The 141880-nt window shown below is 49.2% G+C and overlaps 6 protein-coding genes and 1 long non-coding RNA gene across 21 annotated transcripts; 3 read left to right on the top strand and 4 right to left on the bottom strand.

Annotated features, from left to right (window-relative positions):
* The first annotated feature begins 31986 nt into the window (after window positions 1–31986).
* On the top strand, window positions 31987–36075 carry LOC125721977 (uncharacterized). 2 transcript variants are annotated; one of them, XR_007386037.1, is made up of 2 exons: window positions 31987–32084; window positions 34981–36075. It is a non-coding gene; the product is annotated as an uncharacterized LOC125721977 (long non-coding RNA). The 2 variants fall into 2 exon arrangements; XR_007386035.1 differs by lacking the exon at window positions 31987–32084 and adding an exon at window positions 34513–34621.
* A 792-nt stretch (window positions 36076–36867) lies between these two features.
* LOC125721960 (LIM domain transcription factor LMO4-B-like) lies at window positions 36868–50016 on the bottom strand. 2 transcript variants are annotated; one of them, XM_048998203.1, is made up of 5 exons: window positions 49840–50016; window positions 43759–43977; window positions 38779–38875; window positions 37919–38086; window positions 36868–37621 (listed from the first exon to the last, which is right to left on the bottom strand). In XM_048998203.1, the coding sequence occupies exons 2-5, from the start codon at window positions 43968–43970 to the stop codon at window positions 37613–37615; spliced, it is 486 nt and encodes a 161-aa protein (XP_048854160.1). In that variant the 5' UTR covers window positions 43971–43977; window positions 49840–50016; the 3' UTR covers window positions 36868–37612. The 2 variants fall into 2 exon arrangements, with proteins under 2 accessions (XP_048854160.1, XP_048854158.1); XM_048998201.1 differs by having other exon boundaries at window positions 49478–50008.
* A 13425-nt stretch (window positions 50017–63441) lies between these two features.
* On the bottom strand, window positions 63442–69714 carry LOC125725508 (CCN family member 1-like). 2 transcript variants are annotated; one of them, XM_049002469.1, is made up of 5 exons: window positions 69443–69714; window positions 68298–68511; window positions 67422–67751; window positions 66536–66744; window positions 63442–64785 (listed from the first exon to the last, which is right to left on the bottom strand). In XM_049002469.1, exons 1-5 carry the CDS (start codon window positions 69683–69685, stop codon window positions 64432–64434), a joined length of 1350 nt encoding a protein of 449 aa, XP_048858426.1. In that variant the 5' UTR covers window positions 69686–69714; the 3' UTR covers window positions 63442–64431. The 2 variants fall into 2 exon arrangements, with proteins under 2 accessions (XP_048858426.1, XP_048858415.1); XM_049002458.1 differs by having other exon boundaries at window positions 67422–67754; window positions 69443–69713.
* An 11344-nt stretch (window positions 69715–81058) lies between these two features.
* LOC125713167 (uncharacterized) lies at window positions 81059–89456 on the bottom strand. Of its 5 annotated transcripts, none has more exons than XM_048984114.1 (9): window positions 89366–89456; window positions 86868–87036; window positions 86590–86731; window positions 86136–86247; window positions 85760–85860; window positions 84718–84787; window positions 84376–84615; window positions 83019–83187; window positions 81059–82214 (listed from the first exon to the last, which is right to left on the bottom strand). In XM_048984114.1, the coding sequence occupies exons 1-9, from the start codon at window positions 89375–89377 to the stop codon at window positions 81877–81879; spliced, it is 1353 nt and encodes a 450-aa protein (XP_048840071.1). In that variant the 5' UTR covers window positions 89378–89456; the 3' UTR covers window positions 81059–81876. The 5 variants fall into 5 exon arrangements, with proteins under 5 accessions (XP_048840071.1, XP_048840092.1, XP_048840083.1 ...); XM_048984135.1 differs by having other exon boundaries at window positions 81059–81958; XM_048984118.1 differs by having other exon boundaries at window positions 82083–83187.
* A 2776-nt stretch (window positions 89457–92232) lies between these two features.
* On the bottom strand, window positions 92233–108090 carry LOC125713139 (FK506-binding protein 15-like). Of its 3 annotated transcripts, XM_048984054.1 has the most exons (29): window positions 107819–108089; window positions 105296–105402; window positions 105090–105168; window positions 104904–104973; window positions 104344–104418; window positions 104157–104255; window positions 103895–104044; window positions 103269–103337; window positions 101974–102117; window positions 101592–101734; window positions 101429–101477; window positions 101087–101206; window positions 100891–100981; window positions 100664–100755; window positions 100425–100512; window positions 100232–100341; window positions 99951–100144; window positions 99608–99710; window positions 98008–98040; window positions 97587–97758; window positions 97343–97479; window positions 96333–96488; window positions 96051–96203; window positions 95139–95231; window positions 94909–95019; window positions 94174–94281; window positions 93328–94073; window positions 93060–93165; window positions 92233–92890 (listed from the first exon to the last, which is right to left on the bottom strand). In XM_048984054.1, the coding sequence occupies exons 1-29, from the start codon at window positions 107866–107868 to the stop codon at window positions 92810–92812; spliced, it is 3729 nt and encodes a 1242-aa protein (XP_048840011.1). In that variant the 5' UTR covers window positions 107869–108089; the 3' UTR covers window positions 92233–92809. The 3 variants fall into 3 exon arrangements, with proteins under 3 accessions (XP_048840011.1, XP_048840020.1, XP_048840031.1); XM_048984063.1 differs by lacking the exon at window positions 98008–98040 and having other exon boundaries at window positions 107819–108088; XM_048984074.1 differs by lacking the exons at window positions 92233–92890; window positions 93060–93165 and having other exon boundaries at window positions 93932–94102; window positions 107819–108090.
* An 80-nt stretch (window positions 108091–108170) lies between these two features.
* On the top strand, window positions 108171–110969 carry LOC125713150 (uncharacterized). 3 transcript variants are annotated; one of them, XM_048984086.1, is made up of 3 exons: window positions 108208–108262; window positions 108424–108515; window positions 108818–110969. In XM_048984086.1, exons 2-3 carry the CDS (start codon window positions 108461–108463, stop codon window positions 110338–110340), a joined length of 1578 nt encoding a protein of 525 aa, XP_048840043.1. In that variant the 5' UTR covers window positions 108208–108262; window positions 108424–108460; the 3' UTR covers window positions 110341–110969. The 3 variants fall into 3 exon arrangements, with proteins under 3 accessions (XP_048840051.1, XP_048840043.1, XP_048840058.1); XM_048984101.1 differs by having other exon boundaries at window positions 108222–108262; window positions 108965–110969; XM_048984094.1 differs by having other exon boundaries at window positions 108171–108515; window positions 108965–110969.
* Window positions 110970–111397: 428 nt separating this feature from the next.
* Window positions 111398–116544, top strand: asb6 (ankyrin repeat and SOCS box containing 6). 4 transcript variants are annotated; one of them, XM_048984158.1, is made up of 7 exons: window positions 111398–111495; window positions 114058–114195; window positions 114507–114664; window positions 114859–114965; window positions 115039–115147; window positions 115242–115328; window positions 115423–116544. In XM_048984158.1, the coding sequence occupies exons 2-7, from the start codon at window positions 114095–114097 to the stop codon at window positions 116169–116171; spliced, it is 1311 nt and encodes a 436-aa protein (XP_048840115.1). In that variant the 5' UTR covers window positions 111398–111495; window positions 114058–114094; the 3' UTR covers window positions 116172–116544. The 4 variants fall into 4 exon arrangements, with proteins under 4 accessions (XP_048840115.1, XP_048840110.1, XP_048840132.1 ...); XM_048984153.1 differs by lacking the exon at window positions 111398–111495 and adding an exon at window positions 111502–111675; XM_048984175.1 differs by lacking the exon at window positions 111398–111495 and adding an exon at window positions 111712–112047.
* The last annotated feature ends 25336 nt before the right edge of the window (window positions 116545–141880 follow it).

Raw genomic sequence — 141880 nt, 5'->3', positions numbered from 1 at the left:
TAGCTGCCCCCCCCCCCACCCGCTTGCCCCTGTCCCTCCATTACCCTCAGGGGGGGTCCTCAGGAGGTGAGGTGCTGCTAAATGTTGGCTAGCAGGCTGTGTAAACTCTGCAGGCCTGAGTGGTCCGCCTACCCCCCGGCATGCTTTGGTGGGGACGCCTGCTTCCTGTTATGTGGCCCACGTGGATCCAAAGGCGATGGGAAAGACTGGGAGAGGCATGGATAAGGGGTTCGAGGGAGCCCTCCATCCATCACTATACATTTCCCTCTCCTGGCCTTAATCCCTGTCTCTTAGTGTCAAACGAGGCACCTCAAACATGGTACCGGAACACATCCCTTCCCCCCCAGAAGGGGAACCATTTTATGCTCGGAGTGCCAACCAAATGTGGCTCTTTCCGTCAAACAGGGGCTGGATGAGGAAGGGCACGGGTGGAAAATGGACAGTGTGGAGGAGAGATAGGTCCTTACGGTTGGTCATCAGCATTGTCTGCTCAAGATTTCAGGGCCTCCAGGGACTGGCTGACCTTGGCTTCTCAAATGTATAATGCTTTGGAAAAAGGTGTCTGTTAATAAAAAATGTTAATACAGGAGATATCCTGACGTGTCACACGGATGCCACTGTCACTCATTGGTCGGATGGGCTGTAGTGCCCACTTCATTTAAGGATTTAAGGATCCGGGTGGGATTCTGCTGAAAGAATAACCACAGAGCACCTGGGTGGGGAGGAGGGGATGGAGCAGCTGTTCGCTCTCTGCCCCTGTCCTGTTCCTCGGGGTCGCAGGAGGGCATTCTGGGAAATGACATTCTTTTTCTAATTGTGAATTCATTTCCTTCCAGGCCTCCCCTGTGCCATCTGATGAGTTTCCCACCTTTAATGTAAAATCACCACCAGGAATGTAAATCCAGGTTGTGCCCTGGCATTGTGCCCCCTGTTGCTTGGCACAGGTACTACAGCCAGTGGTACTCCGATCAGGATAATCAGCTGCAAGATCTACGGATGAATGAAAATTCGAAAAAGTCTAGAAAAACCTCCAGCATTGTTTCATTTGCCCATAGTAATTTAAGACTGATTCATTAATAGAGATTGTAATCTTACTGTTGTAGTAATGAAGCACCTGAATCAAGTGTTCCATCAGTCTCTGGGTCTGTATCCCAGACTCCTGCTGCGACTCCTTGCCATGGACCAGAGCTGCGGTGGAAACTTTGAGGAAAACTCTCGTGGTGTAGTTCACTCTTGGCCTACTTTCATGCAGACTCTTCCTGTCTGGGCGGAGGACCTAGCCAAGCAGGACTTGAGATGATCTTCTCCTCTGGCTCTCCACCGTTCCCTCTCTCTCCCCCTCATCCAGTCTTTCTTCCCCCCTTGCTCTGTCTGTCTCCTTGCCGGCGGCGGCCGAGTGCGCGGCTGATGGGATCCGTCGCGCGGGGTGCCACACGCGCGTAAGGGGGGCCTGTCACTCACTCGGCGCCGCCATATGTTTGCCGGCGTGAGCCCGGAGCCGGCAGCGGAGGCTCACGCCAGAAGATATTAGAGCAGCAGCGGGGTGTCATTAAGGCACTGCGATGATTGATTAGCCGTGAATCCGTGAGCGGGAATCTCCCCAGCTCCGCAGCGGGGAGGTAGGGGTGGGTGAGAGCACAGGCCGCGAGCGCGAGAAAAAAGGAAGGTGTGGGGGGGGGGGTGATTGGAGCAGGATGGGAGGGAGCCCCCTGCTGGCAAGGGGTATTACTGCACTGGCGTCCGGCAGCAGAGGGATGAGGGAGGATGAGGGAGGATGAGCACCGTGGGGGGGCCGTGGCGGCCATGGGGTGTGGAGGCCTGCAGGGTAGCGCCGTATTAAATGGACCGCGCTAAATGTAGCCTCGGCTTCTCTGCAAGACGCAGCGGCTCGGGAGGAAGAGCCGGCAGGCCGCTCAGCGAGGACGAAAGCGTCGGTGGCAAATGGAGCCCATTCCGGAGAAAGGCAGGGCACTGGGAAAAGGCCATCAAGCCAGCTGCTTACATTAGCGGGGGAGCCGGTGCCGGGGCGAAGCCCGAACGCATCGACAGCCCTGAAGTTCCAGCTAAACGAGTTAAAGTGACAAAACTGAATTAAAATACAGCGGGTCAGCTGACACATGCATGTTTAATGTCCCGCTGCCCCACCCACACCCGCACCCCCCACCTCCTCACCTTCGTCCCCCCCCGCTCTCCCCCCGCGTTCCCGGGCCGCCCGATGCGTTCCCCGCGCTGCGGTGTGCCGTTAATGAAATCCGGCGAGAGCGACACAGCCGTAGGACTCTGACACTAATGTTTTGTTTGGTATTAAAATGCGTGAGGCAACTAAACTCCCACTGATTTCAATAAAAACATATGGAATGGGCTCATCAATCACGCCTCACAGCGCTGGAGCTGTCTAACACCGAACTGGGAAGGCGGGCGGGCAGGCGGCTGGGCTGGGGGGCGGGGGGGGGTGGTGAGGAGAAAACTTCTCCCCATGCACACATCTTACCCTGACAGGCACTCGCACAAAGTCAATGAAGGGGCTTCAGTAGGATATAAGTGCATGGGGGGTACGTGGGGGCAGGGAGGAGGCACAGTAAGCCAATCTGATTACATGTTAGCGGGATGAGGTACTATACCTGTGATCGGAAGCTTGCTGGTTCAAATCCCAGACTCAGCAGAGTGATGTCACTGCAAGGCCCTTAGCCCTCAAATGCACCAGGAACTGTCTGACTGTGTGTGACTATGTCATTTTGGATACAAGCATCTGCTAAATAATTGCAATGTATGGTATGTCCGTTAAGGTATGAGGAAATGCATGTAGCGCTTGAAGACATCAGCAGGAAGTGCCCACCATGCCCCCCCCCCCCCGGCGACTGTCAGACGCCGCTGTGTCCGGGTGCGACGGTACCACAGATTTCGAGAAATTAGGAAGCGTGGACACAGCATCCCGCAGGAGATAAGGGTTAGGCCTCTTCCTTTTTCGGCTAAGCCTCTGGGAACCTCGAGGAGTGATTCCACGGGCTCGCTGGGGACAGCAGCTAATTACCAGAGTGCTAACAGGGAGCGGCTCAGGCTGAATCGGGCTGGTCCCAGGGGCCTTTCCTGTGTCGAACTGCGAGGCTTTGAGGCATGGGAACTCCTTTGATTGACAGGCCCCCCACACACGGTCAAGCTGCCCTCCCCCAACCCCCTCCGATACGATGGCGGAATGTGACGCTAAGCTGCCAGTGGTCCGAGATCCGGCACATGGAATGTGACGAAGGAGTGAAGGCTTTTGGGAGGCAGGTGCAGAGATGGGCCGGTCCCCATCGGGGGTCGCGGAAAGCAGGGGGCATGATATTGGGCTGGGCAGTGTTCGCGCCTTGGCGCTAGGGACCAAGCTTTCCCCCGGGTTCCCACACTCCAGCTGCTGGCGTAGGTCTTCCCGCCAACTCGGGACAAGAAGCCTCACTGCAGCACTGACACGCACGTTCGGCCGCCTCATCATCCTGATTGGCTGAAATTCAAAAAGTACAGAACAGCTTCCAAAAGACCTTATATGATTAAAACTGTGGAAAAAAAATAGATTAAATTGAAAATATAATCTTGTCTTGCCGCGTTTTTAATGGAGCGTTCTTGGGCTGCTGTTGTTTGGTTAGTGGAGCGTAGAGAACTGGGCAGATTCAGACTCGTCTGGAGTCAGCAGGAGAGCGGCTGGCCTGCTGGGGCGGTGGGGGGGTTGATCATCCTGCCCTGTTGGTGCTAGGAGGTGGTATAGCTGGGGTTGCTGGGGGGAGGCTGACAGTCCTGCGGTCCGTAATGGGCCTATAACAGGCTTTTAATTCGTTCTATTGAGTTGGAGATCCTCACCTGTGGCTTGGGAGGTTAGACTGAGGTCCCCCAAGTAAAAAGCCCTGCAGCTAAGCAAAGCTAGACACCAGTCCAAGGTACAGCTATGGAGACGACCACAGGAGCCGTGTAACTGAGAAGAGAGCGCAGGCCACTGGACACAAAGCAGCTGTCTACCACGGAGACTGAGGTCATGCTCCGACCGATAGGATTCAGGTCACAAGTGACCTTGTTGTTATATTGTTCAGAAAAGGTGTCCATTCTTAACAGCATCATAAAATATAATAATCTAAGTTGGATATCACTCATGGCGGCGGTCAAAGCCTGTGTGACCCCCTCGGCACGGGCGGGTGGGGGGCATTTGGTGAGGGCTGGGGTGGATGGCCAACTTAGCTAAGTTTGGTGCCCCCTCAGAAGATGACGTACTGGACAATTGCCCATCTTGCCCTTGCCAAGAATTGCCCATGATCTGTCAGGTAAATAAAACAAGCATGTGGGAGAGTAGAGGTGAAGCAGGATCGCACCCCCTGCCTCAATTTCACTTAACACCTACACGCATGTCTGAACTTTATGGTGCTGTGATGACCGGCGAAAGAAGCATGTGAGGAACAAAGACTAAAAGTGATGGTTTATCATTGTTTCTGGACGATGCCCCTGCGCTGGACTGGCCTCTCGTTCATGGCACCCCCTGCTGGTCAGGGTGCACGGTGCGTCCTGAGGTTAGCAGCTGGAAAATATGTCGGTGGTTTCTGCAAAGGCACAGGACAGCACAGTGAAACGGGGAGCGTGACAGTAGCCAGGCAGCGGCGGCGGACTCTGGAATCTTCTCCAGGGAGGCCCACTGTCCTTCAGCATTACGCAGTTCTGCCCCCCCGCAATGAGGGGGCGCTCTTCTGGAACGTGCCATCTGTCCCCGGAGGAGGAGCAGTGGGGCCCCCCGTCGTCAGAGTCGACAAGGGGACGGGGAAGGGAGGGGGAGTGATCGATTGTGTTTTCATAAGGGGTAATTTACATTGACACGCCAGGGCTCATATCCATGTCAATGCTTCCATTAAGATGTTCAGAGTGCTTTCGAGTGCAGCATCAGAGCACGGGCGGAATTAATTCATTCACCCACGCGACTGATCCCTGCGAGCAATTCATGTGCAATTTCCTCGGGGGGGGGGGGGGGGGGGGGGGAGGGGGGGGGGAATAAATAAATATAGAAGCCTGACAAAAGGTGGAAAAAAGTTGGACCCTGGAGACTTGAAGCAAATCTTTCGGAGGAAATCTGCAGAGTCCAGTTTTTATTTTAATTTGACGCTTATTTGATATCAGCAGAGCTCAGGGAACAGATGGCGGGATGATGGAAGAGGGAGAGTTCCAACAAGTGTGAGGGAGAACATCGCCCATGTGTCGGGCCCAGTCGGCCCACCAGGGGGCACTGGTGTGCAGCAAGAAGGAACAAGTTGGGCTGGAAACCATGGATTCTGTTGAGGGTTTTGAACCTAAGCAGCTAAAAACTGTTTCTTTCCCAGTCTGAGAGCAGCTTCAGGGACCAAACCTTAAAATCCAGACCGCCAACGAACAGGAGTCTGTCACCCCCGTAAAATCCATTTTGGCCAAATGGTCGGGGCTCATGAGATCATGCGAATGGGGTGAAAGTTTGTTTTAACGCAGGAAATCAAAGTACTGCGTGGGTCTCCTGACAGGCAATGGCTCAGGTCCTACTTTTCATCCACTGCCAGAAAATTAATGAACGCCTGTCTCTTTAACAGGGCCCGTTTTAAATTCTCCCTAATTAACTTTAAAAGTACAGTAATGCACAAACTGCAGTTTCCTGCCTTCCCCAAGGCAGCTGCGCCACAGTTGTGCCGTGGCGCTGACCCAGACGAGGTATCCAGCAAACACCTCAAAGCACTGTTTATTTAACACTCCATAACTCATCAGGTTCACATAAACTGGAATTCCGCTAACGTCAAGCCAGACGCCTTTGATGCAGCCGGGGTGGGCCTGGGGATGGACCGGAGGCGAACCGGAACGACCGGTCCAAAGCGCGCTCCAGTCCCACCCGCCCGGTGCGGTATCACGTTACCACGGTAACGCGCAGACGGAAAGGAGTCTCCGTGTTAAGTTCATTAAAAAAGTAAGTCATTTAAATGAGCTATTTCTCAGACTTACCGAAACTTTACGTACGATAACTGCGGTGAAAATGCAGAAACTAGTGTCCCGGTTATGACCGCCGATGGTACCGCTGTACAGAGTAGCGGGGAAGCGTGATTTATAAAAAATTATATAAAGTATAATATGGAGCTTAAATAAACAGTATATATATATATATATATATATAGTGCCACTATTAATAAGTAGGACAGAAAGAGGTGGCGAGGTCCCCACACTGTTTGCCGCCCCGTCTTGTTTTCTCATTTTGACGCTAGTGTCACTTATAAATTTATTCTTAAATATTTTTAATTTCCTGTACTAAAAGCTGGGTTGTGCTGAGGGAGAGCAGGAATGAGTTTTGTGTCTTTTTGATTTAAAGGAGGCGTAGTTGCGGCTCCTGGGTCGCTTTTAATACGGGCTCATTTCCGACCGGGAGTCAGATAGCAATCAGGGGGTCTGGCCCGTCTCTGTCTTTCACTGTCCCTCTTTGCCACTTTCTCTCTGTCTCTTTTTCTTTGTCTCTCATCTCCCTTCCCGTCTCTCTCTCTGTCACCATCTCTCAGTCTCTCTCAAACCTAAAACGCAAAGTCCCGACGGTACATTTGCAACTAGATGCATGGAGATCCAGTCTGAGAGGGTTTTTTTTAACCCTTCCGTCCACTCCAGATTTAACATTTGCATATCCCCTTCTCTGTATTTTCAGCCTCATTTGTAATTTGATTTCTAATTATTTTGCTGTGTTTGTCTACTTTTGTGTTTGTTTTTTTCCCGATTCAGTCCGTTGTCACGGTTGCAGCAGACGTGTTGCCAAATGGCGCGAGGCAAGTGAACATGCGAGATAAGGGGGGAAAGCAGAAACGGGGGTCTATTCAGCCTGCGACGGGAGGCAGTATCTCCCCCCAGCACGGGGCTGCCATGCGGCTGTGGCTCTGCGAGCGCCTGCCAGATCTCGAAGCCACACTTCACCTATGGCTCGGGAGCTACCGGAAGCGTTGTCATCGATAAATGAGCGTTATCTGCGCATCCAAACGCGTGACGGGAAGCTCGGCCGAGTAGCGCAACACGCTGCCTGCCGCGTGCACCTATATGCCGGGACACCACGTCCTCTTCCCTGGTTAAAGTAAAATGCTCAATTTTAAGTCGTCGTCACGCACGTCTAACAACTTTTTTTTTTTTGCAGTTCCTTTCTGGCCAAAATGCTATCTGCGTCGTAAAATTCAATGGTTTGCTTTTGGTTTATGGCAAACGGATTATTTGACTGGTATCCAGTCCCGCGTTGAGCTCCCAAAGTAAGGATCAACTCTGCCCAAGAACCCATAATGCAGGGGTAGGCAGCCCTGATCCCGGAGAGCTAAATCCTGACACTCCAGGCCGAGGTCCTCCATCCCTGCTGTAATGGATAAGTGGCTATTGAATGCAGATTAGTGGAGCAGTGGATTATTTTTTTACTTGGTCCATACTGTTATTAATATTGCTTTCTTTTTTTTTATCTAGATTTATCTTTTCATTCACAATTTTTCACAAAATGTATTGTTATGAATTCCCAGTGTTTAGACTAAGCAGTAAATTGCACACTCTCCATTTTAGCTTAGTTAGGGTTAGCATGTAGTATTTTGTTGGATTCTAGATGTGTTTTTCTTCATGTAACAGATGGAATGGTTTTAGATGACAGTTATCCGTGTCTAACTCTGCCAAGGTCTGCAGATGACCTGCGACCTGATTGATGGCAGCCAGGAGGTGAGTTAGTGGAAATTGCAGGTTGAGTTTCGAATGACTCTTTTATATGAGGCTGCTGGTGAATATTTGCTGGACGAAAGTGCTCTTTTTGCAGGCTGTCCCCTCCGGCAGGCGCAGGAGCCAGGCACGGAGCTGTGAAAATTGCGTGGGTGCGATTACCATGCGAATGGGGGTGGGCGTGGTGTGGAAGTGACCCTCAGGACTGTAATTTAGCCGCTCGGCTACCTGCCGTTTCCCTAATGGGAACATTGGGGGCCCCTCACTTGATGGGCTATAACCATCCATCCCGGCTCACCCCCCCAGGAGGTCCCGATAAGAAATGGTGGGAACTTTCACCTGTTGTCTGTTTCTATGGTGCCGGGAACAGGTGTAGTCTGCCCCCCCCCCACCTTTCTGGGAATCAAAGCTTGCTCTCTACAACAGCAAAGCGTTCATGGTTGCCACAGTTACTCTGAGCTGGAAAAGTGTGAATATTTCAAGGACAAGATTGTCTTTGACAGCAAGACCAATGTGTTGACCAGAGCTGGGGACATCAGCAACAGTGCAGAGAGGATGCTTGGTCCTGGGGTGGATGGGACAAAGAGGATCCACAGCTGTGGACAGGCTCAGGTAATCTACGGTAAATGCGACAAGCAGTGTGCAGGCTTCACCACCAGGGGCAGTGTGCCTTGCCCCACTAATGAGTCATGTTTAATAGGATGAAGGCTATTCTCTGAAATCACTCAGGGAGCTCTTTTAAAATTTTTATCGCTATTTTTTATTTAAGAGCGTAATCGATGTGTCGTTTTAAAGGGTCTTTATCGGTGCTTGTGTAACATGAGAGAGAAGGGGTAATTGAAGAAAGGAGACGGAGAAATAATCCCGCACCCTCTCAAACAATCGCGCCGTTGACGTGGATTCGACCATTTTCCGTGCGGCCTCCATTACTTTAGCAGCGGGGGCCTGGCCGGAGCAGGCCTGAAATTGCGCGATGCACGGCGGTAATTGAAAATACCGATACCACCCCCCACTCTAAATGCACACACACAGACAGCCCACATTTGGCATCTTCCAATTCTTATTTTGTCCCCCTATCCTGCAGGATTCGTAACGACACCCCCTCCCCGGCCCGTCCAGCTTCGTCTTCCACTCGATTGAATGGAAGTGAACGATTGAGGCCCACTTACCGCCAGCCAGAGTAGTGACCCACTTGCGCAGTGAGTTCTCTGCACCCCCTCCCCGCCACCACACACAGCACCCCCCCTGCTGGTTCCCAATTGCAGGTATTGATGCGCAGTCATTGTTTCCCCTTGCCTGAGGGGTGTGGGTTGGGTGGGGGTGCAGCCTGAGGGGAGCTGTGTGTAGTTTGTAAGAAATAAAGGCAGCCCTGAAGCACAGATCGCTTTTATCGATCCCCCCCCCCCCCCCTGTCTCCCTGTCTGTCAGCTCCTCCTGTTTTTCTTTCCGTCTGTCTTTCTTCCAGCCCGTGGAATATGTCCCTTTTTGTTGAATGCAAAATTACGGGGAAAAAAATGTCACTCTCAGGTCCACGGGCCTCCAGACTCGACCGCCTCGGCCTTTCAATCTTCCCGAAAGTTCCCTAAACTCTGCGAACACTTACCCACCTCATCAGGTCACCACAAACCAGCCGCCTGGCAATCACTGCCACACCCCCACAATTAATATCTACATAAATTAATGACTGTGATGCAACCGTTCTCCCGAGTGGCAAGCAGCCGTAGTGGAAAGAAACAATTAAGTGGGATTCCCGCGAGGGCCGTGGGCCTGTGCCCTGTTGTTCTGCGGGGCGGCGGCTTTGCTTTGCCCCGCAGAAGCTTTTCCGTGGGTCTCCTAGTTACAACCATGTCAGGCTCCATGCCGCCCTGCAGGGACACGGACACACGTCCTGACTGCAGTTTGCCAGCTTATTTCCACACACACACAGACACAAAGACACACACACACATATATATACGCACATACATTCGTATTCATGTCTATGTGGGGACTGTCCGCACATTTCTATCAGAAAACTCCTAATTCCAACAATGACGACCCTAACCCCCCACCCAGCCCTAACATTTGCCATAAATAACCAAATAACCATCGTTTTTTGATCGCAGTCACAGATATTTATGAAATTGAGTTTCCCCTTGTGGGGACCGAAGAAATGTCGATACAGCATAAAAATAACAGGTTTTTAGCAAATTGTACATAAGCCACCCCCCCCCCCCCCACACACACACACACACACACATACACACGTTTGCATGCACACACATGACTCTCGGTGTACTGCAGCTAACGCCCCCCTAACCTTGTCCCTCAAATCTAATAACAAATAAAAAATATTGGGTGTATGCTTAGCGGGAATGTCTTTGTGGGAGTTCTGGCTTTGTGGGGACAGACCCTGAATAGGGGGCCGTGTGAGAAGACCCTGGATACATTTATGCTTGATATTAACGTGGGGAAGGCACCGATTTACACAATGCACATTACCTTCATGTTTAATACGCATCTGAAGCAAAGGGAGAAATTTAAAAATACAAACTCACGCACACACGCAGTGTCTCGGTCACAGTGCCCCCCGCAGGATCCCTGACCCTCCACTGTGGCATTCTCCCTCCTGGGTGGTGCTTTATATAATAAGCGCTTCTCCTCAATTAGCCCACGCACCATGAAGCGAGCACGCTCGGGGAGCCATCAACACACGGACATCTGATAGGGCTGGCTTCCTGCTCGCTGTAAATGAAGTACAAATTGAATTGTGTAGCACAGAGACCACCGGAGCATCCGATCTGGAGAGGGAGCCAGCAACACTTTAATTACCAGATTAATTACAATTTTTGAAAAAGCCCCCCCCCCATCTTTGATGTTCCCTCCTTCTCTCCCTCCCTCCCTCCTTTCCTCTCTCTCCCTCACTTAGCCTTTTCCTCCTTATTTACTCCTCCTCCTCCTGTTTCCCGCAGCCCTTTTTATTCCGTCCTTACAGTCGCCACTTCCAAACACGAGGTTGCCGCAGTCTTGCCGATTTCAATATGGATTTGTGGGTCACGTAGCTGGCCAATTGGGGGGCGGGGGGGCGGGGGGGGGGAACGCTCACGTGGGCCGCTGCCTTTTGGTGTGATTTGCTTTGCGTGTCCCGTGGGAGGAACACGGCCTTGCGGTATGGAAAATATTCAATTAAATTCAGCGTATTTACATATACTGCCCTTCCCAGCGCAGTTATCCCTGAGCTCTTAACAGCAACTAAACAAACACAAAAGACCAGAAAAAGGCATCAGCCGTGGGGTTGAGATTAATTCAGGGCAGCAGCAGAAAGCAACAACCGCAGCCGACGTTATTAAAAGCCGACATGGAGGAAGCCAGAAGACTGAAGAAGGGAAATCGAGACCCTCATGTTAGGAAATGGCGTCCAGTGTTAACTGGCTAACATGCCCCACCCCCTTTGGGCAAATAGGGTGGTTAGAAAGGGCCAGGAAATGCGTGTAGAGCGGGGTAGTGAGGCAAGGGCGGGAGAGGTGATGGCTGCCTGTGTCCGGCCCGCAAGCTCCCTGTCAGTACGGGACGCGAGAGGAAACGGCTGTTGCTCCACACAGATAAGGCTGCTACACCTTGGGAAGAGTGTTCTTTGTGTCGTAGAGGAAAGGGAAGAGAGGAGAAGTGATGGCCCGGGGCCCCAGGTTTCCCCCCCCCGGCAGCCCTGCAGATGGCCGGGAGCTCGCACATCCACAGGACACTCAAGGTCAGCTCGCTACTTGACCCTCCCCCATGTCCAGACGCATTGGTCTGTCGCCCCTCTGATTCATCTCGTTCCTGATGCGGCTTGCAGGCAGCCGTGCTTAAGGGGCGTGTCTCGCTGTGACATTCGCTCCTGCTCCCTGAGGTGGATGGGGGGGGGGGCAGGAGCACGCGGGCACCCCACTCGACGCCCTGGCTCGGTGGTGAGGGGGTCAGTGGGAGCGGACTCGCCTGGGCGGGTGGCGATCACGCTGGGCTCATGGACAGCCAAGCTGAGCAAACACGGGAAGCCTGATTTTTCTGCCCGGATACAGGGGACAGGACAATCTGCGCCCGGCACACTACACAGTCTGAACACCCCCCTCCCCCGCCTCCGTTATCCTCATCCTTTTCATGCTAACCCTATCTTTCTTTCTTCCTCTCCTTTCCTGCCTTTTCCTTCCATTCCTACAGGAAGACAGAGCCTCCATCACGGGTCTCTGGGACAGAGCTAGCACGTGTTCTCCTCGTCGTTTATCCTGGGCTGGGTCTGTGACGTGTGTAAGATGTAAGAGCAACACTTGTCCTGTGCCCCACTTCCTTGACCCCCCCACCAGTCATTAAAACACGATAGCAGAGACGGGGATCCCTGTGTACCTTCGGACTATGAATTGTCAGCTGCCCCCCCCCCCCCCCCCAAACCCCATGAGGCGGGGGCGGCCCCTGTGCGCGTCAGGCCCTCGGGACTCCCGCTGGGCGGCCGGGGGCGGGGGGGGACGTGGTGGGGAGGCAGTTAAGGGCAGGCTGTTTTCCTGCTGCCTCGGCGAGCTCCAAATTAAACCAGATGGACTCATTTACAGCCAATTAGCCGCGGAGCTGTAAGTGGAGCCTCACCTACACAATTAAAGCTTTTATTAAAACCCCCCAGCAGCTCCCCTTTCGCTCCGCTCCCACGCTGCATTTCAATCAGCGTCTCCCCCCAAGCCAACTCCCCCCCCCCCACCTGGAGCTCTCTGCCACCCAGATGGGGGAACTGATAACAGCCCCACTGGGGGTGACTGGCGAATTAAGATGGCTCAGAGTGCAAGACGAAGACCAGATGCATGCATATATGTATTTCAGAACCTATATGTGCGTATCATGTATGCATGTATGTTACATTATTGTTGCTGCCTTGCCGCACTGCTGTCCCTCATTTGCATACTCCTCAGGTACCTCGTTGTCACGGCAGCCTCTCGGCCACCGGCCCGCCGCTCTAAGCTTGGTTAGCGGCTAGCTCCACTTTCCCCCAGCTTCTCCCCAGCATCCAGTGTGCTCCCACATGCTCAGCCCAAAGTGGCCTTCGAGGAGCACGGTGCCAGTGTGAGGTGCAGGGGGGGGGGGGTGCAGACAGATGAGAGAGGACGCTGTGCCAGAATGTGCCGGAATGACTCGGCCATGTGTGCTCACAAATGAGAACAGCATAAACTCACTGGCTGTCACATGTGGTGGCAGACTGGGGATGTTTCATATACATTATCGAATCATGCTATCAAACTCATGCTCTCGGATGTGTACAGGAAGACAAAGTATCGGAATCACACCATCAGCATGACACTGTCTCCTGTACTCTGTCACACTCAGACTTTCAATCTCACACTAACGTCCATTATCAAAATAACAGGAACCCTAATGCCCATGATCAAAGTAACACTTTCAAACTCTGATTCTAATGTGCACACTGGCGAACTCACACACACACACACACACACACACACACACAAACCGGGTGAACACAGTCACACGATCAAACCTGCAAACACAGTCGCCTGAGCAAACCTCATCTGAAGGGCTGCCCTGCAGCGGGGAGTGGACATGCACACTCGGAAGGCTAACAGACAGAGAGTAATGTGTAAGGCAGGCACTGGCACGAGGGTCTCGGGGCACAGGGAGGCATTGTTAGCAGCCCCTAATGAGTGGCGCGTGCTGTTTCGTTTGGCCCAAAGCGAAGGGCGAGCGGGTGTGGTCAGCCTGCTGCCCGAGACACGCCAGCGCAAGGGAGGCAGTGAGACAGAGAGCCAGAGAGCTGCACGCAAAGGCCGCGTTTTAACTCGTCTCTCGTCAGGTTTACACCTGCGCCGTCGAGCTCGGAGGAAACGAGAGCATGTCCTCAGGGACGCTTAGGGACCGTCCCTTCGGGAAGTTTTTTTTTTTATTTGGTCGACTTTTTTTTTTTTCTCCAAGTTTCTTGTTTCTACTGAATTGGCTCAGCAGAGGGGGGGGGGGGGTTGAAACAGATGTGATCTGGGGCAGGGGGGGAGAAAGGGGGGGAGCGAGGAAGGAATGTTGCAGGAAAATTGGGGGATTATCTGCAAAGCGAGGGCCATGCTTGCAGCAGACCACACACACTCAGACACACGCGCGCATGTGGCCCGACGGCGTTCCACTGGCGGCAAGAGAGATGTGGGGGGAGAGGGGTCATAACCACAAGCGGTGGGGGGCACCCAAGACCTGAGTTTCATAATTCTACTGCAAACTGTTTTGTTTTTATCCTAATTATAAAAATGTCAAACATTTTATACAACCGCAGTTAAAAACTACAGAACAGCAATATCCATCCATCCATATTCCATGATCCCGCGAACCAATCCAAGCAGCACAGGGCATGAAGCAGGGCACAGAGTGGACGGGGGTGCCACTGCATTTCAGGACTGTAATTTAGAGATGCCCTGTCACCTAAAGTGCATGTCTTTGAACTGTAAGAGGAAATCAGAGAGCCGGCACTGGAGACAACCACCATCCACTGCACCGGCCACTGGGTCATTCACATTCTATCAATCATCATTCTTTACACACCTCAGAATTCATTTTATATTGTTGGTCTTCTCAGCTAATACCCCTATAGATAAACCAGGTAAAGTATGAACATATGCATATTTGGAAATATTTATTTCTTCCTGCTGCATTCATCAGGCTTATATTACCACCCATCCAGTGGTAGCACCCCCCACCAACAGGGGACAGTGTTCCCTGTTTACCCCCCAGAAAATTCCTGTGTCATGGGGGCGGGCGCTCAGGAGCACATCGAGGAATGCAGCATGGCGTTCCCTCGCTCGCTCTCTCGCCTCTAATCGCACTCTCCATCACTCAGGCAGCCCTTTGTCTGACTCCCTCTGTGATGGTCTACTTCACCTAGTTCAAAAACAACCCCCAACCCCTGCTCTCCCTCCCCCAAGCCCCCCAAGCCTCAGGCTCCTCCCCACCCACACATACTCACAGACGCTCCATCTCACATACAGCTAAGGGCTTTTTCCCCACTCAGCAGCGATAGCTGAGGCTAATGTGCTCGAGTAATGGCGCTTGTTGAGAGGCGTTTGACCAAGGGCATACGGCTCTGGTCCTCCAGGTCCCCAGGCAGTGCTGGTTTTTACCCAACCTCAGCCCTTATTTGCATAAACGGCATGATCCTTTTAGATAGTAACTGACCTCACCTGGTGTTTCAGGTGGCAGAGCAGCCGCTAATTAAAATGCATTTTCCGACACCCCCAGAACTCCAGCCCTCAAGGACCCTGCATTAGATTTGCCCTTCAGCCCCTCACCTCCCCCCCCCCCCCCCACCTCTAACTCTCACATACCTACTGAAGTTGCAGCCTTAAACCATTTATCATATATTCTGATGCTGTTTATTTGATTGGCTGCTGTGGCTTGGCCATAACGCATTAAATACCCCAGAGTAATTATGGGTAGTGCTAGCAATGGCGAGGCGTCGGCAGACAAGAAAAGAGACGCAGGTGGTGCCGTTTTTACCAGAGTACCATAGGATGTGTGGCAGGGGTTTGTCCTGCCCGCGTCTTGCTGAACTCACCGAGGTCTTGCTGAGTCATCTGCACAGGGTCCAGCCCATGGTCAGGCATGCTTAAATGAACTCTCTGCTCCTGTACTAACCCCGATTGTGCTTGCATGGCTCATAGTCTCCATAAGAGTATGATCAAAGGGAGTACACAGAACAGTTGAACTTTGAACTTTGCCGTACCTGTGAAAGCTGGATGCAAAGGGCTGGCGATGGGTCAGTGTATTTCTGCTGCGGGCTCTCTGCCCTGTTGGAAGAAACAAACACTAACACTGGGTGTGTCTGACCCTCTATATCCTTGTGGTGCTCATTGGTGGGTCAGTTTAGTCGTGTCTGACTGATGTCCCTCCCCAGGGATAAAGAGGACCAGGGCTGATGGGGTCGGGCAGCTTGAGGCTCAGTGGGCTAAACCTGTGTGCCTGTAATCACAAAGTCGCTGGTTCAAACCCAGCCTCAGCACATCTGCGGGTCCATCCGCAAGGCCCTTAACCCCTGGGCACCGCTACAGGTAGCTGCCCTTTGTGGACAGCTTGCTCCACAAAGAGCAAGTTGAGGAAGGCCTAAAAAAAGGCAATTTCCCCACAGAGATCACTAAAGTATTAATTATTATTATATTATTATAAATCGGAGGAAAAGGAGCTGGGAGAGGTGATAAGATGTGGAGAGAATGAGAGACGTGTGTATATTATAAAACCTTACAGGAGTAGAGGTACAAAGCATTCAGATGCAGTGATACTGTATGACACACGTATAAGAAGAGGTGTTGGTGTGGCCAACAGGTTAGCCTATCCTGTGGTCAGTGTGGATCCCAGTGCCCCAGTGCAGTGATGGGGACACTGTGGCCGACAGGTTAGCCCATCCTGTGGTCAGTGGTGGATCCCAGTACAGTGATGGGGACACTGTGGTCGACAGGTTAGCCCATCCTGTGGTCAGTGTGGATCCCAGTACAGTGATGGGGACACTGTGGTCGACAGGTTAGCCCATCCTGTGGTCAGTGTGGATCCCAGTGCAGTGATGGGGACACTGTGGCCGACAGGGTAGCCCATCCTGTGGTCAGTGTGGATCCCAGTGCAGTGATGGGGACACTGTGGTCGACAGGTTAGCCCATCCTGTGGTCAGTGTGGATCCCAGTGCAGTGATGGGGACACTGTGGCCGACAGGTTAGCCCATCCTGTGGTCAGTGTGGATCCCAGTGCCCCAGTGCAGTGATGGGGGACACTGTGGTGTAAAAATGTCACCGTCTTTAGGATGAGACATAAAACCAACTTCATGACTCTCTGAGGTCATAAAACATCCCTTTTGAAAGAGTAGGGGTGGTAGCCCGATGTCCTGGCTAAAATTGCCCACCATGGCCCTAATAAATCTGGCCTCCTAATCACCCCCTATGTATAATTGGTGAATCCTCTCCTGCCCCTTCACCAACCTTAGCTTGCTGTGTGGTGAGCGTACTGGGGCAGAATGGCTGCTGTTGCATCATCCACATGGGTGCTACACAGTGGTGATGGTTGAAGTGGCTCCCCATTGCTTCTGTAAAGTGCTTTGGGTGTCTTGAAAAGCGCTACAAAAATGTAACATTCATTCATAATGTAACATCATCACTCATATTAAAACATACAACCAGCTACACTTTTACTGCTTGTGGCTGCATGTGAATATCAAATGCTTTTGTAAAAAGTAACTAAGACAATGTGACTTAAGTATCTTTCTTAAGGTTGGTATCTAATAATGCATCCCTTGTGAAGGAATCATAAAGGTCTTGTTGTTGCGTAACTGTGTAGCTATTCTGTATCTCCTGCTCCAGTCCTGATTACATTTGTAGCTGGTCACTCACTGGAAGCTCAGCCGAGCTGAACTTTGACAGCCATATGTCTGTAATATGCTGTTTGCATCACTTTTATGTGGCTTTGGACAAAAACGTCTCATAAATATGTGAATGTTAGTCTTTTGTGGGGTCCTTTGTAGACCTCATACCTTCTGTTTGTGGTAATTTCCCGGGTATTCATTGTTATGAGTAAGCCATAGGGTTACTCTGTGGACTCGGCTCACCGTTACTCGCTCCCATGTGACCAGACGCTTATCCCGCATTCAGTACTGCGAAGCTGCCATTGGGCTTGCAATATTACGTTAAGCATACGCTTGTGCAGTCTGACTTCATATCCATCCCGTATCCAGTTATGGGTTTATGTCCAACCAGATCCAGTTATGGGTTTATGTCCAACCAGATCCAGTTATGGGTTTATATCCAACTGGATCCAGTTATTGGTTTATATCGTACTGGATCCAGTTATTGGTTTTTCCAGAGCTGGATTCATGATATGGGCTGAATGTAGCTTAGTTATAATACTTTTCTTGGTTGTACAATAGCTGCAACATAATGGATGAATGGAAACTTGGTGAGTATGAGCTGAGGGTTATGGAGAGCATGTGTCATGAAAAGGCTCCTTCATGGATCCTTCATGGCTCCTTCATGGATCCTTCATGGCTCCTTCATGGCAGTCTGTGTGGGTTCAAGCATTTCATGCATCGCATTACACGACAAACCTTAGGCAAGTTTCTCTTAAGAACGATCTGTAGCTTAATGGGATTGCTGAACCCTTGTGTAACTATTGGAGTTGCTAATTGCTGGTGGGGGGGGGGGGGAGGTTCAATGCAGTGCGATAGAGAGTCTCCCCAGCACATGGGTCGATAATGACAACTTGGTATAATTTCAGGTCCCCTCACTTGAACTGCCTCTAATTGTCGCTATGCTAATCAGCGGCCACCAATCCCAACTAGAGCGGAAAGACAGACCAATTTTCTCGTTTACAGCAAGAGCAGAAAATGGAAACATGCGGGGGGGGGGGGGTGGGGGTGTAACGGTGAGCTTTGCCCTCTCTGGAGAGCACCCAGATGGCTCTGTCTCAAAGTTAGAAAAACAGAGATGGCAGGGAGAGAGAATTATTATTATTTAGCCCTTTTAGCACAGGAGCGAGTCGCCTCGCATCAGAGAGGACGGCGCTGCATTAGAGCGGGAAAGCAGCTTGTCTAATTAGTGCCGCCATACAAGGACAGGTCCAGCAACGTTAAATACCTTTAGCCTCGACCAAACGGGCAGGATCCGTCTACACAAAACCCAGAGGGGATCGATAAGGTCAGTTCTGATGATCAAATTAATGCCAGCACAGATTCGGGAGCACAAGGCTGCAGATGGAGATGAGGAGAGAACGTGAACAGAAGAGGAAACATTCGCATACAGCGATCATGGACTTTGCAGTAAACGGCTCAGTCATAAGTAACAGATAAAAAGTTTTACAAAAAAAAAGAAAAGGAAAGAAGTTTACAGGATCAGCGGTCATGGAACGTTGCTGCTTCATTGCCCAGGCCTTTAAACGGCAGTAGCCACTAAGACTGTTTACATCAGTCCTTGAGCACAGAAAAAGGCTCCACCCAATCCCAGACATACACAACAGTGTGCATCCAGTAGACAGGTTTAGCCTTGCCAAGACCACCTTGCCTAGGCTGAAGTGGGAGTATTACATAAAAAGTACGGTATAGATGTATAGATTCAATAAGGTGCTCGAAAACATTCCTCAGAGACTTTGGTCCATGTTGACATAATGGCATCACAGAGCTGCTGCAGATTTGTCAGCCGCACCTTCATGATGCGACTCTCCCGTTCCACCACATCCCACAGGTGCTCTATTGGACTGAGGGACTGGATCTGGTGACTGTGGAGGCCATCTGAGTGCAGTGATCTCATGGTCGTGTTCAAGAAACCAGTCCGAGGTGGTATGAGCTGTGTGACATGGTGTCTATCCTGCTGGAATTAGCCTTTAGTAGCTGGGTGCACTGTGGTCATGAAGGGATGGACATGGTCAGCAGCAGTACTCAGGTAGGCTGTGGAATTTAAAACGATGCACAATTGGCACTAAAGGGGCCCAAAGGGTGACAAGAAAATTAACCCCCCCCCCATTACACCACCACCCCCAGCCTGACTTGTTGATACAAGGCAGGATGGATCAGTGCTTTCATGTTGTCGCTAAAATCCGACTCTTATATCTGAATGTCGCAGCAGAAATCAAGTCTCATTTGAACATGCAGTTTTTCAAATCTTCCATTGTCCAATTTCGGTGACCCCATGCCCACTGTAGCCTCAGATTCCAGGTCTTAGCTGACAGGAGTGGCCACTAGTTAGATCTGCCGCTGCTGTAGCCCATCTGCTTCAAGGTTCAACATGTTGTGCATTCAGAGATTCTCTTCTGCATACTTTGGATGTAATGAGTGGTTATTTGAGTTACTGTTGCCTTTCTATCATCTTGAACCAGTCTGGCCATTCATTTCTGACCTCTGCTATGACGAAGGCATTTTCACCCAGAGACCCGCTGCTCACTGGATGATTTATTCTTTTCCAGCCCATTCTCTGTAAACCTTAGTGATGGTTGTGCAGCAAAATCCCAGTAGATCAGCAGTTTCTGAAATACTCAAACCAGCCCATCTGGCACTAATAACCATCCCACATTCAAAGTCACTTAAATCACCTTTCTCTCCCATCCTGGTGTTCGATGCGAACATCATCTCCTCTGTAGGCTAGCTTCACTAGCATGCGCTCACTAAACTAGCCCCACCAGCCTGGCATCACTGTGCTTAGTAGCTTATTCATATTGTTAGCAGTGCTAAAAACCCCATACTGGGATTGCATTGTAAACATGTGTACTGGATGTTTTCCACTGGGTCTTGTAACAACAGTTGGTTAAATAAAATATTTTAGCTAGCCAGGTTTTAGTGTTTGGATACAAGCCTGTAGTTTTCTGTTTGCATCATTCATACATAAATATATATTTATATGCAATTTACTTAAATGTATTTAGTTTTCACCTTGTTGTCAGTGCAGATAATAAGCTAGAGAGTATATGCTCTGTAAATGTTAGGTAGCCTGCAAAAAAGATGCTATTTTTTTTCAAGACATCAGGCTAATTCTGACTGGTAGTTGACACCTAGCAGCTGCTAAATAGGCTGTTACTGGAAATAAACAAAATGGTAGTCAGGCTATGGCAGTTGTCAATATGTCTGACGTTAGTTAGGACGCTGTGGTACTACTCCTAAAATCATTTCTCAGAAGGCTGTAGCGGACGGATACCCTCTGTGATACAAATTAAGATAAGGCTATCTGATTTCCTTTAGCCAGCATGAAGGACTGTGTTTAGTTAAGCCCTTCAGGGTATCCCTTGCTCATCTCTCTCTGATTGGTTGTTTATGTTACAATTGAGAAATATGCGTCTACATGTCATTTGATGGTGCAAAGGGAAATTTATGGCTTTACATATCGGAAAAGAACAGGACAAGTCTAGGATGGTAACAGAACCGTGAGTGTGCATGTGGTAATATAATCCAGGATGGTAACAGAACCGTGGGTGTGCACATGGTACTATAATAATCCAGGATGGTAACAGAACTGTGGGTGTGCACATGGTACTATAATCCAGGATGGTAACAGAACCGTGGGTGTGCACATGGTACTATAATCCAGGATGGTAACAGAACCGTGGGTGTGCACATGGTACTATAATAATCCAGGATGGTAGCAGTACCGTGGGTGCAGCAGAACCCCAAGTGTGCCCATGTGAAGCAGTTTATTTAGGGTTATCTGTCTGTTTGAACAGCTATTTGCATGAGCTTGTCTGCATGCAGAACAGGAGCAAATACAATAACAGCGATATCATTTGCGTGCGCCTGTGTGCCTGTGCATGTCAGCAGCACTGCTGACTTCCTCTCCCTGGTATCAGCGCCGGGATCTGCAGCACGCCAGCAAACCGTCAGTCGTCTGGCTCCACTTGGGTTATCAGCTCTTCAGCGGCACACATGCAGACACACACGCAGACACACTCGCAGGCACACACGCAGACACACTCGCAGGCACACACGCAGACACACACACAGACACACTCGCAGGCACACTCGCAGACACACACGCAGACACACACGCAGACACGACTGACCTGACCCATTGGCGTTGTGGGAGAATGGGCTGGGTTACGGTACACTGAGCGGGGGGGGGGGGGGGGGGGGGTGGGCACAATGCTCTGCAGTCCCAATAGTTTATATGCTCTTTCATTGGCACAGCAACAAAACCCCCTAACCAAAAAATTCCAGATTTAGTCCAGATCATCATCACTGAGAGGATTAACTGAATGTACATGCAAGAAACAAGATGATCAAAAACCACGTTATCAATTACACACTCAGATGTCTAGATCCAATTAGTTTTATTTATAGTATTTCAATGTATGTGATGACTTTTCTCCACGGGCTTCTCCCCTAGTCTCCCCACCACTGCACCGGATAGATCTCTTGGCTTGATCTTCAGAGACCTCTCCCTGCAATCGTTTGATCTCATCATCCTCCTGGATTCCCTTTCTGGGCCCACTGAGCAGCTAAGCTGCGAATGATTTCCTCAGATGAATATCAGCCCAAAAGGAATGTGAGCAAATATATGGGTCAGCAGAACGTCTGTTTGCAGCACTCCTGGATGACTCGAGGGCATGCATGGTCACCCTTTCCATCTCTTCGGGGTATTCAACATGACGTACTTTATCAGTAATGATGGCGCGAAGACTGCTTGATCGAACTGGACTATGACATTTTTGCATGTTTTGATAGTTGATTGCTGACTCAATCTCATACCATTTTTCACACCCAGTTCTGTGACTCTGTGACACTAACAATCATTAGAAGTGTCGCACACCTGTGTTATGGTGGGGTATGAAGAAGGAGGAGATGATCCACATAGTAGCTCCAACAATCCTGGGCTTTATTACCAAAACAGAACATAAAGGGAGAAACAACAAACAGAGGGAAAATACGGAGTCAAAATTAAACTAAGGCAGGGAGCAACACCAGGAACAACAATACCAAAGGGTAGGAAGGAACACACAGGAAACACCCGCAACTAACCACCAAGGAACAGAAGAAGAACAGGCACTTAAATACACCGCTAACGAGACACGACGCATGACAGGTGAGAATCATAACCAAATTAACCAATCAGTAAGGGTGCGGGGTAAAAAGGAACAGCTGGGGTAATTTACAATTAACAGACACTAGAGACAGGAAAAAACACTCAGGGCTATCAAGGAAAACAAGTAAAACAGAACATAGACAAGGCAAGATAACCATAAACAAGACATAACATAACCATACAGACACCAGGGGATAAAATATAACAAAGGTGAGGTACACCTCAGGCCAGACTCGAACTCATGATTGGAGGGGCACTTCTGAGTCACACACTCAACCGACTGAGCTACGCAGCAAACAGGGTATTGGGGAAACACACTAGCGAAACACCAAACAGGATAAAGGGACCTGCTGGCCAAACAGGGCAAACACACATGACGGAGGGCTAGATGGGCACCGGCCCTGATAACCTGCCCTTTCCCCAGTTTTGGCGAAGTGCTTCTGGCGGTTTCATACACATCTTTCCCCAAAATCCTCCATGGTAATTCCTTGACGTTCTATGAAATTTTTCAATTGACAGAACATGATTGCACCATTATTGAAGAACATGGGTATAATCGATCCTGCCCATCGGATGGTTATAGAAAAGCAAACGGGAGGTTCCACAATATCCCCCACTGAAGTCAGCATGCCCTCTTTCAGGAAGTCTTGGCCGCTTGTTGTTAGACCTCATGCAGACACGTGAATGCTAATCACCAAAAACACACGTGAAACGCAGTGTGTGTTGTGTCGGGTAGAGGTCAGAGAGGGCGCCTCAGGCGCGGACTGCAGGAGCATGACAGACAGATAAAAAAAGAAGCTGGACCGTTAGTCAGAACCTCTTCTTATCTGGCCACGGTTTTTGCCATTTTTAGAAAGCTCACTTCCACAGCGGTCGTGGCGCTGAGAGAAAAACCACAAATGGAAAAGAGTAACGGAATGAACAGAGAGGTACAGGAAAAGCTGCCGCGTATCGATTTGACTGATATAAGCATCTGTGTATCAAGGCTTCAAGATATTGTGCAGTTAGATTGAAAGATGTGCAGTGGTTCATTATGGTGTGGTCTTATGGCTAAGAGTATATAGCAATTAGCTCAAAGTTTAGCCATCTAGATTTATAGCTAAAAGCATAGTTGCTAGTATAGTGGTAACAGTATGGACTTGTGGCTAATGCAGCAGGGCAGTTAGGCTTGAGGTTAACAGTCTTAACTTATGGCTAAGAGAGTGTAGTGGTTAGCGTCGAGGTAACAGTTTGGGTGTAGCAGCTAGCTCACTGGTTAAATCTCAAATTTAACCTGAAAGGGGAGAGCAATAAGTGATAAATGGCTTACAGACAAGTATAAACTGTACTCCAATGAGTCTGTGTGTGCTAGGTGGCGAAATTCAGTGAAAAGTTTTGCTTAAACTCGTCCCTGACTCACTAGGTAAACCTGCCCTCTTTGCTTTCCTCCCTGCCGTGACGCAGATACCGAATTATCACACACGCTGTGAAAGACCCTGTGCTGACCCCCTCCCCCCCCACCCGCTGCCACTCCTGCAGGTGTATGGAAGCTGATAACAGAGAGAACTGCCCTGAAGGTGGGGGGGTTGGGGGGGGGGTCAACCAAAGACAGCTGGAAACGTCCTGTGTTCTGTGTCCAGCCCAGCCTTGGCATTTGCAGGTTTAGGTGGCACAGCTGTGAAGGGCATGCTGACCATCCTTATCGAGAGGACACGGAGAGATCCGCGGGCCCTCAGGTATGTGCCCATGCTCACACATGCCCTCAGGACGAGACGCCCGTCCCCGTGACCTTTCACCCCATTCCACCACAACCTCTGCCAGAGCATGCCGGCACCATAAAATGTTAACGCTAACAGGTGCGCCCCAACGCGGCAGCTTATAGGGCAGGTGCCGAAACGGACTGGAACGGGACTCTGCCCCCCCAGCCCGGCTCAGAAGCGATATCCTCCACGAAATGCCAGACCACATGTGCTGACATTTCTGTTTTCGTCCTGACGGTTTGATCGGTATCGCCAGGCGCTCGCTAGCTCTCATTTAGTGGCGTTTGGCTAAAAAACAACCGTCAACTCATTCCATTAACATTTTGCGACCTGTCTAACCTTTACAGGGTTGTATGCAGTGTCTTGTATGTATTTAGATCATTTGTATTTATTTAGGTAGCTGTCTTTAAGCGCATTTTACAAGAGTGTCGAGTAATAACAGAAAACAAAACTGTTTCCATATGCTATAATATATCCGGTGTTACTCGTTCTTAGCGATGATGATACTGTGAAATGCATGTAATCATTTGCTTTAGAACTTACAATCTAATGCGTTCTGAAAGTTGTCCATGTGCACTTACCTTATACAAGGCTCTGCAAATGCAACCGGGACTGTGAGCTGAAAAACCTTCGGAGTGTCAGATGTTTTGGGTACCAGTGACCCTTGCACAACTCCAGGAAGTATCTGCAGAGTACTCAGCCAATCAACCATTTAATTAATCAATCAACCAATCAGAGTTTATCTCTTATGCCACGTTTTTACGCCACTTCTCCTCTCCAGCTGTTGGATCCCGGGGCCCTGATCCACGTGTTTACGTCAGCAGGCAGGACGTTCTGGAAATAGCTGTTATGAGCTTCAGGCTACAGCAGGGTCCCCAGGGAGGGGGAATCAGCACAGAGGGATCATTGCAGGGAGACCAGTGCAAAACACCAGTGCAGGCTTCAGTGGAAACTCCAGCTTTACTGCCAGTGGCACCAACACGTCCAACTGGCCATGTCCCCTATAAAGCTCCTTCTTTATTTTTAGGGGTCTAATTAGAACACTTGGCTGGGTTGTTGTGTGTTAACTTTAATGGGCAATTAGTAATATTGTGTCTGGATTGCCTCCCTTCTCTAGGGGTGCTGGGAATGGCTGTGTGTGGAGGGGGGCAGTGGAGGTGGGGGGGCGCTGTTGGCACATGGGTGCAGGCTGTGACCCAGGCTATACAGCATAGATCTAAAATTAGCTAAAATAATAATAAAAAATGAATGCAGGAACAGCCTGTCCTGTTCCGACAAACAGCCTCTTATGGGCGTGTATCTGAGAGCAGATTTAGCATCGCGGCTCCCAGCGTCATATTTAATAAAGCATCCAGTGTTTACGTGCACTTCAGTTAGCATGAGCTATTCAGCTTTGCCGTCTCATAAAAGGCCGTTAGGTGAAAACACCAGCATCTCTGTCCAAACAGGTACTAGCTGGCTAACCGCATGTCAAATTAAGATGCAAGGGAAGATTAGTAGGGGTGTGGTTATACGTACTAGCCCAGGGTTGCCTAGCTACTCAGCTAATGGAGTTAAAATTATGAGAAGAGTGAGCAGAATGACATTCTAATGCGGGGTATTTCCGTAATGTTTCCCGAAGATTTTGAGAAGGACGTCTGTAAACGTCTGTGGGAAAAGTTCTCCTGTTCTCAAATTGTTAGCTGGCTATTGGGTGAATTTTGTATGTACAGATTAGCAAGCAGGCCCTTGGATGCTCTTCTGAATTAGCTGCCTGTGCATCGTGTCACAGACACTCTAGAGAACATGATGGATCTCTAAAAGTCCAGTAGCCCTCAAAGTTTCTTCACACTGAAACGGCTGATGAAATTCAGCGCCAAATGGTGGTGTAGAATATTCTAGCATTACTTCCTTTGAGCAATTTTTTTTTTCCAGAGCAAAAATTCTAGGAATTTCCTCCATATTCCCCAAGGAATTTCTGTGCCCGTCCACATTTAACTCACTCCCCCACCTCAGCACCAGCACGTCTCCAGCGAGCTATGCCCTGTTTACGAATTCGCCCGACACCAAGAAAGAGAGCAAACAGTTGTCATGAGAAAATTAACTGTCGGCAAGGAACAGTTCAGTAAAAAAACAGCCTGTGAGCCCCCTGTCATGACAGCAAAGCAAGTGATTTTGTCATTTGCAGTGGTAAACAATGCGGGTCTGAGCGGCTTGTCAGGCTCTCAGCTTCAGGGTGTTGGAAGAACGTGGCTGTGATCTGCCCTGACCTCAGCCCGGTCAGTGTGCCGGCAAGGGAGCCAGCCGTAGAAGTCAGGGCCTGCGATTGCATTATGGGTAGTTACCTCACATTAGCCACCTTGCCTGACATCATAAACCATTCTTCAGAAATTAATCATTTATTAAGCATGAAAGAGGCCTCCAGCTCAATGATGTGGTAAATTTCCAGCGATACTGGAGCGACTGCGTGGATTAATTCGACACAATAATGATGGCTAATTCATTACCCAAAACTTATTAAACATTATGCTGATTTGTTAAGAATAATGCATATCCAGCTGAGTTTGTGATTGAGCACAAATTTTGATTGTACACAGGAAAACACTGCGGCGAAAATAACGGCTGGAAAACGTCCCGTAAATCCAGCTAATTCTTGTTATGTTGCATAAACACGTCCTCATTAGCAGTCGTTTTATTAAGCGTAGCATGAAAAAAAAAAGCACACACACACACACACACACACACACAGCAACAGCCCTAACTGTGCATAACTCAAAGTTAATAAGAATCACAAACTAGCACAATTAGACGAATCTAGCTTTTTTTATCATGTTTTCACTCCACCGCTATGTATGCAAGGGAGAGGGTAGCCACAGTGTCAGAGGCAAGACTATTGCAGTCGATGTCCTATGAAAGGAACGGCAGTTATACCGTTGAACAAAGTGCTTCAGTGATGACAGCATGCGTATTTTAAAAAAGTGTGAAACAAAAATTCATCTGGATAAAGGATTCCAACTCAGGGGCTAATGTATATTCCTGCAGAATTAGCAGTGTGGAAGAATATCAAAAAACATCACAAGTATAATAAGAGCATCCTGAACCAAAGATGAGCCAGCCAGTTTCCCACCCCATTGTGTACGCTCCTGTCAATCTGTCTCTCACCCAACGGGGACTCTGCCTCCCACTGAGCAAAATCAACAGGAACACAGACAGGCTAGATTGCTAAATGGATCCATTTCAAACCCGGAATTTGGACAATACCAGTCTCAGCAAGAAAGTGTGGTGCATTCGTTTCCATGCCAACAAAGATTCCCTCAGACATGTTGTTTGTTTGTTTATTAATCTGTGGAAAGCCGCAGAAACTCTGAGATGTTTGGTGCCTGCCCCAAGGACTCATGGGAAAACAGTCCCAACTCATGCTGGTGGAGAAGCATCATGATCTAACATATTCATTATTCGTCTCACTTCTGCCTTTAACAAGGAAGTTGCTAAAACTCTTGGACATTCATGGTCCCCCTTCATCCGCGGTTTTGCCTTCTGTGATTTCAGTTACACACAGTCAACCACAGTCTTAAAATATTAAGTGGAAAATTCAAGAAATAGGTCATAACTTTTAGATCGCACAATATTCTGAGTGGCGTGCTGAAATCTCCCACTGTCCCACCCGGGCTGTGAATCATCCCTTCATCTAGCGTCCCCGTGCTGGGTATCATGTCCTCCCGTTAGTCACTTAGCAACCATCTCGGTTATCAGATCAGCCATCACAATATTGCTTATTATAATCATTCTACATTATTATTAGTTATTGTTGTTAATCTTTTATTCTGCCTAATTTATAAATTAAACTATCAAAAGTTCAGTATATGGACAAAAGTATGTGGACAACAAGTTGTCCATGATCTCACTCAAATCAAAGGGTATTAATATGAAGCTGGCTAACCCTTAGTTGCTATAGCAGCCTGTACTCCTCTGTAAAGGCTTCCCATTAGATGCTGGAACATTGCTGGCGGGCTTTGTTACTGTTCAGGTTGGGTATGGATGTTGGGTGATCTGGTCCCTGTCTGTGAGCTTGTGTGGCCCCCACATCGCAGCTGGACCTGCTCACAGATGTTTCCACTTCATAATCACTTCACTTGCCGTTGACCAGGGCAGCTCTAGCAGGACAGAAATGAGGAGAACCGACTTGTTGGAAAGGTGTCCAGTGGTGTCCAAAGGTGTCCAGTGATGGTGCTGGGCTGACTGGCCTCTTCTGTATGACCCCCATTCCGCTGCTATTGATGCTGCAGGTTGCATGACTGTGTGCTTAATTATACAGCTGTATGTCAGCAGTGGGCGTGGCTTATGTGGCCCATTCCTGTAATTACTATGGGTGTCCCAGTACTTTTATTCATATATTGTATGTGTATGTATTGGGAAAAAAATGAATGTATAGGGTTGAGTTGCATGCATGGTTTCAGGCATCCGCGGGAGGTTTTGGAGCATATTCCCCATGGATAAGAGGGTTACTGTGTTATAAAACGTACACCTGGATACCCACACTCCCCCGTCTTGCGGTATATAACAATAACGTGAAGGTTATTGATTTGTTATTGTCTGCCAGTGATGTTCCCAAAGTATATGGAATCGGCATTTTACAGGGTAGTAGGAATCACAGGCCGTAGCAACGTCTGTAAACATTTGAGAAGTAATTGGTGGTAAAGGTGGTAGAAATTAATTGGGTGGGACTGCTGTGAAATGTCAATCACTTTCTGGTTTAACCCAATGGCAACCAACCAAGTAACCAATGGGAGTTAGGATATACTGATCAGTGACGGACAGTGCAACATAATCCCACCTACTCTAAGTTTCAAGGCATTATTTCTCAAATCAGTACACAGGAGTTGCGTCCAAAGTGACCAAAACACTAATATTCAGTATAATCAAGTCAGAAGTAAAAAATAAAACTGATCTTCATTGTGTGTAAGATTCCACAAAATGTTTTTATTAGAAAAACACATTGTAGTGTTACTGAAGGTTATTACATAAAGGGCAGGTATTTACCAACATGTGCATATCAAAATAAACATGTTGGTGGTCTTACTGTTTTAGCTGAAGCCCATTCCAACATTAAGCCAGATTTCACAAACAACAGCAATGATAAGTTGTGGACAAGGACACGGTGGGAAAAGGACAAGTGGAGATCATGAAAACGAGAGAATCAGAGAAGAGAGAGAGAGATCAGAGGTGCACTGGCACCGGACAGAACGCCTTAATGAGTAGTGTTGGTCCTGACCTGTGACCAGTCTGCTTATGTGACTGGGGGATGAGAGAGAGGGAGAGAGAGGAAGCGAAAAAGAGGGAGGGAGAGAGACATACAGATAGACGGACAGGAAGAGAGATGGACTGAGAGAGAGGGGCGAGGGACAGAGAGGGAGAGAGGGACAGAGAGAGGGAGAGAAAAAGAGAGAGAGGGACATACAGATAGTGGGAAATAGAGAGGGAGGGAGCGAGAGAGGCAAGTGATGGCAGTGGCCTCTACGCGGCATGTCGGGCGCCCTGAGCTGCAAATTGCATCTGTTCCTAATTAAGGAGTGCAAATGAAGGCACGTGTTTCCGAGCGGCCTTGGGAGAGCAGGCCGGCAGACATGCTGCTGCAGGACGAGGGGGTGGTGGGGGGGGGACACTGGCGCCCTCTTCAGCTTCTCGCGACGTCCTCCGCATGTGACTGTGCCGAGCGGGGCCCTCCCTTCAGGCAGTGGCCACTGTGATTCCCCCCCCCCCCCCAATGAAAATAACACAGCCAATCATGCAAAAGAATGTTAAAAAACACATTTGGCTAAAATGTTCCCATTTTTCACTGCAACCTCAGCTGTGTGAAGGACGAAAGCACTAATAGTAGGAGAAGCTAAGGAATCACTTTCAGGTTTTGCTGTGGCTCTTGGGATGTGTCCTTAGAAACCATCTTCTGAGTAACGGACAGGCGTCACGTTCACTGGAGGACTGAGGGCTTCCCAGCTGTTTAATAGTGGCCCACATACTGATGTAGCTTTTAACGTCTATATCAGAATTCGCTAAACTCTGGACCATGTGTGTCTGAGGATGGAGACAAGAGCAGAAGCATCTGTCTGACTTCTACTTGAGGTTTTAATTGACAAGGCGGAGTGCAGCCACAAGGAGGTGCTGGCTGAAGGAATATGGGCCCAGAGAGGACGGTGGTGTGGATTCCAGACGCCTGTTTGTGTGTCTTAAATCGGTACGTTTAATTAGCATGGAATGCTGAGATAACGAGCCTCTGCAGCAGCTGGGGGAACCTACAAAGGGGCAGAGCTTGGCTCAGTGCTGCCGGCCCCACACACACACACACTCACACACACGCACTCACTCACACACACACACTCACACACGCTCACACACACTCACACACACACGCTCACACACACTCACACACACACACGCACTCACACACACTGACACACACACTGACACTCACACTGACACACACACTCACACACACACTGACACACTCACACATGCTCACACACACACACGCTCACACACACACGCTCACACACACACACACACACGCTCACACATACACGCTCACACACACTCACACACGCTCACACACACTCACACACACACGCTCACTCACACACGCTCTCACACACACACACACGCTCACACACTCACTCACACACACGCTCACACACTCACTCACACACACGCTCACACACACATGCTCAAACACACACACATTCACACACAAAATCGCACACACACAAATATGAACACAGAAACACACACCCATGCGCACACATACACACAGATATGAACAGACACGCACGCACACTTACATGCACACACACACATGAACATACATACTCAGGCGTGCACACACACACTCACATATGCCCAGGCACACACAGACACACTCATGCATGTGCACACAGACATGCACACACACATACACAAACAAACACAGACATCCACACACATTCATACACAAACAAACACAGGCATACACACACACACAGACATAGACACACAGGCTGGGGTTATAGCTGAGATCACAGTTTTCACACTATGAGTTTCTGTGCACCACAGCAACACCAAAGAGGCTTTGACATCCAGAAGAGACATCTGTCCATCCATCCATCCATCCATCCATCCATCATACAGCTGCTTGTTGTGAGCAGGACTGCGGGAGCCTGGATCCCATCCCAGGCAGAGCAGGTAATGAGGCAAGGCTACGCCCTGGATGGCAGGTGAGACTTTCACTTTGGACTGTGCCAAGATGTGCCAGGAACTAATGAAGGCCCCAGAGCAGCGCACATTCAAACACTCAGGGTGGATCACCCCCCCACAGAAGGTACTTTCATTGTCAGAGATTGCTTAGTTCATGTTCAATGATAGTCCTTACCTTGATTGAATTTAAATGTATCTAACAGATTTCTATGCAGTTTACAGTACTACCATATTCTGGACTGGTGGTTCTCCAGACCTCTACACAAGTTTCCACCAGATAATCTGATTAAACCAATCAACAGCTCATAATTAGTTGAATCAGGGGTTCCGGGGGTGAAATGTAATGACGCAAGACCTTGGCAAAGGCTAAGGAAAGGTCTGGGAACCACTGATATCGAGTATTGCAGAATTTCACTTATTAAGCAATGTTGCACAGGGGTTACTGCTTGTGTCTGGGTTTTGGGGTCATGACCTTTGTCCATCGCTTAATGCTACTGAGTAAAGAATTTGACAGAATGAGTGTTACTGTGGTGGAAGTGTGTGTGTCACCCTGGTGCTCATCTGCAGGGCAGGGAATCAATCTTGCTTTGCTGAGACCATGTCAGATATTTCATTATTTTATGTTTAAGATCTTAGTTTTTAATTCGTTCTTGGGTGAGGTGCAGAACCTTGCTTAATGCTAGCATGAGTATTAGTATAGGATGTAGGAGTACTTCAACTGTAGAAATTACCGGGGGGGGGGCGGGGGGTGCACAGCCTGCAGAAGCTGCGTTATATGAAAGGTAAAACTGGCTGAGCTTTTATCGAAGGTGCTCCGGACGTAACCGTGGAGATGTAAACCACCAATCCGTGATGAGATGGGGCCAGTTACCTCAGAGGAAGGCCGGCCAATGTGAAGGTGTTACTCCGTTTCCATGGCTCCCTGCCGGTAAGTGTACACTTAGTTACTTAGCAGGCACTTCTGGCCAAAGCACCTTACAACATTTACGGCATTTACACAGCTGTGATGTCTGTCCTCTGGGGTTAAGTGCATCTCTTAAGGGCTCCGCAGCAGGAGCTGCCTTCGCTTCAGCTGCCCTTCTTTTCTCCGTGTGGCACGTATTGGCCTGTTTGATTCTTCTTCCTGTGCCGGCGTTTTCCGTGTGGCACGACCTCGGCTGGTGCTCTGGTGACATTGTGAGGCACAGAACACGCTGTCCTGGAAGCAGAGCCACCCCCCACCCAGGTTATGGCCGGTAAACAGACACCCAACCCGGCGGCTATAGTCCTTTGATCAGGCCAAGCGGCTCATTAATGCCCTAATCAGCTTTAATTAGCTCCTGAGCACAGCGGGAGCAGCCAGGCCAGGCCGCTCTGCAGACGACTCTCATCACGTGCCATCATGCCTTTCCCAGCATGCTTTGCGTGGCAAAGCTCCGCACAGCAACTATTGGTAAAGCTAATACTTGAGATATGACTCCGGTCAGTGAAAATCCATCCATAAATCCATCCATCCATGTACCACAACTGTTTATCCAGCACAGGATCATGGTCAACCTAGAGGGTACAAGGCTGGGAACACCCTGACTAGGAGGTTCTCAATGCTAATAGTCCATTATTATTCTAATTTGCACAAAGGTATTGGGAATGAGCAGAGGGTTCTGGACACTGGGCTAAACACAGTGTTTTAAGGGTGATTAACATGCAGCACTGCGTTTGCGGACCTGTGTGGCGGCTAAGTCAGCCATAATTGATGGGTAACCTGTGCGATTAAAGACACGAGGATTAAGGGATGGATGATTCCCAGCGCTCAGAAGATTTTGCACATGCAAACATGGCTGATTAGGGGATCCTCAGATGGCTAAAGCCCAAATCGGACATCCTGGCGGAGTGCCTGAGCCGTGACCTCTCTCAGACCTGGAGAGCCACGTGACTCATCATCGCCATGGAGTCCCGCAGCCTGCTGGGGGCGCTCTGGAGCGCAAAGCACCACCGGGGCGATGTTAAGCTCATCAAGGGATGCATGACCAGCCACCACGTCTGTTATGCCTGCGACTCCCAGAATATTTCGGCAAACGGCCCAGAGCCCAATTTTGCAGTGGGATGGGATGTAAACAATAGATCATGTGTCGCTTCCCCCCCCAACGTCACACACATGGTCCCAGCCAGACATCATCAATGGCAGAGTGTCAACACATCATACCCCGCCTCTCTGCAGATCCTCGGTACAGCGGAGACCTTAGGGAGCCGTTAGTTTGTTTAAAATGAACTCATCTTTTAATTAAAAAAAACTGCTTCCCAAGGAAGGCAGAAAAATTGAGGGGGTGGGGCCTTGGTGGGGGTAAAGTGTGTCGGGGCACCTTTGAGCGACAGGGTGAAATGTGCTTTTTTTTTCCTGTTTGTTGGCTCACCGTTTTGTTCAAAGAGACTTCAGTTCCATTCATCCAAAGACCTGTGTCTTTAATTGGAGAAATTTAGGAGAAGTACCTTCCTCAGGGATGAGAAGCTCTCGCCTCCCGGACTCTGCCCGGCAACAACTTCCGTCGCCATCCCTCTGCCGCGGGAACCATCCAGGGCTGCATGCTGGGTGGTCGGAGCCCAGGGATCGGGTGCAAAGTTCAGATATGTTAGTGAGGAAAACCGTGTACTGATAATGAGTCGCACATGTAGGTCGAGTATAGTGTACTATAGTATAGTATAGCATAGTATAGTACAGAGTGCTGATGCCCTTGTGGAGGCGCTACACACATGCCTGCAAGGTTTTCCTGCAGTCACAAGCATGCTGTGACCCCTCAACATAGATGAGGACACGCTAGGCAGAACGGCCGAACTGCCACCTTGGGATGACACTGAAAGGATTTCAATTTGAAATGAATGTTAATATTAGTGGGTGTGGCGAGGGAGAGGTGTACGCGTGTCAGGAGTTATTAGGGAGGTGTGGGTAGCAGGCGAGGTGCACGGGGTGTTAAGTCAAGCAGGAACCCTCGATGTCGCTAATTTATTTACAGATTTAATTAGATGGATGGAGGCCTCACTGTAAAAAATAAGGGAAAAAAATAGAAAAGATATGTTGCCAGCGTTACAGCACTTTAATTACGGTACCAGACTCCAGATCGCTGCTTGCTGACGTCTGGGGAACGAGTTAATTAAAATCCTCATTATTTTACTTTTAATTAGTTCCCCCCTCTTTTGTTTCCTCTCACCATATGGCCATGTTCCGTGGTCAAATTAACTTAATTGAACTAATTAAGCCGATCAGTTTAATTATTCAAAGCATTCTGATTGGGTGGGGAACTTTTTCCTCTCAATATCCTGCATCACTTTATATCCATAGTTAGTTAGTTTTCCCCTCCTTTGACTTTCTTTCTCGCAGTCTTCAGTGATAGCTGCGTACTTCTGCGTTAGTAGCAGAAACACCGAGGGCTCCGAGGGACCGGCGACGGGCGGCTTTCCGTCACGCCCGGCCGTCTTGGACAGCGGCGCTCGGTCCGTTAGCGGTCCGCCTGAAGTCAGTCGGTGCATTTATCGGAACACGTTGCTGTAAAACATGTTTTGAGCATCGGCCAGATAGTTACGGGCTTTTTTGGTATATAATGAAAGTCAACTACGTCCAGCTGTGTAAACCCGGTTATTAGGAGCAGGAGATTCTAATAAAACGCGTCGTCATTAAAGGTTCAATTCCCATAACTAAACAGTCGACGCGTGTTAACGGCTGATTAATCTACGGGAAGACCGTAACTTTGATGTTTATTTCAAAGCGCTCCTCCCCCCAAATAAATAATGTTTTATGCCTCCTTTTGAATGGTTGCCCACATACATAGTTAACATGAGTTTCATCTCCGCAGTGGAGCCGGAGCGTAACGTCCTCCTGAGCGCCACCATGGGCTCCCCTTAAGCGGTACCGGAGCGTAAGACTGGAGAGCCCGCAGATGCCCCCGTCCTCTTGCGGGACCATTTCATCTTCAGAGAAGCCGAACGGTTGTATCGGTCCAAATCCGGACGCCTGCGAGCCGCGGGCGATGCCCTGTTGCCCAGTCGTGCAGAGCGGCGGAGAACCCGGCGTTTCCCGGCTGAGGTGGATACCGCAACCCGCAGGTCAGGGATCGGGTAAAAGCCGTTTAGGGCTCAGTGCGAAGCTGAACCCGCTGATCAGCCTCCCCCCGACATGCATGCATCCCGTACACAGCTCCGGTGTGCTGGGACTGTCACCACTTCCCCGAGTTGTTTTTTCTTTCCTCGGTTCCGCGAGTCCTCCTCCCTGTTGTGCAGGCTCGCACAGAAGTCATTAACTGCCCGGAAAAAAGACTTTACATCATTTCAAAGACTCTCCTGCACCGGGAGCGCATTCAGCTGTGGAAATGATTCATTGCACACCACCTGTCTACTGTCTGCGGATAGAGGCTCCGCTGGCAGCCCGGACAGAGGCCCGTCACACGGACAGGGGCCCGCCCCACAGGGGAGGCTGAACGCGGCACTCTTTTATTGGGATACCGCATACAAAAATATCCAGGCCTGTCTTTTTCTTTGGCGGTTTTTTACTTAGCAGGAGGTGAAGAAGCTCAGTGCAATTACACTCATTTGCATGTGTTAATTTGATTAATTAGTGAATATAAACACTTTGGTATGCGACTCCTGTCGTACAAGTCTATATACCTGCAAACTTTTCAGGGGGAAGAAGAAAGACTCGTAGCCGAGAGAATCTATTTATGAGACCTGCTAATTGGCACCTGAATATGTTCAGCTAATTAGCAATATGCAGATGAGACTTGATTGGTTTGAATGCAAAGCACAACTCGCTGTGCTGTGGGATTCGGATTGCGCGAAGCCTTCTTATTTCCTTATCAAGATATGACGATAATTGCAATTATGAGCATTTGCATACGTTAATGAATTTGCCTGATGCGTCTCTGCCAGACGTGCAATAAATAATTGATGCCGTATCAGCACTTAAGCCGTGTCATATCCCCCCCAACACACACAAACACGCACACACACCGTACTGTTAAGACTGCCTGCTTTCTGTACGGTTTCGGATCCATGTAAATTTACTGAACTAATTTGAATACATAAACCTTGATTGAGTGCCTCTTCATAATTGACAAACTGACAGTACTCACGTCTGTCAACTTCCTCTCCATGGAAACCCGAATGGAGTTCTTTGTCCCATTCACTTTCTTCGAATAAGACAGAGATGGACAAAAAAATAGTTTTAGAAAGCCAAGGCATCTATCAACCCACCCTGGACATAACTAGCCAATTAAGTGTGCTAGGTGGTTTAAAACGAAAAATGTGCAATTTGTGTGTTTTTTTATGCAATACTTAGTAATAACTAGAGTGGAATGAGCTGGAAGCATAGTAAGCTCAGAGACCTGGTGAGCTATTTTCAACAAAAACAAATTAGTTAAAGAATTGGTAAACAATGAAATTCACTAGGCTGCTGCCTTAAGTTTCAAACGGAAGCCTGCCACCCTTGTAATTAGCCTGGATCTCTGAGTATGTATCATTAAATCCGACTGCACAACCGGTCCGGGGTTCAGCCTCCCATAATCCTTTGCAAAGGGGACGCAGCGCTCACTTAATTGCTTCCATAACGGTCAGTTTAATTCTGCTCCCGTGGCTAATCGGCCGTGTTCTCCACGCCCCGGACGGCTCCGCTTCCCGCTGACCGAGCCGCCAGTAAGACACGCCGTGGGTCGGCTAAGCGACCACAGACAGACGCGACACAGCTCCGCGATCGTCACTGTCATCGTTTAATAAGCGACTTTCTCACACGGAGTACAGTATCTTAAAGACATCCATTGGTAAATAAAATGTAGAAGCTATATAATCCAAACACAGAACATACAGTCCCGTTTTTAAAAAAGAAAACCCAAACATATTTACAGTTCTGTCCCACCCTCCAACCCCCCCAAATTTTACAGAATCCCTTACGGCAGTAGCCATCCCACCCTTCCCATTTAACCTCTGGCTTCACCCCTTAGCTGGTCCATCTTCAGGGTACAATTGTTAAACAAGACAAATGTTAAACAGAACACTTTTTTTGAAGGGAGGGGGGGGTCTTAAATCTGCTAATGAGTCTGCTAAATGTTTCTGAGGCAGAACGGGTGATGTATCTCAGTCCTTAGTCCCCCTCCGCCCACACAGCCCCCCCCCCATACTGATTCCTTGGCTATGAGAGATGCAGTCCACCCCCCCCCCCCGTGAGACCGTGGGGCTGGGGGCCACCCGGTGATGCCTTGCGATTGTCCTGGGGCTTTGAGCCGCTCGCTCAAACACAAACACATTTACATGAAAAGCACGTTGGTGTCTCAAAGCGATTGTGGTCCAGCGACAGCTTGATAGCAGGGTGCGTTTTTTTTTTTTTTTGGGGGGGGGGGGGGGGCATACGACAGCGACACCAGAGTGGAGTCTTGGCAAGATGACTGATGGGTCAGAGGCAGGAGGGGCAAAGGCACACTGCAGCTGCAGACAGACACCTCAGCACACCTAGAGAGAGACAGACAGACAGGCAGACAGAGAGACAGACAGACAGAGAGAGAGAGAGAGAGGTCCATCAGCCATGTTGACAGATTGTAAGGCACAGAGACTTCAATAAAATATCACTGTCTGATGCATGCACACTCCTGGACGGAGGCTGATCCAGCACAGTACAGGATCCAGTCCCTTCCTGCTATAACTGGTTAAGGTGCTTTAAACACCATCTGGAGTATAGCTTTCCCAAGGAGCACCACTGACATCTTCGGGGACATGGTTTCTGGGGGTTGCATGCCACCCACACCTCACCTTCTGGTCAGGCAGCACTGTGTTGCCCTGCAGGGGGGGCAGGTGGCTGCTGAGCAGGGTCCCACTCCCTCCACCGGGGCGGTCGTGCTCACAGAAGATGGTGCCGTTGACGTAATGGAATCGATCGCCCGGCACCAGCCGGTTCCTGCAGGTGGCGCAAGTGAAGCACTGGGGAGAGGAGGCAAGAACTTGTGTGAGAAGCAGCATATTGGTCCAAGGGGCAGGAACGGTACAGGACAGCGTGTCCTCCGGGTCCGGGTCCGGGTTCGAGCTCTATGGCACAGTCTCACCACCCCCCGGCTTTCGGCTCTGTCGGTTACCTTGGTTTTTAAATGGAGCATTTCGTTCGTATTGCTCCAGTTAGTCATTTTAAAATGAGTTATTTTTCCAGTACCAAGGTTCAACTTCAACAAACAAAATGTTACCCCCCTCCCCCCACACAATTCAATCTCAGTGTGGTCCTGTGACCCCTGGCTGCTGAGTCCAGTGGTGAGTATAACCTCCTCCAGGCCAGAGCCTGAATCCACACAGGTTAAAAATGACCATGAATCCCTACTCTTTGAAAATTGGCTGCTTTGAGATGATATGGAGTGTGTGTGTGTATGTGTGTGTGTGTGTGTGTATTACATTTTGGGGACTAAAATGTCCTCGCAATGTGATAAAAACATGTTATTTTATCGTGGGGACAATTATTTTGGTCTAAGAGAAAAATTTTGAAAAATCTATGGCTGCAATCATATAACTAAAATTGTCAAAAGTTTTGTATTTTGTTTGGTTACTGTGTTACTTGTTTGGTTACTATGGTTAAGGGCAGGGTGGGGTCCGACAGAGTGTGCCCAGCGGCGGCGCTGCGGACTTACCTGAAGGTGGTACACGTTTCCTTGGGCCCGCATCACCATCTCATTGGCAGGGATGGACTGGCCACAGGCACTGCAAGCCCCGCTGTGTCCAAATAGCCTGTACAAAGGACACGGAGCGCCAGTCTCGTTAGACCCTCCCCAAAAGGTGGGGGGCAGGGGGGCATCTCCTCCAGCAACAGAAGAGTTTCACAGTGGGCTAAGGTGGGGGGGGCTCATCCCCCATGAAACAGCACACATGTGAGAGATGCCCCACACGGTGCCCGTAGCCCATTCTGGAAAAGACTAACTGCATTGTGCTGCTGAAAGTGGCTCAGGACTGGCACAGGGCTCCAACTGGGGGGGGGGGGGGGGTGCAGATAATTAGCGTGCGGGAGGCCAACACCACCATGGGTGACTTAGACAGCCCAACACAGTGTGGAAGGACCTTCATTTATTTAATTGACCCAGTCTCCTCGTCGCACCCTCACGCCGGACCCCGCGGCCCGATTCCCGGGCGGGCATTGTACCCTCACGCCGGACCCCGCGGCCCGATTCCCGGGCGGGCATTGTACCCTCACGCCGGACCCCGCGGCCCGATTCCCGGGCGGGCATTGTACCCTCACGCCGGACCCCGCGGCCCGATTCCCGGGCGGGCATTGTACCCTCACGCCGGATCCCGCGGCCCGATTCCCGGGCGGGCATTGTACCCTCACGCCGGACCCCGCGGCCCGATTCCCGGGCGGGCATTGTACCCTCACGCCGGACCCCGCGGCCTGATTCCCGGGCAGGCATTGTACCCTCACGCCGGACCCAGCGGCCTGATTCCCAACAGTACATTAAATGTGCAGTTAACGAACCCCAGCCACTCTTTTGTAGCACTTCGATACACTAATACTGCAGCACCAAGTGGACCCCCCCATTCACCCCCCCCCCCCCCCACAATACCAGCTCTGCACACAGTAATGAATTTTTGATCTTAATTCAAACAGTGATTCAATAAGAGATGCCAGTGAGAAACTGCGTTGCTGCTAATTAATGTTTGTCCTTTTATCAGGCTCCAGTCCCCATGCGGTGCAATTTGGCAATGAAGGCCTGCCCTTTTGATTAACTATATTATACATATTTAATATGCTGCCATTTACAAACGCGTGACAATGCTGGAAGATGCATGCAGGCTGCATTCGGAGAGGCTGCCCCCCACCACCACACTGAAAACCGTTAAAAATAGACAAGCGAAGGCCAGCGGTATCCTGTGACATCAGTCTTTCCACTGCCCCTCAGACTTCTGGGTAGATGGCGAATTGATAATTAAACACTCCAGACTCCCAAACAGAATTTCTTTAAAAATCTGGGTCACCTTTAAATTTCTGTTCCAATAACCGAGGTATGAATCCACCGTTTGACAGAGTTCTGTCTGGATTGCACCATCTTTAATGTTTTCCTCCTGTATACTCTGGCTGCCCGCCCCGCCTCCCCCCCCCCCCCCCCCCACGCGGCTATTTACTCTGGAGCGTAAGGTGGAACCGGAGCTGACGGCGCTGGTGCCACCACAGAGCCAGGTACGGCCCAAACCAGCATCGCAGCGCCGGTCCCTACAGGCGGCACCAAACCTAGGGCGATCCCCGGCCTGCACTATGGTCCTGAGCCAAACACTGTCCAGACACCCTCATGCTGTTCACAAACAGCCACTAAACTGCTTCCAGGATTTTCCAGGCACTGGAAAAACTTACTAAGAGTACAGGATTTAATATCGGAATTGACACTTATCCAACCTGACTGACATTACTGCCCTTTCGTACAGCTTGGTTATTGTTTTTCAATGGGTGTGTACAGTAACGTTTTCAGCAATGACGCTTAGGCACTTTCCCAATGATATTGGGCAACCAATTTCAAATTGAAAAACTTTGATTGGTGGTGAGCAATTTTCCACGATCACCGAGAGTCACCCCTTCTCTCGCCTGGTTGGCAGTTCCCTGGCAGCACTGCTCAAAAAGTTGCTGAGCATCACTGCCTTAAAAACAGGGCCTGTCCGTGGACTGCAGGCGAGAAATCTAGAGATAGCAGTGCCACATCCCCGTAGCCCTGATATACGCACACCATTCGGGTTCTTATCGCATTAAATGCCTCCGGACAGGACGTGCACAGCTTGTGTGACCTTCCCTCCCCCCACCTGCATACCCCAAAACTGAACTATACCGTTTCCAGGCATTTATTCCTGTGCACGACAATATTCTAGTCAATCAGAATAAAAGCAGCTAAAGATGCATGGTGCTGTATGGCATCACCGGCAAGGCTGAAAATAGGATCCTTTACAGCAGAGTCAGGGGTCAGCGAAACAGGTAACCTAAAAGTGCGAAGAAAGATACCCACTGCTCCGTTAATGGGATTTAAAATAGCCTCACGCCCTCCTCGGGAGGACGGGCTGATCCCGGAACGCATCACATGCTCCGCGCACGAAACGAGCAGATTAACGAATCCGGGAAGACCACACCTCTTTGAGATGCTGACCGTCTGTGGCGGTGCAATCACTGGACGTGGAAAGTACTACTTCTGGATATTAATGGCTTCCAAAGTACGAAGGTGGGAGAGAGCCTCCTCGGGCAGCTTTGTCGAGTCACCGGTAAAGCCAAACCGATCAGCGGCTGTAGGATTTATCACCAACGCTGCCGGAGAAAAGCATTCCCTGAGCACCGGAAACCGCGGCACATTATGGACGTCCCGGCGACAAATCGCCATTCCACACGTCTCTGAGAAGCGGCCCAGGCAACGCACACATCCCGCCAATCCCGCCGGCGATTGGCTAGGAGTGCAGCGGCGCGGAGGGGGGGTGGGAGCTAGGGGGTGCTAGCACCCTAACCTGTAAACCATGGGGAGATGTGCGAGGCTCTCACTTTTAGCACCACGTCGTTTCAAACAGGGGCAAATAAGTCAACGTCGTATTGATTAGAGTGCAAGAATACAAGTGTGCTCCCAGCTAACAGACTCCCCAGCATCTCGGCGAAATACGATCCCTCTAAAATGACCCGAAGCCGCAAGAAAAGCGGGAGTTATGTACAGCATGTGTCAGACACGTGTTGATTTGAGTAACACCGTTTTCCCAGACCGCGGGTGGAGACTGGGTGGATCGTCAGCCCATTACACGTGTCGAGTGAAACCAAGAGCATTTCCCACGAACTCGTTTGAAATTTGGCATTAATTAGTACAGTCAAGAGCAGAGAGCTGGCTCACAAAGCAGGAGGCTGGGGTAACTATCGACCAGCTGAAAACGGGAAGCTGATATTTCAGTGTGATCACAAAACCAAACAAGCCAATGTGAGCGGCAATTGGAAGAATGTTGTTGTTCTTTGTTACCTTGGAAACAAACTGCAAACAGCTAGTAATTATGTGTAGCATAGTTACTGCTATGAAAACAAGCCTACTTTTACTTCAAGTCTGTACTCAGACTTTTAAAAACAAGTTGGATTGGGGTGTTTTGTTTCAGTTGGCTGAGATAATGAAACAATTACTGGCTGGTTGTATAAATTATCAGGTTGCAGTGCCCCCCCCCACATATGAAAATCACAACTTATTTTCCCCTAGAAGATTTAGCCATTACCACACACAGACCTTAAAACCAGACTGAACTACATGAACATTTCTTGGTTTGGTACCCAGGGGTGACTTGGTGACACTTCAAGCGACTATTCATTTACAAAATTTAAGTAGGACCAGCTAGTCCCTGGAGCAAGTAGAGGTTAAGGGTATTGCTCAGGGGTCCAACAGTCACACCGCTCTGCTGACTGCGGTAGGTTGCTGGTTCAAGTCCTAATCACAGGCACAGTATTCTAACCCTCTGAGCCACACAACATCCTCAAACAAATCTGAAGTTTGGTCCTCGGTGAGAAGAACGATATGTGCTTGTGATCAGAAGGTTGCTGGTTTTTTGGCAGAACGATCACGTTTTCGTGAGACCTTGAACAAGGATCTTTAACCCCAGAGCTGCTGCACACTGACTGACCCTGTGCCGTGACCTCCAAGCTTGCAGTCACCTCACGGAGAGCAATGTTTGGTGAATAGAGATTTCCCCAAAAGGATTAATAAAGTATCACTCCTCAATTATATGTTTCATTAGACATGTAGGTATTTCACACATAACCACAATATTGAAGTTGTCAGTGTGACAACGCAAGTCCTTTAGGGATGATAAACAGGTAAGAGCAGACAGGGAGTTTCCCTTTAACACGGCTGCTGATGTCATGCAGCATGACGCAGAAGCGCAGGGATTGCGCAGGCCTGCATTTCGTCGCAGCTCCCCTCAGGCTGTGCAGGATCTCACTTGACACTGGCTCTTAATTGCTCTGCTGGAGCAATTAATTGGATAACGAGCCTGCTCACCTGGAGTTTCAGGTGTAAATCAGGCACTAATTAAAAGGCTCTCACACCGATAGGGTTTTGGTTCCTATAGGACCCGTTGTACATCTCTGGTGCAGGGCAACATTTGAGGGCTAAATATACTTTGCTTTTTGGTTCAGAAGCCGAGCTGACAGCGCAGGGTCACTACAGTGCAGTAAGCACTAACTGCTTTAGGTCATCTTCCTCACCGCTACTGCAACGTCAGGTCAGAAAGTACAACTGATGGTGAAGGTCGACACCTCCAGGGTCATGGGTTCGAACCCAGACCCTGCTCTGTGTGTGAATTCTACACATCCTGGCTGGGTTTGGATGGCTTTCCCCCGAATAGCCATGCAGGCACATTCGCATCTTCAGATTGCTCCACAGTACACAATTGTGTTTGACTGCAATTCCCTGTGACTCCTGAAGGGGGCTCCACCCCCACCCCACCCCACCCCACCCGGTCTAGTGTTAGGAAAAGAGCATCTAAGATTAAGGGTTCCACGTCAATGAGGAGCCAAGTGCCAACCTCCATCAAGGTTCCAGCCCAAACCTCACCTGATGTAGTCGTCCCGGCAGAGCACCATACCGCCGTAACCCCACCCCTGACCACACCCCCGGGCCCCTCACCTGATGTAGTCATCCCGGCAGAGCACCATGCCGCCCTTGCTGTAGCAGGTGCTGCCAATCTTGCCCAGCTGGGCTTGGCAGCAGGAGCACTTGAGGCAGCGCGTGTGCCAGTATCGGTCCATGGAGAAGAGCAGGAAGCGGTCAGCGATGCGGCCCCCACATCCCGCACAGGCCCTGGGGGGGCTGCCGCCGGGCACCTGGCTGTTCACCATGGCGGGCCTGCAGGGGGAGCCGGAGAGGGACACTGATGTTAGGCACAAGCCCGGTTACGGCCACGGAGACGTCCACCCAGCTGCCAGTGCAGATCTCTGACCTCCAGAGCAACGTTTAACCACAATTCAATTTTTCAATGGAAAGTAGGATAAGATTAACCTTCAGATACAGGACTGACAAAACCCAGCTGGCAGGCTGCGTATCTGCTAGTTCTTACCAGAATAAGTGTAAGAATAATCATTATTAGCAGTTAACTGTACCATCTATAGATCTTTCCTCCTCAAAATATTTCTCTGAAATGTAATCTAACAGCAATCTTTCCATTTATGAAATGTCAGAAAGTCCTAAAGGATCGGATTAAAATCGAGAGACACTCCTGACACCTTTAACTTCATTAGTGAAGCAGAGATAACTGATATTATCTAGTACCCAGGCAGTGAAAACTTTTGGAACCGGAAGTGGAACAGTAAGAATTCTGGAAGTGGAACCAGGTCCGTATGGCTGTAGGTACCCCCACCAGCCTGATCGGGAGCAGGACTCTGCATCAGGACAAACGGAAAACCGGTCCAGGCAAACCATAAAGCAGCCCCTCTCGGCCCCGTCACCTGACCAGTGCACCCTGCTGGAGAACTCACTCTTAACTGAACCAGATAAACTCCGATAGACAGATTGGGCATTGGGGGGTAGGGCAGGGGGGTTGATTAAACCCCTTGTACAGAGTGAACCTTTGATTTACAAAGGTCAAGGTAAAGGACCAGCCGGGGGGGGGGGCACTTCATGGTGGTCACTACACAGTCCCAGAGTGTTACTAGCACATTCTAACCAGATTTTTCAATAAAAACCAACTGAATTCCTAAACTATATATTAACTCATTGTTAGTGTGACACTTCTCATGACATGAGGACACAAACAGGACCCACACCCTCGACTTAAAGGCCTGTTCAAGCCCACCACAAAATTATAGTTTAACATATCACTGCGTTATAAACCGGCGAGAGGAATTCACCCTTAAAAACATAATTATATATGGGTTTATTTGGACACAAACGGCATTTTCCACAGTCATTAATCCTATACCACAGATGACAAACATACCTACCAATCCCCACAACACCACCAAAGGACAATCCTCCAGATTCCCACACCGAGAGCACAGACACTCCACGTTAAATGAGTTTGCGTCAGAGGGCGCGAGCCCGGAGTCACATCTGGGCAGCCATCTTGGATCGCTTCCTCCGGGTGATTTTTTTCCTCTTGACAGGAAACGCGGGCTAAAGCCAGCTCAGAGGTCACGACTGGGGTCAGACCCGCGACCTTTTGATTGAAAGGTCAGGCAGCAGTCAGCGGCGTTAACACCAGCACAGGAAGGCCATCTGACTCACTCCTGGGGTGCACGCTGTGTCCCATCAGCCGAGCTCAGTCAGGAGGACGCCTTCCCACACTCAAGGTTAATGCGTAGCTGCGCGAGCAAATGCGAAACAGAGCTTCCACAAACGCATGGCCTCCCAGTGGGGGCCCGTGGACCTATAAGGATCCGGCCCAAACACCTCACTGTAAAGAAGGGGGGGGGGGGCTCTTCCAGGCTGAAACAGGAGAGGCCAGTCAACCAAAAAGGTCACATGTATCAATAATCAACAATATCGGGACAAAGATGGAAAAATATTTTGACAAAATATTTTGGCCCCCCCAAAAGAACAAGCACACAGTCCCAAGGCTTGGAGTCCCGGTGACCTAGGCGTATCACATTTCACTTAGGGGGGAATGATTCCCCTTCAAAATGAAATGGACCTTTTTCCATTTACATACAATTCACACCCAAAGAAGCAGACCAAGTTCTGCTACATAAAGACAGATTTCCTCCTCAATTAATAGGACAGTTTATGGGACGAACTGTATCATCTGCAACCCCTTCATATGTGACCAAAATGAACGTCTTAAGAAGTGGTTTGCAGATCAAAGGCCGAAACTACCAGACCTATTTATATCTGCATCACCTGTAAATGTTCACAAACAGTCACTCTGGGAGCAGAAAAACTTCAACGATCAGCTTAAAAACGTTTCTTTTTCATAACCAGCTGCTATTCATTTACATTTAAACATTGTTTTGCAGAATTTTTCTTCCCCAAAGTGACATTTTGAGAAATCTGGGTCAGACAGAACCTGCAGCAATCAGGGGTTAAGGGCCTCACTCAGGGGCCCAATGGCGACACCACTGTGCTGACTCTGGGAGTCGAACCAGCAACCTTCCCATCACGGGCCACATCACAGGACATTTCCCGTGACAGGAGCATCACCGCGGATATGAGTTTGATACCCCAACTCCCCCCCCCCCCAAATGATATGGGATGTCTGGGCTCATACACCCTGAACTGGCGGGGGTGGGGGTGCTGGTACAGGAAGTCTAGTGACTAAGACTGGGAGCTTTCAGATGAATGAGTATGTGTGTGTGTGTGTGTGTGTGTGTGGGGGGGGGGGGTCTAATGTGAGTGAGGCAGGTGTGCAGAGGAATGGCAGGGTGATATTGATGACGAGTGTTAAACATGATTTACAGAGGGTGGGGCTAGTGAACGAATGCTTCTTCACCGGGATTCAAACCCACCTGAGCAATAAATCCTTCCCAGAATGCCCCAGGAGACACAGATGAACATGAGAATATTTTTGCATTGCAGCAGATAAGTTCTGGGAACACTTAATCATGGCTGCGTGAGCCTCGGGGGACACACAGGTACGGAGCACGCCTCCCACTACAGCTTTGCATGCAAGAGTGTGACGACTTCCTACTTTCCACTTTAGCTCTCATGAAGTGTCAGTGGCAGGACTGGCCTGGTCCGCTACCCTGAGCCGTGTCTTTGGCTCGCGGGCGGGTCTCCAACGCACCAATCGCCTCACGATCTCTGGGCAATTGCCATGGACGACCAATTGCAGTACAGGAGGGCTGAGTTTGGAAGCGAACCAGCTGTTACCTACTCGACAGCGAATCCATGCCTGCTCTGAAAAATCTTATTTGGATGGCAGAGGTTTCCCCTGGGAAAGCCGCGTCTTCCCGCTAAACTACCCCCACCCCACCCCCACCCCACCATCCGCAGATGTGCTCTGGCTGCAGGTGAATGAAAGACATCCTGCCAATGCATCGCAATACATGCACACGTCCCGATCCATCGCACCGATCCCCGCGTTTCCCCACACGCGACATCAGCTTCCCGAAACACGCTGTCCTTCTAACTCCTGGTTAAATACAGAAATACTTCACTGTCCCATTCATACGTGGTCATAGAACTCACTGCTCCCGCTTGCTTTCTGGGAAATTTGGCACAGGACACTGAGCGTGACTTAATGGACAGACGGAAATTCCAAGGACATTAGCCAATGCCTCGATTCGCTTTTATATTTTTAATTAAAATACCATGGCTCGATCTGGTCTGGCCAGCAAGGGCAGACTACACCTTCCCCAGCAACATTAGGTCTGAAATGTCACTCTACACACCTGCCTCACTCAGGACCTGCATCTCAGAAAAGAACAGGTCAGGCCATATCAACTTTGAAGGGTGTAGGGGCAACTTTCTGGAAGAGCAGCACGATTCCTCTGTAAAACGCAAGAATGTGACTGCTGCATAATAAAGCTGAGCTTGAAAAGGAAAGTGAACCATTCAGCTCAACATTTGTCTGACGAGATACAGAAAACGGTCAAGTGAGGAAATAAAAAATATGCAGCCGCTAAAAATAGCTGGAGAAACCACATGTAAAAAGAGGAACACTCACTTCTCCAAAGACACGCGAGGCCGTGGGAAGCTTCGCTGCCGAGGTCAGGCAGGGTGGACCTTCTCGGTAAATGTGCCATTTGACCCCGGATTCCCCAAAATTTCCGCGTATTATTGTAACCAGTCCCTGCAAAACCCAGTTTAGCTCGTTTGCTTTTTTGTTTTCAGATCTTTCTGAACCGGAACACAGAAAATGGAGTATTTTCAAAACTGGGAAAGTTCCTCCTCCTTGTGGGGTTTTATTAATGTATTTATTTATTTTTACAGGCTTCTCGTTTCACAGGACTTTTGCGCTATAGGGGAAACCGAATGGACCGGAATGCTGGACCACTGCGTGGGACCTCGGGATTCCGTCATCGCGCGAAACTGGAATCTAGCAACACCACCATGAGGAGTCCAAAAGCAGCACCGAACCGGGCCGCCGAACCTATACAGCAGATGCATATCTGAAGGAGTTCGGCCGGGTTATCGTTTCCCTCAAATTGAGATCCGACTTTGATACTCGATATTCTGTCTAAATTATGGGATGGAGTCTTCCACTGAATGAGCCTATTAAATGCTTTTTAAAAAAAAAAAAAAAAAAAAAAAAAAGAAAATATTCACAAGTATGTCTATGCATGTGTTTTTCCCTAGAGTCCAAGAAGCCGGGCAATCTTGACAACTATTAACAAGAATCTTCAATTACCCTTCGGTGACGAAGCCGTTTCTATTTGACCATATGATTTTATAGCTGGGGGGTGCGGGTGGGGGAGTTACCATGCGTTATCGCCTCACAACTTTTGGGCAGTATTAATTGCACGTAAACTGCACAAAAATACCCAACAAGCGAAACGAGATAAAGCCAGAACTGGGAATTTACCAAAGAGGTTCTGAAAATAGTTTTTTTTTTTTTTTTTTTTTAACAATTGCACGTATGTTAGTTTACGAAATATGACCAAAGTAGGCTAATCTCAGACCTTAAAGGCTAACTTTTTATACATTCAAACTATTTCGAAATTACACCCTAAGCTTTATTCGACCTTCACACTATTACAGAAGTAAAATAATTGCACTTATTTGGCAAGGCATATTCTATTTAGTTTTAGGGTTGGTTAACCGTCCTGACTATTTGTTACATAAAACTACACCCGGTTTGTTTAGCTGTCAGCATATCTCATTTTAATTAGCTGCCTAACCTTGTTTTAGGATAACATGCCATTATTTTGCAGGGAATTTTACTTCCACGTTAAAATTTAACAATACTTTAAAAGTACATGGAGAGCAGGTTGAGAATGACCAGGAAATCACCCATATAAAAGAAAATAGCCCTCACTTGTGCTGGCAGCACAGCAGATCAGTAATAAATCCTCTTATAATGAAGCACTAAGGGACCATAACTACACGCACCGCGCTTTCATTAAAACAAGTCTCGTTTTAATTAACACACAGCCGCTGAACTTAGCATTTTGAAAGAGAAGCTGCTTTCGGCGAACCTCCCCCTGCCCCCAAACGGGGAAACTGGGGCTGACACGCCGAGATGAGAACTTCAAAGAAGCGGGGACACTTTCAGCCCTCGATCCGGGTCTGATCCCTCTCCAGCCCCCAGCCCCACACAGAACCATGCCTCATCTCAGTGCGCCATCCCCATTCAATAGCTGTCACCCAATACGCCACCCGAAAAGGTACAAAAATACACTACAGACCTTAACTTGTCCATCGACACAAAAGAAAACTGAAAACAAATCAGCATGAAAACAAAAGAACTCACCTCTGCAGCTGCTGGTCCGTAGTTATTTCACAAAAGCGAGCCAGCAATCAAAATCCAAAGGTGTGGTGAGTGCTTCTTATTATTAAACCGCGTGTTTACCGCGTCTATCTAACAAAATAAGCAACATAGAGCCCGATCTCCAGTCTGCTTCTCTTACTGCTGCTCCAGGAGCCTCGGTGGACCCGAGCACAGGACCGTAAAGTTTCGGAGGACCGACCGATCAACTGGACGAGACGGGAAACAAAAGACTGCGACGTTACAGAAACCGGAGACTAACAAGTTCTGAGCCCATAGAAACAAACGGCAGCCGCCCGCTCAACACGAAAAAGGCGAAATGAACAAGTTGTATCGGCGCCTATTACTTTTGTTTCTGCAGCCGCCGCCCCCTGGGCACACGCACACTCCTCCCGGGCACGGGCACACGCACACTCCCACGCCAACGCCGCCCGCAGATTGACGAAGCGCCGACGGTCGGAGCTTTTAATGCCTTCCGTGCGACGTCACGGAGCCCCGGCCGGTGCGGGGTGTGGCGCTGCCTGACAGGGTGATCGATGTCTGTTTAACGGACCCCCGCTCACTCGTGGCCCTCATTAGCTGGGCCGTAATCACCAGCGCCGAGGAAGGTCGCCGCCCCCCCCCCCCGCTCCCATAAGGAGGGGACGCCTCACTCTGGGTGCTCGCGCGCGACCTGGACCAGCTCATTACTGCGCTACTGAACTCCGGCTTTTGCCTCGATTAGTCTCCAGAAATACCGTTTTTGACACTTAATCTATTGAAATGCCGATGGAAATCTTGTGCAAAACGATTGCATTTGAACGCCTCTGTTCGATACATTTAAATAAACATATTATACACAGAAACACACCGATTCATATAAACAAAAATCATTACGCAGCCCACATACACTATAACTTGACAATCACTGTTACTGATACATTTTTTTTAAATACAGCCATTCTTACATTTTATATTTCAATTCCATTATTAAGGAAGTTATAAAGAGAGACGTTCATAGGCCCTGATCGTCAAATACACAGATTGTCAGATATTCTTCTGAAACGATTTTATGTTTCGCATTAATGTGGATACTTCTACTAAACAATGAATTACTTTTTTAAAATGCCTAGGAGCTTGCCCGTCATGGGTTTGTATTATCTACTCTACGCCTTTTATAATAGCCTGCTTACATTAGCAGCCTTGAGCGCAAATAGCCGTACATTAGCCTGGAATAGCTTGCGCCAAACAATGTACTTTTTTTTTCTTGCGATGATCGACGGCTCTGCGTAATTGGGTGTACCTACGGGCCATACGTGGCTAATTAGGTGTACCTATCGGACATAATTGGCTGGTTCTGTCCCTTTTTAAGATTTATTAGTTTAATTAGACTTTCATTTATTGCTTTTGGATGTCTGGGAGGTCCCAGTGAATAGGGACCGCTTCCTAGGCCTACTTCAGAGACCGGACAGAAGTAGGTACAGACTGGATGCCAATGCATACAAGAATGTGTGTGCGCAATAAATTAAAAGCGTTCCTATTGCACGACACAAATTAGCGCGCCGAATTACTAAAACTACGACGGCCAACCTTCAGCCCTTATAATACCAACGTTCAATAAAAAAAATCGCGACATTAATCCGATCAGTGATTCAGACACCACACACTTTCATATAAAATTTGAAACTTCTGTCTTGAATCCTTTCCGCGACCCCGGGGGGCGTGGTAATCTGTGAGTGCAGATCAATTAGTGCAATATCCCGCATCCAAAAAGGTTACCCTATTCAGATAGTAAATTGATCTTGTCTGGAGAGGTGGGCGGTTCGTGTGGAGGTGTGTTGACATTCCAGTGCGCTTAAATGGCTCATAAATATGTAGGAGCTCGGGGTCTGGGCGCAGATGCAAGGATAGTTTTGGGAGCGAGGTCGCAGGACCAGGAAACTCCATTCAGAGGGACAGAATCGTTTTTTACATAATAAAAAACTTCAGACACCACCCGGGACAAAGGGGCATAAAGCGGGCGTTTGAGCCCTATTCAGACACACATCAGCCGCGAAGCGATGAGTGGCAGCAGCTAGGGAGCCGCTCATTGTGCGTCTATGCAGCCCTCATATACATGTATACGATTTACAGGCGTCACAACTGTCAATGAGGCCGCACGTAAAGTCATCCGGACTGCACAAGGTGCCCGTGGCGCTCGCCTCCAAATTCAGAACACACGCTTAGGTCTAAAATAAACCTTTAGGTTGTAGTTTTTGACTAAATATAGAGAATGCAGTTTAGTGTATGTCTCAGATGAACAAAACCGTAAGAAAACGTACTGATTCGAAATTAATAATCGTAATAATATCGATCGTATATTTAATTTACTCTATTGTATAAATCGTTATGATTCTGCGACCAAACACAAGAAACTTACATAGTATAAAATCAGCAAAATCTTGGTTTTATACGCAGTTTGTGTTTCTATGGTGCTGGCCGGAACAAAATACATTAGATTGAATTCAATTGAATTGAATTATCTGTAAAAACGGTGATTTTACTTTGAGTGCTGGAGCGCCACCTTCTGGATAAGACATAATACGTTTTTATTTTTTCATCGACATTTTTCTCTCCATCCATTTATTAAACATCTTGCGTATCCAAAGGGTATTACTAAAAGGCAAATTAATCGAGTAAAGCAAATGGGCATGACTTGTTAACGTCAGAAAATTATGGCGATCCTAGCATCTAGTCTTAAGGCTTGAAAGTAGACTGGATATTATATTAGCGCTGCCGTTCTGGGGGAGCAAAAGGAAATATTTACGTCTCACCAATAATGCAATAATTTGCGCCTAATTGGACCATTATTTAAAAAGAACGGGGGTACACTCAATACTGTCTTGAGTTCAAACAGGAAATATTAAGTGTTGTTTACAGTGTATGAATCCAACTTGATCATGTTCAGTCGAGAACATCAAAGACCGCAGTGCAGTGAAAGCAATTATGCCTTAAATTCCCAATGAGACTAATTTAATACCCGTTACGTTTAAATGAAAAACACCATGTAATATATTTTGATAGAGACAGTGGTAAAAACTTGGAATTCGAAAGTATTCCCTCGGAATACCGGTATTTCCGGGCCACCTGGCGCTTTTTGCGGCTTTATTTTTCCTCACTTTTCTGAGTGACGGCTTTACCTAAGGAAAGTGGACGGGCGGATCGCGCCAATGTGCGGGGGGACCGATGGCCCTAAAAACAGCAGACACCTGCTCCCAGCGTCCCTTCCGCCACCGCAGATGGTGTTTGAGGAGCACAGACTGAGCGTTCCCCCAGCTGACACTGACAGCCTGAAACACCTAATCCCGCTTCAGAACACTCCAGCACCCCCTGTCCCCCTCGCACCTTTACCCTCGCCCCCCGCCCCCCACCCCCAGCCCTCCTCTGTTTAACCTATTTGCACAAAGGATGGACTGGGGCCACACGGAAAGTGCTGGAAGAGGTGGGTGTCCGGAGGAAGGGTAAGGGGCTATCGCTCCATGCTGCTATTCGCTGAGGGATTTAGCAGAATTAGAGGCCCCTCCAGAAAGATAAATGTATACAGCACCCCGCTGAGAATATAGTGTGGCTAAAGCACACTGAATATAGTGGTACAATGGGGGGCAGGAGGTCTGGGGAGATCTGTATGATTGTGCAAAGCACTGGGCACAGAGACTTAGACTGAGCCCTTAATTGGAGACACTGACTTTCATTGGAGTGAGGAAGGGAGAACTGGGGGGGGGGGGGGGGTACAGGCAACTGCAGTAGGCAAGTTGAGAGGCAATAAAAACATGAATCAGTTTCTCAAAGTGTCTGAGAAGAAGAACATTTCTGACCTTGGCTGAAGCCCTTAGGTAAAAAAAAGCTTGATCACTGATGTTATCAGCCAAATTAATCTGCCTACTGAAGGTAGAGGAGGGCTGAATCCGGCTCAGGTAGTATTCTCCAATTCCCTGAGAGCGCACTCAGGTTAGCTGGATGGATGGATTGATGGAGGTATTGCTATGGACAGCAGCTCTTGGCCCCGTGGAGTTCCTTTCCTGAAGCGGTGGGTTCAAAGGTCTCATTGATATGTAACTTTTTCTACCTGTTGGTGTGAATTTGGGGGCATTGCATGGTCAACACCAGCCCCCCACCCCAACTCCTTTCTTTACAATAACAATGAAGTCGGTTTGAAAAGAGGCAGTACTGTGTGATTATGCTGAAATCCTCTTCATACAAAGGCTTCAAAAAGCTCGCTGTCCCATTCTCCGGGTGATCAGTAGAGAGCTGAGCCTTTGATGGTGCTCTGGGGGGGGGGGGGGGGGGGGGTCGTGGGACAGGGGGTGCGCCCCCCTGCTGGGGCCACACTTTCGTTGCTGGGCCGATATGCTTTCATTGGCTGTGCCCATTGTCTGGGGTAAAGCGATACCCCAACACAAGCGGGGCCGAATTAACAGGTCGGCCAATCGCAGAGGGGGAGAGGGAGGGACTAATGGAGGGGGTGTCTCAATATGAGAGATAAACACAAAAAAGGGGAACAGGACAGTGGTTGATGTGGGAGAGGGGGGGTCTTCCTGGGTGGGTGAAATGGAGGGCAGGTTTGTAGGGGTCTTATGTTGTAATGTCATGTGGAATTTCTTCCAGTTAGTGACAGGAAGCTCCCTGGATTCCTCTGGTCTCTCCTGCTTTTGAGGGGTGGGGGGTGGTTGTTTGAAGGGCAGATAGTGAATACAGTGGGGGGGGGGGGGGGACACCTGATAACGGAAAGCTAAGTGTGAGCCATCGTGGTGATCAGTGACGGATTCAGGCTGGGGCAAAAAAGTATAAAGAGCAGCTATTGTATGTCAGCCACCCCTCCCCCCACTAGTAGACTGCTGCACTACATATGGTGAAGTAGGTTAAGAATATTCAGCTAATGGTTTGTCGACTATAGAGGCGAGCCAGTTGTCACACTGCATCTTATAGTGGGGCACCCACCTCATCTCATTCTCTTTACTGGAAAGGCAGCCAGCAGAGGTATTTTTCTCTCCATCACGAGGGCACATCATCCTAAGGAAACTTAGACCATTGTAAGGATACTTTATAGGGCACTGCATCACATTCCCCCTGACAGAAGGGCACTCATTAAGACACTTCATCAGATTTTCTTGCTTTATAGCGCCATCATCTCCCATGAAGGGGACACACTAGGGCACCCAAAAGTGACAGTCTTGTGACTCTAATGGGCACTTTAGCAATGTTTTTCCAGCCGTGGGGGCATTGCCCCCCTGGTCCCCCCTCTTCCCCGAGTCTCCTGGGGTGGGGGTCTTTCTTTTCCTCTTCCCTTTGTACCTGTTTCAGGTACCATTGTGTATTAACAATGTACTGTAGTCTTGCCACACACTCTTGTCAAGTCCCATAAGGAAACTGTTGTGAAAGGCGCTATGTAAATTGAATTGAATTGATGTGCTACTGAATCTGACTCCATCTTCATGTTTGTCCTCCCCTGTCACAAAACAGATGACCCTGCATGTGTCTCTATTCTATAAGCCAATATCAGACGTCCCCGCGTTGTTACCTGTGGTACGGGCCTATATCAAACGCCCCCGCGTTGTTACCTGTGGTACGGGACTATATCAGACGTTCCCGCGTTGTTTCCTGTGGTACGGGCCTATATCAGACGTCCCCGCATTGTTACCTGTGGTACGGGCCTATATCAGACGTCCCCGCGTTGTTTCCTGTGGTACAGGCCTATATCAGACGTCCCCACGTTGTTTCCTGTGGTACGGGCCTATATCAGACGGCCCCGTGTTGTTTCCTGTGGTACGGGCCTATATCAGACGTCCCCGCGTTGTTACCTGTGGTACGGGCCTATATCAGACGCCCCCGCGTTGTTACCTGTGGTACGGGCCTATATCAGACGTCCCCGTGTTGTTACCTGTGGTACGGGCCTATATCAGATGCCCCCGCGTTGTTACCTGTGGTACGGGCCTATATCAGACGTCCCCGCGTTGTTACCTGTGATACGGGCCTATATCAGACACCCCCGCGTTGTTACCTGTGGTACGGGCCTATATCAGACGCCCCCGCGTTATTACCTGTGGTACGGGCCTATATCAGACACCCCCGCGTTGTTACCTGTGGTACGGGCCTATATCAGACATCCCCACGTTGTTACCTGTGATACGGGCCTATATCAGACGCCCCCGCGTTGTTTCCTGTGGTACGGGCCTATATCAGACGTCCCCGCGTTACCTGTGGTACGGGCCTATATCAGACGTCCCCGCGTTACCTGTGGTACGGGCCTATATCAGACGTTCCTGCGTTGTTTCCTGTGGTACGGGCCTATATCAGACGTCCCCGCGTTACCTGTGGTACGGGCCTATATCAGACGTCCCTGCGTTGTTTCCTGTGGTACGGGCCTATATCAGACGTCCCCGCGTTGTTACCTGTGGTACGGGCCTATATCAGACGTCCCCGCGTTGTTACCTGTGATACGGGCCTATATCAGACACCCCCGCGTTGTTACCTGTGGTACGGGCCTATATCAGACGCCCCCGCGTTGTTACCTGTGGTACGGGCCTATATCAGACGCCCCCGCGCTGTTACCTGTGGTACAGGCCTATATCAGACGCTCCCGCGTTGTTACCTATGGTACGGGCCTATATCAGACACCCCCGCGTTGTTACCTGTGGTACGGGCCTATATCAGACATCCCCACGTTGTTACCTGTGATACGGGCCTATATCAGACGCCCCCGTGTTGTTTCCTGTGGTACGGGCCTATATCAGACGTCCCCGCGTTACCTGTGGTACGGGCCTATATCAGACGTCGCCGCGTTACCTGTGGTACGGGCCTATATCAGACGTTCCTGCGTTGTTTCCTGTGGTACAGGCCTATATCAGACGTTCCTGCGTTGTTTCCTGTGGTACGGGCCTATATCAGACGTCCCCGCGTTACCTGTGGTACGGGCCTATATCAGACGTTCCTGCGTTGTTTCCTGTGGTACAGGCCTATATCAGACGCTCCCGCGTTGTTACCTATGGTACGGGCCTATATCAGACACCCCCGCGTTGTTACCTGTGGTACGGGCCTATATCAGACATCCCCACGTTGTTACCTGTGATACGGGCCTATATCAGACGCCCCCGTGTTGTTTCCTGTGGTACGGGCCTATATCAGACGTCCCCGCGTTACCTGTGGTACGGGCCTATATCAGACGTCGCCGCGTTACCTGTGGTACGGGCCTATATCAGACGTTCCTGCGTTGTTTCCTGTGGTACGGGCCTATATCAGACGTTCCTGCGTTGTTTCCTGTGGTACGGGCCTATATCAGACGTTCCTGCGTTGTTTCCTGTGGTACGGGCCTATATCAGACGTCCCCGCGTTACCTGTGGTACGGGCCTATATCAGACGTCCCTGCGTTGTTTCCTGTGGTACGGGCCTATATCAGACGTCCCCGCGTTGTTACCTGTGGTACGGGCCTATATCAGACGTCCCCGCGTTGTTACCTGTGATACGGGCCTATATCAGACGTCCCCGCGTTGTTTCCTGTGGTACGGGCCTATATCAGACGTCCCCGAGTTGTTACCTGTGGTACGGGACTATATCAGACGCCCCCGCGTTGTTTCCTGTGGTACGGGCCTATATCAGACGTCCCCGCGTTACCTGTGGTACGGGCCTATATCAGACGTCCCCGCGTTTCCTGTGGTACGGGCCTATATCAGACGTCCCTGCGTTGTTTCCTGTGGTACGGGCCTATATCAGACGTCCCCGCGTTGTTACCTGTGATACGGGCCTATATCAGACGTCCCCGCGTTGTTTCCTGTGGTACGGGCCTATATCAGACGTCCCCGAGTTGTTACCTGTGGTACGGGACTATATCAGACGCCCCCGCGTTGTTTCCTGTGGTACGGGCCTATATCAGACGTCCCCGCGTTACCTGTGGTACGGGCCTATATCAGACGTTCCTGCGTTGTTTCCTGTGGTACGGGCCTATATCAGACGTCCCCGCGTTACCTGTGGTACGGGCCTATATCAGACGTTCCTGCGTTGTTTCCTGTGGTACGGGCCTATATCAGACGTCCCCACGTTACCTGTGGTACGGGCCTATATCAGACGTCCCTGCGTTGTTTCCTGTGGTACGGGCCTATATCAGACGTCCCCGCGTTGTTACCTGTGGTACGGGCCTATATCAGACGTCCCCGCGTTGTTACCTGTGATACGGGCCTATATCAGACACCCCCGCGTTGTTACCTGTGGTACGGGCCTATATCAGACGCTCCCGCGTTGTTACCTGTGGTACGGGCCTATATCAGACGCCCCCGCGTTGTTTCCTGTGGTACGGGCCTATATCAGACGTCCCCGCGTTACCTGTGGTACGGGCCTATATCAGACGTCCCCGCGTTACTTGTGGTACGGGGCTATATCAGACGTTCCTGCGTTGTTTCCTGTGGTACGGGCCTATATCAGACGTCCCCGCGTTACCTGTGGTACGGGCCTATATCAGACGTCCCTGCGTTGTTTCCTGTGGTACGGGCCTATATCAGACGTCCCCGAGTTGTTACCTGTGGTACGGGCCTATATCACACGTCCCCGAGTTGTTACCTGTGGTACAGGACTATATCAGACGTCCCCGCGTTACCTGTGGTACGGGCCTATATCAGACGTCCCCGAGTTGTTACCTGTGGTACGGGCCTATATCAGACGTCCCCGCGTTGTTTCCTGTGGTACGGGCCTATATCAGACGCCCCCGTGTTGTTTCCTGTGGTACGGGCCTATATCAGCCGTCCCCGAGTTGTTACCTGTGGTACAGGACTATATCAGACGTCCCCGCGTTACCTGTGGTACGGGCCTATATCAGACGTCCCCGCGTTGTTTCCTGTGGTACGGGCCTATATCAGACGTCCCCGAGTTGTTACCTGTGGTACGGGCCTATATCAGACGTCCCCGCGTTGTTTCCTGTGGTACGGGCCTATATCAGACGCCCCCGTGTTGTTTCCTGTGGTACGGGCCTATATCAGACGTCCCCGAGTTGTTACCTGTGGTACAGGACTATATCAGACGCCCCCGCGTTGTTTCGTGTGGTACGGGCCTATATCAGCCGTCCCCGCGTTGTTACCTGTGGTACGGGCCTATATCAGACGCCCCCGCGTTGTTACCTGTGGTACGGGCCTATATCAGACGCCCCCGCGTTGTTACCTGTGGTACGGGCCTATATCAGACGCTCCCGCGTTGTTACCTGTGGTACGGGCCTATATCAGACACCCCCGCGTTGTTACCTGTGGTACGGGCCTATATCAGACATCCCCACGTTGTTACCTGTGATACGGGCCTATATCAGACGCCCCCGCGTTGTTTCCTGTGGTACGGGCCTATATCAGACGTCCCCGCGTTACCTGTGGTACGGGCCTATATCAGACGTCCCCGCGTTACCTGTGGTACGGGCCTATATCAGACATCCCCACGTTGTTACCTGTGATACGGGCCTATATCAGACGCCCCCGCGTTGTTTCCTGTGGTACGGGCCTATATCAGACGTCCCCGCGTTACCTGTGGTACGGGCCTATATCAGACGTCCCCGCGTTACCTGTGGTACGGGCCTATATCAGACGTTCCTGCGTTGTTTCCTGTGGTACGGGCCTATATCAGACGTCCCCGCGTTACCTGTGGTACGGGCCTATATTAGACGTCCCTGCGTTGTTTCCTGTGGTACGGGCCTATATCAGACGTCCCCGAGTTGTTACCTGTGGTACGGGCCTATATCAGACGTCCCCGCGTTGTTTCCTGTGGTACGGGCCTATATCAGACGCCCCCGTGTTGTTTCCTGTGGTACGGGCCTATATCAGACGTCCCCGAGTTGTTACCTGTGGTACAGGACTATATCAGACGTCCCCACGTTACCTGTGGTACGGGCCTATATCAGACGTCCCTGCGTTGTTTCCTGTGGTACGGGCCTATATCAGACGCCCCCGCGTTGTTACCTGTGGTACGGGCCTATATCAGACGTCCCCGCGTTGTTTCCTGTGGTACGGGCCTATATCAGACGTCCCCGAGTTGTTTCCTGTGGTACGGGCCTATATCAGACGTCCCCGAGTTGTTTACCTGTGGTACAGGACTATATCAGACGCCCCCGCGTTTGTTTCCTGTGGTACAGGACTATATCAGACGTCCCCGCGTTGTTTCCTGTGGTACGGGCCTATATCAGATGCCACGTTGTTATGTTCCTTGTTAATTCACAAGCTGTTTGTTTTTACTCTGGATAGTAACCAGTTTCATAAAACATTCAGATCTGCACCCATAGCAAGTGTTGAACAATGTTTTATGTTATTATAAACTATGTCATTTGTCAGAATGTTGACTTAAAATGCTGTATTGCTTACAGTTTCATTTTAATATGCGCCTGCTGTTCTTAACTTATAAATGCAGGAAGTGTTTTTGTGCAGGGTGTTACAGTAATGCTTTATTTCTGTATCTTATGCATTAAACATGGAACATTATGCTGGTGTTAATGCTCTCTATTTGCTTAATATGTTTATTTCCGCTGCTTGGAATGCATTTTACTGATTAAATGTAAACATACACTTCATTTATAACTCCACTGTAGAATCTTTGTGGAAGATTGTGTGGTACTGCTATGCTGATAGCTGTGCAGTGTGTCAGAACATTGTGTACTACGCATGTAGTCAATGGCAAATTCTTACATCAGTGGTCGTGCAATGTTGATTATTTCTCAGCTGATTGGCCTAATTCAGGGGTCTCCAACCATTTTTCTTTTACAATGAGAGCTACTTTTACAGACATAACTTTGGGAGCTATTGGGGGTGGTCTAGGGTGAGAGAATGCGCTTCTGGAAATATTTTTGGTTAAATGTAGGTGAGTGAATCTTACCAAGGAGGTTAATTATCTGTATATTATCTGTGGTTTGAAAATATGCTGAGCTCTTACCAGTTTCAGTCATTAACTCTGTAAGGATGAATTACTCCTGCTTGTCCCATACCTCACTGATACTGGAAAATGCTCTCAGACCCCAGTGAAGACAGATGCTCTTTGGTGAACAGTCTCTTACTTGCCAGTAAATTTGTGAGAAAAGAAGAATTAGAGAGTGTGCTATAGATCCGCCACCAGGGTTTTGGTTCCAATTCCGCTTCCACTTTTCGCATGTGGAGTTTGTATGTTCTTCCTGTGTCCTCCCACTGTGTGTATGAATGTGCCCTGTAATAGGCTGGCATCACTTCTGGGCTGTACCCCTATCCTATTAAGCCCTCCACCCTACCCCCAACCCCACCCTGACCAGGGGTCAGTTATTAGAAGATGAATGGATGGGATCAACTAGCAATCCATACACGCATATAAAAGCAACCATTGAACATCAAATTAGAGTTGTTTGAGCATTTTAAAATCTAAAAATGATATTTAAAATAAAATTACGTCTGGTCTCCAATTCTATTTTATCGTATAGTACTATTTTGCCTGTAATAAGTAGGCATAACAAATTAAATGTCAGTTCTGAATAATTTCCAACAGAGGGCGCCCAAAGCACTAAGTGCAACAGTATAGCACAATATTCCAAATGTCAACAATTACGTTGATATTTGCTAATAATTTCTGACATGGTTTACTGATGTTTACAACAATTCCCAAGCAAGCATTTTGTTATAAAACAACTGAGATAAAAATAGTTACCAGATAGTTCAAACTAATAGAGTTTGACAATAACAATAAAAGCATTTTGTATAACCTTCCATCTGTAGGAAAGATTCAAAAGGGTAACTCGTGCTTTTTTGTGAATTTACTACCCTGCATCACCTTAAAACGTTTTAACGCTCTTTTTTCACATTAGCCAGAGGGTTTTCTTTCTTCCCCTTCTCAAATGACCATACCTCTGATGTCCTAGTCTTCCTGTGAGTTTTGGGGACATTTCCTGTTCCGCTAGTGGCTCGATGGTGAATCTGTCAGTCCCCTGAAAATCAGGGCAGACCTGAGCCCTGCTGCCTCACTCTGTAGCCAACGTTCACTCAGTCAGGGGCACCATGATGTCTTTACAGAGAACTACGCTTCCCCTCTGACAATGACAGTCTCTGAATGTGCATCGACAAATATAAATGTGTGATTTCGACTGAGAAAACGGTGCCTTTCACATGGGGTATGGTGGTCCGTTGATATTTGCTAGGAATTTCTGACATGGTTTACTGATGTTAGCCTACGTGATCTCTCCAAGGGATGGCCTGGATCATCAAATCAGACATTATTTGGAGTTTCCAGAAAATGTCAGTAACTTATGTGGTTAATAAAGTAATAAAGTAAAAAAATAATTTATTCCAACGATTCCATAACACATATTAACCATGGCCCCAGGAATGTCCGTGGGCTTTTCTGACATGTAGACACATTTCTCGTCATTGCCTTGGGAGTGGCGTTCTGAGTGCACCCTTAAACTCCCAAGAAATCGCTTAATTTATCAGTATAAATCACGACAGCAAAGCAAACACTTGTTTGGGGGAGGGGACGTGGTAAAATCTGAGTAAATATATGTAAAAAAAAAGAATAGCTGTAGCCCCGGAGAAGATGACGGCAGATGGCGCGACGGTCTCCACGGAGACGGCGAAGAGCTGCGCGCGCGTATTTAGGCGTGACGTCAAGCCGCTGTCCGGACTGGAGGCGCACATAGCAGCGGGAAAGCGCGCACGTTTGAATGGAGCCCGAAAAGAGCTCAGGTGCAGAACCGCACTGTGGATACGAGACGGGGGCGCGCTGTGCGTCCGGACCGGGGTTTGTGAACGTCGCCAGGAATCGTAGAACGCGGATAAGAGTCCATAATGCCTTCAATTACTTAAAGTAAACATACTTTAAAATAATTACTTGGTAATTTTACTGACTCAGTGGACAAATGCACTATTTATTAACCAGTGACAATGTTGTATAGTAACATGACAAAAATTTAATAAAATAACCAAATATGTCATGCTGTAGAAGGATATGCTATTATGGCCTGGCTGAATTGAATTAATATAATCAATGTACTTGGTACAATAATTTTCTGCTGCTTTGGAAGGATTGTGTTTCCACTGTGGTTCTTCTGAAATTTTTTTTTTAAGAAATGGCAACGCTTTGGTGTCCGTTCTAATGGCTAAAGAGGGATCTGCTGTGACAGGAACTGACTGTATCTGGGCCACCCGAGCTGGCCGCGACCCAGTCTACAATGTAGGTCAGTGTGTTTCCGTGCTTCTCTGGGAAGGTGAGGGGGTGGACAGAGGCAGGGGTGGCCTTCAGGAGCCTGGGGGGAAGTTGTGTGGAATTTGGGAGGCATCTGTGATGTTTGCCATGAAAATCCGGGGTCATGCTAGCAGGAATGTGGGGTAGGAAGGGGTCGTGTACCCACAAGGGACAGAGCCAGTCGTCAACTGTCACCCCACCGTCCGGAAGATGGGGACGTGAACCAAGCTCAGGACAGTGCAGTGCATTGTGCTGGAGAATGTTGAACTGGTAGCAGTCTGCGCAGTCTTACTCTAACACACTCTCCTTATGTGTACGTTTTAGGTTTATAAGAAAGGTGTCAGCCTAGAGTGGCATGTGTTTCTGCATTGCTGTCCTATTACTGGGGCACTCAGGCTAACTGCTCACTCAAGCAGTTACTACAGCAAGAGACTTAAACTAAAAACCTTCAGGCGTTCAGTCTGTGTCCCTAACCAAGCAGCCACCAGCTCTCCATGAGCTGGCCGATTTAAAACAGATGTCATTCATTCAAATTCAAGGCTTCCATCCATTTTCCATCCATAGGCTTGTGGGTTGGGGGCCATTCTCTGCCTGCGCAGATGTGCAGAAATACCCGGACAGAGATTCATGCTTTATGCGCTAAACTGTTCTGCGATCGAAACACTGACTTTGTATGGTTTGTTTACATGAGTCTCTGCCCAGCAGCAGCCACACAGACACACATTTTTTCATGTTTGCATATTTTCTCTTCCGAAGATGACTTTGGAAGACAGACAGAAGACATTAAAGAAATATATTAAACAAAATAGCTTAAATACAAATCAAATCTTCATTTCAATACAAAAAGACTCTTAGGCACTTAAAACACCTCGAAAAATGAAGTGGTTTCCAGAAAGCGCCACTCTGCCAACGGCAGAGTCTGTACAGACACGGTCTACATGGCACACGCTTCCCACACGCTTCCCACACGCACACGGATGCAAAGGCAGAGGCCCACAGGGGAGGCATCCTACATTACTCCGACATTACTCCGACATTACTCCTACATTACTCCGACATTACTCCGACATTACGCCACCTCACTAGGCCGCCACGCTCTCTTCAGCTGACGCCTTACAGTCAGAGCGGGCCTGACATTTGCAGGAAGCAGCCGCTTGGCCTGCGAATACATTCCTTTACCTATCAGTTGTGACAGGACGTCTCTTAACAGATAGTATCTCAGTAATATTGATACTGCTGATAGTTTACTTCTCTCTCGGCAAAGAATATTAAACTGCAATATTACCACGTTTTCTCTAATCTATCAAAAATAATAACCAGTTGCATACGGCCAGAGAAGAAGTTTAGAATAAGGTCATTCATCACCACATTCCTGTTCAAATGGACAACCAGTCGCTGTTGTCCAGTATTGGACATATCCAACTTGTTCCACTGCAAAAAACGTGCAGTTTCTTCACTCTTCATGTCGTCGTTGTTGGCCCGTGACGAATCCTGGTTTTCCAACAAGGTCATCGATAATATAGATAACTAAGGCAGCTAAGGTCGAGTTACATCTGCAGGATTTTGCAGTCAGCCTGAGCACAGGATAGACCTGAATCTAAGAGTCACACCAATCCAATGAGAGTAAATGTTAAAGTGCAAGCAAATATTTTTGGCCAATCACCCAATCGCCTGAGGGTTTGACTGATGGGCAGAAGGCCCAATGGCGTGATGGGAGCTTGCTATGGGCGGGAATCTCATATGGGAGATACTGGGTGCCCACGCTGCTAGGGTTCTTTCACTGGACCCCGGCTTGGGGGGGAGGGGTAACGAGGGCGGAGGGGGGCGTAGGTGTGGACGTCATTGTGGAGGCTGATGGATGGCCCGGAGGGGTTTCTGTGGGCAGGGCAGTGTCGCCGGCAGCGGCAGTGGCGGATCCACATAAGCCGGCGGGAGAAGCTCTCGCCGTCGGGGCAGTGGAAGCGCAGCCGCACCGTGCGCGTCAGCGAGGGCGTGCAGCAGCGGCTGTCCGAGCAGGAGCCGCAGGAGCGTGGCCGGTACCGCCTTGCCGTGGAGCAGCCCGCAAACGTGATGCGCACAGGCTCCTGGGGCCACACCGTTCGCTGGCACTTCTTGCCTCTCTGTAGGGGGCGACAGAGAGAAACCAGTCGGCCAGATTAGCCAGGGAGGATGGAGCGGGAGCTTGTCCCCTGCTGTCCTTCATTTGAAATTCGGCAAAACATCTACTTTAGCGCTTTCCAACCCAGTCCTCAGGGAACCCCAGACACTCCACGTTTTTGCTCCCTCCCAGCTCCCAGCACACCTGTACAGGGCATTCAGTGTTGTTGCTGGGAGCTGGGAGGGAGGAAAAACGTGGAGTGTCTGGGGTTCCCTGAGGACTGGGTTGGAAAGCGCTGATCTAGCTGTATGAACAATCCAATGTTAAGCTGTGCATCTTCCGTACAGGAGCATCTGACAAGACCTGCAGTTTCAGTTACTAATTCAATAACGCTCAGAGGTTTCAAAAAAGCCACCTTAAGCCTCTCATTTCTGCTTCACCAAGCAACTTCATTTGCTTCTTCCTCCCTGGAAAGAAGCTGATAATTTTACCCAGTTTATCCACAGCTGGGTGGATTGCTGGGATAATATAATGTAGTGCTGGGCCATATGACCTCAAATCAATTTCACGATTAAACAATTAATTGAACATTTTACTTCAATTGCAATTAATGAACGATTATTTTGTTTCGGGGTTTTCTTTATTTGTTTTATTTTTTGCTCTCATATTTCATTGACAAGACTTGTACTGTAAATACGCACTGTGGGCAGCGGTGGCGTAATGGTTAGGGAAGTGCACTTGTAATTGAAAGATTGCTGGTTTAAATCCCCGAGCAGCAAGGTACCACTCAGTACCCTGAGCAAGGTACCACCCCCAAGCACTGCTTCCCGGGATGAATTAGCTGCCCCCTGCTATGTCACGGTGTCATGTATGGGTTAAATGCAGAGGACACATTTCCTTGTTGTGTGCTGTGGTGTGTCAACACTGATCACCAAATTCTAATTCTGAAATTACTGACAGATGTATTTGTAAGATTACGTTGAATAGAGGTTCTGAATGTCGGTTTTAATTAACTTTCATTTATTTGCCCAAACCTATGGGATAGATGGATGGATGGATGGATGGATGGATGGATGGTTGGATAGATGGATGGATGGATGGATGGTTGGATGGATGGATGGATGGATGGATGGTTGGATGGATGGATGGGTGGATGGTTGGATGGATGGATGGGTGGATAGATGGATGGATGGTTGGATAGATGGATGGATGGATGGATGGTTGGATAGATGGATGGGTGGATGGTTGGATAGATGGATGGATGGATAGATGGATGGATGGATGGGTGGATGGTTGGATAGATGGATGGATAGATGGGTGGATAGATGGATGGATGGATGGATGGGTGGATGGTTGGATAGATGGATGGATGGATGGATGGATGGTTGGATGGATGGATGGATGGGTGGATGGTTGGATGGATGGATGGGTGGATGGTTGGATAGATGGATGGATGGTTGGATAGATGGATGGATGGTTGGATGGATGGATGGTTGGATAGATGGATGGATGGATGGGTGGATGGTTGGATAGATGGATGGATGGATGGATGGATGGATGGATGGATGGGTGGATGGTTGGATAGATGGATGGATGGATGGGTGGATGGTTGGATAGATGGATGGATGGATGGGTGGATAGATGGATGGATGGATGGGTGGATGGTTGGATAGATGGTTGGATAGATGGATGGATGGTTACCACATCATTCATCCCCAGCCACAGAGCAACATCCTGCCCAGTTACAGCTGGCAGGAGACAGTCTGTCCCACCTTGAGCTGCAGTCTGACCTCCGGGTCACACAGCCGGATCTGGCACAGTCGTGTCTCCCTGATGAGCTGGCACTCTGCGTTGCTATTGGTCACACGGCTGGACACGCCCATCCCGCAGGTCGCAGAGCACTCTGACCAATCGGTGGTCTGCGGCAGGCACTGGGTGGTCTGCAGGGACTGGACAAAGGTGTGGGGGCGGGACTTCCACTCTAAGGGGGCAATGGGAGTCAAATTGCATGCTTAGAAAAGGCTCTTCATAACTTTTTATGGTCTTATACACTATAATACAGCCATTATTTTGTCTGGACCCCCCCCCCCCCACACCGATTCAGCATCTGTTCTACTTTTGCCTTGATGAGGTCTTTAAAGATCAGGTGAAAAAAAGGTGAATTATGGCCTGAACTTGCACAAAAATAAGTTATGCTTCATAATCCCCTGGCCACAGGAATGTATGCTGGTTTATTGCCACTGAACAATAAAATTCCAGCCATCTGTCTAGTTTTCATCTTCCAGTTTCCCTGCAAGACTCAACACGGAAATAAAAAAATAAAGATCCAGAAGCTATCAGTCGCTCCGCACAAGACGCTCATTGCCTCTCTCATCGCTGACTTTCCACATCTGCGCTGTCCTGATGGGGGCCCCCACAGCCTGTCATATGGGGGAGGGGGATCAAACCCCGCAGTGGACTTCTGGCTGAAGCCTGGCATGGAGCCGACATGCAGTGCGGACGCCCAACACAGACATGCAGCACACAGCATGCAGCATATACATAAAACACACACTGTTTACACAAGCTCAGTCCAAAAGCCGGGGACAGATTTTAAAGGCGGCCATGCTTAAAGGGGTGACAGAGAAGCAACGGCGCAGGAGAAAATGCGATGGGTACCTTGGAATGTGCCCGCAGTGCCGGGGTGGCGGGGGCCTGGTGGTGGCAGCACTGCACTGCTGATGGCATTGGGGTGAGCCAGGGGCCCCACGGGGCCCTCACCTACATGGTTGCTGTCCTCGCAGACCCACTCCTCGCAGCAGCGGCCCTCAGGGCGCAGGAGGCGCGGGCTGGCGCAGCGCGGGTCCGGCAGCGGCATGCGGTGCGGGCACAGCGGCATGCAGCCCAGCACTCCGTCCATGCAGCTGCACTGGTGTTGGCAGCTGGGCTGGAAGTGCTCACCGTGCTGGTAGAGGCGCCCGCCGAACTCGCATGGCCGGCCCTGTGCATCTGCTGCAGGTGCAAGAACCCATGATCACGTGCGTGCTACCGCACCACAGCGCCCCCTGCGCTCCTCCTTACAGCCGGGAACGTCAGTGCTCCTTCATTTAGCAGATGCTATGAAATACAAGTTTAGTAAGAGCAACAGAAGGAAGTCACAGGTTTTATAAAAACACAAAGGGCCCAGTATGTACAGTTAGCCGGCTGCAGTGTCTTCGAGGGGTACCCAACCCAGGAACTGGCTAACGGATTCTTACTAACCTAACACAGTAACAGCCTGAACAATTAATAGGTGCACTAATGCATAGGTAGAGAAAAAATAACTCATTAGATGGAAACAAGGTTTCTAAGTCTCTAGCAAGTCACTCCAATGTCCAGTGACCAATGACTGCATTGGGAATTAAGCAAAATTCCGCCCAGCAGGTACGTTTCCCCAGTGCTGTACAGTGTCATACATCTTTGGGTAAATGGCACATGCTGGGTGGGAATATTAATCCTAAAAGATTTACAAAGACAATGTGTGATAACGACCTTCTGCCCCCCCCCGGTCCTCACCCCGGCAGAGCCCCCGCTCTGGGTCACCATTTGCACCCATCTGGCAGCGCAGACCCTTGATGTGGTCGCAGGGCTGGCTGGGGCCGCAGTCCTGGTTGAACTGGCGGGCGCAGACCCTGCAGCAGCCGCATGCGTCAGTGGCCAGGCTGACCCCCGGTGGGCAGATAGGGGGTGATGTCGGGCAGGAGCACACTTGGGGGCAGCTGCTGTTACCCTGGGGGGGGGGGGGTCAACAGACCTTCATGACCAACAAGGAAGAGTGTCAATGGATAAAGTTGGCAGAAAACTAACCCTTTACAATTTGTAACTGAAGGAAGGAAACAAGTAAAATCATGCAGGTATGCTTCTGTGTGGGGGGGGTCATTCCTAAGGTTAGAGGTTGGAGTTTTTATGTTTAATAAATGGAAACAACTTTGTGCCAGAATGTTGCTTGTTCTGTGCTACGACTAATGACAGCAATATGAGTGGCGCTGACAGTACGGTTGCCATGGAGATGCTGTTTTTTCATGTCAGGAAACAAACAGAGAGAGAGAGGGAGAGATAGAGGGAGAGCGAGAGCTCCGTGCCCCTGCCACACCGCGGGGAGACCCACACCTGACCTCCTCCCCCCGTGGCACCCTGAGTGGGCACGCCTGCAGTCTTTACATGGCCAGCAGGAGCTAAGCCCCCCCTCCCCCCCAGCCCACATTCCAGCTGCCGGCAGCCTGTCACGGCTGTTTACTGTTAGGGGGCGTCAGCAGAGAACAGACACAGACCACGCGGCGCACGGCACGCAGCTGGAAGCGGCCCGGCTTGGGCTCCTACCACCTCAGAGGAAGGACTGACAATCTCTACACGAGAATAAGGTTCAGCCACAAAGTGCAGCAGGCATGGCCAACACCGCTCCTAATCTCATACTAAAGTTCATGACACTTTCTGCATAGATGCCTGTAAGGTTACTGTAACGTCCGCGCGTGCTAAAGACAGAAACCTGCCAGATTCAGGCGTTCATGGCCAAATGCACAGAAAACATACAATGTGGTACAATGCCAGATCATTCGCCCCACAAGGGAACAGATGCAGAGACAGCCATGGACAGAGGTCCAGTTATGATGAAGGAGTATAGCTATATGTTAGAGAGACCAGCGTGCGATTTGGGGACTCACCGTGGCTGCAGTGATGCACAGAAGTGGAAGCAGGACCAGGAGGGAAGCCTGCGCCAAGCTCTTGGGGGCAAACATGCTCTCCTCGTTTCTTGGCAACGAATGTGACCGTCGCTGAAGCTTCAGAGTCCGTGATACGACGGGGGAGAGAAGTCCCTGTCTGTGTTCAGAGCCCGCCTGGGTGTGCGTGTCCGTCCCGCACCCTGCCTCCCCCGCGACTCTCAGCGGCTCTCCGCTCCGCTTCATTGAGAAATCAGTCCTCTGCCGCCCGGCCACTTATAGCGGCTGGACGCCGGCCCCCCCGTGACATCACCGGGCAGCCCCCTTACTGGGTGGGGTGGGGGGAGAAGTGGTGGAGCAGAGGGGACGATAAAAAAGGAAGAACGGTGAGTGATTGAGGAGAGGAGACCCGGCTGGCGGATATGCGATGGGAAGCGCAAACCTGCTGGAGGAGACACGCACCACAGTAAAACCGAATCCCTGCGAAATTCGCACCTGCTTTTTTCACAGGGAAATAAAAAAACAAAATAAAAACAAAGAGAGATTCCCTTGTGCAAAATCCTGTGGAGCAAGTTTTATTTACAAAACTATGCACAGTGCAAAATTTTGTCAAGTAAGTATTTGTTGCACATGTAAAGCAAAATTTAAACTGGGTGCAAAATTTATCAAAAAGCGCTGAGTAGAAAATTCGCAGCCACACTGCGTGTGACATTCATCTCTCTTTGAATCTGGTGTATATTTAAAGAAAAATGAATATTACAAAGTGTGACAAGGCTTAAATAACTGAAAGGTATAGTGATAGTTTGTTTAAAAAAAGAAAGAAAAAAGACAAAATTCAAGCACAAAATGCTACAGATTTGCAAAGCTTGGGAAACAATCCAGACGACGATGAGACTGAATAAGCAGGCAGCGCGAGCCGCGGAGAGGGAGGGTTACCCGGCAGCCTTCTCGGGTGACGCGCGAGCCGCGCAGAGTGGAGGTTACCCGGCAGCCTTCTCGGGTGACGCGCGAGCCGCGCAGAGTGGAGGTTACCCGGTAGCCTTCTTGGGTGACGCGCGAGTCGCGCAGAGGGGAGGTTACCCGCAGCCTTCTCCGGTGACGCGCGAGTCGCGCAGAGGGGAGGTTACCCCACAGCCTTCTAGGGTGACGCGCGAGTCGCGCAGAGGGGAGGTTACCCCACAGCCTTCTAGGGTGACGCGCGAGTCGCGCAGAGGGGAGGTTGCCCCACAGCCTTCTAGGGTGACGCGCGAGTCGCGCAGAGGGGAGGTTACCCCACAGCCTTCTAGGGTGACGCGCGAGTCGCGCAGAGGGGAGGTTACCCGCAGCCTTCTCGGGTGACGCGCGAGTCGCGCAGAGGGGAGGTTACCCCACAGCCTTCTCGGGTGACGCGCGAGCCGCGCAGAGGGGAGGTTACCCTACAGCATTCAAGGGTGACGCGCGAGCCTCTTAATGGCCTGACGGCTGCGTCGCTTTCAGCGTCAGCCAAGGCGGAGAGAGGCTAGACACCTTAGTCAAAGATTCCGTAACCAGAGTGGAAATATAGGACGGCCATTAAAAAAAAGAAAAACAGGAGACAGGGAATCCCCCCTTTGCCTGGTTACGAGGTGTTTGAACGCTGAAAACAATGGAGAATCCCACCAACGCCCCCTCATCGTGGGAAGTGCCTGTGCTCGGACCCCCCTCCCTGCCACAAACCGGCATCCTTCCAAAGGCTTTCCTGACGTGTCACATTCCAGGAAAGGCAGGTTCCCTCGCCACTGAACCTGCTTGTTCTCATAGGAAAAACACAAACCGGGTTTGTCGGCCTGAGAGAACATATGGAAAAGTGTTTTTGTTCTAGTACAGGAAGTCCTCGGGTTCACTCTGGCTCACGCTGCCGTTTAATTGCACTTTGGATGGGACGGCCATCAAAAGCTAGCAGGCCTGACTAATGTCTGTTACTCAGGGCTTCTGAACGTAGAGTTCCCCATGGGGACAACATCAGCAGACCTTCATAGTGTTCTCTCAGCCTGATATTTTCTGATTATAGGTTAGAGTCCCTATAACACCATAGTCAGCTGGGGCAGATACCACAACCAAGAGGTGAAGCTGGAAAAAATAATGACTGAAATAATGTCAGTCGCAGGATGCAGTCCTGTTCACGGTGGCCATGATTTTAGGATGACAGCATTTTTCTAGTCATTCCTGTTAAGTCATCCTCAGCGATTCTGCCCAAAGAACTGGTGGCACATTCAATTCCTAGTGGTGTATGGACACAAGAGAAAAACACTTGAGAATGTCTCTGCACTGAGCGTCCATGGCGTGTATTGGGGTGGTGTAACATGTCCGTGCACTGAGCGTCCATGGTGTGTATTGGGGTGGTCTAACATGTCCCTGTACTGAATGTACATACCGTGTTTTTGGGTGGTGTAACATGTCCGTGCACTGAGCGTCCATAGCGTGTATTGGGGTGGTGTAACATGTCCCTGTACTGAGAGTACATACTGCGTATTTGGGTGGCGTAACATGTCAGTGCACTGAGCGTCCATGGCGTGTATTGAGGTGGTGTAACATGTCCCTGCATTGAGCGTCCATGGCGTGTATTGGGGTGGTGTAACATGGCCCTGCATTGAGCGTCCATGGCGTGTATTGGGGTGGTGTAACATGTCCCTGTACTGAGTGTACATACCGTGTATTTGGGTGGTGTAACATGTCCCTGCACTTAGCATCCACGGTGTGTATTGGGGTGGTGGATGTGGGTAGTGGCTGGTTAGGGCAGGGGGTGTTGGTTTGAGTTACTGATGGTGATAATTGGTGAAGGCAAAGGCTACAGGTGATGAGGTTACAGAATTGCAGTGGCAGTTAGCAGTGCATGTGACTAAGTTTTAGGCTGTTGGGGCAGGAGGAGGCAGTCCGGATTCCTGGGATTCCTGGTCCACAAAGCCAGGATGTGTGTGCTGCCCCCCAGCCAAGACCCCGATGGAGGGGGGGTGCCTGTTTGGTGGCTGGGCCCGTTGGCTGCGTGCCAGCCATTGTTGGCCGGCCAGATAAACATTTCCAGCCGTAGCTGGGGGTGACTCCGGACTGGGCTGTACATTACCTTGGTGCTCAACGGCCTGCAGAATCAACAGGCGGCACAAGTGTGACAGCTGCTATAAAACGAGGGGGGGGCAAATATGAGGTGAAGAGTAAGCAACTGGGGCCCTTGGAGCCCCTGTGCAAAACATTACACTTTTACTTTATATCCAGTTATACAGCTGGGTAGTCACTTATATTCAGGACCTTGCTGGTAGGTCCCACAGCCGGACCGAACCTGCAGGCCCAAAATCCCTCCTGCCTCTGATCCTACGGAGGTACCTTTGACAGTGGACTCGTGTTCAAGCTCGATGCAGAGCTTGGCTGATAAAGCTTGGCTTTTGAAAAACACATTAATTTGCTGTTGCATAGATATGCCTTTCAGCTGCACAGGGCAAGCGGGAGGGGAGGGAGTGGGGGATCTCCCATCTTAATCACGGAGCAGGTTCTCAGTGGCTGCTGAAAGAAGGCCCATTTTTCATGAACTTTAGAGCCCTTTTCCCTGGCAACACATTCATTAGTTATCAAATGGGAAAATAAACATTCACTAAAAATATCACAGAGTGAATGTGAGCGTGATCGGGCCGCCTCGCACGGACTACACGCAGGAATCTCCGGCTTCTCCAGTGAGGTGACACAATGGCTGTACCGTGCATCTTTCTGGGCTGCGTGCAGCTGTCACCATGCCAACGCCACTGAGCAGGTCCCACGAAAGGGTTGCTTGCCACGGCAGGGAGGCGGAGCCCTGAGAAAACAGGAAACGCCAAGAAAAACGAGGACTAAGATCTGTTTTTTCCTCTGCTGCATGTACCACTTGACGGCCTCACCGTGGGTCCGCTCACAGGTGTGCGTGTGCGCGTGCTTACTGGTGGCGTGCGTCCCACCCTCTGTGGTGTTCAGATGTTTTCGGTTTGTTGGTACCCTCCTGCATGGGGGTCCCTGAAGCAAGTGGCGACGTCCACATAAGACACAGAGCCCCTGCTGCATGGGTCCCCACGGACGTAAACCATGCTACAGCCGCTAATGCTAAAACTCCGTGTTGAATATTAATTTCATGGCCATTATCTTGAATGAGGCCTGTTTGGTGACAGACTGTGACTGGAGAGTGTCAGCCTGCTTATCCTACTGGATAAGCTCTCGATTTGGGGGCGGGGGGGCACATTCCTCGTGAGGGTGTCCCAGACACGCCTTCGGCATCCATGACATTCCCTGAGACAGCCGGCCTTAATAAATTGCATTATTTCGGGACGAGAGGCAAACATCCCTTCTGTCATCTGAATGGAGAAACAAAAAGCATTAGAACTGGCCCTCCTCTCCCAACTCTGCTCTGGGAAATACACAACAAACCTCCAATGAAATCTGTATTTCTGTATCACAGCCAGGAGACCATAAACACGGATATTTTTGCCACGTACATTTCCTGCATCTCCAGATGGACAACGACCTGGAAGCTGCACAGATCCAGGACCAGTCAAGGGCAGAGGTTGAGGACAGAGGTGACATTTTCACTTGTTGAACATCACCAGAAGATCGCCATGGCTACCCACGTCATACATTTCATACACCCAAAATAAAATTTTTGCCTGGCTACCTTACAACACGAAATTAAGCACTCGTTATGAAATATGGCCCTGATTTAATAACACAGCTCATCGTGCTATTTCAAATGCAGCGCTACGAAAACACACGTTACCCGGTTACCTTCAATAAATATAACGCCCATGCATGCACACAATGCTCGCGAGCGGTCAAACCGACAGATGCAATTAACTGGAACGCACAAAATGGGATCTTTCCAGGCTGATGCGTGACTCTATTTTAAACCAAGTGCATATTTTACGTTTAAATATATCAGTGGAAAATATTGTGAATCGATCCAGGCCCAGTGTGATCAGTGTGTTTCATAAGGTCAGCATCTGGGGGGGGGGGGGGGCTTGTCCTGAAAATGGAAGATGGTAGTTTTAGTGTCTATATGACAACACTGTGTGGGTCAGAGGGATAAGCTGCTGGGTCTGTAATCAGAAGGTTGTTGGTTTAAATTTTAGACTTAGCAGAATGATGTCACCATTGGGCACCTGAGTGAGACTCTTACCCCCACCCCCAACTGCTCCAGGGGCTAGTTGACCCTGCTTTGGATAAAAGATTCTGCTAAATAACTTACATGTAAATGCACCCATTTGTACAATAGATCCAGTCTAAGCAGAATTCATCTTGCCACATGCCACTGTCATGCCTGCACATTACTGTGCACAAACTCAAGCAGCCCATCCTGTCACAGGCCACCGTCACGCCTGGAAGTTAACATCAGGAGGCTGAAGTGGCGCATTGCTAACTCTTACACAGTTTCCAGATTCCGAGACTTAGTTTTTTAAGGGTGGGGTCAGCAAGACAAGAGAAAGGTGTGGATGCCTTGGAAGCCCCCCTACACTCCCCTGGACCTGCCGATGATGTCATAAGGGTTTACGGCGGGCGCTTTCATATCCTGGGCCAGACATCTGGCCATTTCTGCCTCAAACGGTCCAAGGCAGGTGTGAGCAGGACTGTCCCAGTCACACAATGAGGTCCATTTACCTGGCCAGTGCCAAGGTGAGTGGACTGCTGGGTCTCATGGCCCGCCCCCACATTCCTCCGCCCCGCTAAAGAGGAGCGATGAAAGCCAGAGGTGATACCACACGGTGATACCCTCCATCACATGGCAATAAACTGGCCATTGTCTGGTTGCTTCATCCAGGTGTGCTGTGGGCCAGTCCCCATTCCAGAGCTACTGGGCAGGGGTGTGTTCTCCAAAGCCGTTGCCATGGCACCGTGCCCCGCCTGCCAGCATGTGACCCATAGCCTCCTGCTGCAATTTCCCACCATGCTACAGCCTGTGTGGCGTGCACCGATAAACCGCTAAACACCCTACTGGTGCGCATATATACGCAACCGGGGAGATCTGTTAGCTGTGAGCTGCCATTTTGGCCACCTTGAGGACTCATTCCACTGGGGTGTGTCCTCTCTCCTGGAGCACGATGAAAGGCGACTTCCTGGAAGGCCGTTATTTGCAGCGTCAAGGTTCCCCCCCCCCTGCCCCCAGCCATCAAAAGGCACCCTGTCCAAGGAGAGAAAAAACAAAGGGAAAATCAGATGATGACGCCAGTTACTAACGAAGTCCTTTCAGCTGGTTTCTTGCTTCCCTGAAGTCCACAAACACAGCAGAACTGTCGGGGGCCAGTGACCCTGCTGCACAACACAGTGGTGTTTTGTTAATGGGCGGGGGGTGGGGCGGATGGAGGGCGAGTGGCTGCTTTGTGGAAGCCTCACAGAACCTTGCCTGTGACTCCCGATGGAGAAAGTTATCTAACGGTGCTGTAAACAGAAAGTTCCAGAAGCGGAGGGGGACATAAACAAATATCGTTAAAACTGATGTTTGCCGGGCCGTCAGTCAGCTATGGCCTGAACACACCCCCCTACCAGTCCCACCTTGCAATGGGGGCTCCCGGGATGCTGGTCTGTTGGCAACCCAGAACTGATGGTGTGGGAGAAGAGTCATCGTCATGGGGCTTTCTGTGACACCCCAGCGCGGTCGCAGACGTATGGCCAGTGTACAGGCGCCCCGTGACCCCAAGCGCGGTGCCAACAACAACCCCCGGAGTGCCTGGCTAACGACTGCCTCAGCTGCAAACACTGGCGCTCACTGTTAGTATATATAAACCGCCTTCATATAAATAATAACCAGGCTATTCTGAAGCACCATTTGTCAGTACTTTCCTCTAGGTAACAAACTGGCCAATGGCCTCTGTGTAACCGGGGAAACTTTTTAATTAGGGTCATAGATCAAAACAGAGCATTATATTTCAGACACTTGCTGCTTGGATGATGGCCCAGGGGCCCAAATAAAGCAGGGGGGGGCACACGGGGAGCACATGTTGGTGCTGTGACCCCTGTCACCAGCCTGGAGCCTGGATGGAGTCCAGAAGTCCACAGAAGGAAGCACTGCGAGTTCTGGGCTCACCCCGAGAGCCCCCTGCCCCCCCCCAGCTGTCGTGGGCACACCTGGTCTTGGGGAGGGGAAACTGCCCCCTGTCCGTCCGCTTTGGAAACACCCAGTGGCAGCGGAAAGTGGGGGGTGGTGAGAGAGCTTGCGATGCTGCCTGACTGACGGCACCAGAGCGGAACACTGACCCCCCCCCCCCCCCCCCCATAGCTGTCCCCTCACAATGTGCAAAGAATCACAGCTGCAGCTCCTGATCAGGGCTTTGGAGACCAAACAGGAAGTGGCTGAAGTTCAGGTCACTGGAAGAAAACATGACCATGAGGTTCATCACAACCCACCAAGACGTAAGCGGAACCCAGGGGCCAATTTGCAGTTTCTGCGGCCCCACTCCGAAAGTCACTTTGGGGCCCCACTCATATTTAGTGGAGTGACTCTTTGTGGCCAACAGGGGGCCTCATGCCACATGAGTATGCTGCATATACATGGCTTGAATGGTGGTAAGTATCGCTGCTACCCCAGTCTCCATGCCTACCTTATTCTCCACTCGTCCCTTGATTCTCCAGCAAGATGGCCGCCATACCTGGCTCCACGTGAGCCAGAAAGCACAGACTGAAGATCTGCGAATCTCCAGCTTCATCCTCAATCTGCCCCAAGCCACATCTGCTGGGGTTTTCGGGTGGCTAAGGTCATTCCCCATGTGCTCCTGATCCCCACACTTCTGAATTTGTATCTGGCGACAGAGATTTACACAGTCGACTGACAACAGCAACTGAGAAACAAAATTTATAAGCTTAGGGTTCCTTCTGACTGTAATAACAAGGCGTCCCTCAGTCCAGCGTGAAGGTGCTTTCAATCGTACAGCAGGTCAGCTCACTTAATTGCTAAATAATTTTACTTCAGCACCTGGTGCAATGCTGTTGACGCTTTAAAATCACCCTTTTAATTTGTTTTAAATTCACTTTCCTTATGTCAGCGTGGTAAATCCGGGTTACGTTTACAGTGAAAAATGTATCATTCTGGAACATTCTGTGTTGCGTGACTGCAGATATTTTCTTAAGGGCAGTAATAGGGTGTCAAACTCGTGTTGACGGAAGACTGTAAATATAGCTTGTTTTCGTGCTGAAAATTGTATTGTAGTTCAAAAGAGAGGGGACTCGTTCGGAGGCTCGGAAAAAAAACTCACACTCACTTATTTGCTTCTCAGTCCTCTTATACAAGATGGTGCAAAATGGCTAAATCGCTAATGGGTAGGAGAGAGTTTACTTCATCTGTCCGAGGTGCTATTACAATGGGTGCAGCCCTTCAAAATAAAACTGAAAAAACTGCAGGAGAGAGGCCACAGCGATTATCCGGCCCGTCTAGGGAGCCTCGCTGCTGCAGGCTGCTGATGTTACTGCTCTATGTTTTGGGAATTGGCCACAAGCTGTTCAGGAGTGGAAGATGGGCAGCTTACCGCAAAGCAAGTGCAGCACAAACAGATCTCACAGATTACTTACAAATACTCAGCACTAAGAAATGTCATGGATTACTTACAGATACTCAGGACATAGAACCCAAAACCAGTCCGTTTTCTGTACATACATACACACATACATATATCCATCCATCCATCCATCCATCCATTTTCCAAACCTCTTATCCTACTGGGTTGCGGGGGGTCCGGAGCCTATCCCAGAAGCAATGGGCATGAGGCAGCGAACAACCCAGGATGGGGGGGCCAGCCCATCGCAGGGCAGACTCACACACCATTCACTCAGACATGCACGCATGCATGTGAGGAAACCCCACGACGACATGGGGAGAACATGCAAACTCCACACGCATGTGACCCAGGCGGAGACTCGAACCCAGGTCCCAGAGGTAACCACTGGACCACCATGCCGCCCCCCTATATATATATATATATATATATATATATATATATATATATATATATATATATATATATATGTATGTATGTGTATGTATATATGTATATGTGTGTGTGTGTGTGTGTACATATACATTCACACATATACATATGCACGCACAGTATACTTAAATGAACAGGGATCTCTTTTAATAAAGGGGAGATTAATTGATAGACCTACAATCTAATGTGCTTCCGTTCAGAAACTTTTGCGGCCTAAAATATAACATTTTTATGAACATTTATATGAGGATGCAGCAATTATTTTCATTTAGGTGAAAGTGAAAAATTTCCATTGGCTACACTAGTTATACGTGGGGGCAGTGTGTGGCTCAGTGGACTCCGATGCAGGACATACTGTCATACTTGCATACTGTCATACTTGCATACTGTCATACTCACATACTGTCATATTCACATAGTCATACTCGCATACTGTCATACTCACATACTGTCATATTCACATACTGTCATACTCGCATACTGTCATTCACATACTGTCATATTCACATACTGTCATACTCGCATACTGTCATATTCACATACTGTCATACTTGCATACTGTCATACTTGCATACTGTCATACTCACATACTGTCATATTCACATACTGTCATACTCGCATACTGTCATATTCACATACTGTCATATTCACATACTGTCATACTGGCATACTGTCATACTTGCATACTGTCATACTCACAAACTGTCATACTGTCGCAGGGCTGGCTGAGTGATTTCACTACTGGGCAAGCGGGGTGAGGCCTGAGTCAGCCGTCTCCCAAAAAATAAATAGATAAATAATGTCACGTTGGATTAAAAGCTTCTGATATATATGTAAGGGTTCTGCAGAGCCAAAGATGTAAATAAAATAAACACACACACACCTCTTAGAGGTCATGATTATTAAAAGTGGGCTTGTTTACCATCTTATTTAGGCAGGTTACACAGGATTGTAGAGTAGTACAATATGACTGGGCTACAAGTGCGTCTCATCAGGAAATCATTTTGCTGTTTAAATAACTGACTCAGCCTAAAACACTGTTGCTGTCTAAATGATCAGTAGCGACCTCTTTGCTTTTGTAGTTTACATTAAGTTGGTTAGAATGAAATATTATAATAGAGCATTTACTTATTACTGTGATTCTCCTAACTTGCCCTACATGTGCAGGTATAGACAATGAATCAACACCCTCTTGCCCAATCAGATTTGAGACTTCAACAGCACCATGTTAAAATGTAATTTATTAAACCAATCCTGGTATGCTTAATCTGTGATAGCCTGGCTTCCCATGCCCCCCAACACACACCCCCTGCTTGCCAAGATGCTCCCTCAGCCTTCCTGATTCAGGTGGAAGCCGTGGAAGGTGGATGTTTACCTAGTCAGTCTTTTTGCAGATAGATATTCATCAGTACACATCGGTGCTGAAACAGGGATTCAATGTGCTGGGAGGCAACACCTTAAATTTGACGGGGAATTTCATTTTAAAAAAGTCGCACTTCTTGGTCTGAGGCAGAAATTCTCCTCAGCAAGGAAAGCGCTTCACTCCATGTTAATACGGACCCAGGCCATGTCAGAATACCAGCGCATGTGAGCTGCCACGTATCGCGAGTCCGCGTGGGCTGTAACATGCAGGCCGACTTCTAAGGAAAGGACAGGCACGTCAGTCACCAGGCGTCAGTCAGGGCCACGGACGCTTACCCACCACCACAGTGAGAGTTACACCCGACACATGAACCACTGAAGGGGCCAACCTTGTTAATCCTGTAGGGTCCACGCAGCCTTAATCCAAAGTCTATTAAAATAAGCAAAACATAATAGCTGGTCATTCCACCTAAAAGTTTCACCAAATGACTCAATTAGCTAAAGGCTTTTTAACGTGCCATGTGGAGAATTTATTACCGCATTAGGAAAAATAAACACTAAATGCATCGGTACTTTTCCAAGACGTTTGCCTGAAACAGATAAAAATATCGCCATAAATATTTCATTAATAGGCCAACAGCGTTTTATGAATTTTGAAATGACCCGTTAATGTGTTTTGATCACCTATCCCTCCTGCTGCCAGTGCGCGGCGGGTGAATCTACCGCATAAACAGCGACAAAGCCAGCACACCGTGTCATGGGTAAAATGAAGAAAGTCTACTTGACTTCATAAGTGAACAGAGTCATAATTCATGTTGCTCGCTTGTTTGGAAGCCAAGCGTGCGGTCGTTACGACTGTCGCTAAGGAAGTGAAGGCCGCTTTCTCAAGGCCTTTCAGAACAAACCAGCCGTTCACAGAGGCCACGCAGCAATCCACTGTGATGCCCCAACACCGGCATACTAAACGCCTGTCTCTTAATCACACACGCAATTATGTTTAATACAGCAGGGGGCGCCTTGGTTAAGGACTTAAAGTTGATCCCTTGAAGTTGCCACCTTCACATCCTGGGAAACAGCCCACTGTTGGACTTTTGAACTAATTGTTTAGATTAAATTGCCCTGGAGACTACATATTGCTGCAAACTAAGTAAAAAAAAAGGTATTATTTTATACACTGGTCGACGTGGCCGATGACAGAACAATCTGCTTTACCAAAATAGTTTTGGTATGATGGTGCAGAATGAAAGTTAATCTGAAAAACAACATGAGATCACATATCTGAAACAAATATAGGGGTTTTTGTAAAGATTCAGTATAGGTACAGTCCGTAGTTTATTTGAAAAGTAATTACACAATGATAACGAGATCATAGATTTGGTCATTTAATTGCAAATTCTATCTGCTGCCTTAACTAACTGAGTCTAATCCGCTTGGTTTCATTACAGATTAATTGGCATTTCTACACAGGGTATGACAGTATGTGAGTGTGTGTGCCCTGCCATGGGCTGGCCCCCCTGGGGGGTACCCTCCGTCATGCCTTATGTTGTCTTACGTTCCGGGCCCCCCTGCCACCCCAATCAGGATTAGTGATTGGAAGATAGATAGATAGATAGATAGATAGATAGATAGATAGATAGATAGATAGATAGATAGATAGATAGATAGATAGATGGAGGCACATCAACTGTACCTCTACGGTGACACCTAGTGGTCTGACAGGGATGTACACAGAGCTTTTCAAATTGATGTTTCAAGCTAACAGCAAATTACATTGTTCCCTAACCTTTAGAACATGAGGAATCAATTATTTTTCCCCGAGGTCCAAATTTTATTGGGTGCACAAAGCCATGTTTGGGAGGGAGGGGAACCCCCCTCAGGAATTTTTGTTCACCATCTCCCTCTGTAAATTTTGCCAACTGGGAGGACATGAGTGTCAGTTCGGATGCAGACAAGAATCGGCCATTTGAGGCCCCCAGCATCAGACAAATGAGATACAGGTTTGGCCACAGCAGCAGATATTTCCTGATGGCAGATCCCCTCAACCGCGTAATCAGTGCTGAGACCGTGAGTACAGTCTGTTACAGCAGACCTGTCCCTGATACTGGTGTGGGGAGGGCCATTCTCCCCTCCTCCTTAAAAGCTCGGGGGAGACACAGAAGTCGTCCCTGCTGCACCCCCTCTCTCCATCACCGATGTCATCATCCACGCTGACCATCTATGAAAACAGAGACCAACATGAAATAAACCATGTGGTAGGAATGGACGTATCAGAAGGATTCTCTGTGGCCAATCAGGTACACTATACCTGGGGGGGGGGGGGCACAGGAGACAGTGTCGTGGACACACTGAGGGACTCACCCGGGGTCCAGAGTTTGGGCACAAGCTGCTACGGTTCAGCCAAGTATCATGGCAGCCATCAAGGCAGCTGGCAAGCGAGGGGGTTGCCATGGGAACCAGGACACTGTGGTCCACTGAGAAAAAATCTAATGCCAACATGACGCCCTTAACCCCTACCCAACCCTAACCTTACCCATAAGTAACCGAACAAAATACGACTTTTGGCGTCTTTCGTTTTTTGATTACATTCACAGATTTTTAGAAAACTGACTTTCCCTTTGTGGAGACCGAAAATGGTCCCACAGCGTCAAAAAAACAGGTTACCACATTGCGGGGACATAATCCACACACACACACACATCTCAGACTAGAATATCTGTAAAGTTAATACCCCATGATCATGGAGGAACATCAACACACCATCAGAATGCATCTTCATGGGTACTTTGACCTTAAACAGCAGAACATCTCGGACACGTTAACTTACTACCGTGTAATAAAACACCACCTCTATGCTTCACAGTAAATATAATTTCAGTCAGACCACTGGACAATAAAATGCAAACCGTGTGAAACTGTGGCGAAAGGTAACAATAGGGATCCTGACCATTTCCCCAACAAGGACCGGAGAAACGTTTATTCAGTGTGAAAGTCAAATGTACACAAAGCGTAAAATGCCAGATAAAGTACGCTTACCTTGGCTGTAATGTAGACACGTCAAACTGACCTCAGTAACGCCAGAGTGATGAAAACTCACTGCAGTTTTAGTTTGTTATTCTTTTTGTATCGTTAAGTTAACCAGTATTACAGGCCGTCCTTGTTTCACTACATGTAAACGTACTTTTTTTAAAATAGAAACAATAAGCTTTCTGCTGCAGACTACAGGAAGAGAGGAGATCAGGGTGGGACTGAAGAGGGGGGTGTGGTGCTGTATGTACCTGTCACTGGCGTGGCCCCTGGGCAGCGGCCCCTGGGCAGTGGCCCCTGGGCAGTGGCCCCTGGGCAGCGGCCCCTGGGAGTGGGCGCTTCTGCTCCCTCCCCCAGGAATGCAGTCTCCCTCCCAGAGGTAGGTGCAGCCCTTCCGCCAGTCAATGACTCCCATGACTCCTGACCCCCCATGAGACGAAAGGACAAACTCTCTTATTGACATCTTCTGACGCCCTTCCCCCAATCACCTCCCACATACCGCTATGAAGAACTGAGCTATACCCAGGCCATACTGTGCACTGGTGGCTCTCAGTTGTAAGTTACGTGAGCTGTACCTGACCCATACGCGTACCAGCATGGCCCTGCTTATTAGCAGGCCCAAAGTGTCACCAAACCACCACTTGATTGGCCAAAATGCACAGAAAGACCAGTGTTTTACATCAATATGCATGGATTATTCAAAGGAAAAAAACGGCATATTCTATATATATATTATTCATTATTAGCAGTAGCGCAACTTGTGATGCGTTCCTGACATCCTGGAACTTAAAGAAATGACTATAGAACAGCTGAACAGCATGGATTTGTAATGCAGCTCAATGCTAATCCTGCTAGCATTTGATGCTAACACGATACCACGATTCTCACATACTTGCCAGCAGAAATTAGCACACAGCAAATCATAATGTACTCAGTATGACAGTGGAAAAGCAGCGGTAGTGACACCTGGTGGTTCAGTGGGAGCTTTTGCTGAGGACAGCTGATGGTTTAGAAGCTTCCGGAGCCCTTGGACGTTGCCTAATACAGCCTCATCAGCTCGTTCTGCTGTGACAAAAGGTTCAATCTGTAATCCGTAAATCTGCATCACTGCTTATAGTCTGGGGACTTTTGTTAAGTAAGTAAAATGTGTGATTTAACACAGCACACATGATTCAGCCGGACTGGCATCTTCGAGGGCTGCTCCTGTACATTCCGTGGTCCTACAGGTTCTGTGTATCCGGCCGGCCGGGAATGTGACTGGCAACGCGGGGCCCTCCCCACACGGGAAAACAAATAGGAAACTGTTCAGTCGGAAAGGAGTTTGGTACCGGTGCGGGGGGCGTTCTCTGGGACGCATTACATAAACAGGAGCCTCTTTCTGCCTTTCCCAGAACCACCCCCCATGCCCCCACCCTCCACCCTGCTAATCTGCACACGTGACCTGCGTTCTTTCACACGATGGGACAAGCTGATAACGGCTTTTGGTTTCCCTCCCCGCCACAAGCCCTCTGCTCCTGGGAAGGAAAACCTGCTCTCTATTCACTCCACTTCAAAGTGCTTAAAGACGCGTCCACAGAGGACCCCCTGCCTGCACCCCCCTGCCTGCACCTTGGTGTCTGGCACGTAATCAGGTGCTAGGACGTCTCGTGAGGGAGCCCCGCGCTGCCTCCTCTGCCTCACGTTGTGGAGGACCTCTGGCATGTTCTCCAGAAGCATGTCGCCCCCCCGTGCATCCACTGCCACGGCCACGTCCGGCTCGCCATCTGCGCTCCTGCCGACTCTGGCCTCCGGCTTTCCAGAGGCCTGGAAACGGATTCTCTTGGCTCCGCTTTTTGACTTCCTCCAGTCCTGCAGCAATGAAATAATTTATAGAATTAATAATAAGCTACGCAAAGAGATAAATGGCTCACACACTCAGCGCTTCCTGGCTTCCCAGGTCATCTCTCTCACCAAAGGGTCACCAAACTGGGGTGGCAAACGGCAGGAGATCTGCATGACTGTCACGTGGGGAGATGCTGGCCTAAAATCCAGGAGGGAGAATGTTTAAAAAAAAAAACACACATCAGAATCTAACAGCCCACCGATTATCACCTCATGCCAAATAGCCCTTTAATGCTGAAATTTGTGTGAGATTTAGAACATCTGACAAACTATATAATATACAACATTTCATGTATACTACACTGCAAGATACTATAGTACACTGATTACTATGGTAGGTAAGGAGCGTGCACCGATTACAGTGCGTAAGGAGCATGCACCGATTACAGTGCGTAAGGAGCATGCACCGATTACAGTGTGTAAGGAGCGTGCACCGATTACAGTGCGTTGCTGCATCCACCACATGACCAACCACCTCAGGGATGAGAGCCTGAGTGCAGCCATGTGGTGGGCGACACCTCAGCACCACACCAGTCTGAATGCACCAGTGTGAGTTTTTTTCCCAGTACCTGGAGTCCCAATCGGCCCACTAACCCCAAGTTATTCCCTGTAAGCTGGAGGACCTCCTTATAGGGCTGGATGTAGATTATCGTCATACACAGGATGAAGCAATTGTAGGTTAGTGGTCTTGCTCAAGGGCCCAATGGAGTGGAATCACTCTGGGCATTCATGGGATTTGAACCAGCAACCTTCCATTTGCTGGCACAGATCCCTAGCCTCAGAGCTACCACTCCATCCCACTGATTAATACTACACTGAATACTTCAACACTACACAGAAGACTACTAAATTACACTGAATACTACACTGAAAAATACTACAGTACATGGAATACTACTATATTACACTGAAAGTTACTGTAACCCTTCCTTATTCTTATGTTCTTATTCTCAGATCTGCAGTAGCAAAACTACATTTTCATACCATCTTCACAACTTCAGCCAGCACATGCAATGGCTAGAAACAGAGTTTGCAGCAGAAACCATCACTCAGTAGAGTGAGATAACAGGCGAGTGGCCTACAAGCGGCCTACACACGGCCTACACGCGACCTCCACTGCAGGGGCTTGTGGGTGATGTGCTGGGAGCTGGGGACCCAGATCATTACAGGGGCAGGGCAGGGCTCCAGGGGCTGGATGTAGGCCTGGCTCAGCTGCAGGGGGAACAGATGCCAGGGGCGAGGAGAACAGGAAGGAAAGCAGGCAGAGGAAGATTCACAGCTACTCGGGCGGACACATAATCATCAGGCTGCCCCATCGGTCCTGGCGATAATGTCCAAAAGCCTTGGCTGATCAGCTGCCTTCTGTTGCTGATGAATAAGGTTTTATTTCCTTTAAGCTTCTGTCTAGCTGATTAGGCCCAGAGTTAATATGAAACCCATGCCCATGCCGGGGTGGGCATTCACAGAGCGGTCAAAGGGGCGGGTACCTTTACGGTCCTGCTGTCCTTGCTGCTGGCGGGGTGCCTGGCAGGAGGCGAAGAGGCAAGCTTCGGGAAATGGACGTTGGCCAAGCTGCAGGGGACTGACCGCAGAACAGCGCTGAAAGAAACGGTAAACACTGTCACTCTGGAGATGCCAGCTCAGACGCCTCCCACATCCCTAAACAACCAGAAGCATCGATTGCTATGCTACTCAAAAGCTTATTTTACAGCAGGAATAAATATCACACCATATTGGGAGGTTAATGTGCTCATGCGACACTTTTGTTCTACGATGACATAACTGGGAGGTAGAATAGAGGTATTGATGAAAAAAGTTACTATGCATGTGGTGAACTGTATCGTAAGCAAGATTAAGGTATATGAAAATGTCAGAGGATCCAAGCTAGTTATGTGTTGATCTTGTTTTATGTTTTGGGATCTTTAACCTGATTCTTTATACCTGTCTAACCTAGTGCAGGGGTGCTGGATCTTGCTGGAGACCTTTTCTGAGATAAATCTCTTCTGTAAGACTTTGCCCATGGGGACCATGTCCAATTCAGACCACTCGGACACATTAACGACGTTCAAGGCCGGGAGCTCATCTGGGAGACACAAGATAAGAGGAGTCAGCTCTCACGAAGGACCAGGAAAAGATCCAAGGGAGGTCAGGAATGTGCCATTAAAGCCCAAAGCATTATTCAGCTGCCCTGTGTACAAACGCCATGGAGAACGGCATACCTTTCCGGCAAACTCGGGTTTTTGTGGATGTTCTGGTGTTGGCATATTGAAGGTTGCCTCTAGCCATTCGCTGCACAGTTTCCCAGCAACAAAGATGTTGGCACAAGGCCCAAAGACAGTGGGGCTCATCCAGAAGCTCGCTGGGGCGATGGTCCACACGGAGTGGGCTCTGATATGGTTGAACGGGGAAACAGGAGCAGGAGCCATGAAAATGGGCGAACAAGGGGTTTAACTGAAGAACACACGCTGGAACAGATCGCAACGCCAATGACCAGACTGGGGAAACATACTTGAACGCGGACTTAAATACACAGGACTAATTAACGACAACGAGAAGCAGCTGGTAACACGGGGATTCCACACGAGGTAGCGAGGGGGCGTGGCACCCTGAGGAGCGGACGAGCAGGGCATGAAAGGGTTCTGCTTAATGAAGACATTGACTTAAGCAGACTTTAACTGGAGATGCTAAGCGGTCAAAGAAAACAAAACCAACTCAAAATAAACATCTACATGGGGGATATCCATTAACATGGGGTTAATGAAGTTCATCTTCTGACGGTTTTGATCTGGAGGGCCCATCCATCTGCTGTTACGGACTCGGGGCATGGGGCAGGCGGGAAAAGAAGGTGACGACCCACTGGCGGCTCTAAGAGACAACAGGTCAGTTTATTGGAGGGAACCAAAACATGCACTGGGAACAAATCACAAAAATAAAAGGACCATGAGGGGTCAGAAACCAAACAGGGGAAAAAATAAGGAATTAACTAAAAACCGTAGAATAGTCACAACTACTGAACTAAGCAGAACACTGGGAACAGAACTGGGAGCAGAACTGGGCAAGCAGGGTATCAAAAACACAGTAACATTTACACACAGAACAACAACTCATAATGACTAACTAGGGAAATCAACAAAGGTAGGCACTTAAATTCATAGGACTAACAGTCCGTGACTCTGGACAGGTGAAAACAATAACACAGGAAACTAAGGAACCTTCACTAAACACAGAGAATAATACTAGGAAAAAACTAGGAACATAAGTACAAGAAGAGCAAAATAAAACAGGGTACAAGTAAAGTAAACCAAAACAGGGACAAAGACTTCTGAGCCACTCACTCGGCCCATTAAACTATGACAACCCGGGAAGTGGAGAAACACATTAGGGACTAAGGTGACATGACAGTAACAGGATGGCCAGCGACACCATCTGACCAAATAGGGACAAACACAGGGATGGACTAGAACGACCCTGAAATCTGCATATTAATCACTGAACTATAGATTGAATTATTATTATTATTATTATTACAGATACTTACTTAACGGTCAACCTTTTTAACAACCGCCCAGATTTACGACCAGCTCTCTGATCTGTTGGTATCATAACGTACGAAAATTTAGCCCGTGGAAACGGAAGCGCGGCCTTTCTATTCTGTTGTTTGTTCTGCTCTCTGATTTATTTCGATCCATAGTGGAAGGTTGTATATTGTTTGCAGTTATTGATCTTTATTATGATATGGCATATCAGTGTACACTGAACTCGCAGTCACTTTACAGCCTTTAGTTTGATGCATATGCTTTGTATTGCGGGATAGGGAACCCCCAGTAACGCGTAAAGCACGGATACGCAAGGTTGAGTGTTCACGTCTTCGAAAGCAATGGCTGTAAATATTTTACTTGTTTCATATCTTAGTTAATATGTACAAGTTACATTAATTTTTGCAGCTGTTTTAGTTCGCTAATGTGCAAAAGGACGCTAACCGCGATTCATTTTCCATACATGCCTATATACATGTTAGCGTATAATTTTTTTGGTAATTCCGTTGATTATTAACGTTAGCACTTACTGCCCAGCTTGTTGTAACGTCGCTGTTCTAGATAAGACATCTCCCAAACAGTTTCCGTGTTTTGTTTATTAGTTTCACAATTGTCGGTCGGGGACGAGAACCAATTTTTTTTTTAAGTGGCCTAATATAAGTGACCGATTCACTTATAATGACCTACTCGAAACTCAATCGTTATGCGAGGAGTGTCTGTATTGTGATAATATAATTCTAAGTGCATGGGTTTGTATGGAAAATGAAAGATCTCAAGCACAGTTCCAAATACGGCCGATCGCAATTATTTATGTAAATGCTTAAATTACTTATCTTTTCCCTTGCCATTAACCAACGAAATCTCTATTAACTCCAGCTAGGCCATTTAATATACACGCTGTTGTCTGCGTAAATTATCCAAGCAGCACACATGCATCAAATACCAAATCAAACATCCAGATCATTATTTCACAATGGTCGCATGAACACACAGAAATTAAAATGCTGATTTGAAGTAAAAAAAAAAATGGATTTTTTTATTTAATCCAGGATTAAATAAATTGTGTAAATATTGCTTTGGCTTTTTAAAGGTGGGACAAGATGAGAAGAGATTAGAGAAAATATCAAGCAATTATTAATCAAGCAGCCCAGAAATGCATACATTTTGTTAGAACATATTACCTCATTCGCCATAGCTTGCGGGTGACAGCACGTGCAGCTGCATCCGGTTGTGAGAAACTTCGTTGCTGGGCAACCGGACGCTTTAGCAAAAGGCGGCTCGTGCGTCGGAATCTCCCATTCTTCAGGGAACATTATCTTTCATGACAGCAATTTAAATGATCTTCTTTTCTGGTTGACGTTTGACCTGGCGAAATGCCGGTGTTTCTGATTAAAACTTCGCTGAAGTTAATCTGGCGTTAAATTAAATAGTTTTATCTTGATTCTGGAGTGACATCTGAAAATCTTAATAAAATATTGACTCGACTTAGTGTAAGCAATACTATTACTGAGAAGCGGAATAACCTTTTAATCATTAGTTATGGCAGAGCAACCGGTGAGGTTTACAGCGTTGTCATCGCATTCATTATTCCCACTTATGTTAACCAGTTAGTTAGCGGGACAGGGTTAGTCAGAAGCTGACATCCATCCGTCCATGATCAGCCAGAAGTGTGCATGGCATTGTATCTTCAGTGAACCTATCCAAACAGATGTTATAGTGACATCAATCTCAGTGTCCTGAGGAAACGTGACACCACCGGCTACGACGTCTGAACTTTCAGAGCTGTCTGGGTTCCAGTGCCTCACGGCAGTTCCAACTGAGACATTTCACATGGCTGTGTAAAACCGTCACCAAAAGGGTGAGGTAGGGTGTCTGTTGCATGCTCTGGCAGCACGAATAACTCAACCAAGGGGGAGACTCTGGACAATGAGGGAGGGGGGAATGACGGTCATTGTGGAGCAGTGGATTACAGATTTCAATCTGGATTAGGGATTTGTCACGTGGTCCGGGCTAAACCAATAGCAGCAGTGGGCTCACTATATAAAACTTCATATTGTTTCATTTTGAGATGTTTCCTGAGGTATGAGTGCATTAAATCCAAAACTAATTTCCCGCAATGTTTACATGGCACTAAGTGCTACAAGATTACATTGACCAGTTGGTTTACCCATAATCTAAACAATTCTATAACGTTATAGTTTAACCCCCGCCCATTCATTTCCGTGCTCGATGCTATCAGTATACCCAGATTCAGGGAAGAAGTGTAGCTAAGGACAAAAACCGAGAATCTAAAATATATGAATGATGAGGAGCAGGCAGGTAAGGATGAAGATGAGGGTTAAAGAAGACAAAAGATGTCCTCCCGACAGCTATCAGCAGAGACATCCAGAGAAGGCACTGGATGGTCACTGGTGTATTCCTCTGACAGAGCAGGGTTGAGGATCTCTTTCAGGCTTCAAAGTGTTTCACAAGGTGATGGTCAACATTGCCATCTTCTCACCCATCTTCCAACCAGTGGTTGGAAGATGGATAGATGGATGGATGGATGGATGGATGGAAAATAGAAGTGTTACATTTGTACTTATTTCTGTGTTATAATAAAGTGGGTTTCAAAAAGTCTAGATACAAGTTCTACATTTTTCGTTAAGTTTAGCAGACGTCCTCCATGATTCTGACCATCCCGTCCCGCAGCGGCTCCTTGATGGTGAGGAAACCCAATTGATCACCGGGATGCATATACGCTAATATAGCGATGGAGAGCGTCATCTAGTGTTCAAATTAGGAACTGCATACCAGAAAACATGTAGGTCGTACCGCTCGTCACTTTCCGTGGACACTCGGACTGACGGTGGGACATTTCGACTGACGTTTGTCGGGCATTTCAGGTCCAGAAGCTACAAATCCAGACCAAGTCTTTTTGACTCACCTTATTTTGCGTTAATTGCACCATGGGTGTGGTATTAGGGTGGGTCTGTCTGTCTGTCCGTCCGTCCTTCCGGCCTAGGCCGACAGAATGATAAACCTCTCGCTTGTATTTCTTAAACAAACTCGCTGGCTCGATCGCACACGAACTCTGTGAGTGCAGACGGGCTGGGTCACTCAGCTGTCTCTTCCAGCCTGCATTACGCTTTTTTTGTATTCACTTAAAGAGGCCTAACTTCCATTTTACGTAGCTGTTGGTGGTCACATAACCCTTAAGAGCACTTAGGACGAGGAACTGAACGTGGTTAGAAAGAGCAGAATGTTTCTGACATGTTTATTTTATCTGACACTGTTTAGGCTAGTGCGGCGGACCGAATGTTTCAGTGGCATTTTTGGGTGGTCAACCGTTATGAGGTATGCTGGGGTCCTGAATTTATCCTTGCTGAAATAACATTAAAATGTTGTCACACATACCAGCAAAACACACACCTGTGATCTACGACGACACCTACAATGTTATTTGACTAGATTAGATAGAATGTGCAGATACTAGCATTGTTTAAAAAAATCTTAGTAAAACAGAATTGGTATATTTGAACTGATGTCTGTCCTGCAAGGTTACGCACTTGTAATAATTAGCTCTGTGTGGCTTAACACTGTGGTGCTTGTTGGCTCTCGATGAATTATAATAATAAATCTCAAAACGGACATTAGGTCTGTTCAGTAAGGACTGCCATCCTGTGGGTTTTCTGCCATGCAAAGTGACAGAAATACTTACCAAGCTGCTGACTAACGATGGACACGGAAATCACTGCATCACAAAAATGGAACTTAAGACTGAACATTTCAATATTATAGGGTAGCACACCCGCATATCATCTGCTGTAGGCTTGATTTCAATACTGGTACAGACCAAATCAGCCCCGAACCCCCAACTCCCCCAGCAGACCCCCAAAATACACTCGGACCTCTGTCCCCACCATCCATACCCAAGCCTACGCCAACGGCTTAACCGAATTGTGGATTTGGAGAATCATTACACCGCTAGCTAGCATGAGTGACACTGTCGAGCCGGGTTAGCAGGTAGGGACTCGTAAACAGGAATAAAACACCAGGATTGCATGAATTAGAGAAAACATTTTATTAATCTGTAATAATTCATCATTCTATGTTAGAGAAGTTTGGTAGCAGAGTGAGGTCGCGCGAGGTCAAAAGTAACCTCTGAATGGGAACACAGAATGATTTTCTTGGGTTTCTAGTTTAGCGTTATCCAGTTCTTGTTTGTGCAAAACAACTGACAACCGTTAATTATATGAGAGACATTCAGTTCAATCACGTTATGGAGAAGTTTAAGAAATCCGAGGCTATGAAGATTTTGTTGCACCACTGAAACGTACGTGTTTGCCATTAAGGCCAAAGAACTCCACCGTCCAGTCACCAGAGCACAGGAGACTGCAGAGGTCAGCACACAGCCTGAAAGGCTGGTTCACCAGCAGGGGGCGTGTCCCCGCCTGTGAGACAGAGGGATAGGCAGGGAAACTGACTGGAGCAAAATAAGGACGCCAGAGATGGATCTGAGCCTCTTACAGTGTCATTATACTTCCTGCTCTTTGCAGGATGGAAGGGATCACGCCTGGCGAGCAACAGGACTGGCCCAGTGACCCGTGACCCATCACACGCACACGCACGCACTCAGACTGCCATCAGCCTAGCCAATCCAGGTCATCGTCGTCGTCGTCGTCATCACCGAATAGGGGGGCCGGAGGCGGGCGGCCTTTCAGGCTCTGTGAATGGATGATAAATAAGTCAATCAGTCAACACTGACCAATCACTGGGAGCCAAAGCAAAAAGGCGGGCTTACGAAGCCACAATCTGATCACATAGTGTCAGCGCGGGGGGGCACGAAGGTCAAATCTGAGAGTCTAGGGGGGGTGGGATGAGATCCTTCCTCACCAGCTCATCATCCTCCTCCTCTGTGGGTGGTGGGGGGGGCTTGGTTGGGGCTGTTTTCTGGAAAAATGGTCCTGCACCATTTTCCTCCTCTACTTTCTCAGGCAAACTGAGTGAACAGGACACCAGGGTAGAGGGTGGGAGTACAAGGCAGAGACAAAAGGGCAGATGGGGGGGGGGGTAAGCACAGAGAAGGGAGGGTCAGTGGGCGGGCACTGTCAGACCCGTTAAATGCACATAGAGTGGGCTGCATCTGGACTCAGCGGCTCACCTGGCAGAATCGCCCATTTCACCCTGCAGAGGGTCGGGTGGTGGTCGTGTGGGGGGTCCGGTAGGGGCTGACTCTGTTACCTGGGGCTCCCCTTGAGGACCCCCACCATCCACACCTAGATCCACAACCTCAGCCTGGGCCTCCGCTTCCAGATTTGAGCTCAGAGGACGAACATGGTTTGCTGCTCCGGCCTCAGGGTGGTTGTCCACTGTAGATTGAGCAAATGCCATTTCTGCAGGTCTCACATCCAGGGCCAGCTCCCTCTTGGGGTCCCCCTTCATTTCCTGTTTCTTGGAAGTAGTCACTTCTTGCTGACCCACTTCCTGCTTCTCTGCAGTGGTCACTTCCAGTTGACTTACTTCCTGCAGACCCACTTCCTGCTTTTCTGCAGTGGTCACTTCCTGTTGACTTACTTCCTGCTGACTCACTTCCTGCTTCTCTGCAGTGGTCACTTCCTGTTGACTTACTTCCTGCTGACCCAATTCCTGGTTCTCTGCAGTGGTCACTTCCTGTTGACCTACTTCCTGCTGACCCACTCTCTCCCTGGTCTGGTGGCCCACATGAGTCTGCACACTGTTCTCTCGTAGTGCTGGCTTCTCCTCCTCTACTTCCTCCTCCTTTCCATTTGGTTGTACTTCCTGTGACTGCTTCTCCTCCCCTGGTCCTGCCTCCTCTTCCTCATCTTCCTCCTCCTCGTCATTTTCGCTCTTCTGAGATGCCTCAGTCAGCAGCTGCAGGGTTACCCTCTGGAAGCAGTGGCAGAGAAAATAAATGACTACAGGACGAATAAATAAGCAAAATAAACATTAAGGGGTCAACCATCATTGCTATGTCTTCGTCACGCACCTTTATGGTGCTTACGATGACCCCCAGAACGGCGCTGCCCGTGTAGCTCTCCTGCAGGTCAAACTCCCCCCGGAGCGAGTGGAACACACCGTTCATCACACGCTTCACCTGCGGGGGAAGATCCAGAATGGCATAAGGGCTGGTGCCCGGCATGCTAGCAGTCAATCCTCCTGAGGGCTTCCTGTAACAGCCCTGAAGTCAGGGCACTCAGAGCTGCTGGCTTTAAATTTTTTTCCATGGATTCGAACCAACAACCTTCTGGATGTGGGTAAAGATTCCTAACCCAATGAGCTACACACCATCCTGTCCTTAAAGCCTAACCAAACCTTGCCTTTACCCTTTCCTTTAGGTTGCAAGGGATGAAAGCTGACCTCCGAGGAAGGCAGGGGGTTAGATGACACACCATAAGGTAACACGAGGCCATACCGGATCCTGGGGTGAGGTAACACACCATACAGTAACGCAAGGCTGTAACATATCCTGGCCGACAGAGGCAGTCTAATAAAGGCGTTGTATTCCTCCCCTAATTACGTTATACTGTTACTTTTTACCACACAGCGTGATTCAGGTGGAAAGAACCAGACATGGTGGCGTTACGGTCATATAAACCTGTGGCAGTAGGGGGAGTGTTGGTTAGGAACACAGCCTCATAACCTTAAAGTCACGAGAAGAGGCCCTGCAGCTGTACCTTGATTCTGAACACAGAGAGGGGAACCACAGGCGGCTCCCGCTTACCTCCGCCGCGGTGTCTGCCTGGCTCTGCTCGGCCAGCCTCCTCTCCAGGTCTGCTATGTGTGACTCCAGCTGCCGCTTCACGGCCCCCGCTTGCTCCTGCAGGTCCGAGTTCTGGGGGGGAGAACTGGCACTCAGAGCTGGAGCTCACTGTCCTCCACCACACCAGGAGGTGGGCTGGTCCTGGACCCCAGGTCTCTACCCCACCCATGCCCCGCATCGCCTCCCTGTACCTTCTGTCTCAGTGCCTGCAGCTCCTCCCCTTGCTCCTGCTGCTGGAGCAGCCGCTGCTCCTCCGACTCGCGGGACAGCTTCAGCGCAGAGAACTGGGGGGAGGGCAGAAAATAGCCTTCACTGAGCTGCACTGGACTGAACCGTCCTAAAGGTGGCGTTCTAGTTAAGAAGCGGACTAGTCAACACAAGGCGTAACACCTGCAGTTCAGACTAGGTTGTCCACCTGAAGCTAAGCAGGTGTGGACCTGGCCAGTACTTGGATGGGAGACCAACTAGGAAAGCTGGGCTGCTGCAGGAAGAGGTGCTGGTGAGGCCAGCAGGTTAGATAATCCTGTGATTTGTGTGGATCCCAATGTCCCAGTGCATTGATGGGGACACTGTGCTGTAAAGATGGCGCCGTCTTTAGGATGAAACGTAAAACTGAGGTTCTGACTCTCCGAGGTCATAAAAGGTCCCTAGGCATCTTTCCAAAGAGTAGGAGGGGTTACCCTGATGTCCTGCCCACTGTGGCCCTATCAGATCTGCCCCCTTTATCATCCCCCATATCTAACTGGTGAATCCTCTCCTGCCCCTTCACCACCTTAGCTGCTGTGTGGTGAGCAGACTGGCTGCCATCACATCATCCAGTGGGGGCTGCACAGTGATGGTGGTTGAAGTGGCTCCCCGTCGCTTCTGTAAAAGCTCTGAGCGTCATGAAAAGTGCTATATAAATGTAACATCATTCATAAATGTAACATTCATAAATTAATCCCTGGTGTAGGTCTGCTGGTGGAACTTTCAGCAGCTGACATATTAAACTTATACTTGGTTATGCCACTTCTTAAAGGAGTGTTAAAAAGTAAATTATGCTTTTTTTTGTGCTTTAAGCAGCAGCCCTTTATCAGTCAAGTTCAGTGGCCACACCTCCTCACCTTCTCCTGCAGCTGAGCCAGCTTCTCCTCCAGCGCCTCCTTCTGCTCCTGTAGCTCCGCCCGTTCACGCCCGTGCCGCTCCCGGGCCGACGCCAGCTCCCGCTCGCAGCGCGCCTCCCACTCCACCTGCAGCTCTGCCTGCAGCTGCGCCAGCTGGGCACCAGGAGGTAGCGTGCAGATGGAGGTGGAAAGAGGAGCGTGAGCAGGCAGGCAGCCGTGGAGTCCCAGAGACGCACAGTTACATCCAGGATGTGTAACGCCGCCCCCAGGGGTGTGACCCACCTGCTCCGCAGCCGCCTGGTCGGTGCTGCTCCTGGCCCTCCGCAGCTGGGCCTTCAGGTTTTCCACCTCCTGCTGGCTGCTCCTCCGCGCCTCCTCTAGCTCCGTATCGCAGCGTTGACGCTCCGCCTGCCACTTCCTCTTCCTGTCGGCCAGCGCCTGCACGCGGTGAGCCATGACAGTGGCAGACTCTCACAAGTGTACCTTGTTTTGTACCTTGTTTTGTACCTTGTTTTGTTTGCCTCATCAGACTATAATTGCATACAATTTCATGAATTAATTTGTTTTTGTAAAGGGGTCATATTGCTATACTTTATAAATTAATCCCAGTTTTGACAATATTTGTTAACCATGTTTGCTCTCATATTAAGCATGTGATACATTATAAAGTTACTTATTTTTTTCTCTCTTGAACCATGTGCTCTTAATTAGTATCTTTAGATAAAAATGTAAGAGGATGTAAGACAGACACTCATGCCTAAAAGAAAGGATTTATGGTTGTCTTGTGTTGCCTTACAATCATCTGCTCATACACTTGACAAGTAATATGACCCATATAAACACACACTCACATACACACACTCTAATACACACTCTAATACACACACAAACACACACACACACACACACACACTGCCACACAAATACACTCACACTCACATACACACACTCTAATACACACACACACACACACACACACACACACACACTGCCACACAAATACACTCACACTCACATACACACACTCTAATACACACACACACACACACACACACACACACACACTGCCACACAAATACACTCACACTCACATACACACACTCTAATACACACACAAACACACATACACACACACACTCACACACAGGCACTGTTTGTTATTTATTTCTCTCCCTCTTGTTCCCATGTCGTCTGCTTGTTTGACGTCTTCTTGTGGTTATACCGTTTGATTTTTGATGTTTTAGATATTTACGCCTTACTATAAAAAGCACAGGCCGCCATTCTCCACTCACGCGCTCCAGACTCTCCTTCTCCACCCTCAGGTCCTGCAGCTCCTCCTCCACACTGCCCAGCTTCAGCTCCACCTCCCGCCGTTTCTGCTTCTCGCCGCGGTACTGCGCCTGCGCTCGCTCCGCCTGCTCCTTCAACTCTGCCCGAGGACATGAGGGAACCCCCCCAATTCTCTCAGTCTTCTCATCCCCCACTACTTAGCACAGAAAAATCAGCTGATCCCACTATCCCCCCCCCCCCCCTCACCTTCCACCTGGCTCTCGAGCGCTGCCAGCCGGGTGCAGTGCCTCTCTCCATCCTGCAGGGCGGCACTCAGCTTGGCTTGCAGCTCAGTGGCTTTCTGTTGCTGTGAACTGGCCTCCAGCTGCAACTGGGACACGCGTGCTGCTGACGACGCCAGGTCCTCCGTCAGACGCACCTGCACAGGGAGGAGGAGGAGGAGGAAGATCCAGATTAGGGCTCTGGGAAACCGGGAGATTACAGAAAGAGCAGGGCAGAATGATGCAGGGGTGACAAACGTGTAGCAGGGGCAAAAAAAACAATTTAAAAAATAGCATGATCCTGTGGGAAGAACAGAGTGATGGATGATGGGTTAAAGAAGATAAAGGAAACGTGAGAAGCAGAAAGAGACAGTGAGGAAGAGGAGTGAAGAAGCAGAGCAGCTCACCTGCCCCCATCCCAGGTCCTGTGGCAGTGCATGCTGGAAAGACACATCAGTCACTAACAGAGGCCCTCAGAGTCAGAGCAGGAGAATCAGCCAGGAAACACAGACGCGTTAGTGGGAGATACAGTTATATATACATGATGATCAGAGGAAGAGGCAGGGAAGACAGAAAAGGACAGAATAAATACACATATGCTTTGGGATGGAACACCTATGCAGGGCTTTCACCATGTTTGAGGAACCACTGACTTATGTAGGCGCGGAAGTTTCCTGGATTCTCCCTGCAATTTGCTGGTGACAATGAAACCGGATGAGACTGGATTTGTGTTTTAACCCGTCACATTCAGTGAAGTTCAGGTTAACGTGGTAACATGGGCGCGGTACAGCCCTGCGGCATGTGCCGGCCAGCAGGAATCATCCTATTCCTCTCACTGGAGCAATCTGTCACGGTGGGAACACGGCGGGAACACGGCGGGAAGGCGGCGGGAACACGACGGGAACACTGTGGGAACACGATGGGAAGACGGCGGGAAGGCGACAGGAACGTGACGGGAAGATGACGGGAACAGGGCGGGAACACGACGGGAAGACGGCGGGAATACGATGGGAACACGATGGGAACACGACGGGAACAGGGCGGGAACATGACGTGAACACGATGGGAACACGACGTGAACAGGGCGGGAACACGACAGGAACAGGGCGGGAACACAGTGGGAACATGACGGGAAGACGACAGGAACGCGGCGGGAAGATGATGGGAAGACCACTGGACGTGTTGATGTGGCGCTGCTTTATTACAGCTTTACAGTGCTTGGCAAAGTCCGTGTCCTTCCTGAAACGGAAGTCTGGCTAACAGCTCTGGGCAGCTTTTAGACAGGATAGAATCAGGGACTGACTTTACTGCCACACACACACAGAAAGAAAGACACACACACACACACACACACACACACAGAAAGACACACATACACACCACACATTTACGGAACCAAGAAAAAAGCAAATATCCACAAAGTGCACATTTCCCATTACTTATATACCCAAAAAAATGGTATTAGGTCAGTATTTTTATGACACATTATAGGATTAAAAAATGCCACACAGCACATACTGGCCAGTGAACAGTTTAAAATTCACATAAGCTGTGACATGAACACTCATAACCAGAGAAGTGCAATGATGCTGTCCCACATAATCCTCAACATCACCTGCCTAATCAAAAGCATGATTTAAAACTCAAAGGCCTTCAGTGAAGGAATGCGTAAAATGACATTCCATCTCATATCACATGACCCAGTACTGTCCAATGGCAGACTGACATCAGAAATAATTAGCATGAGTGCCCGTGTACCCGAGTTCCCATGGCCATGTACCCGAGTTCCCGTGGCCGTGTATCCCAGTTCCCGTGTACCCGAGTGCCTATGGCCATGTACCTGAGTGGCCGTGTACCCGAGTGCCTATGGCTATGTACCTGAGTGGCCGTGTACCCGAGTTCCCGTGTATCCGAGTGCCTATGGCTATGTACCTGAGTGGCCGTGTACCCGAGTGCCCATGTGCTTGTGTGCGTGTTTGCAAGCGACATCTGGTCACTTGATGGTACCTTGTCCAGCTCAGCCTGGAGCATGCGGGCTTGGCTTTGCTCGCTGCTAGACTTCATCGAGTCGTTCCTCTGCTCCATCAGCAGGTTGCTCTGCTCCATGTACCTGCAGGGGATGGAAGAGGAGAGAGAGAAAGACAGAGAAAAAGAGGATGGAACACAAAGGCTTGTACACACCGCCATCTTAACTGGCCTTCAATTAAGTCAGTGTTCAAGGAATCTTCTAGTATAAAACTCCTGGAACTTGGTCATTTGTGAAACTTTAAGGGACCAACTCAAAATTGACACCCAAATATCTAGTGACACAGGGAGCAGTTGGCGGGGGGCAAGGGGAGGGTCCCCTCACCTCTGGTTTTGGTTAATGAGCTCCCCAATCTTCCGGTTCTGCTCCTCGATCTTGGAGCTCTTCTCGAACACCTCCTTCTTCAGACACTCGTTTTCCTGGATGATCCGCTGTATGTTGTGCATGATCATGGCCGTCTCCATGGAGACGTTGGACAGGCCAAGGGAAACCCCTCCCTGCTTCTGAAGGTTGTCCACCTTTCAGAGGGAGAAGGAGAGCGTCTGTCACCGGAGGAGCCCCGAGCGAGGGAGGAGGAGGAGGAAGGAAAACCTACAGAGGCTGACCTTGGAGGCCAGCTGGTCCACTTTGTCGGCTACTTTGCCGACGGCCAGGCGGATTTCAGTGTTGTGCTGCCGAGCCTCAGTCATCAAGAAGGAAGTGATGTCGCTGGGGCCTGACGGGGGAATTGGATCAGGACAGCGTGCTCATCGCGGGACGACCACAGGCCGCCTCGCCCCATTAGCGGCAGTCGCTTACCCTGGTACGGCATGGTCTGCGTGGTGTACATCTGGCTCACTGGCTGCAGCTGGGATGTGGCTGCAGTTGACTGGCTGTATGAGTACGGCTGTGGGACCGGAACACGACAAATCCCAGTCTTCATGTGTCATCAGCACAATATACAAGTACCTTTACTCAAAACTACTTAGAATTTTACAGTCTGAAAGAGGAATGAAAGAGGAATGGCCTTCACACTGGGGGAGGCTGCCGCCACTCACCTGGAAGGCGTGAACAGGACCCGCCGGCCCTAGGTGCTGATTGGCTGTCGTCATGGAAACCGGAAGCACAGAGGTAGATGGGGCGGGTACACCTGATGCGGGGGGAGGAGCAGAAACCGTGAGCAGAGGAGGAAGGCAGAGAGGAGCTCAGAGCTGCTCATTTAAAGCCTTAAAGCTACTGTGGGTGGGTCTTCAAGAGCTTACAGGCCAGTACAACGATCACTCACCTTGAGCTGAGACTGGGGGCGTGGCCGACATCTGCACAGGCTGGGGGGAGGGGGCAGGGGGGTGCTCTCTACCTCGAGACCCGCTGTGGTCCTGGCACAGATATCAATGGCGGCGAAGTCACACAAAACAGATAAAGGAGTAATGGCGTCCACTGACGGAACGTTCCAGAAATGTGGCAGGGCCATGCCGCCTCACCTCCATCTCGGAGTCACTGGAGTCGGGCTGGGAGGGCAGGGTCCCCGTGAGGAAGGGGAGCATGGGCTGGCCCATCTTGGCCATGCGGGAGATCAGCTTGGCCTTGGTGGAGTCGGGATTCTATGAGGGTGGTGGGGGGGGGGGGGGGGGCATGATCATGTGACCAGAGGAGAAGGAGTTCAGAGGTATACCGTGACCAGAGAGGGACACACACAGTGATCATGTGACCAGAGAAAGAACTACACAAGCACCGGGGACAGACACAGACAGTGGAAGGCAGTAATAATCTTTTTTTTTTTTTTAAAAGTCAATAATATTACTAAAACTGTTTTAATTACTCACTCCCAGCTGTTCATTCAGGGAACTGGACTTCGCCCGTAAGGGAACGTCTCTGAAAGATAATTATCAAACCTGAAATCCCGGATTGCAGGCTTTAGCACTCATGCTGTCTATGGGCCCCCGAAAATGGGGTGCGGCCCCCTCTAACAGCGATAGGGCCCCATACCCGGGTTTGGCTGCCACGGCGCCGGGGGGCTGTGCCGGGGCGTCCGGCCCGGTGCTGTCCACGCTGGGGGCGGGGGAGGGCGCAGCGGAGTCCCGCGAGCCAGTGCTGACTCGGTCCAGCCCGGAGTCCTTGGCGAACTTCACCTGACAGCAGAAAGGCCAGGAAATCAGCCGCCTGTTTGATTATGTACACGTTTGTAAATCCAGCAAGAACTTCACCCTGCTCCTTTCATATCAGCTTTATTAAATAATACACACCAGGTACCAATTAAAAATTACAAAGCAGACTTGAGGCCTTGAAGGCCTGTCTGACAAGCTGCCCTCAATGTCTCCATGCTGAGAAGCAGAATTTCCAGAAGATGTCAGAAGCCTGGCCGCCCTACCCTCCGTATCTCCGTCTCGAAGATGAGGGTGCTGTTGCCGGGAATGCGGTTGGGGATGCCCTGAGGGCCATACGCCTGTCCAGGGGGAACCACCAGGAGGCGACGTCCACCCTTTCGCATTCCCAGCATGCCTTCCTCCCAGCCCTGAAGAAAGTGAGAGGGGGAAGAATGAGCGAGAGCGGGGAGGAGGGGCAGCGAGAATGAGGAGAGGGAGCGAGAGGAGGGGCAGCGAGAATGAGGAGAGGGAGCGAGAGGAGGGGCAGCGAGAATGAGGAGAGGGAGCGAGAGGAGGGGCAGCGAGAATGAGGAGAGGGAGCGAGAGGAGGGGCAGCGAGAATGAGGAGAGGGAGCGAGAGGAGGGGCAGCGAGAATGAGGAGAGGGAGCGAGAGGAGGGGCAGCGAGAATGAGGAGAGGGAGCGAGAGGAGGGGCAGCGAGAATGAGGAGAGGGAGCGAGAGGAGGGGCAGCGAGAATGAGGAGAGGGAGCGAGAGGAGGGGCAGCGAGAATGAGGAGAGGGAGCGAGAGGAGGGGCAGCGAGAATGAGGAGAGGGAGCGAGAGGAGGGGCAGCGAGAATGAGGAGAGGGAGCGAGAGGAGGGGCAGCGAGAATGAGGAGAGGGAGCGAGAGGAGGGGCAGCGAGAATGAGGAGAGGGAGCGAGAGGAGGGGCAGCGAGAATGAGGAGAGGGAGCGAGAGGAGGGGCAGCGAGAATGAGGAGAGGGAGCGAGAGGAGGGGCAGCGAGAATGAGGAGAGGGAGCGAGAGGAGGGGCAGCGAGAATGAGGAGAGGGAGCGAGAGGAGGGGCAGCGAGAATGAGGAGAGGGAGCGAGAGGAGGGGCAGCGAGAATGAGGAGAGGGAGCGAGAGGAGGGGCAGCGAGAATGAGGAGAGGGAGCGAGAGGAGGGGCAGCGAGAATGAGGAGAGGGAGCAGCGAGAATGAGGAGAGGGAGCGAGAGGAGGGAGGAGGGAGGAGGGGCAGCGAGAATGAGGAGAGGGAGCGAGAGGAGGGAGGAGGGGCAGCGAGAATGAGGAGAGGGAGCGAGAGGAGGGAGGAGGGGCAGCGAGAATGAGGAGAGGGAGCGAGAGGAGGGAGGAGGGGCAGCGAGAATGAGGAGAGGGAGCGAGAGGAGGGAGGAGGGAGGAGGGGCAGCGAGAATGAGGAGAGGGAGCGAGAGGAGGGAGGAGGGAGGAGGGGCAGTGGGAGTGGAGAGGAGGAGCAGGATTCGCCATGCCTGCTCTCTCGCTCTCTCACTCCCCCTCTCGCTCCCCCCACCCCACCCCAGCCACACACTCACCTTGATCACTTTACCAGCCCCCAGCTTCAGCCGCAGGAGTTTGTCCTTGTTCAGGTTCGAGTCGAACATCTAATGAAGGAAAAGTAACACACAGATCAGTCTGGGGAGCATATCTGCACTACACTTATACTACATTACAGTTATTTAGCAGACGCAGATACAGAAAGCAGGAAGCATCGACACACAGTCCAGACAGTCGCTGAGGGGCCCGACGGCGACATCACTCTGCTGACTCTGGGATTCAAACCAGTCACTTTCTGATCACAGTCACAGCATCCTAACCCACTGAGCGACACAGCGCCCCCTACAGAGAAGTCGTGACTAAACAAATAATGTCAGTATGATGTTTGTCTGCGGAGACGAATTCCAACATGAAAGTAGCTCCTGGTGTTTGGGGTAAGACAGAAGTGGGGGTGGACTGGGAAAAGGAATCACAAACACAGACACAAGAGACACAGAGGTACAGACACAGAGTCACAGACACAGAATCACAGTCACAGAGTTCCGAAAAATAAATGACACAGAACTGAAAGGCCAGCCCTTGTTTTTTGTGTTCTGTTGTGTGAGTGACCCCTGACGGGCGCTGAATGCGCACACCTGCACGGTGCAGCCAGGCCTCTCCCTACCTGTCCCACAGCATGGTTCTGCAGCAGCCACCCTGAGTATGCCACCTCCAGGGTATCCCCGACCTCCACCCTCTGCCCCTCGCCCAGCACCAGCTCCTGTGTGACCACCGAATCCAGAGAGGGGGCGCTGTTCGCCTTGGCCAGGCACACCTGCGTCGAACAAGAACGGAGCCATTTCAGTGCCACACAAACCTCACATCTCAAGACCGCCTGAGCCCTGGTGGTCATCCTCAGCCACCACGCCATCTAGTGGCACACTCACCTGCTTGCAGAAGCCCACAGCTTCCTTCTCTGACTCAAACATCAGGGACCAGTTCTGACGCTGGTCATCGTAGAAGGTGCCGTAATTGCTGGGCTGGACCTGCAGAGATGTGGGGGGGGGGGCAGGCCTGTCACTCACCACTGGGGATAACCCATACATCCTGCCCCCCCAGCGGTCACCCACTTACTGTGAACACAAAGCCCGCGTGGATCCGGGTGCTGGTCACCTGCTTCTGCTGACTGACATACAGCAGAATCTTGTACTGTGGACGGAGACAGACAGTCAGACTCAGCTGGAGGACGATATCTGCACTGGCCAAGGAGACCCCCCCACCATCACCGGCCAAGGAGACCCCCCACCATCACCGCCCAAGGAGACCCCCCACCATCACCACTAACTGCCCTGGTTTATAACAGACATTGTGACATTTATTCATGAGGGCAATAAGAGTCAATTTAATATACCTAGTTACACGTACTCCTTTATAACATTTTACACTTTCTTAAGACTTTTTAACAAAGTCTACACGTAAGCATCATTATTAAAATCCTTTTAAGTGGTAATTAGACCATTGCTATTCGACTATTACTAACAGGATTTAAATTCTGATTTACTGCTGTGTAACCGAAAGTAAAAATAAAACGGCAGCACAAATGTGTGAGCTGAGCAAACTCTCACGCATCGCATCGCATCACAGCCCAAACAAAATGAGCATTGACCCAAAGGTCAGGGGTCGGCTCCTCCCACCTCTCTGCTCGCATGGTGACCCAGGACCGCAGCTCCCAGTTTCCCCTGCTTCACGTACTGTCCATTCACACTGATAAGGCAGAAACACAGTCAGCCACCCCGTTGCCCATGTGACCTAAAGCTCTCTGGGACAGGGGGCTCAGTTTTAACACTGAAAACCAATCCTTTATGATATTTTGCACTTACTACTGAAATGCACTGACGGCCGTGGCAAAAAGGACGGCAGGCGCTCCAGGGGGCGCTGTAGACTTCCCCCCTGGGGGGCCTTCAAAACAAACAGAAAGCCATTTACTGAGACCACGGAAATATGGAACACTGTGATTGGTTAGACTTTGTACGTTTTTGAATACTATGACCAGGAGGTGGCGCCCTCTCCCTGCGGCCCGGCTTACCCGAGCCAGCAGAGCCCTTCTTGGGCTGTTTGGGAGCGGTGTACTGGAAGGACTCATTCCCCTGAGTCGTGGCCTGGTCCATTCCAAACAGAGAGGCCAGTTTCGCCCTGAAATGAGGCCCAGAGGGTGAGTGAGTTTGCGGTAAGTAAGGATCCACCAGAGGGAAAGAGACACTCGGCCATCATGGTTCCTGACAATGACACGGTGGCAGAGCACTTAACGCTAATTTCATTTAATGCGTGCTCTCTGTTTCGAACCTGAAAGCATTTATGTGCATCACAAGTTTTCCTCCAAATATCTGGTTCGAGAATAAAAATTTTAACCATTACCATTTTTTTTAAAACAAACGTAAAAACCATCACATCAACACTTGTTGATTTATACTCCTATATTCATATTTGCACTGAAACTACATCTACTTTCCCATTTTAAAATGCTCACAGCATACAGACCCATACAACCTCATTCTTGTAATTTCACTGCATATTTGACGTGACTGTTGTATTATATTTGAAGACTATAAATGACCATCCACCAGGTCAACTGTCTCTTCAATGCAAAAATGATGTTTCTGCTAAAATATTGTATTGTCGAATCTAAAAAACCATCAACGTGAATTGAAAAAAATGTTCCAGGTGCCGATCCATAGTAATGCTCTCGATTACATGATTAGATCAGAACAATACTGACCATTGAAACTTTAATTCCACCAGCAGCAAATCATGTTTCATCCGCAAAAAGTAAACCGGGATCATTACTTTCCGATTTAAGAGCACAGAAACAGTCAATGTCACAGTAAATGTACAGAATGTTTACAACTTGCCTTCAAAACAAGAAACTGCAAAGTTATACAGTCCAACTGAGACAGCTACCATCTCCTCAGGCAAGCTCAAGAAATCTGTGCCGCCCTACAAAGCTTCTGCAATCAACCATAAATGCCAATGATCAGCTTTTTCCTTAAAGGTCACACATTCTAACAGAGACGCCAGGCAGTTTTACATCCGTTTCCACAACCCGACGAGCACCTAGATCCACGGAATCCTGGAACGTCCCCACTGCAAACAGGGAGTTCACCACAGACCAAACTAATCACGGCTCTAAAATCCACCGAGGAAACAAAAACAGAAAAGCCAAACCCACTGACCCCTGGATCTCCCTCCAGAGGTACTCAGTGTCGCACGCCTCGGCCATCGCGGGAAGCCCGTGTGCCAGATTCCAGCCGTGCCGAAAAGACTGCAGCTAGCGGCTCGTGCCACCCCAGACACCTCGGTGTCCAGCGTGAGCCTTTCACCGCACGTCCCTCCGCCTAGCAACCAGCGATCACATCACCACAGCACATTCAGCAGGCATCCAAAAACGGTGGTGCTAGACAGCGGACATGGGGCAGCATCGCCAGGAGGCTGGGGGAGCCCAAGGCAGGGTACTCCTGCCGTCCTGTGCCACCACTTCTCTGGGAAAACCCCCAGCCCCTGAGCCCACACCCTGCTCCCATAACTGTAAACAAGTGAGACGAATTACGGAGCTAACATCCCCCCCACCCCCTTCGCACGCACTCCATCCCACAGCGCTGGGAACGCTGCCGCCCCCCTCAGTAAGCCGAGAGACAGCGCAGGGAAAATGCCAGGACAGCATTACAGTGTTCGAGACAAAACGTGCGGAAAGTGAAGCTACTCTGCAGGTTTATGCTAATCTATACAGCTTCCGGTTACTGCGCTGAAGCATTTCTTGACCCATGTTTTAAAAAAAAAACCGAAGGAGGACTCCCATCACATCAAATACGGAAAGCAAAATCCATAATGCACACCTCAGCTTCGGTTGGAATATATGGCAGTTATACAGGTATACTGAGAAATATTTCAATTTTACAGCATAACATATTTATGCTAATTTATTTTATGCTTTATCCTATTTAGAGGGGAAAAAATAGTTACAGTTATAAAACAGATGTTACACTTATGGGATATTAGATACGGATATAAAAAGAATTTGCAAATGGCATAGAAGCATGAGGGTGTGCTATACCATAAACGTTTTATGTTTTATTTCCAGCAAACCGAAAGTAAACCGTTTACCAGAAGCACAACAGGCGGCCCCTTTGCAAAAGTAATTTAAGGAAGATGGGACTTCCCCTCCGTGGAATAACGCGGCATTTCGAGCATGTCGAAATACACCCATAAAACTGAAATATTCGTAACCGGGTTACAAATTAAACCACTGCCTGAATTAGTCAATCAGACTGTATGTCACAGTCGGTATGGGTTAATGTTTAACGCCACATCCACTGTAGGGTAAAGAGTACATGCCACGGCATGTGAAACAATAATAATAATAATAATAATAATAATAATAATAATAATGATAATGATAATGATGATGATGATGACACTTCATTAGTCAAACTTCTCTTTTCGCCTGCCTCAACCTGCTCTCTATGACACACAGACACATATACAGCATAGTAACGCGTCAGGTAACCTAAACAAATCAGGATCGCTGTACTGGTGATATTGGAGATAAACTCACCCTCCCGTAGGCGAGAGGAAATCTCCGTCTTCATCATCCGTCGCGAACATCACCCCTCCCAGCCGAAATCTACCGCAAGCAAACGAAAAAAGGCTACTACAGTATGTTTTCAAGCGTGGCAATTGGCGAGCATGAATTTACAGCGTCGCCAAAGCATCCCTTCACATCAAATAGATAAAAATAGGGAGGCAAAGTTCCTCGCGATCGCAGACAGCCGCACAGCTCGCATCCCTCTTCCGGTGTCCGCGGTGGTAGTCACATGACCCATCAGCTGATGCCGTAAAGCATGAGGCGGAGGAGAGTGGAGAGCCACCGAGATTACGTCGCTCCACAGGAAACACGTAATCTTAAGGACGTAAAGTGGAGCTCCACGGGAAACACGTGTACTCCACTGTGTTAGTACCAAGAAAGAGTCTGGAACAAGTCTGATGTTATATAGAACAGGTTTTCCATGAAAACATTTAATGTTTACTTTAAAAACTTGTATTTTACTCGTGGATCTTCAGGCGTGCTGCAAAGTCGTATTAACCATCTGACAGTTACGTGTATTTAGTTGGAAGTCGTAGGCGCAGTAATCCTTACACTTTGTGTTGTGTTTTTCTTAGATCACAGTTGTTATTACATTAAAAGGAACATTGATTTATGAACTGGACTGTAAACATGGATCCCCGTTTAAAAGCGGCTTTACATTTTCAAGGTATGTTGCATCCGTTTTCATGTTGCAGTGAGTTTGTTGATTTTTACTACATTTTTTGGATAACTTTTATAACAAATTATTTTAATAATTTTATCAGCATGATAGGTAGATAGTAATAAGCATTGTTTTAAATAAAGATCGCTTGTTAATCGCTGTGGTTTGTCTATAGCCACAGGCTTTCAGTTTATTTGAGAGGTTTTTCATATTTACTTAGACCTTTTTCATATGCTTGCTATCAGTATGGAATAAATTGCTTAAATATAATTTCAATTGATTTATACTAGTATATTTTTTGCTTACAGACAAAATTATGCGGCGGTGCACACTACCATGCCGGGACAAGGGACATTATCACTGCCCTTTGTGCAAAAGGACAGTTATTCGCCGGATTGACATGGAAAAGCATTTAGTGCTGTGTCAGCGTCTTCCGTTTGCTGTACCCTCTGCAGCAACAAGCCTGCCACCCACCGTACCCTCTGCAGCAACAGGCCTGCCACCCACTGTACCCTCTGCAGCAACAGGCCTGCCACCCGCCGTACCCTCTGCAGCAACAGGCCTGCCACCCGCCGTACCCTCTGCAGCAACAGGCCTGCCACCCGCCGTACCCTCTGCAGCAACAGGCCTGCCACCCGCCGTACCCTCTGCAGCAACAGGCCTGCCACCCGCCGTACCCTCTGCAGCAACAGGCCTGCCACCCGCCGTACCCTCTGCAGCAACAGGCCTGCCAGTCATATGCGCTGTGGAACACTCATATGTGCTGCCATCTCCAACTGTGATGACTGAAGCAGACATAAACACAAATTTGGTCAGATGCACTCAATGTAGCCTTAGTGTTCTTCGGAAAAACTTAAAAACACACTTGCTCAGGAAGCATGTAGAAATGCCACAAGACATCACACAGATGAATCATCTGCGAAGTGTATGTGTCGATGAAAAAAGTGGCATATTTGCTGTACTTAAAACTAGACATGGGTTTTCAGTCCCAGTACATGTACAACGAAAAATCTGGGGTGAAACTCATCAGGTCAGATGTGAGTTAGAGGAATGTCACCAGTATCATTTGCTGGCTCGGAGGAGTGGACTTGGCTATAGTTTATGTGAGCATCTCCGCTCTATAGATTACTGCAGAAAAACTGTTCCAGAAATCTTTCTCAAGGAAGACATCCTGAGGGAAATGGTGTCTCTGAAAATCTTTGGCGAGGCAAAGGCTGTGACGTGTATAAACAGGCAGAAGGTTGCTCAGGCGGCACAAGTTCCCCTTGCAGTGATGGTGGAGTTTGGGGAATCCGCAGCACAGATATGTCTTTCCATTCATGAGTCTGAAATACAGAGTTTTTGCCGTCTTGGCAGATTATTTGTGACATACAACAAACAGAAGAACACCTGGCACTGTGCCTGTGCCAAGCCACAAACCTTGTGTCCTCACAAAAGCATTTCAGAGTGGTTTCTCTTTCAAACACAGAGAGATTTCTTCTGGACAAAGGTTCCACCATCACCAGGATCACCGTTACCGACATCAGAGGATGCGTCTGGATGTCTACATAATACTGCTGTGGAGCCAAGTGTGTGCTACATGTTTAAAGAAGAAAAAATTCCTCAGATACTGTCAAACGAGATCACTGAACAAAAACATAAAGTGGAACCTCAAGAACAGTTTGTTCCTGTTGAGACAATGTGTCAATTATGCCCAGTCCATTTGGTACTCGATAAGGCAGTACAGGTCACTAATAACGCTCAAATTGTCAGCATGATGGGCCTTACTGGGAGTAAGTCTGGGGAATCAGATGCCCATTATGGATTTATTCCTGTTATGATTTATCACTAATACAAATATGAAACTTATACTAACACATTCAATGTAATTTGTCTTTTAGCTGTTACATCGGGGCGGCATGGTGGTGCAGTGGTTAGCACTGTTGCCTCGCACCTCTGGGACCCGGGTTCGAGTCTCTGCCTGGGTCACATGTGTGTGGAGTTTGCATGTTCTCCCCATGTCGTCGTGGGGTTTCCTCCGGGTACTCCGGTTTCCCCCCACAGTCCAAAAACATGCTGAGGCTAATTGGAGTCGCTAAATTGCCCGTAGGTGTGCATGTGTGAGTGACTGGTGTGTGAGTGTGCCCTGCGATGGGCTGGCCCCCCATCCTGGGTTGTTCCCTGCCTCGTGCCCATTGCTTCCGGGATAGGCTCCGGACCTGCCGCGACCCAATAGGATAAGCGGTTTGGAAAATGGATGGATGGATGGATGGATGTTACATCCTCTCATAGGAGGTGTCCTCAGTGCACTGTGGTGTGCAGGTACCAGGAGTGGAAAGATGGTCTTCAGGACTTTGATGACCATATTTTCCTATCTCTTGAACTGTGCCTTATTCTCAGGGAAAATATACAGCTCAGGGTGTCACCAGTTTGTTCTCCTTAGTTGTTAGTCCTTAGAACGATTAAATTACTGGAACATGAGTGTGTTGATTGATTTTTTTTTTAAATTTCATCCTGTTGCTGTCAATAAATTTATCAGTTGATTGAAAAAAAATCAATATATATAAAATTCTGATACTCCTTAATGCGAAAAGGGCAGCAAACTCAAGTCCTGGATCGGTCGCTGTGTTTTTCTTGGAGTGCTAAATTAATAAGAATTTTATACAAGCTGCACGTTAATGTAGATATTTATTACCGTAGATGCACACAATACTTATGAAGTTGACAGTTAAGAGAATTTTAAAGTATAAAATGCATAATACGTGAAATCATCGTCAGGAATAATGCAAGTCATAATAATTAATAACGTAATGTATATTCAGTTTGCTTATAATCACAACTATACAAGCAAAGTTGCTCGTTTTTTTAATCATTATTTTTGGCCGACTTTTATTTTGAAAAGCCAAACCCGGAAACGGATCATAGATATTAAAAGAGCCCGGAAATCCTTATTTTAAACATAAACGAAGCTTTACGTCAAGCCTATTGCTTTCCGGTTCATACTTTGGTGAGTTAAAAGGAAGCTTCTCAAAAATTAAATAAGCTTATGTGTAGATAGAAGCTTTTGTCAGTGAAACATGTGGCTAATGCTACTTTTTTCTAGAAAGATGTATTTTTATTCCTCGGGTCTCTTAAATGGTAGTCTAATAAGAATGAGAGAAGTGTCACATTAGCGACGATTCAACTGGTGAGCGTTTTGTCGTAATTAAGGATTTTAAATATGACATATTAAAGTGCAAATATTTTACATATTCCAAGTCTTCAGGGAAGTCCATTTGCGTTTTGTGTTTGATATTGCTGAAAGAAGCAGGGATACATCAAGTCCTGTCTTGTGCTTGTCACCCGCGCACTTACCCGATGATAAATCTGCACCATTATAATTAATTTATTAAGCTAGTTAATCAGAGAACCTTGCATTAATATTCGCTAATCATTCTGATTGGTAGTGTTTTTTTGCGTGTTTTATTGTCTCATATGGTGGCTGTAAGTGGCAGGCCACGCCCTGTCCGTAACAGCACGTGGACGCGGTACACGGAGGGGGGAGATGATTACGGATACGGTCAGTCCTTTGCAAATATATTAATGTTCACGCTTTGGGTCACATCACATTGGCCCTCAACCTAAACCAATCCAGTTATGTTCCAAATATTTCGGTGCCCTGTCCGTCAGGGGGCCCTTGGAATCGTCCACACCCCCCTCACAGCTCTCCTTCAGGGTGGTGAGTTTAAAGCTCATTTACATCCTTAGAGTTACGGGACACTCTCTAAATCAGACCATCTTACTCAATGCTGAGACAGAAATGAAACTGCATTGTCCATAAATGTATATTTACTGTAGGGTTGTAGTTTCTGTGCCGTTTATAATCTACCTGTTTATAAGTGTTTGCCTTAAAGATCTCTCTATGTTGGGCTGGTGCCTTCCATCACAGTACAGAAGACATGCAGTTATGTGAATTGCAGCTCATAGTCTGTGCCTGTATGCCCTGTGATACGCTGATAGCCCACCCTGGCTGTTCTCCAGCCTTGTACCTGATTCTGCCTGAGATGGGACCCAGCCTGTGCTGAATAAGTCAGTGGGAGCTGGTTGATTGGACTATAGTAACTCACTCCTAACTCTATTTCAGGTTGCTGTCTTCATCCATCATGCAAATGTTCATAACGCCTATTTTCAAAAAAGGGGATAGAAGTAATTTGTCTAACTATAGGCCAATCAGTCTAACTTGTATAACTGGTAAAGTTATGGAGGCTATAATCAAAGAGAAAATGGTAGATTACCTGGACTCCAATAACATTCTGCGGGATAGCCAGCATGGATTTAGGATGTGCATGGCCTTCCGCCAGTGTGGGGAAGCAATAAAAAAGGCCAATAGGATGTTGGGGTATATCTCCAGGTGTGTAGAGTTTAAGTCAAGGGAGGTAATGCTAAGATTATACAATTCCTTGGGGAGACCTCACCTAGAATATTGTGTGCAGGTTTGGTCACCATATCTTAAAAAGGACATTGTGGCCTTAGAAAAGGTGCAGCGTAGGGCCACAAAAATGATTCCTGGTCTTAGAGGAATGTCATATGAGGAACGGTTACTTGAGCTAAATCTGTTCAGTCTCAAGCAAAGGAGACTGAGGGGAGACATGATCCAGGTATATAAGATTCTAACAGGTTTGGATGCTGTTCAACCAAATAGTTACTTCAGCATTAGTTTAAATACACGAACTCGTGGCCATAGGTGGAAATTAGCGGGAGAACATTTCAAACTGGATTTAAGGAAGCACTTCTTTACACAGCGTGTAGTCAGAGTATGGAATAGTCTTCCTGATAATGTAGTGCAAGCTGAATCCTTGGGTTCCTTTAAATCAGAGCTAAATAAGATTTTAACGAGACTGAGCTATTAGTTTAGTTCTCCCCAAGCGAGCTTGATGGGCCGAATGGCCTCCTCTCGTTTGTATAGTTCTTATGTTCTTATGTGTAAATGCCCATGTTATCTCCAATGCCCCCACCCTGGCTTGGTGCCAAATGCTCATTTGTGACCCAGTGAAAACAAACCTGGAGGCTGTGACAAAGCTCTGAAAGGGCCCTCAGAAAAGGGGGTTATAGTCAGGTGAAATGAGCCCTTGCCCTTAACGCTGGTGGCTTAAATCTGCTTTGGTTTTAAAACTGCTACAAACTACTGGTGAAGAACAAATAATTTGCTTCCACGGAGCCATTCAGTTGATGAATATTTTTCATATTTGACTTTGACTATTATTCAAATATGGATACATATTTTTGCCATTTATAAGTAATTATTTGTAATTTTGGATGAACAACCTAAAAATTTTTAATTGTTTATTTCATGAGGTGCCTTGTGCCCATAGCCTCTGGGATACTCTCTGGGATAGGCTCTGGGATACTCTCTGGGATACTCTCTGGGATACTCTCTGGGATAGGGTCTGGACCTCCCATGACCCTGAATAGGGTAATCGGGTACGATGGATGGATGGGTTACAGAAAATGGATGGATACTTGTGAGCTACTTTTTTGACACTGTAAATGGCTGCAGCTGCTTCTCACCTTCCCTTGTCTTTCCTCCTAGCGCCTGAAGGCTGGACTGAGTGGCAGATGAACGGAGAATGCCCTTTCTACATGGGTTCCGCAGGATTGTCTACGAGTACCAGCCCTTGGTGGATGCTGTGATGTACGTGGTGGGGATTGAGGAGGAAGTCACAGAGAGGTGAGGGTAGATCACGTGACCTTCCCGTAGCCCCCCCGCCCAAATTGGAGAGCTTTACGCGTGGCTCTAGATGGACTGGATGCTAAACTGTTTGATGTTATGTGTGACTGATCTGGGGTGTTAACTTTCAGTTTGGGGGGCTGCTATGTGGCTTGGGCACAGTGCTTATGATCAGAAGGTTGCTGGTTCACATCCCACAGTCGGCAGAGTAATTTCACTGTGGGGTCCTTAAGCGGGGCCGTTAAGCCTCAGTTGTCTGACACAGCTGGATATAAAGCATCGGCTAAATGGAAAAATGTGCGTGGTGGCAGGAACTGCGAGGGTGTTCTGGTGGAGCTGCTGGAGAAGGAAGCGGAGTCAGCTGTGTTTGAGGAGGGGATCAGCTACGCGCTGCTGAAAGTGACAGAGCGGGGACTCCCCTCCCCCGCCGAGATCCTGCTGCGCCACGGCGCCGACCTGAACTTCGAGGGTGAGGACCGAGCGCCTGCATCTGCACTCCGCAGGCCTCCTCTGTACATCTACATCTGTGTCTTTTATTTGCACTTTTTCATTTCTTTTTTATTCAGTTTTTTGTACTTTGCTCTTGATCGTGTATTTATTTGAACATCTCATGCCGCCCGCCCGCCGTAGCGTCTTATTCTCTGTCTTCTCGCTCGATCCCAGATCCCGTGTCCTACTACACGGCCCTGCATGTCGCCGTGCTGAAGAATCGGCCGCAGATGGTGCAGCTGTTGGCACGCAGCGGGGCGGACCTCAACAGGCGTGATCGGGTAAGAGGCCAGCTCTGTCCTGTCCTGCCCCTGTCCTGCGGTGCTGGGTGACAAGTGGTGTGTTTGCGAGCAGATCCACGAGAGCAGCCCGCTGGACCTGGCTAGCGAGGAGCCGGAGAGGCTGCCCTGCCTGCGAATGCTCCTCGACTTGGGTGCCGACGTCAATGCCAGGGACAGGAATGGTACCGTCAGGCATGCCCTTGCCGGCTAACTCCCATGTGGAGACAAGAGCTTCGCGGTTTCCTTTATCTTCTTGTTGTCTTCCTCACCTGGCAGGAAAGACTGCCCTACTTCACGCTCTGGCCAGCAGTGACGGACTCACGGTCCGCAACACTGACAACATTCAGCTACTGCTCGAGAAAGGTAAGCCAGATGGTTGGGTAGTTTTCCCAGAATCCCTTGGTGTCGGTGTTCCTGATTTTTTTTGACTTGCCCATCTCCCTTTGGCCCCTTGAAGGCGCTGATGTGCGAGCCGCCACACAGGACGGAGAGACGGCCGTGTCCTCGCTTGTTTTCCTGGTGAAGGAGGCTTTGGAAGGCACTGAGGAGGACGCATCTGAGATCGGCCGCTTCTGCCTGGCTGTTGCTAGGCTGCTGCTGGTCCACGGCGCCGACCCCAGCAGCTGCCTCACGCCTGGCGACATGGGGCCGGAGCCTGGTGAGGAGGTGGGTGAGCCCTCGCTCACCCAAACCTGCCTGGAGTACTTTGACCTGCTCTTTCCCCTGGCCGTGCTGCTGCTGGAGCGAGGTGGCCCTTTTCTTTGCACCCGCCACAGTGCCCCCTGCTGGACGGGGCACGGCCTCATTTTCGGCAGACTGGGCTCGGCCCTTGCAGGCAGCCAGGACCCGGTGCTGGAGGCTGAGCTCCTGACCAAAGCAGAGCTCCTCCTGGACCTGGCGTTGGCGTCGTCGTCGTACCTCCCTCTTGCCCCGAGAGCAGGCCTCCGCCACTTCGAAGGAGACCCCCGCCTCCAGGGGCTGTTGTTCCTGCACGGGAGCCCGCCACGGGATCAGGATTCGGCCCCCCCCCAGCTGCGCTGCCTCTGTCGGGCCGCCATTCGCCGCTGCCTCGGACCATGGCACCTGCAGAGCAAGGTGAAGGCCCTGCCTCTGCCAGACAGCCTGAAGAGGTACCTGCTTCCTGCCCACAAGCACTGCCCTGAGCTCAGCCCGGACTGCTACAAGCCACACCGCACGCTGCGCTGATTCACACACCTGCCACCAGGGGGCGGCATGCACCGAGCATGTCTGCACAGGGACAGTTAATGAGGAAATTTCCATGGCCAACAAGCATTTTGAATTGTAGCCTCTAAAAGCATCTTGTATCAAACTGGTGATGTTTCAGAACCTTGCCAACTCGTTTGTGGGATCACATGTTCATTCTGACATTTGTGGACAGTGACATGCAGGTAAACGTTTCAAACCAGCTGAACTCGAAGCACTTGTGTGAGCTTTGGGGGGGTCCCAGCTGAGTGTTTGTGTCACGTATGCCTTCATGATCAAAGGTTAAAGCTTGTAGCCGTACATTATTGTGGTGAAGCAGTGTTTCAGTGTAACAATAAAGTTCTTATGATCCAAACATCTGTTCTCATTTATAGCTTTTATCCATTATCTAAGTGCTGCTAAGTGTGTGTCCTTCATGAGACTCTGACCGTGAAAGACGCTGAGTAACAGTACAGCTGGCTTATGACCCCGGTTCTGGCTTCCAGTGGCTCCGTTGACTTCCAGTGGCTGTATCACCTGAGCTTCACTGTTGCTGCACTCCTCTATCTCTTCTTCTGAGTGTCCTGTGCCGGCCACCCTCCCTCTTCACCACCTCCGCGACCCTCCCCAGCCCTCTTATCATATCACGCGGAGCTGTTGACAATCTGCCCAAGTGGTTTAATGGTTTTTTTTATTTTTGCTGTTTAATTCACCCACATAATGTGAGTTGGTGTGTTGAGCTGTCAGTCAAGAGAACCCAGTCTTGGGCCTCTGCTATAACTGGACCGTTTGTTGCTGTAAAAACATCTTTGAAGCGGCCCGAGTCAATCTGTCAGTCAGCTCTGCAGTTCCTGTTTTTATGGCTTGTAGAAAGTGAAACGCCCTCCCCTCTCTTTCCGGCTCCCCCTCCTCACCCGCCTTCCTCAGCATCTTCCACTCATCCCCTGTCATTCTTCATTCTCTCTGTCTTGCCGTTTGTCTGCTTCCCTCCCCATCATCCTGCACTTCTTCTTGTCATCCCTGCATCGTTCTCCTCCAGCCCCTTGCCCATCACCTTCCTCTCCATCATAACCTTCATCTCTTCTTATGTCTCTCCATCCACCATCACTCTGCCTAATGACGGTGCGTGAATCTGAGTGGTTCCAAAAGGAGAAACGTTTAGTAAACGGTTGTTTGACATTTGTACCCTTAGCTGTAGTTTTGTACCATTGGTGGTACATTAATGTTGTTTGTAACTTGGGTGCAAAACTGTACCAGGCCTGTAATAATAATAATAATAATACATTTTATATAGCGCCTTTGCATAAACTCAGACGCATACAAAGTACACAATAAGAGACCACATTATGCATATGGAAGGTTAAATGCCTTAGGGAAAAGAGAGGTTTTTAGCTTGCTTTTAAAATCTGAAACAGAGGTCGATAAACGGATGGCAGTAGGGAGTGAGTTCCAAAGGCGGGGAGCTAAACGTGACAATGCACGGTCGCCATAGCTATGTAATTTGGAAGGGGGGGTGGGGGTGAGGAGAGAGCCAGTGGAGGAAGATCTAAGACTGGGGAGGCTGGTGGGGTAGAAGCAAAGCAGTAAGTTACGGTGAACCTGGATTATGAAGAGCTGTACATGTCAGAAGCAGCATGTTGAAATGATTGTGCTTTTTTTATCGGGAGCTAGTGCGGCTCTGCGGAATGGCTGTACCCTTTATTCTGAAGGTGAGGTCATTTAATGGGTTTGTATGAAACTAAAAAGTTCACAAAGGGATAATTTACTCCTGTTTATTTTTAACTTGATGAATTTAAAACATGCAAATATATTTAACATTAAATAAGGAATAGTGCATATTTTGCAATTGTGTTTAAAAATCGCAACAAGACTGTTTAAAAAATAGTGTAAGTTGTACCTTTTGCCAGGAATTCATTTCTGTTGCAATTTTGAAAACGTAACAGCAGATGGCAGCTTTGTGTCGTGGAAATACAAAGACGGAAACTCGGCGTGAACATGCGCACTGTGACGTTTAAGATACTCCAGTACTTTCCTTCCTTACTTGGATCAGACTGAATCGTTACTCACATATTTGTGGCAGCTAAAGGTGAAATGAGTTGTCATAACTCCATTTGGTTCATTTATACGTTACATTTTCCACTGCTGCTGAGGACAAAGCAGGCAGCAGCGTCGTCCCCGAGCTCAGGGCGCGGGGCAGCGACACACTGGGTGGGTCTCCATCCGTCACAAAGCATTAAAGATGCAAAGTTACCAATGCAAAGACATTTTTGGATGGCAAACAGAAGCTGAATACAAGAGAACATGGAAGCTACACCCAAGCAGAATCAGGCAGGGGATGGGTGCCAAACATGGCAGAGGTGGGTAGTTCAGGTCCAGAGAGTAACAAAAAGATTTTGTTTTAATCAACCAGTTGAGTATAAAGAGTCATAGTCCATCCATCCATCCACACATGTAACCCAGGCAGAGACTCGAACCCGGGTCCCAGAGGTGTGAGGCAACGGGGCTGACCGCTGCACCACCATGCCGCCCCCGGAGTCATAGTCAGATAACTCAAATGATTGTATGATGCAAAATTTTGGTCTGGATTTTTACTCTCTGAACCTGAACTACCCACCTCTGATTTGTTGTGTCCATGTCTATAACGCGCAGCACTGGAGAGAAACCAAGACACAGTCAATCAAGGGTCCATCAGTGCTGGAGATTCATTTTAGACCTTTTTCGTAATGTCATCAGACCACAAGAGTGAGAGAAAAATGACAAACGGGTGGCCTGCCTTTCAATCTGGGGGGGGAATCCCGGGAGCAAACAGCTGGGCACCTGATCCAGCAGCTAGACCCGGTGCCTGGCCCAGACCAGCCCTTTCAGCCAGGGGAGCAGCACCGATACTCAAATGAGCTGCCAACGGTGGGACCTCCCAGCCAGGCAGATGGCGCTCTAATAAGCAAGGAGACAGGACACTCAAACACAGTGGAGGAGTCCCTCACTTTCACTAGCATGCGGCCCTAGTGTCAGGTCGCTGTTTTTCTGGGGAGTGTGTAACTACTGCCCCCTGGAGGGCAAGACTGGAGTTGGATTAAACAGGACAGCCTGGTATAGATGAGCCCACTCCATATTGCTTTGTCAACCCCACCTAAGTGGACAGGGTCACCGCACCCCTTTCATGCCAGCTACCTGGCTTTGTTGCCCCCCTCCCTGCGAAAGCATGGTGCTCAGGTGCTCTGGGTTCATCCTTTCTGGGTCAGAACCCTGATGTGGAGCCCAGTCCCCTACGCCTGTCCGCACTCCGAAAATACCCCGGGAGTTTTCATTTCAAATGGACAGCTCTGGGTGGTGCTCTCACGGTCCACCCGAACAGCACCATGTCTGACCCCCACCTTTCGCCTTCGGGGGGGGGGGCAACTTGCAACCTTCACCAGGAATCGTGCTGTGAAGGCGAAGCTACAGAAGGTGCTGAAACTATTCACTGCATAGGAAGACGACAGCTGATGGCTAACAGCAGCCTGCATGCTTTCCAGAATATTCCTGGTTTGAGCTTTGGGAAAATAATGAGGCCCAGACACTTAAACATGGTTTGAGACTGAAGCACCTTCCCCAGAGGCTGCGCAGCCAGTTCCTGAGCTCGAACCGGCAACCACTGGAATCCTCGTCTTTGGCCGCCATGGCAGGTAATGAGCGAGAAACATGCCTGTGTACTGGTGATGAGGAAATACCTGCATCTGGGTTCTGCTTCATTCTGCTGGATCGAAGGTGTAAAGCATTTCGAAGGTCCACTTAATGGGGGGGTGGGGGGGGAGAGATGTGGGCACAAGGAAGAGGGAAGAGCCCAGAAAGGAAAAAAGAAAGACAAAGAGAAGGAGGAGTGGAAAAATGGAGAAAGGATTGTTTGGAATGCTGAGATGGGCAGAGACCTCTTTTCCTGGCTGTGTGTGACTCTAGGCTCTTGCCTTATTTGGGGAGTGTACATGCTTTTTTTGAGGGGGGAGGGGTTCTTTACGTAGAACATGGATCTTTTGGGGAGGGTGTCTTTCTTTTGGGAGTTTCACTTTCATCCATGGGCGTGCCCCTTATTGGAGGGGGTGGCTGTTCTGCATGGATGTGTATTTCCTTGTGGGGTAGGTGGGGGGGAGTGATTTTCAGCCCTGGGTAAGCCTCTTTTTCAGGGGGGTGTGCCTCTTCTTCTTGGGTGCCCCCCCCTCCAGGGGTGCTCGTCTTCCCAGGCCGGTGACTCTTTTGTCCTCCAGCACACGCTGCGGGGGATGTGGCTGGCCGGCCAGATCGCAGTCAGACTGCGGCACCACGCCGCAGCGCCGGCTGCCGGGACCTCTGGCGACCAGCGCGCTTTAAAATGCATGGCCTGCGTTTCATGAATATTTTAGCTAGGCAAACTTGCCTGGCAAGGCAGAAGCTGGATGGAGCAGAGAACAGCTCTTAGCTCTTAGCCACACAGTGCAAAACTGCAGCGGCAGGTAATCAGAGCAGAGCCGACTCAGAAATACATTTCTCTCATTAATAAAATGCTGTGGCGTGTTCTGCCACACCTCATGCACACTTTCTCAGGAGAGTCGCTGAATATCAGCCTTTGTCCTGTTTACATTTATGGTATATTTCATGGATCACACAGGACCCCAGTTTAATCTAATTTTTTATTTCCCACAGAAGAGTCTGCATGTGTTTTGTGTGCAGCATGCTAATGCAGCCAGGCATGCTGAGAGCTGGGCGTTTTTAGCATTCTCCCAGTCCGGGCGCCTCAACAACCCCACCTTCTGGTCAGCGGTTGCTAATACAGGCTCAGCTGCTGGAATGAGACGGGCCGCCGCCCGTATTCAGACAGCGGCTATGCGGACCTCCTGCTGAGACTCTCTGTGTTTTCAATTGCTTGTTTTAACTTTGCAAAAACTTACGGAAATGATCTACTTTTTCATGCATTAGGAGAAAAGTATCTAAAAGATTTGTGATAATTGTTGTTTAACCTTTTTATTAACAGAGATTTACAAATGCTCACTTATTCCGCATGCCTGGTTTACCACAGTGTCTTGGTGCATTCCTTTTGAACTGCAAATTCTGAATTTCGGAGTTTCTAATCGGGATCTGGAACACCCCCTTAAGTCAGAGTTCCGACTTGGAAAGTTGGAGGAACCGCTGCAGCCCCGACCTCGGAATTTAAGATGGCTGCACCCTTCATCCACAGAAGTGAAATCTGTAGTTGTAAATGCTAATAAACAATATATATATTATTTGTGGCTCATTAAATTGGTCATACACACAGTACCGTCCAACTGCTATCTGTGGACATGTTGTTTGTATGTGCAAAAAGCATATAATGAATGAATGTTGCATTTATACACCTTTTCAAGAAACCCAACGGCAGCCATTTTCCGCCAGTACGCTCACCTCACATTAGCTAAGGTGGTGATGGGGCAGGAGAGAATTCACCAGTGAGATATAGGGGATGATTAAGGGGGCAGATCTGATAGGGCCACAGTTGGCAGTATTAGCCAGGACATCAGGGTACCCCCCCCACTCTTTGGAAAGATGCCCAGGGGTCTTCTATGACCTCAGAGAGTTGGGACTTCGGCTTTACGTCTGAAGGACGGCGCCATCTTTACCGCACAGTGTCCCCGTCACTGCACTGGGGCGTTGGGACCCACACAGACCACAGGCTAGAACAGGTATTGCTAATGGCTAATCTGGCCAGCTGTACTGGAACACAGTTATCTCGAGTATGACGTCATTCCCGGCTCCAGCGTCCAAGGTAAACAACACGCTCATCTCTCCCCACACAGCCAGATGCATTGTGGGTAGTGAGTGTGTCCAGGTTAAGAATTTAATGAAAAGTATGCCTGAAGTATCAATGAAGCATCTGGCATCAGCTTCAGTGCCATAATGGCTATTGATTGGTGGATCTGGTCCAGCACTCACTCGCCAGGGGGCCTGAGACGGAGTTTGCAGCGGGCGGCCCGGCTGGGTCAATGTCCGCCACACATAGCGGACTTACAAACAGCCACCTCGTTGCCGGTATGCGTCCCAGGTCCTGCGGTCGGGAGAGGGGGTGGGGGGGGACTGGCAGAGCTAATGGCTGGAGGCCAGAGCTGCCCTCCATCCCAGCCCACCTTTTCCTGTGGCCAGTATTGCTAGAGTCAGCAGTAGCATCTATGGGCTGCTGTGTCTTTGGGTCTTTGAGCAGAAGGTTCTCAGTTTGAGACCCAATCGAGTCCATGTCTCTGTAGGCCATTGAGCAAAGCCCTTTGTCCCCATCTACAAGCATACTGGCTGATCCTGTCATGTGATACACCCCCCCCCCCCAAAGCCCAAACTTGCTCTTATCTGTCTGTGTGTCTTATGGAGAGTAAAATGGGGCAGGTAAATAGACCCCCCCTGGGGATTAATAAAGTATCACTATTCTATTTACTCAAACCATGCATTTGGCCACAAACAGTCACTGCACTAGACAGTAAACAAACACATTCATTACTTAGGTAACGCTGAAGCAATGCGTTATGCTAATCAGCTATCTAGCTACCATCTTCAGATGCTACTTGCTTGCTATTTATTTAGATTTTGAGACATCCTGGGGGGGACTGGGAGAGAATGACTTTTTGAAAGGAATCCCAGAAACAACAAACTGACCCTCTGTCTGAACCCCAAAACACACACACCCAAATACACACATACTAGCACACACACAGCACTCTAACCTTCAGGCAAAGAACCACTCAAACAACCAACTCATACATTACAGCATCATTGCATTAATTCACATTAATGTCACACGTAATTTCACGGTCATCAGCTGACACATCTGCGTGGCCCGCGTGCCGATTATGGGAAACTCCCTCATTTAAAGGATTAAAAAAAAATTTTTTGGCTTAACGTGAGCTGCTCTGGCACATGTGTTCCGGGCAGCAGGACGACGCCCCCCAGCAGCCTCGAGCCGACAAGATTCTGCATGTAGGATGAGGCAGGGATCCCGGAGAAGGAAACCCTCGTAAAGAATGACTTCTGTTTAAATCCACGCCTTACTGAAGGCACAGAACAGGAGCGAGAGGGTCTAGATCAATTAAGAGCCGTCGTCTGCATATATAGCAACCTGGTCATTGGTTATCCGAGTCCTGAAAAAGAAGGAGAAAAGATGGGGGGGACAGATGGATGGGGGGGGGGGAGATTGGGCGTCGGGGCTGCCCAGGCTGACTCGTTATGTCCTGAGCTTATTGGAAAACAGTCTGAGTGCAGCCCAGCACTGAAATTAGTTATTGATCTGGCTGCCGTGCTGTGGGCTCGCAGAATCCCCTGCTCCTCACTGCTGCCTCCTTTCATTTTTTCCCTCGCGTCTCCTCACCTCCTCCTTCCAGGCTATCACGGCTTCCCTTTTTCCAGCAGCCTCTCCGACTTTCCGCTGTTATCCGCGTCTGCCCACCCCGCCCATACCTCCACCTGCCTCCGCTCATCCCGCCATCTCACCGGTCCTCCTTTTTCCCCCCGGTTACGCTGCCGTCCTTTCCCCGCTCGCTGCTGCTAGTCGGAGAGGTCACGCAGAAGCAGCTCTGCTTTCACATGCTGACACTCGCTGAGGGCAACACGGGCCTCTCCTTCATCTCTGTCACAGAGGGACGGGCGTACAGACTCGGACCGAGGCGTAACTAGGCCACAGGAACACCTGGCCTCAGGTCTCACCTGTACAGTGATGGCATCCTCACCATTTGGACTTTTGAAGGATTTCCTAATATTCCTGGACGTTCTTCTCCAAATACATTTGTCCATGTTTAAAACTTAAAAACAAAGAAAAATTCAGCATAGATTTTCAGACCAGCTACTGTCCCAGGAACCTTGAGAGTACTCATGTAATTAACCAATTGTACTGCTGAAATACAGCTAAGGTGTTTATGAAAGCAATAAATAATCCACCTGGATACATATCTGTACATTTCACTGTTAAGTCAGCTCACTGAGCTCTGCTTTCTTTCTGTGCTACTGTCTGTGTTCCCACAAGAGGGAAATCAGTCCTGTTTACGAAGGCGAAGCTGACGTTCTTTCCAAATAATATAATTTTAACAACCACCAGGTGTCACTGTACAACATAACAGACATCCATCCATTGATCCATACGTTTTCAATAACTGGTTATCTAATTAGTGCTGGAGTACGCTGGGCCATGGCGTGGTACCCCTTGGGCAGGACCCACAGTGGGTACTCTCACATGCTAACGGACGTTCTACGTATTTTTCCACTGTTTTGCTGCAAAAGAATACAGCTGGTCCAATCAAGTTGGATTTATTTGTTTGGCCATTATCATCAGGACCCATGGTAAAGGAAGAAGTGACAAAAGGGCAAGGAAAGCGATGGACAGAGGGCTAACCTAGTTAAATGATTAGTCGCTGTAGCACAAACCAATCTCACAGCATTGCAAACGCAGACTCATAAACAACCCAATGCAGTATTAAACAACTTTGATTGAAGAAGCAACACAAGCAGCAAGGAGATTTAGACCTATCTGCTAAATTAAACATAGCTTAACTGGCCAGCGCCTTGGGCTCACCTCAGTCCGAACGCTGATTTTTTATTTTGCAAATTATACACCTAGATATAGAGGAGCAGAATATTTAATTCTATAGACTGCAGAAACAAATAACATTTCATTTTAGACTAATGGCTCTTGGCCAAACTGGACAAATAACCTGCAAAACTTTAATTATGCGTCGTTTTTGCTTAGGACGTTGATTTCAATTTTACAATATGTTCAGAAGAAAATTGGTTCCTTTATAAAGTCCTCCTGAGTGACGCAGCCTTAACCAATAGGGTGGTGCCACGTCAGTGGTGCCCGCGTGCCGTCGTCGCGCTTGACGTGCTTCGTGGCGGATAAGCAAACGGTCGCTATGCGCCATGATGAAAAACGAGGGACGCAAAAGAAGACGCCAGCATTTAACCCGAACTGCTCGTCTTCGGACTGAGAGGAAATGGGGCAGCAGACCCACGGAAATTATGGTAAATGATAAACGCAGATTTTTTTCGCACCTTAAAAGTTTTTATTTGCACGCCTTACATTACCGGGCAAGGCTCATTACAAGCAGGCGTGATGCAGATGTATAAACCTACGAATATTGGAAAATGCAATTTTACATCCTTTTCGGTACATAAGAAAAACAAATACTAGTAATTGTGCTACTGCTGTTGCATTCATGTTCTCCGAAATAGTAAATTATGCGAATCGGTAAGAAAGTTACGAACAATAGAGAACCATCTATACTTATTCAGCAGAAAAAGCTGATCATTATACATATTAAAAAGAAATCTGCATTTTTCTAGATCTGCATCAAGGTTTAGAGTTCAGCCCAAGTTCTCTGGTGTTCTGCACTCAGCGGAGCTTAGATTAGATCCGCTACATTTAGCATTTGCTGTCTCGGTTTGCTGCATGCAGCCTGCCTCTTGCGGTCTTGACCGGTGGTGTTATTTCCTACAGAAACCAAACCAGTCTGCCTGAAAAAGCCTCAAGTCAGTAGCAGCCTGTGGCAGTACCTTCTCTGTTGTGTTCTTGCCTAAATAACATCTCCATACACCTCTGGTTTTGTGACTCTGATCCATCTAAAGCCATCAGGCTTTGGCTCCAGTCCTACTGCATCTCGTCCCACATCACTGAGTTAATTCACCTTCAAGTGTTATCTCCCGGGCAGCTCAGACTACATTTCTGTGAGGCGAAAGGTACTTCCATGGTGCACAAGATGTGAGGCTGAACACCGCTCAGGATGATTACCTGCTCGTCCAATGAACGATGAGCGTCTGCTTCTCATAATGTTAGTTAGCGTTAGCGATCATGCTACCTGCAAGTTGTGCCCATGGTGACGGTTTTTGAATGACTTTTTTTTTTCTAGGGCGGGAGACAGTTTAATAGCAGCGCAATTTTATCTCATCTTAATGAATTCAGCCGCTGAAGTCTTTATGTCTGTCCAAATGTATGGAACGACCTTTGTGATTTACAGATTTACGGATAGCACATGAAACGGTTCTATAAAAAAGCAGTTTTTTATAGTTCATTCATAAATCTACATGTGGCCGTCTAGGCCTTTAATATATTGCACTCCCATCAGAAGATCCTGTCAGTACCAAAATGTCCAAAACACGACTATGCCTGCTTTTTGTGTTGCGCTCGAAACCTAACCCTGCGGGAATAATCGCGAAGAGCTGAAGCTGGGCTGAAGCTGGACTGAAGCTGGGGGATCGATCGATTTGGCCATGAGTGTTTTCTTCGGGTGTAGGACACATTACTTCTCAGGTGTGGTCAACAAGGCATTTACATCCATAAGAGCTGTAGTCAATAACAATTAGCCAGTTAGCACGGAAGGACGAGCTGATTGCTGATTGGAAGGCCAGTACCACAAAGGGGTCCAGCTTGTCGTTTCAGGGGTCCCACTCAAAAAGTCACTTTGAGCCCTCTTTAGATGTTTCAGAAACTGAATAGCTAGCAAGTAGCATCAGAATATGGTAGCTAGCTAACTGTTAGCATAACATGCTGCTTGAGCATCCTCTAAATATTGAATGTTAAATATTTAGTGTAGTGACTGTTTGTGGCCATCAGGGGGCTCCGACCAAATGGTGGTAAATAGCAGCTCTGGCACGACACACCTTCAAAGGCGTCACCCCCAAGGAGATCCTGCTTCCCTTCCCCCGTTGGATCTTGTTGGTTTCCCGCAAGGATGTAGTGTAATAATGGTCATTGTTTTGTCCGTCACGTTTTTATGTGCGACTGTCCGATGTTTTGTCCTGTTATCTGACACCTCTGAGGTTGCCGGTTTTACTCCCTTCTCTGCTGTGTGTAGAGATTGCATGTTCTCCCCATGTTGTATGGCTGTGGACATTGCATGTTCTCCCCATGTTGTATGGCTGTGGACATTGCATGTTCTCCCCATGTTGTATGGCTGTGGACATTGCATGTTCTCCCTATGTAAATGTGTATGGAACATATTTTGACTATACAAAGGAACTGCTTTTACTGTGAATTGCTGTAATCGGTGCCTGACACTTAACACAGGCGGCTTTAAGACAAAGCTAACTGCTAACAGGCTTCTCTGAATCTTGGAATAAACTGCTTCTGAAAATCACTCGAAACTCCTTATTACCACGTACATTTTTTAATTTTTTTTAAATTCTGACTGTCCACACAGTGTCATGTAATGCCCACACATTTCTGTCTGGTCTCATCGGCACTGGAAGCTGTCCTTGCTATGCAAATTCAATTTGGATGAAGAGGGAACCCAGGAATGCTGAGCTCATGGCCGGTCCTGCGCCAGCCCGCTCCGCGGCCCACAGCTGGCGTGGAGTCCAGATATCTCTGCAGCAAACACGTCCCTCATCATTGCTCAATCATTGACCTCCTTGGAACAAATAGATGATAAGAAGGAGGAAGGTGGAGAAGGAGGGAGGTGAGAGAGAGAGAGAGGGAGGAGTATTTTTTGCCAATAATATTAATCCGTGCCAGTCTGCATTTCAGTGGGGAGAGAGCTCTTCCAGAATCAAAGCCTACAAACTGTTTCACACAGAACGGATGGATTCCTCTGCATCTCTGAGATCTTCTGCATCAATGTGCGATGAAGCAACGTCGTACAGTAGCTGGCAAAGCCTACCAGATCGGCGGTAACACCGTGAAAAGCAGACAGCACGGCCATCCAATCGATGTCCAGTGCCGCATTCGCCAAAAATAAACATTGGGTTTTAATAGTGATACCCGTTTTCCCCTGCTCCATCTGTCCTCACATTTTTACCTTTATGTTGTGGACAATTTGACATCAATTAACTACTTTTCTGAAATAACAGTAAGGTTTAGTGACGCAGCTCATCTGACAGCGACCGCAGACCAAAGTGACACGCAACCCGGTGGCTGCAGCTACCAGCTTACGTAGTGTCACAAAACCGCGATAATCCATGCATATTTCTCCATCATAGATGAACATTTGCACCGACTATGACAATAAGTAGAGGAGCAGAGTGTTTTGCAAAATAATAGCACAAAAAAAATCACAGATACCCCAACATTACACACACACACACACACTCTGTGTGCAGAGTTTGATGGTGCTTATTGTAGCTTCGCTCGATTTCCAAGGACACCAAGGGCTTTGGGTATGCGATATTTCGGCCCATGTAACACCTCACCGTCCCATGTGACACTCCCATCAGTCACGGGCTGCAGCAGAAGCCACAGAACCAGGCACCTTCTAGCACCTAACAGGAAGTGAGCACCGGGCCCTCCTTCCCCCCGGCGGGGGCCTCCGCTTGTGTTCTCTTCTCCTTGGATATGCTGGCGGAGGAGGGTTCACAGGGTGGCTGGGTGGGGGGGTGGAGGGCCAGGGGGTGTGAGGGAACAAAGCTGGAATTTATATACGACCCACCCCTATCCACCACTGCCTTCTTACCCCTCTCCCCCCCACCTTCAGACTGACATGGGGGGAGGGCAGCAGTTTGGTTGTATCGCATCCAATGGCCTAGAGTGTGGCGATAAGAACTGAGTTGTGCTGGGGTTGAAGCCAGAGGATGCAGCTCAGCTCTCACGCCCCCTGTTGGCTCTCGCCTGTAAGTGGCATCTCCGCCAAGATGCTGCAGACGTGAAGCTGCTCTTCTCTCCGACTCCTCATCCTGTTCACTTCACTGTAGGGCACAGTGGCGCAGTGGTTAAGTACTTGGGACATAAAGGTCAAGTTGAAGTTTCTGGCAAATGGTAATTTTTGCACAATGAGACTCTTACTCACACACCTCCTGTAGGCTGTCAGTTAACAGAACATAAAAAAAACTGCTAGTGAGTAGCAACGTTAGACAATAACAGGAACCGTGATCTAATGAATGGCACAAAAGAAATTAATAACAACAGAAGAACTGCATCTCAAACAAATGGCAAACGAGAGCAGCAATGATAGATTGTGAAAATGACCAGCAGTTTAAGCTATGCTGCCCTTCAATCTGATAATTGGGCGTCCTTATGAGGCTGGGAGCATTTCTGCATCTTGTGTGGAACTGCTGGACCCACCAAAGGTGGGACTGAAGGCTGAGGATTCCTCCCTGGGGAAGGTTGTGCCTCAGTACTTGTGCTTAATGTCGAGTATTATAGTAAAGTATTATATACCAGTGCTTAATGTCGAGTATTATAGTAGGGTATTGTATACCAGTGCTTAATGTAGAGAGAGTATTATAGTAAAGTATTATATACCAGTGCTTAATGTCGAGTATTATAGTAGGGTATTGTATACCAGTGCTTAATGTAGAGTATTATAGTAGGGTATTGTATACCAGTGCTCAATGTAGAGTATTATAGTAGGGTATTGTATACCAGTGCTTAATGTAGAGTATTATAGTAGGGTACTGTATACCAGTGCTTAATGTCGAGTATTATAGTAAAGTATTATATACCAGTGCTTAATGTCGAGTATTATAGTAGGGTATTGTATACCAGTGCTTAATGTAGAGAGAGTATTATAGTAGGGTATTGTATACCAGTGCTCAATGTAGAGTATTATAGTAGGGTATTGTATACCAGTGCTTAATGTAGAGTATTATAGTAGGGTACTGTATACCAGTGCTTAATGTAGAGTATTATAGTAGGGTATTGTATACCAGTGCTTAATGTTGAGTATTATAGAAAAGTATACTTTTATACAAAAGGTGAAAAATTGTGAGAGGCTTTTAATAAAGAAAGAAGAAAACTTAACATATTGTTATATGTTTAAAAAGCTTATTTGAGTAAAAGTGTTTTGAATTTAGAATAAAACCTATGACAACAAAACTCAGAGCGTCTTTTAAGATGGTAAATAAAAACAGGTCCACGGGCCAATTGTCCCTGAAAATGGGTCTGATCTGACCAGGAACCAGGTCTCACCAAGACACTGCTGAGACGTTCGTGAAATATTTCGAGAAAAACTGCTTCAAATTCTTTTAGTTTCTAACAGGGCAGATGGGTGATTGAATCCTAAAATATAAAAAAACTAATATGTCACCAGCAGGGGGTGCTCAGGAGTGTATGCGCGTGCTGATCTTTCTGGGTTCCCTAAAATCCTTTTGTGAAGTGATGAAGTTGTTCTTCGTTCAGAAGGGGTTGAACCGTGCATGACAGCTCACCAAAACGCTCCCCCCCCCTCCCCCCCCTCCGCGAACACGGTGTCCCTTCGACACAGAGTTGCTTCGCAACCTTAGTGGGGGCTAGGGGAAGTGCGTCAGGGGAGGATGTCAAAAGAGGCATGGACTTCCAGGAAAGCGGAGCACGGAACAGGACGCCGTCTGCCCAGGACCAGCAGACAGGATGGAGCCCAGTCAGGGTCACCCGTCCGCTGTGGAGGAAATTCCCGGGGTTAGTGCCGACGCATGGTGGTGTGGGCTCGGGCTGGGAGGGGGGGCTCTCTGTGACCGTGGCCGCCTGACTGGATGTGAGAACGCAGAGGCGGAAGTTGCAGTCCCTGTGCTCTGAGCAGGAAAAGGAAGGATCAACAACAGAAGTGGATGAAAAGGGGTTCCAGAGCTCAACTGCGATTTGATGTACAAACACCACAGCTGGAATGACAACTTTGGTGGGGGGTGGAGGCTCATCAAGTGCGAAACTGACAGACAACATTTTTCGGGTGTATTTAATAAAACCAAGGTTTACTAAAGGCATTTTCTATGGACAACCGTATGGATCTATAGATGCAGACGTATTTCAGTATTTGCAGATACTCATGATATATAGAAGCTGTAATTTATGTAGATATTTCTTACAATTTTTACAATCTATATTCGCAGATTAATAAAGAACAAAAACTGATTTAAAGCCTTTGCCGATTCTTAGTTGCCTTTACAAAGGCATGTAGTGCCTAATTTGGCCCTTTGGACCTGAAAATGAGGGAACCTTTTTCATGGCATATTGAGTCTGCTGTGCGAGTCCTATTTAAAGATCCTTCGCGTGGTTACCTCCCTGGCCTGCTGGGGGCGCTGTATGCATGGCCACGCAATTCTGAGAGCGGTCACCGGGTGGCACTGTAGTTAAATGCACCTCTTCTCTTCCTTCCGAGCCTGAATGCAAATATGACAAAGAGCCCTAATTTAAGAGCCAGAGGATGGAGGCTTAGCTCACTGGAAAGGCTCACAACAAACAGAGCGGCGGTGGGGTGACTCACACAACATCTGCACGGACTGTACTCCGAAACCCCAGACAGGGTCAGCCCCCCCTCCCCCCACACACACATGCACGGTGCCCACCGGCTCTGCCAGTTCAGCATGAGCCGCAACTCGCCAGCTGACACCAGGAGGAACAGTGCTGATGTCTGCCGCATCACAGCGCCCACGGCGAGACCCATGTGACACCTCTGTGACTCCCTCTCTATCCTCGTGTGACGACATGCTTGTTTACCAGCAAGAGCCGGGCCAGGAAGCGGCAGACAGACGCTCTGCGGGTCGTTGTCTCTCAGGGGCCCTGGGGTGAAACCTTTCCTGCGGAATTCCAGAATGTCGGAATGCTGTGAGGGTTCGGCCCGTGCTGTTGCAGGAGAGGAGCGGACTCTGGAACGCGGTCACGTGCGTCACGTCGCTCAGGACCGGCCGGTGCAGAGATGCTGCATTTCCCGGTGTTCCGCTATCTGTGAGCACATTCCCAATCCCGACCCTATTTCAGCAGCATCCTGTTTGGCCACCGAGTCCAGCTCCTACATTTCCCTCTCCTGCGGCTCACCTCTGGCCTCCCCCGTCCCCCCTCCCTCTGTCTCTCTCCCCCCGCCTTGCTGTCACACCCACGGCCCCCCCTTCTTCCTTTCGCAGCCTGCCAGTTCTTCCACATTTCCTGGCAGCGAAGGGGCCGGTCCACTTCCTGGAGGGGGAGGTGCCTCCAGAAAGGTTACATTTGCACAACGTGCCCCGTGGAAAAAAACCGGAGCACAGGGCGTGTGGGGAGGGGAGGGAGATGAGTGAGGGAACAGCTTGGCTAAACTAAATGACTCCACCATTCTGCTTCCCCGGGTAATGGAAAAACCCCCCAGGGGAATATTCAGCATACAAGAGTATCGAGTTGCTTCCATCATTACCCCTCCCTCCTATTTTTCTCTCTCCCTCTGTTCAAACCCCCCCCCCCACCCCAACCATTGGTCTTACTTTAGGTGAAATTAAAAGGGTATCCCCGGCAGCCCAGCCTGGAGCTGGCAGCGTGGGCCGTGTGTGTGTGTGTGTGTGTGTGTGTGGGGGGGGGGTTTCTTTTTCATGTGGAGAGAGGTGGGCTGGTGGCCGGCACTGGCTGATGGTCCGGGGGCGCGGGGGACCATGAGTCTGAGCGCAGCGTCAGAATCTTAATGACAGGAGCAAGTGAGTGAGAGGGAGAGGAAGAGAGAGGGAGAGGAAGAGAGAGGGAGAGGGGTAGGTAAACGGAACCATCTGTGAGCAGAGGTTTCGCAGTCGGCGTGCTCGTCCCTTTTGTTTTCCAAAATTCCATATTGGTCTCCTGCTCGCACTCTTGACTCTTTCGGCTATTTTTTTTGCTCTTATTTGTCATTGAAATTAGAAGCAAAGGCTCCCTCTCGCACCTCCCTGCTGCTGTCCTCTCTCCTCTCCTTTCTTGTCTCCAGTTCCCTCATCTCCTCTCATCTTCCTTTTCTTGTCTCCTCTCCTAACCCCTCACGCCTCTTCTCCTCCCCTCTCCCTTTCTCTCTTCTCCTTAGCCTTTCACCTCCTCCCCTCTCCCTTTCTCTCTTCTCCTTAGCCTTTCACCTCCTCCCCTCTCCTTAGCCTCTTCTCTCTTGCTTCCTCTCCTCTCCTTAACCCCTCTCCTCATCTCTCCCCTCCTCTCTCCTCTTATCCCCCTCTTTCCTCCCCTCATTTCTCCTCTCCTCTTCCCTTTCTCCTCTCTTCTGCCCTCCCCTCCTCTCCTCCCCCCTCTTTCTTCCCCACCCCTCTTCCTTTTCTCCTCTCCCTTCCTTTCCTCTCCCCCCACCTCTCCTCTCCCCTCTGCTTCAGCCTCCTTCACGTTCCTATTTTTTTTTCAGCCCTCTTAATTCTTTTCCTTTTTTCCCTCTCCATGTGGCTGAATTCCCCCTTGTTGGCAGATGGGTGATTATTCCATGGTGTCGGTTAGAGGAGAGAATTTGCATGTGCTTCATCTGTGGGCCGTCGCCTTGACAGGCTTCTGCTGTAACTCAGGCTCCCCACCCCCCCGTCCATCCGCCAGGATTGCGTGTACGGCACCCTGCGTAACTGCCACTGCGGCGGGCCTGTCACCGGGCAGCATCCCCCCCCCCCCAGACATGTGACAGCTGGAACGGGATCCCATTATAAGCGAGTGGGAAAGGCTGGCATTCTGGGGAAGGCAGGTCGAAAGCGAGGGCCATGCAGCTCACAGAGGCGCCATGTGAAGGGTGCTGGCTAGCAAAACTTTCCAGGGGAGGGCATTCACAAAGAGGAGGGGGGGGGTCCTACCAGAAAATACCAAAAAAAATGTTGAGAAGCTACAGCTAGGAACTAGGAACTCCGGGAGAAAGGAACAGCTCCTGCAGGCAAACAGGTCAGCACTGTGCATGGGCGCCCATCACCCTGGAGCAACCCCCCCTTCCCCCTGTTCCTACAGCTGGAGATGGGGGTTAAGTACCGTTCTCTGCGGACGGCGTGGGGAGGGTCCCTGCGTGTGTTTCACCTTTCGCTACTACCTTTCCCTTCTTAGATCTGTAAAGTAAGGACTGGCACTCTGACCCAAAGAGAGCTTTTAATGTAAGGAGGCGTTTGTTGGAATGGGTAGGTAGGGAGCTGGGGACGTCTGGATCAGGGCAGGGAGTCTGGGAAAAGGTCCGTAATGTGGAAAGGAAGAAAATGACAGAATGCGGAGTAGCACCTTCCAAGAGTCATGGGGCTCAGTGTGCAGTAGGTATCAGGCATTGCCACTCTATAATAAAATCATGAATCCAATATTTCTGTGATTTATTTTTTTTGTTTCTGTTTTGAATCAGGGTGGATTCCACTCCTCCGCAAACACACTCCCAGTGGGTGTGTTCATGCTTTTCCTCAGACGCTGTCTAGACGGAGCCAAACAGCCTCCTGCTCCGTGACTCAGGCTGTGAGGGGGGCAGAGCGGCCCTCGCTGGGGGTGTCTGTATCACAGCTGAGGGGTCGTCAGTAGGTTTTCTGGCTTTCTGACGTGTTAGAAGGGCAGTTCGCCACCCTCAGTGGTCCGCAGACACCTGTTACAAACGTGCTGTTACTTTCCGAAACGGAACCTGTGATCCGCGGAGCCTGAGCTCCATCGCTGGGCTTTCACACACCACCCCCCCATCCAGAACCATCATTCTTGGGTTCTCCTGACATCTCAGAGGCCGTGGCTATATGTCTGTGACAGACAAAATCCATTTATCAGTCTCTTCTATGTTGCAGAGAGTCATTCTGACTTTTTCAAGTAGCTGGACTCTTTGCTCTCACACTTGCTACTTACCTGCAGCGGCCCACAGGGCAGCCCCACCGCAGGGGATTCTGGGTAGCCGCAGGGGATTCTGGGAAGGGTCCAGTCTTGTGTTAGCACTATGTCCCTTGCCCCTCTCCCCTCTTTAATGTCACATTACACCACTTCGCCCTTAATGGATGCTTTAATCGCTGCTGACGTTCACATCTTTTCTCTCCATCCCCTTTGTTTTAATGAGGTTACGGAACCTGAGGCCAGGTCACCCTTTCCAAGCTGAAGTCTGCCCCCGCATTTGCGTGCACGTTGTGTGAACCCTGACTCCAACTTCTCACAGCCGGTGCTGACTTCAGCTGGGAAAAATGTACTAATTTTCTCTATCTCCCCCATCCCACCCGGACAGTCTGGTGGGGGCCAAGTTTCCCCCCCCCCCACAATCTCCTACTGCCACAGCTGAACACCCCCCACAACCATAACATGTGAGAACTGCAGTGCTGTAAAACGCTTTTTGGGGTGGGGGGGGGGGGCTGTTTCCTGGGAACCTTGTCAGCAGCACCGGCATACAGTCAGCGGTCCGGTACAGGACCCCCTGCACAGCTGTACGACACCCCCTGCATTCCTGGGTGCTAAAGTGAATATGAGCTAAACTGTAACGGTCTTCCGAGAGATCACGCCGGCTCTGATCCGACTCCGATTTCAGGGGGGATCTGCTGCATGTTCGTTCCGCGTGTCCCTCCCGGTCTGCTCCTGCGGCTGACTGACCGAGAGTGTTTGCGTGTCACCGTGTGTCTCCTGCTCTGACCTGGCATTCTGTGTCCCGTACATGACAGGATTGCTTCTGCACCTGGCAAACTTCAGGATCTGTCCCCATTAAAAATGCGGATGGGTGTTAGCATGAAGGGTTTGACTGCAGTAAAGTCCCAAAATTTTTATGTTTTTTTGCGACTAGCCGAGGATTTTGGATGATGTAGTCCACTGTAGTTATTTATCTATGCTAAACATGATGTAGGACTCCTCTTGCCTCCTCTCCTCTTCCTTTTCTCCTCTCATCTGCTCTACACTCTCTGCCTCTTTTTCCAGGGCCGGGAGCAGCTAATGTAAACAATTACAGCAGAGCAGGCAGCCAGGAAACATCTTTGGGTGGTGAAAAAAGCCCGTCTGGGTATGGTTGGTTCCAGGATCTTTAGCTGACTGTCTGCCCTCCACTCTGAGTCAGTGAATAACCACAGATTCCTCTGTGGGAGAACTTGTGGTGTAAAGAGGGGAACTCAGCGCAGTTTAAACGGCCTATTTCTAATCGCTGTGGAGATACATGCCAGATGGACAATGTTCTGGGCTCATCTCCCCAGCCAGCATCAAACAAGAGAACCGATTACAGGAGCTGGTGATCTACCACTGGGTGTCCTACTGTTCCTTTGAAGACTCTCTTGCTTTGATAGAACCTAAAGCTGTAGGTATTCAATGCCAGGGGTGTATACAGGGGCTGGGTCACAGGGGTAATCACCCCAACCGAAAGCGGATTGGCCCTTTACCTTGTCACTCACCAATTCAAAAAATATTATTGGCTAATGACAAGGGTGTATAAATTATGTACTCCCTTATGCCCCCCTCCTTAAAGAAATCCTAGAATCGCCCCTGCTCACTGCTGACCTGAATGTGGGCCTGATGAGCCCTTTTGCACATAAACATCCAGCTGTTTCCAGGTCAGCCCGTTTGGACAGCTGATGCCATTTTGGCAGGGGAGTAGAACGGGATGAGGGCAGCTATGCCACTGCCTTCTTAGGGGGCCAGGAGGGAAGGACCCCAACCCAAGAGTGACACAGGAAGTCGGCATGCGCCAGAACGCACAGCATCACCGCCAAATTTCAGCTAGACTTTTCTACAAGCTTCCCGGTACGGGAGTCAGCGTGTACTGCTGCATCTGGGCTAATCAGGCTAGCCAGAATTAATTACAGCAAAAATGGGTAATTAAAGAGCTTCTTTGCCAATTCTCTGTTTGCCCAAATGCATTTCAGCTGTATGTTAAACGAACATCAAGGTCAGATGTGCCTTATTAACACATTAACTCTTTTATGGATTTATTGGAAACATATCTAACAAAATAATAATAACCGTCATAGTTATTAGTAATAAAAATTATTATACATTTATTATAAATGTCCAGGACCTTGTTCTGTTTGACGTGACTCGGTCAAATGCTGTTGGAAAGAAAACAGGGGCCAATATTGGAAACATTATTGTGGGACGACTGAAAGGTTCCGGAAGACTCCGGAAGGGACAGGGAATTAAACCATATGACAGGGGGATGGAAGGAAGGAGTGGAAGGTTTATTTTGGTGAGAAGGAAGGAAGCTGTTTGGCCCTCAGCACGAGGGGAAGCACACAGGAAGATGAAACAGACTCTGGGTCTCGGGGGGCAGTGGGGAGTGGGAGTTGTTCAGGATTGGAGATCAGGGTACTTTCCACGGCACTGGGGAGAAATACAGATCCGAATTCGATATCCGTAATAAAGTTCAGATGAAGTCCATCTTCACGGTAGCAATGCTTCGTCCCATAAGCCATGTGGGTCGATTGCGTGCTGCAGCTGATCCCAGCGCAGTGTGTGGCTTGCTGTCCTCAGCTCGCTCCCCGGCACATCCTCATTTCCGCTTTCATCCACTAGGGCGGGGCCACCGAGGCTTGGATGAATGTGTCATTCGGGGGCCAGTGCTGGCCGCACACTTCACAGGAAATCTCACCGCATGCAGAACAGCTAAACCTCCACCGGGGACACTGCCCCCCCCCCCCAGCTTGACCCCCTATGCAGAACATGTCATTTATTTTGTGCGATGGTACAGCTTGTGGTAATAAAGTGGAAGGACAAACACTCTTGAAACTCAAGCCAGGGGGTGTCCTACAGAGCTACGCCACATCTGAAACATAACTATTAATATTCAATAACCAGAAGTGCTTATATATTAGATATGATCAATCATATGGAAAAGATGCACTACGATGAAAAATGAAACTCTAAACTCTGTTTTGTGTCACTCTGTGTAAATGGCTGACAGGAGTGTGTGACACACTGCTCATATTTACACAACACGTGACACACACATCTGTGACAACAGGAAACAACTGGGAGCCATTGCAACATAAGTCGCTCACTGGTCCTTCTCCATCCGTGTTCTCCGGAACCTTCTGTGGGAGGGGGGGCAGCGGATAAGCCGGGTGTGGAAGTGTGCCGTTGCCCTAACCGGAAAGCTTGGCAGGTGAGCAGAGGATGCGAGTCCCTCGGGGTGTGTACGCTCCCCCCCTCGGACTCGCTGGCGAGATGCCCGGAGAGCAGGGCACAGAGGCCTCTGAGTGCGGCTCATCGCTAACACATGATTAATTACGTAATCTAATTAATCACCAACTGATTAATCAGAGCGGTACAGTAATCTGATTAATTAAAGCGAAGCATATGGGTTTGCAGAAACCTCACATTGACAATGAAGGAGTAGGGAGGCTTTCCTAGAAGTGTAAAGCATGGTTTTTTTCAGTTTTAATTGAGCACCCCTGAGCACCCCTGTGAAGGTGCTCTCCTTACACTGAGCTCCCCTGTGACGTTCACTCCCCTCACATTCTGAGCACCCCTTTGAAGTTGCTCTCCTTACACTGAGCACCCCTGTGATATTCACTCCCCTCACACCCTGAGCACCCCTTTGAAGTTGCTCTCCTTACACTGAGCACACCTGTGAAGTTGCTCATTTTATACTGAGCACCCCTGTGAAGTTGCTCTCCTTACACTGAGCACCCCTGTGAAGTTGCTCTCCTTACACTGAGCACCCCTGTTACGTTGCTCTCCTTACACTAAGCACCCCTGTGACGTTCACTCCCCTTACACCCTGAGCACCCATGTGAAGTTGCTCTCCTTACACCCTGAGCACGCCTGTGAAGTTGCTCTCCTTACACTGAGCACCCCTGTGAAGCTCACTCCCCTCACACCCTGAGCACCCCTGTGAAGTTGCTCTCCTTACACTGAGCACCCTTGTGAAGTTGCTCTCCTTACACTGAGCACCCCTGTTACATTGCTCTCCTTACACTAAGCACCCCTGTGACGTTCACTCCCCTTACACCCTGAGCACCCCTGTTACATTGCTCTCCTTACACTAAGCACCCCTGTGACGTTCACTCCCCTCACACCCTGAGCACCCCTGTGACGTTCACTCCCCTTACACCCTGAGCACCCCTGTGACGTTGCTCTCCTTACACTGAGCACCCTTGTGAAGTTGCTCTCCTTACACTGAGCACCCTTGTGAAGTTGCTCTCCTTACACTGAGCACCCCTGTGAAGTTGCTCTCCTTACACTGAGCACCCCTGTGACGTTCACTCCCCTTACACCCTGAGCACCCCTGTGAAGTTGCTCTCCTTACACTGAGCACCCTTGTGAAGTTGCTCTCCTTACACTGAGCACCCTTGTGAAGTTGCTCTCCTTACACTGAGCACCCCTGTGAAGTTGCTCTCCTTACACTGAGCACCCCTGTGACGTTCACTCCCCTTACACCCTGAGCACGCTCACTCGCCTTGCAGAGAAGTGACTGAGGGTTCCTTTTGCATCCTGCTAGTTCTCATTCTAATACATATTGTTAAAACAGTTACATTTTACTTCTTTGTTATACTGATAATAATTAATAGTTAATAATTTGTTATGCTGTTTTAAATATAAAAAGCACATAAGGCAAAACCCAAGGGGAAAGCCATGTGGTTTCGGTGCATTCAATTCTGATCTACATCCTTCAACAAGAAAATAAGCCCATTATTTATGTTTGATTAATGTGTCTCTTAATTATTACTAATTAATGAAATGGACATTAGAGGTTTGATTTATATGTATAGAGCCCAGCATTATCACATAGCAATAAGATCATTAATGAGGAGATAAGTGTCAAATCTCACAAGATGAAGATGGCATGGCATGGGGTGGGGGTGGGGGTGGGGGTGGCTGGACAGAAGACTGTGATGACTTTGGATGGGGCACCTGATGCACTAGGATGGCATACACCCACTGGCCCCGCCCACCACACGTGACATACAGAGACGGCTCCTAACGCTCCACCCACTGGCACCACCCACCACACGTGGCATATGATCGGCTGCTAATGCTCCACTCACTGGCCCCGCCCACCACACATGGCATAAAGAGACAGCTCCTAACGCTCCACTCACTGGCCCCGCCCACCACACATGGTACACAGACGGCTCCTAACGCTCCACCCACTGGCCCCGCCAACCACACATTGGATACAGACGGCTCCTAACGCTCCACCCACTGGCCCCGCCCACCACACATGGCATACAGACGGCTCCTAATGCTCCACCCACTGGCCCCGCCCACCACACATGGCATACAGACGGCTCCTAACGCTCCACCCACTGCACTTACTGACCCCACCCACCACACATTGCATACAGATAGCACCTAATGCTCCACCCACTGGCCCCGCCCACCACACATGGTGTACCAAGACGGTTCCTAACGCTCCACCCACTGCACTCACTGGCCCCGCCCACCACACATGGTGCACCAAGACGGTTCCTAACGCTCTACCCACTGCACTCACTGGCCCCGCCCACCACCAGTAGCGTACAGAGCAAGCTCCTAATGCTTCATCTACAGTGGCCACTGATCTCGCCCATCGTGCGATTGCTCTATCCAGCGTCGCTCAGTGCAGTACGGCACGTCCAGCTCTGGCTTCTTAGTAAACTGAGATGAAGGACAAAGAAAGCTATGGGGATGTAAGCTGTGATATTGAAGGCTAATGCGTTTATGATATTCACGATCTTTATAGCATTAGCTTTACTCGGCTCTGCACTGCTGGGACACAAAAACACGAAGAGTAACACCGGGAGATTAATAACCCAGAATGCCGGCTTGTTTGATCCTTCTTTAAGTCATTACTTTGAAGAAAGACTTACATTTGCTTGAATAAAGAGTTCAATGTATTGATAGTTTAATTTGCTACAGTTAAAATATATTCATGAAAATGCCTCCCCTGATTGCCTCATAGGACTGCCTCTGCAGCAGGCGCGTGCGGCACACACACACACACACACACACACACACACACATACACACACACACACAGAACGACTGACACACACAACTGCATCTTTTCCTTCACCTCCTCCTCTTGCTGGGCTTCTATAATTCAAATCCTGTCAGGGCTGTTCCAGACTGCTGGCGCCAGTCTCTCTCTCTCTCTCTCTCTCTCTCTCTCTCAATCTCTCGCTCCAGAAAAAAAACATGAGCAAGTTGGGGGGGGGGGGGGGCGGGGGGGGAGCTGAAGAAGAAAGGGAAGCTCTCTGAGGGCTAAGCTAGCAGAGACCCAGGTGGGCAGCTTTTAAGCAGCCAGCTGCAGGGTCTCACTCTTCAGCTCCATATTCTCCTTCCTCTTCTCCCCTTTTTTATTTCCCATGATCCATAGCAGTCTTTCTCTCCCTCAGCCACCGCCTGCGGTCGGCACGCAAGCCCACATTTTCCACCTTGTATTTTCCAAGCCTTTTTTCCCCTCTCTTTTTCAGAATTAAGTTGTTGGACCACACTCACAGGTTGAGCGATATCGTGCTGGAACTGCTTAATACTCTAAGCCACGGTTACTCTCACTGTCTGGCTTGGGCTGAAACCTGCCAGGCAACAAGTACAAAGAGATGTTCTGCAGAACATCAAGTAGAAGCAGAATCCATCCTCCTCGAAGGGTACGTTGACTCCACGCCACCTACTGGCGATTACGATAAGCTAAGACAAGATAAGATACAAACCCAGGGGGGTATTTTAGTTTTCCAATAGCATTGCAAAAATAAACAAATATACAAATTACAAATAATTAATGTGAAAGCATGTGGCTGACACTATTCCACCACGTTGAAATGAAGGAGGCCACCACAGTCAACGCTCAACACGGCGGAGCGATGCGTCTGGCCGTCTGGAACGCAATGCGGAGGTGAATGCCGAGTGGAGACCTACTCCGAAATACCACCATCGCTCACTCCCAAACACACCATATAAGAAAACAATTTATGTCCCCTTGGCTTGAGGCCTCAGAAAATTCCCTGTGCCTAAGAGGTGCCCCCCCCCCCCCCCCGGAGGATAATCATGTGACACACAGGCCCGTCCTGTGGTCGGGTCACGGAAAGGGTGCGACGGTGACCGAGTGGCAGAGCCGATTTTATTGGAGTTCTGTCAGATAAAGCTGAGCCCTCCTGAGACAGGAGGGGGACAGAGGCCCCCCAGCCCCTGGCCCCGCCTATATTGGGCAGCAGAGGGTCTGCCTTGCTGGTGTGCCGGCTTCAGGGGTAATTGGAACATAATGGAACAT

This window comes from Brienomyrus brachyistius, chromosome 2 (genome assembly GCF_023856365.1).
Source record: "Brienomyrus brachyistius isolate T26 chromosome 2, BBRACH_0.4, whole genome shotgun sequence".
Classification (NCBI taxonomy): Eukaryota; Metazoa; Chordata; class Actinopteri; order Osteoglossiformes; family Mormyridae; genus Brienomyrus; species Brienomyrus brachyistius.
Note: the sequence above shows the minus strand (reverse complement) of the source record. Positions and strands in the feature narration are given on the sequence as shown.

Excerpts from the sequence above, each read along its gene's own strand:
- LOC125721960 (XM_048998203.1), bottom strand. The coding sequence starts at position 43,970 with ATGGTGAACAGCCAGGTGCCCGGCGGCAGCCCCCCCAGGGCCTGTGCG. Across the intron at positions 38,876-43,758 it reads TGCCGGGATGACTACATCAG|GCTATTTGGACACAGCGGGG; the intron begins GTGAGGGGCCCG and ends TCCTTTGTACAG. Across the intron at positions 38,087-38,778 it reads GAAACGTGTACCACCTTCAG|TGCTTCACTTGCGCCACCTG; the intron begins GTAAGTCCGCAG and ends TCCTCTCCCCAG.
- LOC125725508 (XM_049002458.1), bottom strand. The coding sequence starts at position 69,685 with ATGAAGCGGAGCGGAGAGCCGCTGAGAGTCGCGGGGGAGGCAGGGTGC. Across the intron at positions 67,755-68,297 it reads AGAGCGGGGGCTCTGCCGGG|CAGATGCACAGGGCCGGCCA; the intron begins GTGAGGACCGGG and ends TTGCACCTGCAG. Across the intron at positions 64,786-66,535 it reads AGGTCAGACTGCAGCTCAAG|AGAGGCAAGAAGTGCCAGCG; the intron begins GTGGGACAGACT and ends CGCCCCCTACAG.
- LOC125713167 (XM_048984114.1), bottom strand. Across the intron at positions 86,732-86,867 it reads AACCCGAGTTTGCCGGAAAG|ATGAGCTCCCGGCCTTGAAC; the intron begins GTATGCCGTTCT and ends TGTGTCTCCCAG. Across the intron at positions 84,788-85,759 it reads CACAAGCCCCTGCAGTGGAG|GCCAGCATCTCCCCACGTGA; the intron begins GTCGCGTGTAGG and ends CCTGGATTTTAG.
- LOC125713139 (XM_048984054.1), bottom strand. The coding sequence starts at position 107,868 with ATGTTCGCGACGGATGATGAAGACGGAGATTTCCTCTCGCCTACGGGA. Across the intron at positions 101,207-101,428 it reads CCCTGAATGAACAGCTGGGA|AATCCCGACTCCACCAAGGC; the intron begins GTGAGTAATTAA and ends CCACCCTCATAG. Across the intron at positions 100,982-101,086 it reads CCAGTGACTCCGAGATGGAG|GACCACAGCGGGTCTCGAGG; the intron begins GTGAGGCGGCAT and ends TATCTGTGCCAG.
- LOC125713150 (XM_048984086.1), top strand. The coding sequence starts at position 108,461 with ATGAACTGGACTGTAAACATGGATCCCCGTTTAAAAGCGGCTTTACAT. Across the intron at positions 108,516-108,817 it reads AGCGGCTTTACATTTTCAAG|ACAAAATTATGCGGCGGTGC; the intron begins GTATGTTGCATC and ends TTTTGCTTACAG.
- asb6 (XM_048984158.1), top strand. The coding sequence starts at position 114,095 with ATGCCCTTTCTACATGGGTTCCGCAGGATTGTCTACGAGTACCAGCCC. Across the intron at positions 114,196-114,506 it reads GAGGAGGAAGTCACAGAGAG|GAACTGCGAGGGTGTTCTGG; the intron begins GTGAGGGTAGAT and ends GCGTGGTGGCAG. Across the intron at positions 115,148-115,241 it reads CAATGCCAGGGACAGGAATG|GAAAGACTGCCCTACTTCAC; the intron begins GTACCGTCAGGC and ends CTCACCTGGCAG.